This window comes from Anomalospiza imberbis, unplaced genomic scaffold (genome assembly GCF_031753505.1).
Source record: "Anomalospiza imberbis isolate Cuckoo-Finch-1a 21T00152 unplaced genomic scaffold, ASM3175350v1 scaffold_169, whole genome shotgun sequence".
NCBI classification, from domain to species: Eukaryota; Metazoa; Chordata; class Aves; order Passeriformes; family Viduidae; genus Anomalospiza; species Anomalospiza imberbis.
In genome coordinates, this window is record NW_027099803.1 from 30,020 (window position 1) to 174,198 (window position 144,179).

Genomic DNA, 144,179 nt, shown 5'->3' on the forward strand with positions numbered 1-144,179 from the left:
TCCAGAGGATCCCCTCAAGTGCAGCCCCTCCCTCTGAACAAGCCCCCTCCCTCCTGTCCCCCCAGCCAAGCCTCTGCCCTCAGGGCCGGGGCTCCAAGGCGTGCAGCCCCTCCTGTGCAGGCAGAGCTGCAGCAGAGCCGTGGGGCAGCTCTGCAGCCCCGGGCCCAGTTCCCTCTGCAGAGCACAGGGCTGGGAGCAGCTGCCCAGCACTGGGGGCTCTGGGAGGGGGCACAGCTGGCTCAGGGTGACACAGCTGTCCCCAGTGCACGGCTCTGGGCAATGCTGTCAGTGCAGCCAGGGAAGGAGCTGCATCTCCCTTCATCCAGTGCCATCAGAAGGACACTTGGAAGTCTCCCTGAGATTTCAGTCCAAGCTGGGAGCTTCAATCCAGGGTGCAAACCTGTCCCAGAGCATCTCTGAGTTATAAGATTGATGGGGAAAGGCGGAGGTTTTCTGACACTGAAAATGCTGCTGAGTTGGTGAAATGAGCAAGGTGAGTCCTTGGCTACAAATGTGGAGCTGGGCTGTGCTGGATCCATCTGCTCTCAGTAGCACCGTAGTGTTTTTAAAATAAACATAGGAGTGTGAACATCCTTCATTTGAAAAAGTGAAAGCCCAGAGAAACTCCAAAGAGAATGAAGTGACAGACCATCTCCCCTCAGTCTCCACTCATAATCTTCCCTAAGGGAATTCTGTTCCACCAGAAGGAGGCAGGAATGTTGAGTGTTTCTGATATCCAAGAATAAAAGGAGAGACATGGGGGGAGCTTAAAATGAAAACCTCTAAACTCTTAAACACAGAAGTTTGTCCGTGTGTGTTACAGAGGAGGTTGTATGGGAAATGGCTTTGGTTTTGGTTACAGGTATCTCCTCTAACTCTTCACTGTCCATTCTCCATGAACAGGTCCCCATGTGCAGCCACAGCCAATGTCCAACAGCAGCTCCATCAGCCACTTCCTCCTGCTGGCACTGGCAGACACGCGGCAGCTGCAGCTCCTGCACTTCTGCCTCTTCCTGGGCATCTCCCTGGCTGCCCTCCTGGGCAACGGCCTCATCATCAGCGCCGTAGCCTGCGGCCACCACCTGCACACGCCCATGTTCTTCTTCCTGCTCAACCTGGCCCTCAGCGACCTGGGCTCCATCTGCACCACTGTCCCCAAAGCCATGCACAATTCCCTCTGGGACACCACCACCATCTCCTACACAGGATGTGCTGCTCAGCTCTTTTTCTTTGTGTTCTTCATCTCAGCAGAGCTTTTCCTCCTGACCATCATGTGCTACGACCGCTACGTGTCCATCTGCAAACCCCTGCACTACGGGACCCTCCTGGGCAGCAGAGCTTGTGCCCACATGGCAGCAGCTGCCTGGGCCAGTGCCTTTCTCAATGCTCTGCTGCACACGGCCAATACATTTTCCCTGCCCCTGTGCCATGGCAATGCCCTGGGCCAGTTCTTCTGTGAAATCCCACAGATCCTCAAGCTCTCCTGCTCCAAATCCCACATGAGGGAGCTTGGGCTCATTGCTGTTAATGCCTGTTTAGGACTTGGCTGTTTTGTGTTCATTGTTTTCTCCTATGTGCAGATCTTCAGGGCCGTGCTGAGGATCCCCTCTGAGCAGGGACGGCACAAAGCCTTTTCCACCTGCCTCCCTCACCTGGCCGTGGTCTCCCTGTTTGTCAGCACTATTATGTTTGCTCACCTGAAGCCCCCCTCCATCTCCTCCCCATCCCTGGATCTGGCCCTGTCAGTTCTGTACTCGGTGGTGCCTCCAGCCCTGAACCCCCTCATCTACAGCCTGAGGAACCAGGAGCTCAAGGCTGCAGTGTGGACACTGATGACTGGATGGTTTCAGGAACATTAAACTTCTGGGCAATTTCTGAAAATCAATTGAAATATAAGTCATCTTTGATACTTCTTGTTGGTTTCATTTTGGAGGTTCATATTTTGGGTTTTTTTTCATACTGTCCACAATAAAAAATACACTCTGTGCCATTTCTCCTTTTGTTTCTCTCCACCTTCCCTGTGCCCACAGACTATGTCAATGAGGGCCTGCACTGTTGTTGGCTTTAAAGGAACTCAAGGATCTCCCAGCAGAGTTTTCGGCAGAGATGCCCTTTTGTTCCCTTCTCTGGAGCTGCAGCAGCAATGTCTGTGTGCAGAGCTGGGGGCAGATCAGTGCTGGCACAGCAGCTGTGCCCAGCAGCAGCAGCAGCACTTGGTGTTGCCAGTGCTGCTCCCGTGGCCCTGCCCCGCTGCCCTGGTGGCCCTGGTGTTGCTGCAGGGCCTGAGTGCTCTCGGGGCCGGGCACAGTCCTGGGGCTGGCAGTGCCGGGGCTGCAGCAGGGGCAGCCCATGGGCACTGCTAGGGCAGCGCTGACGCCTCAGGCCAGGGCCTGGGGGCTCCAGGCTCCTTGCCCAGGCTCTCTCAAGAACACAGCCAGGCCAATACTCAGCACAGAAAACCCCCGTGAGCAGCCCCAGGCTGGCCGTGGGCAGGCTGGGGGCAAACAGCATGGCTGGTGCTCTGCAAGGGCCCTGGGGGAGGCGGGAAGGAGCAGCAGAGCAGGGGCTGATCCATCCCCAGTGCGCTGGACAGCCCAGGGCAGCGTCCCAGAGCGTCCTCATGGAGCTGCCAACAACATCCCCCCTCTGCAGCCCTGGCCTCTCCCCCAGCTCACACAGGTGCCGCACCCTTGCAGGCACAGCCACGGCAGCACTGGCTCAGGAGCCCCTGTTTGCATTGCACACAGCAGGCGGGAGCACCCCCATGCTGCTGCTGTGGGGACATGAACCTGAGCGAGCACAAATGCCATCAGCCCCTGGGGCCAGGAAGGGCTGGGGCACGCCAGGGAAACCACTCAGCTTTGTCCTGGCCTCTGCAGTCAGCCAGAAAGTTTGTTCCCATCAGCTGGGAGTTTCCTGTCCCACTGCAGACGCTGTTGCTCAGAGCCAGGGCTGCCTGGCAGCCACCCCCAAACTGCCCTGAGCATTTCCTTGGCTTCACCTTTGCTTTTTCCTTCCCGTGTGCATATTTCTTCCCATTGCCCACGCCTGTTCCCTCCCCTGCAAACAGCCCATCCCTGATTGCCCTTTCCTCTCTGGCCCCACTCCCCATTCCAGTTCCTGACTTGGCACCATGGGAACAGCCCTTGGGGAGCAGGATCATCCCACCAGTGCTGCAGGAATTGTCTGCAGGCTCCTGCAGTGCCTCGTGCTGCTCCCTTGCCAGAGGCACCCCAGGCCAGGCGGGCACATCTGGGCTGCTGTGTCTGGCTGTGGGGCTCCCTGTTCTGGGCAGTGAGGAGGGGCTGCAGAGGCTCTGCAGGACTGACAGGATGGGCTTTGGGGCTGTGAGGAGGAGCTGAGGGACCTGGGCTGGTGGAGCTTCTGAAGAGGAGGCTCAGGGCTCCTCCTGCAACTGCTCCAAGGGTGGTTTCAGAGAATCACAGAATCAGCAAGGCTGGAAAAGACCCTGGAGATCATCAAGTCCAACCAGTGCCCTGACACCGCCTTGTGTCCTCTGAGCCTCCTCTTCCTCAGGATCAACAACCCCAGCTCCCTCAGCCGCTTCTCACAGGACTTGTGCTCCAGACCCCTCACCAGCCTTGTTGCCCATCTCTGGACACGCTCCAGCCCCTCCAGGTCCTTCCTAAATTGGGGGGCACAGAACTGGACACAGCACTCGAGGTGCTGCCCAACCAGTGCTGAGCACAGGGGAAGAATCACTGCCCTGCTCCTGCTGGCCACTCCATTCCTGATCCAGGCCAGGAGCCATTGGCCTTCTTGGCCACCTGGGCACACGGCTGGCTCATGTCCAGCCTGCTGTCCATCAGTCCCTGCAGGTCCCTTTCTGCCTGGCTGCTGTCCAGCCCCTCTGTCCCCAGCCTGTAGCGCTGCAGGGGTTGTTGTGGCCAAAGTGCAGGACCTGGCACTTGGACTTGTTAAACCTCACCTTGTTGGATGTGGGCCCTGGATCCAGCCTGTCCAGGTCCCTCTGCAGAGCCCTCCTGCCTTCCAGCAGATCAACACCCCCAGACAACTTGGTGTCACCACGGTTCCATGAGGCCCCAGAGTGTCCCAATGGTCTCCATGATTCCATGAGGCCTCCCAGTGTCACAATGTCCCTCTGGTGTCACAAAGTCCCTTGGATCCTTGGGCCCTGCAGTGTCACAATGGCACCGTGGTGCCCCAGGGCCCTGCAGTGTCACAACAGATCCTTGGTTCCATGAGGTCTGGCAGGGCAGCAATGCTCTCCTTGGTTCCCGCTGTCTCCCACGCCTCCCACTGTCAGGCTATAGAAGGACACCTGGCTGATGAAGGGGAGTGGGAGTGGGTACCTACTCGAGGAGGTAATAATAAAAATCCCTCCCAACCCCCTCTCCCAAGCCAGGTGCCACTTCAGATTCGGTATGATCCCCTGGATCTGGAGAGTCAGCCAGATGGTTTAGAAGAAAATTATCTGCCCAGTGAGCCTCCCAGTTATGATTCATCTGTGAGACAGATCAGCACCTCTAACATCAAAAAGGAAAGAAGGGTGATCGTGGTGGGTGACTCCCTTCTGAGGGGAACAGAGGGCCCCATATGTCGACCAGACCCACCCCACAGAGAGGTCTGCTGCCTCCCTGGGGCCCGGGTACGGGATATCACTGACACACTGCCTGGGCTGATTCAGCCCTCTGATTATTACCCACTGCTGATACCCCAGGCTGGCAGTGATGAGACTGAAAAGAGGAGTGTCAGGGCAATTAAAAGGGACTTTAGGGCATTGGGTCAGGTGGTTAATAGGACAGGGGCACAGACAGTCTTTTCCTCAGTCCCTTTGGAGTCTGAGAAAAACGCTGAAAGCAATAGGAGAGCTCACATTATCAACGAGTGGCTCGAGGGTTGGTGTCATCGACAAAATTTGGGATTCTTTAATCATGAGGAAACTTTTACAGCACCTGGCCTGCTTGGACCAGACGGGCTCCATCTTTCTGTGAAGGGCAGAGGAATTTTAGCTCATGAACTGGCAGAACTTGTTGAGAGGGCTTTAAACTAGGTCTGAAGGGGAAGGGTGATGCAGCTGGTTTGCTTGGAAGCAGGCTCGTGGGTGGTAAGCCTGAGTTAGGGGTGAAATCAGCAGCCCAGCTGAGGTGCATGTACACCAATGCACACAGCATGAGTAACAAACCAGAAGAGCTGGAGGCCATGGTGCAGCAGCAGAGCTATGATGTAATTGCCATCACAGAAACAGGGTGGGACGACTCACATGGCTGGAGCGCTGCACTGGATGGCTGCAAGCTCTTCAGGAGAGACAGGAAAGGGAGAAGAGGTGGAGGGGTGGCCCTTTACATTGGGGAAGGGTTTTGATGCTGTGGGTGTTGAAACTAATGATGATGGAATTGAATGTCTATGGGTGAGAATTACGGGGAAGGCCAATAAGGCTGACATCCTACTGGGAGTCTGTTATCATCCACCCACCCGGGATGAAGAGGTGGACAACTCGTTCTATAAGCAGCTAGAGAATGTTTCAGGATCATCATCCCCTGTTTTTGTAGGCGACTTCAATCTGCTGCACATCTGCTGGGAACCTAATACAGCAGAAAAGAGGCAGTCCAGGAAATATTTAGGGTTTGTGGAGGACAATTTTTTGTCGCAGCTGGTGAGTGAGCCCACCAGGAGAGGGACTATGTTAGATCTGTTGTTTGTAAATAGAGATGGGCTGGTGGGAGATGTGGTGGTGGGAGTTCACTGAGGGCACAGTGATCATGAAATTACAGAATTCTCAATATTTGGTGAAGTCAGGAGGAACACCCATAAGACTTTTACCCTGGACTTCCGGAGGACAGACTTTGGCCTAAATAGGAGACTTATTCAGAGAGTTCCTTGGGAAGCAGCCCTTGAAAACAAAGGAGTTCAGGAAAGGTGGGAAGCTTCAAAACAGAGATCTTGAGGGCACAGGAACAGACTGTCCCTGTGTGCCAAAAGATGAGTCGACGAGGCAAACATTGTTTGCCTGGATGGGCAACGAGGATTTGAAGGAACTTAGGAAAAAAAAGAGGATGTATCATCTTTGTAAGGAGGGTCAGGTCTTTCAGGAAGTATTTAAAGTACTTGCTGGGGCATGAAGGGAAAAAATTAGGGAGGCTAAAGCTCAGTTTGAACTTAAAATGGCAGCTTCCGTTAAGGCTAATAAAAAATGTTTTTAAAAATACATCAATGGTAAAAGGAAGAGTAAGACCAATCTTTGTTTTTTAATAGATGTGGAAGGGAATTTAATAACTGCAGATGAGGAGAAGGCAGAGGTGCTTAATGCCATTTTTTGCCTCAGTTTTTAGTGAGAAGACGATTTGCCATCAGGACAACTGTCCTCCTGGGCTGGTTGATGGTGTTAGGGAGCAGAGTGGACCACTGTTATCCAAGAGGAGGCCATCAGAGAACTGCTGAGCTGCTTGGATGTTCATAAATCCATGGGACCAGATGGGATCCACCCCAGGGTGATAGGGAACTGGCAGATGAGCTTGCCAAGCTGCTCTCCACCATTTACCGGCAGCCCTGGCTCACTGGTGAGGTTCCAGATGACTGGAAGCTGCCCAATGTGACGCCCATTCACAGCAAGGGTGGGAAGGAGGATCCTGGTAATTACAGGCCAGTCAGCCTGAGCTCAGTACCCAGTAAGGTCATGGATCAGTTCACACTGAGTGTCATCACACAGCACTTCCAGGATGGCCAGGGTGTCAGACCCAGCCAGCAGGGGTTTAGGAGGGCTAGGTCGTGTTTGACCAGCCTGGTCTCCTTCTATGACCAGGTGACCCTCCTGGTGGATGCAGGAAAGGCTGTGGATGTGTCTATTTGGACTCCAGCAAGGCCTTTGACACTGTCTCCCACAGCACACTCCTGGAAAAGCTGCAGCCCACGGCTGGGCCAGGAGCACTCTGTGATGGATTCAGAACTGGCTGGATGGCCGGCCCAGAGAGTGGTGGTGAGCGGTGCTGCATCCAGCTGGGGACAGTCACCAGTGCTGTCCCTCAGGGCTCTGTGCTGGGCCAGCTCTGTTCAATACTTTTATTGACCACATGGATGAGGGGATTGAGCTTTTCATTAGTAAATCTGCAGATGACACTGAGCTGGAAGCCTGTGTCCATCTGTTGGAAGGTAGGAGGGCTCTGCAGGGACACTTGGAACAGCTGGCGGGATGGGCAGAGTCCAATAAGATGAAATTAAACCAGTCCAAGTGCCCAGACCTGCATTTTGGCCACAATAACCCCCTGCACAGCTCTAGGCTGGGGACGGTGTGGCTGGACAGTGCCCAGGCAAAAAGGCACCTGGGGGCACTGGTCGACAGCAGGCTGGACGTGAGCCAGCAGTGTGCCCAGGTGGCCAAGAAGGCCAATGGCTCCTGGCCTGGATCAGGAATGGTGTGGCCAGCAGGAGCAGGGAGGTCATTCTTCCCCTGTACTTGGCACTGGTGTACTTGGCATTCTTCCCCTGTACTGGCAACGTACCTCGAATGCTGTGTCCAGTTCTGGGCTCCCCAATTTAGGAAGGACATGGAGGGGCTGGAGCATGTCCAGAGAAGGACAACAAGGCTGGTGAGGGGTCTGGAGCACAAGTCCTGTGAGGAATGACTGAGGGACCTGGAGTTGTTTACCTTGGAGAAGACTCAGAGGTGACCTTATCACTCTCCACACTCCCTGAAAGGTGGTTGCAGTCAGGTGGGGGTCGGTCTCTTTCTCCTCACAACAACTGACAGAACCAGAGGATAGTATCTTAAGCTGTACAAAGGGAAATTTAGGTTGGATATTAAGAAAAAAGATTTTAATGGAAAGGGTGATAAATTACTGGAATTGTCTGTCCAGGGAGGTGGTGGAGTCACCATCCTGGGAGGTGTTTAAAAAAAGACTGGATGTGGCACTCAGTGCCATGGTTTAGCTGAGGTGGTGTTAGGGCATGGGTTGGACTTGATGACCTAAAAGGTCTCTTCCAACCCAGCAATTCTGTGATTCTGTGATTGTGTGACATCACAGACCAGGTTGTGACATCATATAGTAGGCTGTGACATCCCTGGTTTATTATGTGACATCAGAGAGCAGGCTGTGATATCAGAGCATGCCTGTATGACATCACAGAGCAAAGCAAGCTGTGAGGTCAAAGAGTGTGCTGTGACATTATAGGGTGGCTGTGTTCCATCACTGAAGGTGTTGTGACATCACAGGGTGGGTCTGTGAGCCCACAGAGGTGCTGTGTGACATGTTAAGTGAGTTCTGCCATCACAGAGCAGTCTGTGACATCACAGAGGAGGGTGTGATGTCACAAAGTCAGGCATTGTGACATTACATGCTGGCAGTGTGACATCACAGAACGGGCTGTGAAGCCACGGAGAAGACTCTGCCATCATAGAAAAGGGCTCTGTGACATCACAGAGCAGCTGTGTGATGTCACAGAGAAGGCTGAGACAATACAGAGTGGGTTGTGACATCACAGAGCTGACTGTGAAATCATAGAGCAGGCTGTGACATCACAGCGAGGCTGCATAACATCACAAAGGTGGCTGTGACATCATAGAGCTGGCTGTGACATCACAGGGCACCTGTATGAAATCACAGGAGGCCTGTTACATCTCAGGGTGGGCTGTGTGACATCACAGGGGCTGTGTGTGACATCACAGAGCAGCTGTGTGACATCACAGGGGCTGTGTGTGACATCACAGGAGCTGTGTGACATCACAGGGGCTGTGTGAGGCCACTGGGGAGGTCACTCCACCCCAGCCCCCCCTCCCAGTTCCCCCAGAGAAGTCCAACGCTGCTCGTGCACAGCGGGGTCCCCTGTCCCCCCGGGTCCCCCAGCCCCCGGCGCCGCAGCCTCCCCCAGAGGATGTTCCACGAGATCGACCCCAGAGCCTGACACGGGGACGGGGGCTGGGGCTGTGGGGGGTGGGACAGGAGGACAGGGACCCCCTGGCAGCGTCCCCGTGTCCCCCAGGGCCAGAGCCTGGGCCAGGGCTCCTTCACCCTGTTACCAATGAGGGCTTGAGAGCGCTGAAAAAATCCCCAGCAAGGGATCAGCAAAACCAGATTTAATATTAAGTGACAGCACCACAAAGTTCCTTGGCAAGAGTCACTCTGCTCCTGACTGGACACTTCAGGCACACCGAGGAAACAAAGCAACAACAAAACCAAACAAAATCCAGGAAATCGAATCAGAAATGAGGCAAGACCTGGGGCTTTCATTCCTATGGAAAAGAACTGTCCTTCTCGTCCAGGTGCCCATGGCCAGAATTGGGATTTCACCTCCAACATTGCCTGTTGTGACAGACTGGAGAAGATTGTTGGCTGGAAACATTTCATGTGTGGGGAGGAAGGGGCAGGTCCAGCCGTGCCCTGCCCTGGAACCCCAGCCCTGCCCTGCCCTGGAACCCCAATCCCCCCAGAGCCTCTATCCCAGCCCAGCAGTGTCTGCCAGTCCCTGGCACAGCACAGGCAATGCTCCACAGCCACCTCTGGAGCCCCCAGCCCAGCTCCTGAGTGACCAAATGACCCCAAGTCCCACCTGGGGGAAAGGCCCAGGAACACCAAGGGGTATTTAAGGCTGACCACAAGGCAAGCACACATCTTGACCCTACCTCCTCTTGGAATTTCTGTCAGAACACTGCTGGAACCCATGAGCTGGTAGCTCTGTGTATGCTTCTTTAATCGTATTTGTCTTTCTTTCTGTGTCTTCTTCTATTTCTTTCCTCTTCCAAATTTGGATTACCTTAAATTTGAACAGGTTTAGAGTTTGTGATGTTGAATGGGCCAAGGTAATGCTTTGAGAAGTGTTTTTTGTTGATTGATTATCAAATTAAACCTTTTGCCAAAGTTTCCCTGATTTTCTAAAGTTGCCAGTAAAGGCTGTTTTGTTATTTGGAGCTTCTGAGAATCTCTTGTTGGTATTTCTCCAGTGCATCCAACTCAGAGGACACAAAGAACTGTAATTCCTTTGAAAGGTCTCCTTGAGAGAGTTGTTTGGGGGATGGGAGGCAGGGCTTGTGTGTGCTGCTTGGCACAGCCCAGGCAGGGCTTTCACAGCCACATTCCACACTCCATTTCCCAGCTGGAGCCGCTGGTGCCTCTGAGTTCTGCTGCCCCAGCCCCAGGGACGCTCTCCTTGTCTGCCCATTCCCCCACGGTCTCTGGGCAGGGATGGCCTCAGTGGGGGCTGCTGACATCCTCAGCAGCTTGGAGGCTGCTGCTGAATTTTACTGCTCCAGAGGCTTCTTCAGCCTTCAGCTCTTCAGTTCAGCAATTCAGTGTCCCAGAGCTCATTAACATTCAGAACAGATTAACAAGCCAAGCCTCTGGGAATAATGTAAGCATTCAAATCTTTTGTGATTAATTAGAGCAATTTCAGAAGCCTATTCCAAGTAAATACAGTATATTTAAAAAGACAGTGAGAAAAGATTTTTTAGGTCCTGTTGTTTTTTTTTTTCTGTTAATACATTGGTATGTGCAATCTCCAACTGACATTGAATCCAACTCCTAATGCAATTGGAACAGATATGAAAATCAAGACCCTTCATGGCTGACAATCAATCAGACTCTGTCCCTACCCCCACCCCATAATTTCCCCCATCCAAGCCCTGGCACTCAGAGCAGCCTTGTGCAAATCTGAGATCCCTCCAGCCCAGGCTGCACCTGCAGGTTTCAGCTCCTTGGCTCCCCCTCCCACCTGCTTTCCTTGGAGAAGGAGCTGCCCGAGACACAGCGGGATGTTCATTTCTTGTCAGCCAACAAACCCAAGGGAAGGCACAGCTCCATCAAATGCAAAAGTCATTCCTCTGCTAGATATTAACTCCACTTTGCACAGCAGACAGTCTCAGAGCAATGGAAAACACCTTCTGTGCCCAGCACAGATCCCAAGGCCCCCCAAACCCTCCCTGCCCCGATTCTGCCCAGATTTGCTCTTTGCACACACGAGTCACAGGCTGAAGTCAGGAGCTCCCTCCATGCCCAGAGGGAGGAAAAGAGGGAAAGTGGATGAAGAGCTCTCCTGTGCAGAGCCAAGGTCCAAGTGCCCCTGCAGTGGGAACCACAACTCATCAGGTTTGTGTCCTTTGGGCTCAGGGATGGTGACACTCAGAGGCACAGAAAGGTTTCCTGCCAACAAACACAAGCTGAACATTTGAACAGTTTAATAACCATCACAGCTCTTCCCTCAGCTCTCTGTGATGTCCCCGCAGCATCTGACATGTCCCCCATCCCCAAGGGATTTCCGTACAGGAACAGTTTTAGACAAAGACACAAGAAAAGGTAATTCTATTATAGATTTAAAAATAGTAAGATGTAATTAATATTTATTTGAACTTCAGAAAGACTGGGCCATTCCCTGATATGCAAAGCGTGAAACCAGTCCATTGAGAGACATTTGAATGACCAGAAAGCATCTGGAGGGGGAAATCTGGGTGCAACGGGAAGTACATAGATCCACCTGGTCTAGTGCAGAGATGTCCTTAGACATGGCCATTTCAACAGGAGAACTGGAAACACCTGAAGGAAGAGGGAGAGGAAAGAATAAACAGAATATTGGTGACTCAAGGAGATGGGAAGATCAGTATTTCTTCTCCTTCTGCCATCAGTACATCATAAAATTGCTGTTTCTTAAAAGTGCTTAAGTGACCCAGATACTAAAAATGTGCTTGTATAAAATGAAATGTACAAGTACTAAAACCTGTGGTCCATTCCAGGCAGACATCAGGTGTGTGCCCATGACCAGGCAGTGCCACTTGTGCCCTGAGGTGCCGAGCTGGGACTGGATCTCTCAGAGAGGAGCTGAGGGAGAGCAGAGCACCTTGCAAGCTGCAGGTCCCTGCCAGCCCCGCAGGGCTCCTGTGCCATCAACATCTGCTCTGCTCCAGCCTGAAACAGGGCCCGGCATGGTGCCGGGACCATCAGAGAGCTGAGGTGTGTGCTGGAATTCAATGCCCTCCCCATGGCGCAGCAGCCCTGCATTTCCCTGCTCCAGCCTTGGTCTCCAGCACAGCCGTGGAGGCTCTTTGGGCTCCTGAGTGTTCCTGCTGTGTCCATGCCCCCAAGGGCACAGAGCAGCCTCCTCTCTCGGGCACTTGCCTGTTTTCCATGCCTTGCACAGGCGCTGGCCCTGCCCCACAAGGCCTGGGCTGAGTCCTGCCCTGCACGCTCAGCCAGGCTGGGATGGACACTGATGGTTTCTGTGCCAGGCTCTCTGAGCCCAGCCCAGCTCCCTGCAAGCTCTGCCAGCTGCCCTGAGCTCTGTGCAGCACCAAGGGCCTCTCCCCAGCACAGCCCAGCCGGCTCTGGCCCCACAGCTCTGCTCAGCCCAGGCTGCTCTGGCCACTGGCCCCACGGCCTCAGCCCCTGGCCAGGGCACAGCAGCAGCTGCAGCTCAGCCAGGACTCAGCCCCAGCCATGGGGGAAGGGGCTTGGCCAAGGCCAAAGGAGGCTCCCTGGGTGCCCTGCTCCCCTCGGGCTGAGGTGCTGAGAGCTCTGCAGCCCCTGCTGCCATCCCATCTGCCCAGGCCAGCACAAGAGCCCAGCCTTGGGGCCCTCCAGAGCTGCTCCTGCTCCAGGCCCAGGGCCCATCCCAGAGCTGGGGCAGCCACAAAGCTGTCTTAGGGTGACGTTATGGTGCTTGTATCCCCAGTCATGTGTTCTGTTTATGCCTGATATTATGGTCTGCACCTTCAGGACTGACTCTGAAAGTCAAGGATTGTTTTGTCTTTTTATCAGCCGGCTCAACTCCCCCCAAGGTCTGTGTCAAGGAGAGGTTTGGCTTGCTTGCTTGCTTGCTTGTTTGCTTTTCGCTTTTCTTTTGCTTTTGCTTATTAGTTAGTTTAGCTAGGCTAGGCAGTCCAATTTTTACCCTGGATTGTTTTTTTTCCTCCTTCCCTTTCCCCATTCTGAATATCATCTGAACCTGCTCCAGACCGGGAGCGGGGAAACACCAAGAGACACCAAGAGCCAGAATTTTGTGACCTGCAGCAGCCATCCCCAGCACCAGAGACCGAGAACTGGGCAACCACCCCCAGGAGAGACTTTCTGAACTTGTCATCTCTTCAGAACAGTGAAAGAGTTTTGTCATCTGGTGGTGTTTTTTGTACTGGGGAGTGTTTTGCTAGTTAAATAAACAGGTTTTTTTCCACTACTCCCTGAGGGAGTTCTTCCCAAACCACGTGGGGAAGGGGCCATGAAGGTTTGCTTTCTGGGGGCTCCTTCTGGAGGTCTTCTCCCAAATTTGCCCTAATCTAGGACAATCTAATCTGTGCCCATTTCTGTTCATTGCTTCTCTGATGGGGATGGAGCCTCAGCCACTTGGAGGTTGCTAATGAATTTTACTACTCCAGAGGCCTCTTCTATCTTGAGCTCTTCAGTTCAGGAATTCAGTGAGAAAGGCTCATAAAGATTTGTTTAAAACTTCCAAACAAGAAAAGCCCATGGGAATAATTGAAGTTTTCAATTCTTCTGTGATGAATTAGACAGATTTCAGTAGTGTATTTAAAGTGAATATACTGTTTTGAAAACTATGCAGAGAGAACTGTTTTGTCCTGTTTTCTTTTCCAGTTTTTCCTGTTTAGAGATGGATATCAGCAATGTCCAATTGATATTGACCCCCAGCACCTCCTAATGCAGTCTGAATAAATGTGAAAATCAAGACCCTTCATGGCTGACAATCAATAACACTTTGTCCCCAACCCCTCCCCACCATTTCCCTCATCCAACCCCTGGCACTCAGAGCAGCCGAGGAATGGAGTCACACCCAGGGATGTCCCCAGGGCTCAGGATTGGGGCCAGGTCAGTGAAATCTCTTTATTGCTGATCTGGGCGAGGCCATCGAGGGCACCCTCAGTCAGTTCCCAGGTGAGCCCAAGCTGGGTGGGAGTGTGGCTGTGCTGGAGGGCAGGAAGCTCTGCAGAGGGATCTGGACAGGCTGGAGCCATGGGCCCAGGACAATTGGATGAGGTTCACCAAGGCCAAGGGCCCAGTCCTGCCCTGGGCTCACAACCACCCCAAATCCCTGGCTCTGCCCTGCCCCTGATCCCCACAGCCTGTCCTGTTTCCTTCATCCCTGCATTGCCAGGGACTTTCTGGGACAAGGGAGCTCTGCTCTGGGGATGGAGGGAGGTCCAAGCGCCACCACTGGAGTGGGAACCACAACTCATCAGGTTTGTGTCCTTTGGGGGTCAGGAACTGGTGAGACTCAGAGGCACAGAAAGTTTCTCTTCATGGCCAACAGACCATGGTTGAACAGGACACAATTTAATAACAATCACGCTCTTCCCTGAGCTATGTGCAACGTCCCAGCAGTGTCTGATGAGTCCACCATCCACAGGCGATTTCCATACTAGATTTGATTTTAGACAACCGTGGTTCTGTGATAGAAATAAACACAATTAAGTTCCTGTATCAGGATGATTGTCCTGCTGTGGGGGCAAAACATCTCCAACAATTCCTGATTTGCAAAGATGTCCGTGGTGGATGGAGAAGGGAGGTCAGGCTGCTTTTGGTGTTGAGAAAATGCTGAAACCAGCCTGACTCATTTCATCTCCTTCTGGCCTGGCTGACCGCCCCTATTTCCCCTTCCACCCATTGCCTTTTGTCTCCCACCAGGCCCCCGGTGAAGAGCCTGGCTCTGTGTTCTCCATCCCCTCCTCGCTGGCACTGCCAGGCTGGGATGAGGAGCCCCTCAGCCTTCCCTGCTCTGGGCTGGACAAGCCCAGCTCCCTCAGCTTCTGCTCACAGCCCAAGGGCTCCAGCCCCACTTTGGAGGCCCTTCCCTAACCCTGCTCCAGCTGCCAGACATCTTTCCTGCCCTGGGGAACCCAACCCAGGCCACAGGGACCTGGATAATCCACGTCCTTGATGTCCTGGTCACACAGCCGTGGCCCCTTTTCCCCATGTCAGGCTCTGGGGGGGATCCTGTGGAACATCCTTTAGTGGAGGCTGTGGCTCCAGGTGGAGTGGGGGGATACCAGGGAACAAGGGACCCCACTGGGCATGAAAAGCATTGGACTTGTTGGGAGAACCTGTGAGGGGGAGCTGGGGCAGAGTGACCAACCCAGTGACCTCACACAGCCCCTCTGTGATGTCAGACCTCTGTCCCATGATGTCACAGCTGGCTCTGTGATGTCACAGAGGCAATTTATGATGCTGTAGCTGCTCGATGACCTCACATAACCCACTCTGTAATGTCATAGCCCACTCTATGGCCTGGTTACCAGATGATAAATTGTCTCCACCAGGTGAGCTGACACCTGGAGCTTGTTCTCCAAAACCCCAGGCCTATGGAAACCACACAATGCCCATTGTGTCAGAAGGGGAACTGGAAGTTCACCAGCCTCAGTGTCCTGCCAGCTCAGCCAGGCCCCCTGGAACATTGGGGTCCACGACCACCAGGGACCACCAGAGAGACCCCCAGGACAGAAGAGAGCATGGGTAAAGGGGAGGGGAAATATGTTAATGATTCTGGGGAAATGATTATCAGATGTGTGTTTGGTCCAGGACAATCAGTGACTATGTGTGCAAAATACAGAATATGAACAGAAACTTCCCTGTACTCAGCATGCTCAGCTTTGGGAGGAGCTATCCCCTGTGCACCCGGCTGAATAAAGAATGCTGCTTCTTAATCCTGCATTGGGGTTAAGGAGTACCTGGTGCCCCCTTTTCGGGGAACCCTGGACTCCCCTTTCCTGGGCTCAAGGACCCCCTGGAACTCCCTTCTACCTCTCCACGTCCCTGCCCCCCATTTCTGTGACTCTGAGATCCCCCTGCACCCCCATTCCTGAGAACTGACACACCCTTTTACCCCTTTGCCAGGCACTGAGACCCCCCTGCACTGCCTTACCCGGCACAAACCCAACCTGTTCCCGGCCCCCCACCTCTCCCAGCCCCCAGCCCCACCCTCTTCCCTGAACAGGGACCCCTGGGCCCCCATTCCTGCTTTTCCCAGCCCCTCCTTTCCTCACACTCAGGAGCCCTGGCACCCCCTTTCCTGGGCACAGGATTCCCTGGACACCCCATCCCAGCTCTCCCAGTCCCTGCACCCCCTTTCCTTGGCTCTGAGCCTCTGAACCTCCTTTCCAGCTCTGCCAGCTAGGACATTGGGATAGCCAGAGCTGGGATATTGGGATAGCCAGAGTTGGGATATTGAGATAGCCAGAGCTGGGACATTGGGATAGCCAGAGCCAGGATATTGGGATAGCCAGAGCCAGGATATTGGGATAGCCAGAGCCGGGATATTGGGACAGACAGAGCTGGGACAATGGGATAGCCAGAGCTGGGACATTGGGATAGCCAGATCCGGCTCAAAGACAGGAACCAGCCCGTGGCCGACAGTGACCTGGAGACGGGGCTGGTACAACCAGAGCGGGGGAAGTGGGGGGAGCCAGGGGCTGGGCTGGGATCTGTGGGAATGGAGGACTCTGAGGGGCTGGGATGGGATCTCTGGGGATGGGGGGGATCTCTGGGGCTGGGATGGGAATCCAGGGAGCTCCAAGGGGCTCCCTGTGGCTGGGACACGACTCCATGGGTCCGTTCTCTCCTTGTTCCCAGGTCTGCACAGGGTGCAGGTGGTTTCCAGCTGTGACCTCCTGTCCAACGGAGTGTCCATGGATCCCACCGGTACGGCTACGAGGGCTGGGATTTCATCTCCTTCCTGCTGGGATCCGGGAGCTTTGCAGTGTCCGACGGTGCCACCTGGATCACCCAGAGGTGCTGGGAATCCAAAGGGATCATGGTGGAGCAGATGAAGCATTACCTGGGACACACCTGTGTGGAAGGGCCCCCAAAATACATCAGATATGGTCGGGAGGCTCTGGAGCACAAAGGTGGGTGTGGGAGGGGAAGGGCAGTGCCAGGGGAGTGCCCTGTCCCTGCCCTGAGCCCAGCACGAGCCTTTCCTTGGGTGTTGTGTGTCCTGCCTGGGGCAGGAGGGCACTGCCGGAGCAGCTTTGGTGGCCCCAGGCACCCGGCTGGTCTGCAGCCACTGCAGGGCTCCTGGGGAATGTTCCAGAGCAGAGCTGAAAGGAAACAACAATTTCTGGAGGGGATTCTGCCCCTGGGCCTGCGCTGGGAGCCCAAGGGCAACAGCCCAAAGTGCTGGAGCTCAGTGTCCCTTGGCCAGGCTGTGTTCCCTGGCTGTGCCCTGTCCCTGTGCCCTGTCCCTTGGCTGTCCCCTGTCCCTGTCCCCTGTCCCTCAGCTCTGTGGGGCCGGGGGTGGCAGCAGGACCTGGGGCAGCCCTGGGGGAGAACAACCCTGAGCCCCAGCTGGGCCAGTTGCCCCAGTTCCCCCCAGGACACTCCCAGCATGGGCCCTGTGGCTCCCAGTCACCCCCAGTATGGTCCCAGTCACTTCCTTACACTCAGTGTAATCCTAGTATCATCCTGGTCACTTTCAGTGTGATCCCAGTATCATCCCAGCATGTTTCCAGGTGTTCCCATTTACCCCTACTATAGTTCCAGGGACTGCCAGTTTGATTCCAGTCCTTCCCAGTATCATCCCAGTATGAACCCAGTCACTCTCATTACAGTGCCATATGCCCCCAGTATGGTCCCTGTCACTCCAAGTCACCCAGTTGATCCCAGTAGCTTCCAGTATGATTCCAGTTGCTCATTGCCACTCCCAGTCACCTCCAGCATGATCCAGTCACTTTCTGTATATCCCATTTTCCCCAACATGGTCCCAGTTGCCCTCAGCCTGCTCCAAGTCACTTCCAGTATGATCCCAGAATGACTCCAGTCACGCTCAGTGTGGTGCCAGTTGCTCCCAGTATGATCCCATTGGTCCCCAGCATGGTCCCATTTCTTCCCAGTATGATCCCAGTTGCCTCTAGCACAGACCCAGTCACCCCCAGTATGTTCCTATTCTGATGCCATGATGATCCCAGTGTCTCCCAGCATGGTCCTAGTTGCTCCCAGTGTGATCCCAGTTGCTCTCAGTGGCCCCTAGCATAGACCCAGTCACTCCAAGTGGGATCCCAGTATGAGTCCACTATGATCCCAGTCTTCCCCAGCATGATCCCAGTCAATCCCAGTTACCCCCAGTGTAGACTCAGTCACTCCCAGTTGCTCCAGGTGCCCATGGCCGAGAGTGGGGTTCCACCTCCAAAATTCCCAAAATCCAATGATTGCTCCCAGACAAAATCTGCTGTTCCTGACAAGTCTGGCTGGCCTTGGCCTAGTGAGGCTCTCACCTGCCTTCCAAGCACGGGGGCTCTGTGCTTTCTTTCCTGTGGAAAAGAACTGTCCTTCTTGTCCAGGTGCCCATGGCCAAAACTGGGATTTCACCTCCAACATTGCCTGTTGTGACAGACTGGAGGAGATTGCTGGCTGGAAACATTTCATGTGTGGGAAGGAAGGGGCAGGTCCAGCCTTGCCCTGCCCTGGAACCCCAGCCCTGCCCTGCCCTGGAACCCCAATCCCCCCCAGAGCCTCTATCCCAGCCCAGCAGCATCTGCCAGTCCCTGGCACAGCACAGGCAATGCTCCACAGCCACCTCTGGAGCCCCCAGCCCAGCTCCTGAGTGACCAAATGACCCCAAGTTCCACCTGGGGGAAGGGCCCAGGAACACCAAGGGGTATTTATGGCTGAGCACAAGGCAAGCACACATCTTGACCCTACCTCCCCTTGGAATTTCTATCTGAACCCCGCTGGAATCCAGGAGTTGGTAGCTGTCTGTGTGCTTCTCTATATATTTTTTTGTCTTTCTCTCTTTCTGTCTTCTTCTTCTACTTCAATCCACTCACAAATATTGATTACCTTACAACTGAACAGGCTTAGAGTTTGTGAAGTGAATGGGCCAAGTTAATGCTCTGAGAAGTGTTTTTTCTTCACTGAATGTTATATTAAACCTTTTGCCAAAGTTTCTCTGATCCTCTAAAGTTGCCAAGAAAGGCTGTTTTGGAGCTCCTGAGCATCTCTTGTTGGTATTTCTCCAGTGCATCCAACTCAGAGGACACAAACAATTGTAATTCCTCTTAAATGTTTCCTTGAGAGAGTTGTTTGGGGGATGGGAGGCAGGGCTTGTGTGTGCTGCTTGGCACAGCCCAGGCAGGGCTTTCACAGCCACATTCCACACTCCATTTCCCAGCTGGAGCCGCTGGTGCCTCTGAGTTCTGCTGCCCCAGCCCCAGGGACGCTCTCCTTGTCTGCCCATTCCCCCACGGTCTCTGGGCAGGGATGGCCTCAGTGGGGGCTGCTGACATCCTCAGCAGCTTGGAGGCTGCTGCTGAATTTTACTGCTCCAGAGGCTTCTTCAGCCTTCAGCTCTTCAGTTCAGCAATTCAGTGTCCCAGAGCTCATTAACATTCAGAACAGATTAACAAGCCAAGCCTCTGGGAATAATGTAAGTGTTCAAATAATTTGTGGTTAATTAGAACAATTTCAGAAGCCCCTTCAAATTGAATACTCTACTTTTAAAAAGACAGTGAGAAAAGATTTTTTTGGTCCTGTTGTTTTTTTTCCCCATGGTAATACAGTGATATGTACAATCTCCAACTGACACGGAATCCAAGTGCCTCCTTATGCAGTTGGAATAGATATGAAAATCAAGACCCTTCATGGCTGACAATCAATCAGACTCTGTCCCTACCCCCACCCCACCATTTCCCCCATCCAAGCCCTGGCACTCAGAGCAGCCTTGTGCAAATCTGAGCTCCCTCCAGTCCAGGCTGCACCTGCAGGTTTCAGCTCCTTGTCTCCCAGTCCCACCTGCTTTCCTTGGAGAAGGAGCTGCTCCAGACACAGAGGGATGTTCATTTCTTGTCAGCCAACAAACCCAAGGGGAGGCACAGCTCCATCAGATGCAAAAGTCATTCCTCTGCTGGATATTAACTCCACTTTGCACAGCAGACAGTCTCAGAGCAATGGAAAACACCTTCTGTGCCCAGCACAGATCCCAAGGCCCCCGAACCCCTCCCTGCTCCTATTCTGCCCAGATTTGCTCTTTGCACACACGAGTCACAGGCTGAAGTCAGGAGCACCCTCCATGCCCAGAGAGAGGAAAAAAGGGAAAGTGGATGAAGAGCTCTCCTGTGCAGAGCCAAGGTCCAAGTGCCCCTGCAGTGGGAACCACAACTCATCAGGTCTGTGTCCTTTGGGCTCAGGGATGGTGACACTCAGAGGCACAGAAAGGTTTCTTGCCAACAAACACAAGTTGAACATTTGAACAGTTTAATAACCATCCCAGCTCTTCCCTCAGCTCTCTGTGATGTCCCAGCAGCATCTGACATGTCCCCCATCCCCAAGGGATTTCTGTACAGGAACAGTTTTAGACAAAGACACAAGAAAATGTAATTCTATGATAGATTTGAAAATAGTAAGATATAATTCATATTTATTTGAACTTCAAAAAATTGGGCCACTCCCTGATGTGCAAAACAGTGAAACCAGTCCGTTGAGAGACATTTGAATGACCAGAAAGTATCTGGAGGGGGAAATCTGGGTGCAACGGGAAGTACATAGATCCACCTGGTCTAGTGCAGAGATGTCCTTAGACATGGCCATTTCAACAGGAGAACTGGAAACACCTGAAGGAAGAGGGAGAGGAAAGAATAAACAGAATATTGGTGACTCAAGGAGATGGGAAGATCAGTATTTCTTCTCCTTCTGCCATCAGTACATCATAAAATTGCTGTTTCTTAAAAGTGCTTAAGTGACCCAGATACTAAAAATGTGCTTGTATAAAATGAAATGTACAAGTACTAAAACCTGTGGTCCATTCCAGGCAGACATCAGGTGTGTGCCCATGACCAGGCAGTGCCACTTGTGCCCTGAGGTGCCGAGCTGGGACTGGATCTCTCAGAGAGGAGCTGAGGGAGAGCAGAGCACCTTGCAAGCTGCAGGTCCCTGCCAGCCCCGCAGGGCTCCTGTGCCATCAACATCTGCTCTGCTCCAGCCTGAAACAGGGCCCGGCATGGTGCCGGGACCATCAGAGAGCTGAGGTGTGTGCTGGAATTCAATGCCCTCCCCATGGCGCAGCAGCCCTGCATTTCCCTGCTCCAGCCTTGGTCTCCAGCACAGCCGTGGAGGCTCTTTGGGCTCCTGAGTGTTCCTGCTGTGTCCATGCCCCCAAGGGCACAGAGCAGCCTCCTCTCTCGGGCACTTGCCTGTTTTCCATGCCTTGCACAGGCGCTGGCCCTGCCCCACAAGGCCTGGGCTGAGTCCTGCCCTGCACGCTCAGCCAGGCTGGGATGGACACTGATGGTTTCTGTGCCAGGCTCTCTGAGCCCAGCCCAGCTCCCTGCAAGCTCTGCCAGCTGCCCTGAGCTCTGTGCAGCACCCAGGGCCTCTCCCCAGCACAGCCCAGCCGGCTCTGGCCCCACAGCTCTGCTCAGCCCAGGCTGCTCTGGCCACTGGCCCCACGGCCTCAGCCCCTGGCCAGGGCACAGCAGCAGCTGCAGCTCAGCCAGGACTCAGCCCCAGCCATGGGGGAAGGGGCTTGGCCAAGGCCAAAGGAGGCTCCCTGGGTGCCCTGCTCCCCCCGGGCTGAGGTGCTGAGAGCTCTGCAGCCCCTGCTGCCATCCCATCTGCCCAGGCCAGCACAAGAGCCCCGGCCTTGGGGCCCTCCAGAGCTGCTCCTGCTCCAGGCCCAGGGCCCATCCCAGAGCTGGAGCAGCCACAAAGCTGTGCCCATTTCTGGTCATTGCTGCTCTGATGGGGATGGAGCCTCAGCCCCTTGGAGGCTGCTGATGAATTTTCCTACTCCAGAGGCCTCTTCTTTCTTGAGCCCTTCACATCAGGAATTCAGTGAGAAAAGCTAATAAACATTTGTTCAAAACACCCAAATAGAGAAAAGCCCTTGGGAATAATTGAAGTTTTCAATTCTTCTGTGGTTAATTGGAAAGATTTCAGTAGTGTATTCAAAGTCAATATACTATATTGAAAAGAGTGCTGAGAGAATTGTTCTTTTCCTGTTAATGGATTTATATCAGCAATGTCCAATTGATATTGACCCCCAGCACCTCCTGATGCAGTCTGAATAAATGTGAAAATCAAGACCCTTCATGGCTGACAATCAATAACACTTTGTCCCCAACCCCTCCCCACCATTTCCCTCATCCAACCCCTGGCACTCAGAGCAGCCGAGGAATGGAGTCACACCCAGGGGTGTCCCCAGGGCTCAGGACTGGGGCCAGGTCAGTGAAATCTCTTGATTGCTGATCTGGACGAGGCCATCGAGGGCACCCTCAGGCAGTTCCCAGGTGAGCCCAAGCTGGGTGGGAGTGTGGCTGTGCTGGAGGGCAGAAGCTCTGCAGAGGGATCTGGACAGGCTGGAGCCATGGGCCCAGGACAATTGGATGAGGTTCACCAAGGCCAAGGGCCCAGTCCTGCCCTGGGCTCACAACCACCCCAAATCCCTGGCTCTGCCCTGCCCCTGATCCCCACAGCCTGTCCTGTTTCCTTCATCCCTGCATTGCCAGGGACTTTCTGGGACAAGGGAGCTCTGCTCTGGGGATGGAGGGAGGTCCAAGCGCCACCACTGGAGTGGGAACCACAACTCATCAGGTTTGTGTCCTTTGGGGGTCAGGAACTGGTGAGACTCAGAGGCACAGAAAGTTTCTCTTCATGGCCAACAGACCATGGTTGAACAGGACACAATTTAATAACAATCACGCTCTTCCCTGAGCTATGTGCAACGTCCCAGCAGGGTCTGATGAGTCCAGCATCCACAAGTGATTTCCATACTAGAACTGATATTAGACAACCATGGTTCTGTGATAGAAATAAACACAATTAAGATCTTGTATCAGGATGCTCATCCTGGAGTGGGGGCAAAACAGCTCACACAATTCCTGATTTGCAAAGCTGTCCGTGGTGGATGGAGAAGGGAGGTCAGGCTGCTTTTGGTGTTGAGGAAATGCTGAAACCCGCCTGACTCATTTCATCTCCTCCTGATCTGGCTGATCTCCCCTCTTGCCCCTTCCACCCATTGGCTTCTGTCTCCCACCAGGCCCCCGGTGAAGAGCCTGGCTCTGTGTTCTCCATCCCCTCCTCGCTGGCACTGCCAGGCTGGGATGAGGAGCCCCTCAGCCTTCCCTGCTCCAGGCTGGACAAGCCCAGCTCCCTCAGCCTCTGCTCACAGCCCAAGGGCTCCAGCCCCACCTTGGAGGCCCTTCCCTGACCCTGCTCCATCTGCCAGACATCTTTCCTGCCCTGGGGAACCCAACCCAGGTCACAGGGACCTGGATAATCCACGTCCTTGATGTCCTGGTCACACAGCCGTGGCCCCTTTTCCCCATGTCAGGCTCTGGGGGGGATCCTGTGGAACATCCTTTGGTGGAGGCTGTGGCTCCAGGTGGACCGGGGGGATACTGGGAGACAGGGACCCCGCTGGGCATGAACAGCATTGGATTTGTTGGGAGAAACTGTGAGGGGGAGCTGGGGCGGAGTGACCAACCCAGTGACCTCACACAGCCCTCCTGGGATGTCACACAGCCCCTCTGTGATGCCACAGCCTGCGCTGAGATGTCACAGCCCATTCTCTGATGTCACAGCCAACTCTGTGATGTCATAGTCTGTTCTGTGATTTCAGACCTCTGTCCTGTGATGTCACAGCTGGCTCTGTGATGTCACAGAGGCAATCTATGATGCTGTAGCTGCTTGATGACCTCACATAACCCACTCTGTGATGTCATAGCCCACTCTGTCACCTCATATTACCAGATGATAAATTGTCTCCACCAGGTGAGCTGACACCTGGAGCTTGTTCTCCAAAACCCCAGGCCTATGGAAACCACACAATGCCCATTGTGTCAGAAGGGGAACTGGAAGTTCACCAGCCTCAGTGTCCTGCCAGCTCAGCCAGGCCCACTGGAACATTGGGGTCCACGACCACCAGGGACCACCAGAGAGACCCCCAGGACAGAAGAGAGCATGGGTAAAGGGGAGGGGAAATATGTTAATGATTTTGGGGAAATGATTATCAGATGTGTGTTTGGTCCAGGACAATCAATGAACATGTGTGCAAAATACAGAATATGAACAGAAACTTTCCTGCACTCAGCATGCTCGGCTTTGGGAGGAGCTATCCCCCGTGCACCCGGCTGAATAAAGAATGCTGCTTCTTAATGCTGCATTGGTGTGAAGGAGTTTTCTGTTTTGCCGAATTTTTGGTAACACTCCACTGCCAAGGAAAGCTCTGTCTCCTGCTGCTCACAAACAGAGAAGGGCTGGTGGCAGATGTGGGGGTCGGAGGCTGCCTGGGGCACAGTGACCATGAAATAATCAAGTTTCCAATGATCTGCGAAAGAAGGAGGGGCAGCAACAACACTTCCACACTGGAATTAGGAAGGGCAGACTTTGGCCTATTTAGGATGCAGATTTGGGGAGTACTGAATCAGGTACTGATTTTTTAAGGGAAATAACCGTTAAAAACAAAGGGGTCCAGGAAGGATGGACACATTTCAAGAAAGTAATCTTAAGGGGGAAGGAGCAGCCTGTGCCACTGTGGCCAAAGATGAGCTGGTGAGGAAAATGACTGCCCTGGCTGCCTGTGGAGCTTTTGTGGGAACTTAAGGGAAAAAAGAGTGTGCATTAACTTTGGACAAATGGTCAGGCAACTTAGCAAGTATTTGACGATGTTGTCAGGTCATGCAGTAAAAAAAAAAAAGAAAGAGGTGTAATCTCAATTAGAGATTAACCTGGCCACTTCTGTGAAAAATAATAAAAATGTGTCTATGAATAAATTAATGGCAAAATGTGGAATAAGGTGAACCCCTACTCTTTATTGGATGCAGTGGAGAATATAGGAACTAAAAATAAGGAAAAGTCCAAGCTACTTAACACCTTGTTTGTATCAATTTTCAATATATGGACAGGTTGTCATCAGGACAAGAGTTCTCCTGAGCTGGCAGATGGGGTCAGAATGCAGAACAGGCCTCTGGAATCCAGGAGGAAGCAGCTGGGGACCTGTTGGGCCACTCAGATACTCACAGGTGTATGGGATCAGATGGGATCCATCCTAGGGGGATGAGGGAGCTGGTGGATGAGCTCCCCAAGCTGCTCTCCATCATTTACCAGCAGTCCTGGCTCACCAGGGAGGTGCCAGACAACTGGAGGCGTCAGTGTGACCCCATCCCCAAGAAGGGCTGGAAGGAGGATCTGGGGAACTCCAGGCCTGTCAGCCTGACCTCAGTGCCCGGCAAGGTTCTGGAACAGATCACCCTGAGTGCCATCACAGGGCACCCACAGGATGGCCCAGGGATCAGAGCCAGACAGCGTGGATTTCAATATCTGCATGGATGATCTGCATGAGGGGATTGAGTCCAGCATCAGCAAATTTGCAGATGACACCAAGCTGGGTGTGGGTGTGGATGTGCTGGAGGATAGGAGGGCTCTGCAGAGGGACCTGGACAGGCTGGATCCAGGGCCCAAATCCAACAAGGTGAGGTTTAACAAGTCCATGTGCCGGGTCCTGCCCCTTAGCCACAACAACCCCTGCAGCGCTACAGGCTGGGGACAGAGTGGCTGGACAGCAGCCAGGCAGAAAGGGACCTGCAGGGACTGATGGACAGCAGGCTGGACATGAGCCAGCAGTGTGCCCAGGTGGCCAAGAAGGCCAATGGCTCCTGGCCTGGATCAGGAATGGTGTGGCCAGCAGGAGCAGGGCTTCTGTGCCAGCCCTGATCTGCCCCCAGCTCCGCACACAGACATTGCAGCTTCAGAGGAGGGAACAAAAGGAGGATTTCTGGTGAAAACTTTCCTGGGAGATCCTTTAGTTCATTTAAAGCCACTGAGAGCACAGCTCCTCATTGACACAGTCTGGGGCCACAGCAAAGGTAGAGAGAAACAAAATGAGAAATGGCACAAGGAATGGCCTTTGTGGACAATCTTAAAAAACTAAAACACAAGGGAAAAACCCCACAACCAAAGCAACAGGAACAATCAAAGATGACTTTTCTTACAAATGATTTGCAGAAGCTGGCCAGCAATTTTGTCAGTGCTACCCAGAGTGCTTTTGTCACAGGAAACTCAGACTTTTTGTCACAGGCATCATGATTAGCAGATCTTGAAATGCTCTCAAGTCCCTGAGCACTAAGTCACGGAGAATTAAAGCCACACAGGCCACATCTGCAGTGCTCAAACACAGCCCTGTTGCTGCTGCTGCTGCTTCTGCTGAAATAGAATCAGCTGACAGGGGCCATCACAGAAATTGCCTCTGGAGTGTCAAATACAATGAAAAATTCCACCAGGAGAAAGAGAAACCAGAACTTCTCGACACACTTCATTGTTTCTTCCTAGCAGCAGCAGAAAATGGAGATGCCCAGAGATGTTCCCAGCTGCTGCTGATCCCAGTGGAGCCCAGCCTGCTGCCCAGTCCCAGCGGGAACCTGAGCCCAGCCCGGGGAGCTCCCGCAGTGTCGGGAGCTCAGCACACACGGAGCCAGGCCCAGAGCCCCGGGCACGGCACAGACGGAATGTCCTGCGGCCCAAACCTCCTGCTCCTGCCTCACAGCGCCCAGCGTTCTCCCCCTCCTGCTCCTCTCCCAGCACGGCACACATTCCAGCTCGGAGGAGGCTTCCCCAGAGAGGGCTCCGGCTCCTGTTTCAGCCTCAGTGTCCCTGCAGAGGAACAGGGCATCTTTCAGGCACTTCCACAAGCTCCGGGTTCCCATTTCATGGGGATTCTAGCATGAAAATAGCCTTGTTAGGAAGGACAAAAGCAGAAGGAGTGGTGTCGCTGTAGAGCAGGACGGGAACAAAAATGACTCCAAATCAAAGGCAAAGAGAATGAACTCTGATTTATTTCAAATGCACCACTCTATTTATAGAGAACATCGTGCAGACTGATTTCGTTGGTCTTAGAGTAAAAACATCTCACACCATTGGTGTGCAGTGAATGACGCACGGTGGCAGAACCTATCTATAAACAATGTGAACAACAAGATAGATTAGAGAATTATTTACATTCTCTCCCAACTGTCTCCCAGGCTCTCGCCTGGTTAGAAAACCTTCTCTTTTTCTCTCTGACTGAACTGAGAATATCCACATTTGCCTTCCTGATGAACTTTCTCCAGGAAGTTGGGGCTGTGTGCTGGGACCCACAGTGGGCTGGGTGGGAAAAGCACTTTGGCACTTTTGCACAGAGCTTCCTTGGGGATGTTGAGGGGAGGAACAAAGGTGGGACAAGAGAGAGCTGCAGATCATTGAGAGAGGAACAAGGGTAGGCAAAGTCAAGGGGCAAAGGCATTAAGAAGGCCTTTGTGTCCAGGGGCATCTGCATGGAAACCACCAGGCCTCTGGCAGAAAGGCGGCCATGCCCACCAGGCCTTTGTGACCCGCGGTGACATCGTGCCCCGAGGCCATTGTGACGCATGTGCATGTCATGACCCTGCTGCCCCACCACCCATGCCAACAGCAAGGCAGCCAGGTCAGGGAGAGTGGGCTGAGGAAGGATGACAGCGTTGCCTTTTGGTCTGCACAGATGTTGACTTTAGGCGTGGGCTGCTTTCACAGAATCACAGAATGACTGGGTTGGAAGAGACCTTCAAGATCATCAAGTCTAACCCATGCCCTAAACACCTTAACTGACCCATGGCACAAGGTGCCATATCCAGTCTTTTTGTGAACATTCCCAGGGATGGTGACTCCCCCACCTCCCCAGGCAGGCCATTCCAATATTTTATCAGTCTTTTTGTGAAAAACTTCTTCCTAATATCCAACCTATATTTCCCCAGACACAGCTTGAGACTGTGTCCTCACGTTCTGATATTTGTTGCCTGGAGAAAGAGACCAACCCCACCTGACTACAAACACCTTTCAGGAAGTTGTAGAGCGCAATAAGGTCACCTCTGAGTCTCCTTTTCACCAGGCTAAGCAACCCCAGCTCCCTCAGTTGTTCCTCACAGGATTTGTGTTCCAAGCCCCTCACCAGCCTTGTCGCTCTTCTCTCGAGCATCTCAACGTCCTTCCCAAACAGAGGGTCCAGAACTAGACACAGCACTCGAGGAACGGTGCGACTACAGGGGAAGAATGCCAAATACACCAGTGCCAAGTAGAGGGGAAGAATCACTGCCCTGCTCCTGCTGGTTGCACCATTCCTGATCCAGGCCAGGAGCCATTGGCCTTCTTGGCCACCTGGGCACATTGTTGGCCCATGTTCATCTGGCTGTTGACCAGTGCCCCCAGGTCCCTTTCTGCCTGGGCACTGTCCAGCTACACTGTCCCCAGCCTATAGCATTGCATAGGGTTTTTGTGGCCAAAATGCAGGATTTGGCGAGTGATTATATTAAACTCCATCCCACTGGAATCTGTCCATCCATCACACTGTTCAGGTCTCCCTGCAGAGCCCTTCTGCCTTCCAACAGATTAAGCTTCCAGCTCAGTGTCATCTGCAGATTTACTAATGAAGGACTCAATCCTCTCTCATCCATGTGGTCAATAAAAGTATTGAACAGAGCTGGGCCAGCACAGAGCCCTGAGGGACAGCACTGGTGACTGTCCCCAGCTGGATGCAGCACCGCTCACCACCACTCTCTGGGCCGGCCATCCAGCCAGTTCTGAACCCAGCACAGAGTGCTCCTGTCCCAGCCGTGGGCTGCAGCTTTTCCAGGAGTGTGCTGTGGGAGACAGTGTCAAAGGCCTGGATGGAGTCCAAATAGACACATCCACAGCCTGTCCTGCATCCACCAGGAGGGTCACCTGGTCATAGAAGGAGACCAGATTGGTCAAACAGGACCTAGCCCTCCTAAACCCCTGCTGGCTGGGTCTGACACCCTGGCCATCCTGGAAGTGCTGTGTGATGACACTCAGTGTAAACTGTTCCATGACCTTACCGGGTACTGAGGTCAGGCTGACTGGCCTGGAATTATCAGGATCCTCCTTGCCACCCTTGCTGTGAATGGGCATCACATTGGGCAGCTTCCAGTCATCTGGGACCTCACCAGTGAGCCAGGACTGCTGGTAAATGCTGGAGAGCGGCTTGGCAAGCTCATCTGCCAGCTCCCTCTTCACCCTGGGCTGGATCCCATCTGGCCTCATGGATTTATGAATATCCAAGCAGCTCAGCCGGTCTCCGACTGCCTACTCCTAGATAACAGTGGTCCACTCTGCTCCCTGACACCATTTACCAGCCCAGGAGGACAGTTGTCCTGAAGGCAAATCATCTTCTCACTAAAAACTGAGGCAAAAAATGGCATTAAGCACCTCTGCCTTCTCCTCATCTGCAGGTATTAAATTCCCTTCCACATCAAATAAAGAACAAAGGTTGGTCTTACCCTTCCTTTTACCATTCATGTATTTATAAAAATATTTTTATTATCCTTTACATAAGCTGCCATTTTAAGTTCAAACTGAGCTTTGGGCTCCCTAATTTCTTCCCTTCATGCCCTAGCAAGGCCCGTAAATACTTGCTGAGAGACCTGACCCTCCTTCCAAAGATGATACATCCTCTTTTTATACCTAAGTTCCTTCAAAACCTCCTTGCCCATCCAGGCTAGATGTTTGCCTTGTCGACTCATCTTTTGGCACACAGGGACAGTCTGTTCCTGTGCCCTTGAGATCTCTGTTTTGAAGCTTCCCACCTTTCCTGAACTCCTTTGTTTTCAAGGGCTGCTTCCCAAGGAACTCTCTGAATAAGTCTCCTCAGTAGGCCAAAGTCTGCCCTCCAGAAGTCCAGCGTAGGAGTTTTATTGGTGTTCTTCCTCATTTCACCAAATATTGAGAATTCGATAATTTCATGATCACTGTGCCCCAAGTGACCTCCAACCACCACATCTCCCACCAGCCCATCTCTATTTACAAACAACAGATCCAACATAGTCTCTCTCCTGGTGGGCTCAACCACCAGCTGCAACTAAAAATTGTCCTCCACAGACCCTAAAAATTTCCTGGATGGCCTTTATTGAGCCCACCTCAGCTGGGCTGCTGATTTCACCCCTAACTCAGGCTTACCACCCACGAGCCTGCTTCCAGACAAACCAGCTACATCTCCCTTCCCCTTCAGACCTAGTTTAAAGCCCTCTCAACAAGTTCTGCCAGTTCATGAGCTAAAATTCTTCTGCCCTTCACAGAAAGATGGAGCCTGTCTGGTCCAAGCCGGCCAGCTGCTGTAAAAGTTGCCCCATGATTAAAGAATCCCAAATTTTGACGATGACACCAACCCTTGAGCCGCTCGTTGATAATGTGAGCTCTCCTATTGCTTTCACCATTTTTCTCAGACTCCAGAGGGACTGAGGAAAAGACTGTCTGTGCCCCTGTCCTATTAACCACCTGACCCAATGCCCTAAAGTCCCTTTTAATTGCCCTGACACTCCTCAATCTCATCACTGCCAGCCTGGGGTATCAGCAGTGGGCAATAATCAGAGGGCTGAATCAGCCCAGGCAGTGTGTCAGTGATATCCCATACCCGGGCCCCAGGGAGGCAGCAGACCTCTCTGTGGGGTGGCTCTGGTCGACATATGGGGCCCTCTGTTCCCCTCAGAAGGGAGTCACCCACCACAATTACCCTTCTTTCCTTTTTGATGTTAGAGGTGCTGATCTGTCTCACAGATGAATCATGACTGGGAGGCTCACTGGGCAGATAATTTTCTTCTAAACCATCTGGCTGACTCTCCAGATCCAGGGGATCATACCGAATCTGAAGTGGCACCTGGCTTAGGAGAGGGGGTTGGGAGGGATTTTTATTATTACCTCCTCCAGTAGGTACCCACTCCCACTCCCCTTCATCAGCCAGGTGTCCTTCTATAGCCTGACAGTGGGAGGTGTGGGAGACAGCGGGAACCAAGGAGAGCATTGCTGCCCTGCCAGACCTCATGGAACCAAGGATCCATTGGGACACTGCAGGGCCCTGGGGCACCACGGTGCCATTGTGACACTGAGGGGCCCAAGGATCCAAGGGACTTTGTGACACCAGAGGGACATTGTGACACTGGGAGGTCTCATGGAATCATGGAGATCATTGGGATACTCTGGGGCCTCATGGAACCGTGGTGACACCAAGTTGTCTGGGGGTGTTGATCTGCTGGAAGGCAGGAAGGCTCTTCACAGGGACCTGTACAGGCTGGATCCAGGGTCCAAATCCAACAAGGTGAGGTTTAAAGAGTCCGTGTGCCAGGTCCTGCGCTTTGGCCACATCAACCCCTGCAGAGCTACAGGCTGGGGACAGAGGGGCTGGACAGCAGCCAGGCAGAAAGGGACCTGCAGGGACTGATGGACAGCAGGCTGGACATGAGCCAGCAGTGTGCCCAGGTGGCCAAGAAGGCCAGTGGCTCCTGGCCTGGATCAGGAATGGTGTGGCCAGTAGGAGCAGGGCAGTGATTCTTCCCCTGTGCTCAGCACTGGTTGGGCAGCACCTCGAGTGCTGTGTCCAGTTCTGGGTACCCCAATTTAGGAAGAACCTGGAGGGGCTGGATCGTGTCCAGAGAAGGGCAACAAGGCTGGTGAGGGGTCTGGAGCACAAGTCCTGTGAGGAGCGGCTGAGGGAGCTGGGGTTTTTGATCCTGGAAAAGAGGAGGCTCAGGAGACACAAGGCAGTGTCAGGGCACAGGTTGGACCTGATGATCACCAAGGTCTTTTCCAGCCTTGCTGATTCTGTGATTCTCTGAAACCACCCTTGGAGCAGTTGCAGGAGGAGCCCTGGGCCTCCTCTTCAGAAGCTCCAGCAGCCCAGGTCCCTCAGCTTCTCCTCACAGCCCCAAAGCACATCCTGTCAGTCCTGCAGAGCCTCTGCAGCCCCTCCTCACTGCCCAGAACAGGCAGCCCCACAGCCAGACACAGCAGCCCAGATGTGCCCCCCTGGCCTGGGCTGCCTCTGGCAAGGGAGCAGCACGAGGCACTGCAGGAGCCTGCAGACAATTCCTGCAGCACTTGTGGGATGATCCTGCTCCCCAAGGGCTGTTCCCATGGTGCCAAGTCAGGAACTGGAATGGGGAGTGGGGCCAAAGAGGAAAGGGCAAACAGGGATGGGCTGTTTGCAGGGGAGAGAACGGGGATGGGCAATAGGAAGAAATAGTAGCAAGAAGATTAAAAAAAACAAAGGTGAAGGCAAGGAAATGCTCAGGGCAGTTTGGGGGTGGCTGCCAGGCAGCCCTGGCTCTGAGCAACAGCATCTGCAGTGGGACGGGAAACTCCCAGCTGATGGGAACAAACTTTCTGGCTGGCTGCAGAGGCCAGGACAAAGCTGAGTGGTTTCCCTGGCGTCCCCCAGCCCTTCCTGGCCCCAGGGGCTGATGGCATTTGTTCTCCCTCAGGTTCATGTCCCCACAGCAGCAGCATGGGGGTGCTCCCGCCTGCTGTGTGCAATGCAAACAGGGGCTCCTGAGCCAGCGCTGCCGTGGCTGTGCCTGCAAGGATGCGGCACCTGTGTGAGCTGGGGGAGCTGGCCAGGGCTGCAGAGGGGGGATGTTGTTGGCAGCTCCATCAGGACGCTCTGGGACGCTGCCCTGGGCTGTCCAGCGCACTGGGATGGATCAGCCCCTGCTCTGCTGCTCCTTCCCGTCTCCCCCAGGGCCCTTGCAGAGCACCAGCCATGCTATTTGCCCCCAGCCTGCCCACGGCCAGCCTGGGGCTGCTCACGGGGGTTTTCTGTGCTGAGCATTGGCCTGGCCGTGTTCTTGAGAGAGCCTGGGCAAGGAGCCTGGAGCCCCCAGGCCCTGGCCTGAGGCGTCAGCGCTGCCCCAGCAGTGCCCATGGGCTGTCCCTGCTGCAGCCCCGGCACTGCCACCCCCAGGACTGTGCCCGGCCCCGAGAGCACTCAGGCCCTGCAGCAACACCAGGGCCACCAGGGCAGCGGGGCAGGGCCACGGGAGCAGCACTGGCAACACCAAGTGCTGCTGCTGCTGGGCACAGCTGCTGTGCCAGCACTGATCTGCCCCAGCTCTGCACACAGACATTGCTGCTGCAGCTCCAGAGAAGGCACCAAAAGGGCATCTCTGCAGAAAACTTTGCTGGGACATCCTTGAGTTTCTTGAAAGCCACCGAGAGTGCAGCCCCTCACTGGCACAGTCTGTGGCCACAGGGAAGGTAGAGAGAAATAAAATGAGAAGTGATCAAAGACACTTCCTTGAGGACAATATGGAAATAGTAAAATACAGAAAAAGAACCTTCAAAATGAAACCAAAAAGATGTATCAAATATGACTTTTATTAAAAGTGATTTGCCAGAAATTGGCCAGCAGTTCAATGTTTCTGAAAGCATCCAGTCATCAGTGTCCACAGTGCAGCCTTGAGCTCCTGGTTCCTCAGGCTGTAGATGAGAGGGTTCAGGGCTGGAGGCACCACCGAGTACAGAACTGACAGGGCCAGATCCAGGGATGGGGAGGACATGGAGGGGGGCTTCAGGTAGGAAAAAGTGCCAGTGCTGATAAACAGGGAAACCACGGCCAGGTGAGGGAGGCAGGTGGAAAAGGCTTTGTGCCGTCCCTGCTCAGAGGGGATCCTCAGCACGGCCCTGAAGATCTGCACATAGGAGAAAATAATGAACACAAAACAGCCAAAATATAGAAGAGCAATTAGCACAATAAGCCCCAGTTCCCTGAGGTAGGATTTGGAGCAGGATAGTTTGAGGATCTGGGGGATTTCACAGAAGAACTGGCCCAGGGCATTGCCATGGCACAGGGGCAGGGAAAATGTATTGGCCGTGTGCAGCAGAGCATTGAGAAAGGCACTGGCCCAGGCAGCTGCTGCCATGTGGGCACAAGCTCTGCTGCCCAGGAGGGTCCCGTAGTGCAGGGGTTTGCAGATGGACACGTAGCGGTCGTAGCACATGACGGTCAGGAGGGAAAATTCTGCTGTGATGAAGAAAAGAAAGAAGAAAGCCTGTGCAGCACATCCTGAGTAGGAGATGGTGCTGGTGTCCCAGAGGGAATTGTGCATGGCTTTGGGGACAGTGGTGCAGATGGAGCCCAGGTCGCTGAGGGCCAGGTTGAGCAGGAAGAAGAACATGGGCGTGTGCAGGTGGTGGCCGCAGGCTACGGCGCTGATGATGAGGCCGTTGCCCAGGAGGGCAGCCAGGGAGATGCCCAGGAAGAGGCAGAAGTGCAGGAGCTGCAGCTGCCGCGTGTGTGCTAGTGCCAGCAGGAGGAAGTGGCTGATGGAGCTGCTGTTGGACATTGGCTGTGGCTGCACATGGGGACCTGTTCAGGCAGAAAGGACAGTGACAAGTCACTCAACCTCAAGGAGAGGTTGCTTGGAGCCAAACCTGGGCCATTCCCTGTAGACTGTCCTGCTGGGACTCACCCACCTTTGTTCCTGATCTGGGAAAACCTTCACCCAGGCCCCTGCCTGAGCTCCAGTTGTGCTGGCTGTGTGTGCCAGGAGCAGCCACGGCTGTGCATGGGAGCTCTCGAGGAAACATCCCTGCCCCTCTGACCTGGGTTTGTGGCCATGTGGCAGAGCGACAAGGATTTCTCAGGGGAATCACTCCTAACACAGAAAGGGTTGGTAGCATCTGCACTCAGACTTCTAAGGGAAATAGATGGCAGGAGTTGGATTTAGGAATTGTCTTCCTACCCACACATCATTCCTGGCTCTCTGAGGTCAGAAATCCCCAGCATTCCTGATGCACCCAGAGTTTGCCACTGAGAAATGTGAGAGGCAAAGGATTCCCTGTGACTGAGGGAAGGTGAGGGGCTGGATGGGCTTGTTCCCCCTGCACTGCTCTGTTCAGCCCCCTCTGCTTCCCTGAGCATCTCCCTGGGCCTGGACATTCCCTCCTGAGAGGCGCCTTGTCCCTGCCAGCGCTCACAGAGCCCATCCCACCCTGTGTGCCCTCGGCCCGGCCCTACAGAAACCTGCCTGTGTGCAGGGCCCTGGCTGGGGCAGGGTCTGTGTGCAGCTGGGCGAGGGCAGCTCAGGAGAGCCCTGCTGGGCCCTGCAAAGGTGATGCTGCTGCTGTCCAGGGCTGAGGAGTGGCTGAAGGCCCTTTGGGAGGCTGCCAGCAGAGAGACTGACCACCCAAAGTCACAGTTCTGGAGTCTCTGTAAATGTTCACACATTCCTTTGATGATCCTGTGTGTCCCTTTCAACTCAGAATGTTCTCTGAATATCTGATTACAATTCCTGTTCTGCTTCTCTCATCCCCCTGTTTTTTACAATCAAAAGAGAAAAAAAATCCCTTGTCATAGTGTTAGACCAGTAAAGTAAAAACCAGACCTTTATTGCAAGTTTCCAGGTGTCCCAGTGGGGATGGGGCACACCCAGCCATCGATTTCAACAATTTATTAAGTTTAATTAATTAGGATATTTTACAGGAACATCCAAAAGGAAATTCAGTTACCCCAGTTACACACCCCTGGCTCAACCCATTGGAGTAGGTCCAAGGAATTCTTTGCCCCAGTTTTTGTTATCACTGCTCACATTCAAAAACCAAGCCCTGGGCTGCAGGACCCTGCTCTGCAGGACAGCCCTGGGCACCCTGGCTGCTCTGCACAAGAGATGATCAGAGAATGTACTCACAGGGTCTGTGGGCATTGGGATGTTCCTGCCGTGTGTCTGCCAGTGCCAGCAGGAGGAAGTGGCTGATGGAGCTGCTGTTGGACATTGGTTGTGGCTGCACATGGGGGCCTGTTCAGAGAGGAGGCAGTGACAAGTCAGGGGAGATTTTGCTGAGCAATGTCCAAGCCCTTTCTCCCAGCCCTGCCCCTGCCACTCTGGGCCACCCAATTTTCCTTTTCTCAGAGCTCTTTATTCAGCCCTGTGCCTGGAGCTCTGCTGGGATCTGGCCCCGTTGCTGTGATGAGCAGGGGCTCTGCCCATGGACACCGAAGAGTCAGCTCTGCTCTGCAGCAGTGGCGTCATGGGAACGGGAACAGAGGCCAGTCCTGGCGCTGGATTTTATCAGCCCAAACTGCTCCTGAGGCAGAGGAGCCTGGCAGCATCTCCTGTCCCAGGGCTAAGGAGCCATGATGGCCAAAGGCAGTTTGAGAGGGTTTCCTGCTGTGCCCAGGGAGATCAGAGAGAACTGTGCAATGCAAAAGCCTTGGCTGTAACTCAGTGAAGGGTGAGGGGAGCTGCTCTGTCGCTCCATCTGTCCCCAGCTGCCCTTTCTGAGATCGAGGGCAGTCCCTGTGTTCCCCTGGAAATCAGCCTGACACAGCTGAGAGCAGAGGAACCCAGAGCAGAGCAAACTGGCTCAGCCTTTCTCAGAGTCTCAGCCCCACTCCTGGCCAAGGACTCTCCTGTCCTCTGGTGTCCCCTGGAGGCAGCTCATAGCTCGGACGGCATCCCAATAACACACTAAGGGTCCTGTCCATGGCACTGCTTGAGGAGAGTCGGCTCATGGCCAGCCTCCCAGCCTGCCCTGCCCAGAGCTCCCCGGGCACAGGGAGCTGGAACACCCCATTGCTGTGCTCAGCCTGCACAGGAGGAGCCCAAGGGCTGGGCCTGACCCTGCAGCTGGAACTGCCATTCCAGAGAGCCCGTCAGCAATGCCAGGAGCACCTGGGCAAGGCAAGGAGCGAGAGAGCCAGGCCTGAGGAAAAGCCTTTCCCTGCCCAGTCCTGCCCCAGCCCCTGCCAGGCAGCACCAGGGAAGGACAGTGGCCCCCAGGCCCTGGTCATCAGGGAATGGACACATGGCCGGAGAGATGCCCTTCATCTCTGGTGCTGCCCAGGAGGGACTGAGGGCCCCGAGCCCTGGGCTGAGGGCTGTGCTGGCTGGGAGGGGACACAAGAGCTGTGCTGCTCAGGGCAGTGTCTGCCCTGCAGGGCAGGGCTGGCAGGTGCCACATCTCCCTTGAGCCAGGGCTTCCTTCAGCACTGCCTCCCTCCCTCCCTGCCCACGGCTCTGCTGCTGGAGCTGTCCCAGCCCCAGCTGCTCCTGTGGCCGCGGGCTTCTTCCCTGCCAGAGCTGCCAGAGCCCAGCCCGGCCCCTGGGCCAGCTCTGCCCTGCAGCTGCTCAGCCCTGCAGGGATTAAAGAACAGCTCCCCCAGGCCTGGGCACCATGGAAAGGTGATGCTGGATGGGTCTGGAGGCTGGGCAGGGGGAGGCACTTGCTGAGGTTCCCAGGAATCCTCAGGTGATGGTTTAAGAGCCTCAGCCCCTGCTCTGCCCTGCACAGCTGAGTTTCCATTGCCACCAAGCTGAGCCAGGGAAAAGTGGGAGTACAGATTCAGGAAAGCAGAGCCTCAAGCAGGAAACGCCTGCCTTGAATGAGGTCATGACAAGTCCCCTCAAAAATGAGCTGGGCATGAGCTGGAGCTCTGAGCAGCTCTGGCCCACACAGCACCCTCTCCACAGCAGCAGGACCTGCCCTGGCAGGAGTCACTCCCTGCACCCACAGCTCCCCTGCACTGTCCATGGGGAGGTGCCAGGCAGGCTGAGAGCTGCCCCTGGGCAGGTGGCACATCCCCTGGGCTGGCCAAGAGCCCTGAGGGCTGCAGGAGCTGCTCTGCAGGACAGCCCTGGGAAGCCCTGGTTGCAGCCCCAGGTTCACTCCCTGCAGCCGTCCCTGGCAGCAGGAGCTGTCCTGCCCTGTCCCGCTGACGGTGCCCAGGGCAGCCCCGCTCTGCAGCACATCCTCCCCCAAAGCAGAAACAGCAGCAGAGCCATCCTTACAGTCACATCTGTCCTGTCCTGGGTCAGCTTCAGGAGATCCCTGCAGGCAGAGACTGACGGTGTCAGAAGTGGGAAGGATTTCTCCATCAGTGAGCTCAGAATTGTCCTTCCAGCTGCTGTGAGCCTCTGTCGGCTTCACCGCTCTCAGGTATCTGCAGGCAGTGCCCTCAGCCCTGCTGGGCTGGGAGAAGGGCTGCTCCTCAGGAGAAATGTCTTTTTGAAGCTCTTCTTGGTTGCCAGGAGCTGCCTCTGTGCCAGGAGCCTGGCCCAGCTCACCAGCACAGAAAGAGCACAAGGACTTTAATGACCCTCTGGGGCTTTGGTGTTGTTTACATCAGACTCAGTCCCTGAAGACTGTCTTCAAAAAACTTCTCAAGAACTCAAATTTAAACTCCAAAGTTTCTTGAAGTTTTAATGGGTCCCACTGAGGGACACGACTGAGAAAGTGTCCCCAGGTTCCAGCTAGAGCAGAACACTGGAGGCACTGATGACAGGTGGGGACAAACAAGGCAAAGGTGTCTCTGGTGCTGAGCAAACCTGGATGTGTTTCAGGAATGCAAATGGCCAAGGCTGAGCCCCAGCCCCTGGCAAGGCAGATCCTGTCCCTCCCTCCTTGCTCCGGGCTCTTCCCGGGATGGGCACTGGCATGTGGGGATGTGCCATGCCAAGGGCAGGACCATGGGGCGGCCTCTGCCAGGCTGCTGAGCAGGGACAAGGAGGCCATGAGGCCCCAGGGCTGCAAGGGTCACTTGTCCCCTCGTGGCCTCAGGCCCAGGGCCAGCAGCCATGGCCAAAGGGCTGCACAGGTTGGCTCTGTCAGGGCCTTGCAGCTGCTGCACATCCCTGTGCCCTCTGCAGCCCAGGCTGTCCTGCGGTGTCCCTGCCCTGGCCTCTGTCCCTGCAGGCTGTCGTCATCCCCCGGCTGCCCCACCTCGCTGGCCCCTTCCTTTGCTGACAGCTCTGCCTCCTGCCTGCCCCTGCCTGGCCACACAAAGCCTTGGCCTTGAGACCCAAAGGGTTCATTCCATTTTTACCGTGCCTGTGAACTTTCAGCACAGAAACAAGGCATGCAGGGGCTGCTTTCCCAGCAAGGATGGCTGGAAGACAAGAAGAAGACATCTGGCTCAAGGGTGCAGTGATAGAGAAAACAAGGACTGAACCTGGGAACTTGGGGTGGGTTTTATGGAAATGGGTAAATTGTGATTGGCATTTAGCGACTGTATATGAACAACACACTGGTAGAATTACATGTCCAGGTGAGGTTAGGAGTTATCCCATGTTAGACCTCAGGCCTGAAGAAATGATCCTCTCTGAAATAGCAAATGAGTGTTAAGGAGCCTCATTCTGATATTTCAGAGATTTGGTGGCAGCGGGGCCTCACAGAACCAAGGAGTCAGCTGTGACACTGAGCAAACTCATGGAACAAAGGGACCATGGTGACACAGCGGAACCCCATGGAACCAAAATCCATTTTGGCACGCTGGGGCCACACTGAACCAATGGTCCATTGTGATACTGCGGATCCAAGGAGACCATTGTGACACTGAGAAACCTCTTGGAACCAAGGGGCCATTCTGATACAGCAAGGCCTCATGGAGCCATGGGTCCATGGTGACACTGTGAATCCAAGGAGACCATTGTGACTGAGGAACCTCATGGAACCAAGAGTCCATTGTTTCACTGTGGATCCTGTGGAACCAAGGGGAGCACAGTGACATTGAGGGGCCTCATGGAACAATGGAGGCTATTCTGACACTTTGGACCCACTGGAACCAAGGGGCCATTAGAGCATGGCAGGGCCTCGTGGAATCAAGGGCACTACAGTGAACACTGTGGGTGTCCATGGGATGCAGGGGCCATTCTGACACCGTGGAACCAAGGATGCCATTGTGACACTATGGGGCATCATGGAACCACAGGTCCACTGTGACACAGCAGGGCCTCATGGAACCTTGGAGGCCATTTTGACACTTTGAGGCCTTGTGACACCAAGGAGGCATTGTGGCACTCCAGAGCCCTGTGCAGCCAAGGGGACCATAGTGACTCTGTGGGGCTCAGTGAAACCAATGGTCTGTTGTGACACTGCAAGGCCCTGTGGCATCATGGAGACCATTGTGACACTACAGGCCCCATGGATCCAAGGAGCCATTGTGACACTACAGGCCCCATGGATCCAAGGGGCCATTGTGACACTACAGGCCCCATGGATCCAAGGAGACATTGTGACACTACAGGCCCCATGGATCCAAGGAGCCATTGTGACACTACAGGCTCCATGGATCCAAGGAGCCATTGTGACACTACAGGCCCCATGGATCCAAGGAGCCATTGTGACACTACAGGCCCCATGGATCCAAGGGGCCATTTGTGACACTACAGGCCCCATGGATCCAAGGGGCCATTGTGACACTATGGAGTCTTGGCAGGCCAAGGGGCACTTGTCACACTGTGTGGCACCATGGAACCAAGGGGTCCATTGTGACACTTCAGGGCCCCATGGAACTAAGGATCCATGGAACAGTGCAGGACTCCATGGAACCAAAGGTCCACTGTGACATTGCGGGGCCTCATGGAACCCTGGAGGCCATGGTGACACTTTGAGGCCTCGTTGAATCAAGGGGCTCTGCAGGGCCTCATGGAGCCAAGGAGACCCTTCTGACACTGGGAATCCCCATGGAACCAAGGGTCCATTGTGATACTGTGGCACCAAGGAGACTCCTGTTACACTGCAAGGCCTCATGGAAGCAAGGGACCATTGTGACACTGTGGAGCCCCATGGAAACAAGGGGCAGTGTGACTCATCTGGGCCTCATGGAACCAAGGATCCAACATGACACCACCACTGTGACACTGCAGGGCCCCATGGAAACAAGGGAACAGGTAACAGGTCTGGTTGGCTCAGCCTGACTGGTCCAACTGTCCTTGGCATGTCGAGGGTCTCTTCTCATGTACCCCTGAAACGCTGGGGCTCTGGGCTTTCCTTCAAATGGAAAAGAAGTGCCCTTCTCTCTCAAGCATCCATGGCCAAAATGGGTTTCCATCTCCAAAATTCCCAAAATCCACGGATTATTCGTAGACAAAAACTCACATTACCAACAAGTCTGGCTGGCCTTGTCTTCCTCAGAGCTGGGTCTCACCTGCCCTCAAACACTGGGGTGTTGGGATCTGTGATATTTAGATGCTCCCGAGATTGTAGAAAGTCTCTGTCTTTCAGCCCCGCTGTCAAAGAAGTAGTTGTAATTCCTCTGTGCTGGTTTTCAAGGTTGTTTATTTCTTTTTATAAAATATTTTCTCTCTGACCTGCAGCAGGTCTGTCTCACAGGACAGTGTGTGGGGTTCTGCCCCTCAGTGGGATGTTACAAACATTATATACTAGAAACTACGTGTGCTATATTTACAATAATGTGCCAATACCTATCACCCATGTTGAACAGTGTGTCCCCAGCCTAAACCAACAGAAAAATGCCAACACCGCAGTGAAACATGGAGGACATGAAGAAGAAGGACAAGGCATGCCCAGTTTCCTCCATCTTGCCTCCTTTGAACCTCTTATCTAGAATCCTAAAATTCTACTTTTGCACCCATGCCACACTAATTACTACTTATATCAAACACTCAGAGCTTGTAATTCATCCTGTAAGATTGAAAACTCGTTTGCATGGACAGAGATCAGAGACAGTGTCTCTCGGGGCTCTGTACAGGGGGGTTCCTGACCCCCTGCCAGGGTCCCAGACCTTCCAGGGCAGCCAGAGGGATGCTCTGGTTTCCCACATCTCCCCCTCCTTTTTGAGCCAAGAACCCTTCTTTGACAGCTCTGTCCATGGTCTGCCGCATGCACTGAAGCAAGCACAGCACAAGCATCAGAAGGATTACAATACCCTATAAATATTTATAACTGTTTTCAAATTTTCCTTCTACAGCTGTGAAAGGTTAAACAAATTGAACACACCATCCATCTAAGATTTAGTTTCCCTCCAGGTGTGTTTTCTCTCATGATACCTCTTCACATTTATCACTCTTGTGTCCATGCGTCCGCAATAGATGTTCAACTGCTGCTTTGTTCTCATTTCACACTTAGCTAACAAATCACTCAGTGCAAAAGGAACAGCATGGGCATCTTTACTCTGCCCACAACCTCTTTTGATCCAACTGTGCCAAGGCTCTTTTTGATGCCACCTGCTGTGAAAGCAGAACCATTCCAGTTTTCCGAGCCTTTTGTCCATGTGTTAACCTTATCATTGTCCCAATCTGGATCACTTCATTAATCAGATTTTTTCCTTCTTGCTCTTTTATCAAAGTCATGCTGCGTGTTAACAAAAGATCTCCCAATGCAGCATGGACTGTCCCTGACATCCATAGGGATAGCAAATCAAACTGTGTTCTTACAAATGAAAAAGATCTCCCCTGGCAATTATTTTGAAACCTGGTTGGATGGTTTGTTCGACATCTTAGTGTAGATACACCAAGATGATGCTTCTTTACAAATTATGTGTTTTGGAGTGACTTCTATGATTTTATCTTTGTTTTGTGCCACTCCGAAAAGCCGTGTTGTTATATAAAAATTCATTTTTGCCACAACTTTCCAATTCTCAGGGCTCATAAGGAGCTGCAGAAAGAAACCCCATCCAAACACCACCTCCATTCCCCAAATTGAGAATGCACTTGCAAAACTGTTGGAGGGATGTCTTTTGGAATCAGCCATTTGTTCCCTGGCAAATTCAAACATGTTGAAAAGGGCTTTTCTGGCCTTGAGTGTTTCAGACTGATGGTGTCAACCCTGATGTGCTGCCCAGAGTTTCCCAAACATTTCTCTTGGTTGAAACATGGACAAAACCACCCCATTGCCCAAGGCAATCAGTGAGAAGATGAGGCACAAGTATAACACTTGATCAAACTGCAGGCCTCATTCCCTGTGGGAATCTGGAATGCAACATCAACATCTCCCTTTCCTGAAATGGGAAGACGACAACTCAAGTCCCAGAGTCCTTTTTTGCACGTAGAACAAAGAGATGTCCACTGTCTTGACACCTGCTCACGTCTGCGTGCTGACTTCTCTGCTTCTGGAGCCAGGATCTGCTTTCCTCTGAACTCGACAAGATCTCAGGCATCCTGCTGACACCCACTTTCCACCCCTGTGAAAACACAAACACAATCCTTGCCCAAAGTTATTAATTTGAATGTTTATTTTGATTTGATCTGTCCAGTGTCTGGGACTCTCCTCACGTTTCACCTGATGATCAGTGAAGTGGGCTTTACAAAATAATTATTTCAAAAGATTAAAATACACAAAATCTCCAGCCTCATTCCAACCTTATTTCAAGCACTCCTTCAATTTTTTCTCCTTCTTTTTTGAAACAGGAAGGTTGAAAAATATAAAACATAATATAAAACAAGACAAATGACCTCAATGATAAAATGGATAAAACTTACCAAAACCAACAACAATTAACGAAGGTTCAAAAGAAAGAGTTTCTAAATAACATATAAAAATTGAACAAAGCACAATCATTAGAAACATTGTGCCAGCACTTCAGTGTCTGCAAACAGCTGAAGCATTTGTTTCCTGTGAAAATCCTTGTCATCCTTTCCCAGGCAAGGCTGACAAGTTTCACCTCAAAGCTGCCTCAGCTGTTACATCTGTAGGATCAAATCGGTAGCTCAAAATGACCTGCATAGGATTCATTTTTGTGCAGAAACCTCTGGATTTTGCTGGCAAACTCATCTGTCCAAGTGAAAATCAGGGCCTGGCCAGGACCCAAACTTTAAACTGGAGTGATGTCCCCTAACATATTATCTAAAACCAAGCTTGTTCCAGCAATACATATATGATACTTAAAACATAACAACCTATCATAACATTTTCACATAAAATAAACACTTGAAGTTCAAGATGACAAATCTATCAGATGACACAAGGATGCATTTTCCTTGAAACTTCTTTGAGGGAAAGAGGATGTCAGTTGGAAGAAATCATAAGATCAACAGTTGACAAAAGGCTGTCAAAATGTTTCAGTCATCTCCCTCTGAGATCTTCTGAAAAACATTTCAGAATGGTAAAAAATAGAAATGCAATGATTCCACTCACAAGTGATATAAAAACAAACCAGAGGGTCCACCTAGAAAAATGCACAATACAGTTAGAAGCCAAAATGAGACTTCAAAATGGCATGCAACTGGGATAAGATTGCATAAAGGACAATAAAACATAGGAAAATTTGCTATGAGAAGCCAAAGCACAAGGCTTCACCTAATAATATGATAAAATTTCTTAACAATAACATTTATAAAGTACTTAAAAATAAAAGAAAGGATTTGAAAACAACAAACTCCCTTTGTATCATTATATAAAGAAATAACAGACTATAAAAACTGACTATTAAATGATGAAATCAATCTCAGAAAAACCAAAAGAAATTCCTTTAAGACTCTTATATATTGATAAACTTATAATAAAAAACAAAAGACTGAAACAAAACCAAGGATCCAACAAACTGTGTCTACTCCTTAAATCAATGTTCATCAATGTTTCATGACCTCCTTTTCAGTCAAAATCCTTCCATCCTTAAAGAAAAACAACTAAAGTTTGTTAGCTAAATAAACTTGACCTTTGAAAAACTTAAAATAATTTTTGAATCAAGCAGTACTTAAACTCTATATAAAAAAATCTTGGTAAAAAAATCCTAAATTATATTAACTTTATAAAATCCATATGTATCAAATTAATAATATATAAATTCATTATCAATTAAACCTTTATAAAACTTAACTTCTTCAGGGCTCAAACCGAAAATAAAACCTTAAGTGATATACTCTAACTAAACAATACTTAAACTCAAACCAAACTATATAAAAATCAATCCCATCATCAATAAAATGTTAAAGTACAACCTAACTTAAACCTTAATATAATCAATTACTAAAAACTCATGTTATTTAATTTTCTATTTCAATTTTCATTATGATAAGATGTCCCTTTCTCACATTGTGTATCCCACCCAATGATCCCCTGTCACACAACAAAGGAACAAGCAATTGTGATTCTTTCTTCTGGTCCTCTTCCACAATCTTCATGTGTCTTCTGTAAAATTGTTTTGGTTAAACAGTAGTTGAAGTGCTCCGAGAAATCTTCCATCCCGAACTTGGAGGATCCTTTCAAGTTGCTCTCCCCAGATGTTTGCCTGAATGGATGCAGTGTGTTGAGGTGTATCATTTTTGCTGCAGGCCCTCACCATTTCTTCCAACGAGGGTTGACCAGGCAGTGTGTTGATGATTTGTCTGCATTTTTTGTTGGCATTTGCAAATGCAAGACCTCGAATCAAGTGTGGTTTTGCTGTTTCTTCATTCACTTGCCTGTTCACTGCTTGTGTGAGACACTCAAGGAATGAAGTAAAAGGTTCTGAAGGTCCTTGCCTGATCCCTGTGTAGATGTTTTCAGGTGTTCCTGCTGATGCAGTTTGTAAAATTGCATTGCATGCTGCATTCTTAATGTCAATCAACACATCCCGTGGTAGCTCTTTAATCTGTTGTCCTGTATTATCATTTGGTCCCAGGGGTTCCACAGTGGTTTGAGTGTCATTACTCCGGCCGGCTCTCCGTGGGACCCTCTTCATACTGGTGCCATGAACAGGGACACCTTTGCTTAAATGCGGATTGCTTAAATGCGGAAGACTCTGAAGAATCAGGCAAGCACCTGATTTGGGAGCTGGAGAGCTGGAGGCAGGAGAGGCCTGGTGAAGAAGGAGACCAGAGTCCAGAGCTTAAGCAGCTGATCAAGCCCCTGCTGAGGTAAGACTGCAATGGAATTAGACGCGGCAATTAAATTACTGACAACTATTCTCTCTAAGAGAGGTGAGGACACCAAAGAAGCAGATGTCATAGCCCTAATAAAATGGGCACATAAAAAAGGAAAGCTTTCTGAACCTGCCCTGCTGTTTAGTGAATCTGAGTGGCAAGAGGTAGGAAACTACCTCAGGGACATTATGATAAGAGGTGGAAAAAATGGAAAAGAAGCCAGAGAGTTAGGAGTTACTTGGAAATCCATCATCAAAACTTTAGAGACTATGAAAGCTGAGAAAAAGGTGGCTGCCACAGCCATTGAGGCTTTGGGAGGCGATGTAAAACCAGTTCCTTCCAAACCATCATGTCTTGTAACATTTTTGGAGTTGGAAATGTCCCCATGAAAGGAATCTCTGCCCCTGTTTGCTCTAATTTGCAAGAGTTGCTAAATAATCCATCACAAAAAGAGGCAGTTGCCCCATCAGAGTCTGCTGCAGCTGATCAAAAATTAGAAAAAGTAACTGATCCCCCTCCAGGAGAAGCAATAGCTGTAGAAGCAGTGCCTGAAGCAGTAGAAATAGAAGAATTTCCTCAGGCAGAGGCTGAAAAAGGGAGTTTCAGCTTGTGGGCAGAAAGGAAAAAGAAAAGAATGCCGCCCTTCCCTGTACCCTCTGCCTCACATAGCGTCAGATGAATCTGTGCCGTCGGCTGAGTCCGAGGGAGAGGAAAAAGATACAGTTAGAAGGTCAAAGTACTCTGAATCTAAGAACAAAGCTAAAAAATCAAATTCTAATGATTCAATGCAAGAAGTGTTAAAGAAATTAGCAGAATTAACCATACGGCAGGAACAATTGGAAAAACGAAAAGAGACTGTTTCAGTGCTAAAAACTATTCCCACACCCCTTTCTGTCCCAATCCCAGTGACACCCCCTGTGGAGCCTACTGCTCCACCGATGCCCGGATGCCTTGCAATACCCCCGCAGGCACCAAGGCCAGAAAAAATCCAATTCAGCAATGATGGTTGGGTGTGATTCCAGATGCTGTCATAGAAGGTGAGTGGCAGGCTGCCAGTTCTCTTCCTTGCCCTGTAATAGTCAGTAATAATCAAGCAAATTTGGAACCTCATGATTGGAAAATACTGCAACAAGCAAAACAAACAGTTACTACCCATGGTATTCAATCAGAAGCTGCCCGACAAATTATTCAGTTTATTTTTACAGCAGATGTCCTTGCCCCTGCTGACTGTGCAAGAGTTGCTTCCCTTCTCCTCACTCTGTCTCAGTATTTGTTGTTTGAAAGAGAATGGGAAAGATTAGCAGTTGAAGAAGCAAATAACCATTTAATAGTAGGAGACCCTCTGTATGGTATACAGGCAGATATGCTAATTGGGCAAGGACCCTATTCTAACACACAAGTTCAGCTACAATATCCTATTCAAATGCACCAAATTGCACAGACTTTAGCCCACCAAGCTCTTTTGTCTGTACCTGATAAGAAAAAACTTGCACCCTATACCACTGTCCGTCAGGGAAGCACAGAGCCCTGTGGACAATTCCTAGACCGTTTGTCAGCAGCAATAAAAGACAATGCAGATTTGCCTCCTGAACTCCAGGAACATATGTTCCGCACTCTCGCTTTTGAAGGAGCAAATCCTAGAACGACAACAATCCTGGCAACATTACCACAAGGGAGCCCAGTTGAGGAAATGCTTATGAGAGCCACTCGGGCAGAACAGAATAATCAGACAGCCGCCTCCACGGCAGCAATGAAAGAAACATTAAAGGAACGAGGTCATGTAATTGCAGCTGCTCTGTCTGGAAACGGAGGCAAGCAAACTAAAATAAAAGGTCAAAGTAACAAAAAGATTGAAACTGGTACCTGCTTCCGATGCGGCGAATTTGGTCATATCCGGCGAACCTGTTCCAAAACTGTTTGGTGTCGTGTGTGTAACTCTGATCCTCGTGCTACTGTTGCCTGTACTCGCAGACCGTCGGGAAACACGCAGAGCAGCGCGAGGGGTCTCCAAGCAAAGACACAAGTACAGACCCCTTCGACCCAGCACACCCCTTTGACACAGATGAAAAATACGGTTTCCTATACCAGCGCGTCCCAGCCACCCGAGGGAGTCTCGGAGTGGACGTGGCAACCACAGTAGAGGCAACCCTGAGCAGCAAAAAGGTAACATTGATTCCAGCTGAAGTAAAAGGCCCTACGCTCAGTGCGGAGTCTCGAGTCGGAGGACTTTTACTTGGCAGGTCGTCAACAAGTAAACAAGGATAATTGTATTACCCAGTGTAAGAGATGCAGATTTCATAGGGCAAGTACAAATCATGGCCTATGCTTTACAACCACCTGTAACAATTCCCAGAGGCCGCAAGATTGCACAAATACTTCCCTATGAAAACTCTCTTACACATCGAGAGTATTATGAAAAACTCAAAAAACAAGGCTAAATTGCTAAAATAAGGGGAAATAAAGGTTTTGGATTCTCTGGATATGATGTGTTTTTCACAATGGACCTTAATAAAAGACCGTATCAGAAAATTCTGAAAAAAGGCAGTCAACAAATCAGTTTAGAACCATTGCTAGACTCTGGAGTAGATGTCACCATCATTAATCAACAGATGTGGCCTCAGGCATGAGAATTACAGTCTCCAATTACACAAGTAGTGGGGGTGGGAGGTGAAAAAGCACCAAAAAAAAGTAAAGACTTAATTACTTTGCAGTTTGAAGACGGCCAAACAATTGTAATTCGACCATATGTAATGCAACTTCCACACACTTTGCCAGGGTTGATTGGACGGGATGTTTTGTCACAATTGGGACTGGTCCTGACAACAGATCAGCATTTGTGCCACGGCCATGGGGCGGCAGCCGCCCATTCTAAAAATTATATGGTTAACTGAAAAACCAGTGTGGGTAGACCAGTGGCCGATGACCTCAGAAAGGCTGCGCATTGCAGAAGAGTTAGTGCAGGAACAGCTAAAAGCAGGTCGCATTCAACCTTCCAAAAGCCCATGGAATATTCCTATATTTGTCAGCCCGAAAAAATCTGGCAAGTGGTGACTTTTACATGATTTACGAAAAGTTGATGATCAAATGTTAGCTATAGGTGCACTGCAACCTGGCCTTCCTGATCCTACAATGATCCCACAAAACTGGCAAATCAGAATAATAGACTAAAAGGACTGTTTTTTCACAATTCTTTACACCCTGATGATGCACAGAGGTTTGTATTTACTCTGCCATCTGCCAACCGTGCAGCCCCTGTCAAACGCTATGAATGGGTCGTTTTACCCCAGGGGTCCAGAAACAGTCCAAGTATGTGTCAAATCTTTGTGGATTGGGCACTTCAGCCTGTGCGAGAGCGATGGTCTCACATGCTAATTTATCACTACATGGATGATATTTTGTTTGCTGCTGAATCTACTTTAACAGAGAGTGAATTACAGTGGGTCATCAACCATTTGCACTCCTGTGCACTGACTGTCGCCCCTGAAAAGGTCCAGCGTTCTGCACCATGGAAATACCTGGGTTGGCTCACCTCGGACGCTCAGATCAGGCCACAAAAGGTAACCATCACTGCACAGAGCAGTGCCCTGCATGATGCTCAAAGGCTTTTGGGAGATTTACAATGGGTCCATAATATATTTGGCATCACCAATGATGACGTCCTCCCCTTCCAGTCTTGGCTGCATGGCACCGAGGCACACAGTCCCCACACCTGTTCTCCAGAACAACAGGCTGCCATGGATGCGGCAGCTCGTAAGATTAAAACAGGATGGAGTAATCGCGGATTTCCAGATCAGCCATTATCTCTTCTGATCTGCAATGCCACCACTTCTCCCCTTGCCATTATCCTACAACGGCAAAAGAAAAAGGGGGAGGACACGGTGATCATTCTTGAGTGGGTGTTTTTGCCAGTGCAACCAAGGCATTGTATTTTGAGTCGTTCAGAAGCATTAGCAGCTTTGGTAAGGAAAGGGAGGGACGGAATCATTGAACTGGATGGAGCTGAGGCTGCAGACATCAGCATTCTGGTCCGTGGAGATGATTTTGAATGGCTCCTGGGGCATCGATTGAAGTGCAAGAAACCTTGACAGGCTATACAGGAACTGTACATAACAATCGACCTAAAGGGCCTCTTTGGAAGATGCTTGAGCGATACGAGTGGGTCAAAAGGCCACTCCGTTCTGAAAGGCCAGTTAAAGGGCCAACAGTGTTTACGGACACAGGGTGAGGAATGAAGAAGGCTGCATGTGTGTGGCAATCAGAAAATCACTGGCAGAAGCACATAATCCTTGGGGAACAGAGAGACAGCCTCCAAACCTCAGAGCTGGAAGCAGTGTGCTGGGCTTTTGGAAATTGAAAGAATACACCTGTAAACACAGTATCAGATTCATTGTGTGTAGTCGGCGTAGTGCAGCGCATTGAAGATGCTTTGCTATGAGAAACAAAAAATCAGCAGCTTGGTGAACTGTTTGTACAATTACGTACCACACTTCAGCAAAGAGAGCAGGAATTATTAGAAGCCATCAGTGGAACACTGGATTAGGCGAAGGCGATGCACAAGCAGATGAAGCAGTCAGTTGTTTTGCAATAACACCTCCAAGAAACAAATTTGAAGAAGCCCGAAAAACCATGAAATGTTTCATCAAAATGCAAAATCATTGCATTGAGAGTACAGAGTTCTCTTAGCAGACACAAAAGGAATTGTTTGTTCCTGTCCTCAGTGTAGTCATCATGGGCCTGGTATAGGGTTGGGAACTAACCCAAAAGGTTTAAAAGTGTTACAAATTTGGCAAATGGATCTAACACATGTTCCTGGATTTAGAAAGTCTAAATATGTCCAGGTAACAATTGATACATACTCTCATTTCATTAGGGCCACTGCCCAGGCTGGAGAAAAAGCAGTACCTGTAGAAAGACATTTAACAGCCTGTTTTGCAGTTATGGGAGTGCCTGCAGAAATAAAAATGGATAATAGCCCTGCTTACAGTAATTTACGGGTTTGCTAGATTTATGACAACATGTGGGGTGAAGCATACTGGGGGAATCCCACACTCACCTACAGGACAAGCAATAGTTCAGAGAGCAAATCACACAATAAAAGAATACTTGAGGAAACAAAAGACAACAGCGATTGATGCAAGTAAACGGTTAAATAAAGTATTGTTTAACTGAATTACCTGTCTCTAACAGAAGGAAGAGAGGGGCCTCCTGTTGTTATACATCATCAGGCCAATCAAAATAGTCAAAATCAAACCATTCCTGGGATGCAAGTTCATTATAAAAACATGACTACAGGCAACTGGGAGAGACCCAGTCCTGTGTTATTTATTGGTCGAGGATATTTTTGTATTTCTACAGGGAAAGGACCTTTGTGGGTCCCTAGCAGATTTGTCCACCCCCCATATCAACTCCAGGAGAACAGAGAAGATATCAATATTAGCTCTATCTCCAACCAGTCTACGTTAGCCTCTACAACGAACTTGGACCAATCCCACCTTCCAAAGAAGACATCTTGTCAACAGTAGTGACAGAACAATCATTTGGACTGCTAGCTTGTAATGCTGTGTTAAGCAAGTGCTATAAAAACGCAGCTTTTGGGAATTGTGGAAAGCAATTAAACTTTAAGTATTAAGCTGTGGTAATTGTAGAGAGAATTTTGTTATACATTGTAACCGCTTGCAAAATGATTATGCTTTATGCTTAGGCTGCAAAAGCATCTTTGATATTACCTTTGAAGACAATTCTAGAGTATTTCTGAACCTTAGGCCAAATCAGCCTTTTACAGAAACTTGGATGCCGGAGAGCATTGACAGCCGAAATGAAGCTTTTCTTTGGTGGGCTTTGAACAAGGCTTTAGCTGTTGTCTTTTTTACAAAAAGAACGCAAGCTCGTGGCCTGTGGTGTTCATTTTGCCAGTTAGGAACAAGAATTACAAAATGATGAAATTGTTTCATTTGATTATAGGGCTGATAGGATTGACAAAACTTTCCTTAAAGAAGACAGCATGGATTAACATCCAACCACAAACAAATATGTGGATTACCTGGGCCAATCAGACAGGGCAAAAATCATTCTGTTTATCACCAGCTACCCCTTCTGATCCCTTTTGTACTTGCTTAATCGGAGTTCCTTTGAACAATCTGACAGAATTCAGGCCTTGGACAAAAAGTAAAGTATATCCCAAGCCTGAACAAGCAGCAGATGAGTTTTGTACTACCACCTATGAAACAAAAGTTGTTCCAATTAATTGGTGCAAACAACTCAATGTTTTGGCAAACCCCTTTGGGTCCCAAGCACTCTTAATTGCAAAAGGACTGAATGTTACAGGTATAGAACCTCAGGAGCTTGACATTTTAGGGTCTGCTCCAGGAAATTACTGTCTAGTTTTTGGATTTCAGAGAAAGGACATTAGCTCAGAAAACCTTTGGGCATGCAAGCTAAGAAGTAATAGCACTTGGATTGCCCCAGGATCCCCTTGGTACAACAACATTACCGCTTATTGTGACAATTGGATTTGGCCTGTTCCATGGTTCAGGGCCACGGCACAGATGTTACCTCCAGGAGTATTCCTCATTTCTGGGGATCGTGCCTGGCTTGCCATACCTGCTAAAGCAGCAGGAGGACCGTGTTACTTTGGCAAATTAACATTATTTGGCCCCAGCATCCAACAGGTACTCAGCATAAGTCACAAGTCTCAATGTGTTAAGCGTAGTGTACACCAATTAGACTTAGGGCCTGACTGTAGAGATGATGTTCGATTGTGGGGACAACATCTGTCGTTTTAGCAGCAATTTTTGCACTAGAAGTTACTTCTGCCTGAGCTTTTGAACTAATGAGACGACTACCTTGTTGGACAGGGAAACAAATTAATATCACCTCCAAAATATTAAGTGAGCTCACCACTGACGCTGACAGTATACGACATGCTGTCTTAAAGAATTGTGCTGCAATTGATTTCTTGTTACTGGCTCAAGGACATGGCTGTGAGGATTTTGAAGGAAAGTGTTGCATGAATCTTTCTGATCACTCTGTTTCCATTCACAAGAGACTTTCCCTACTTCAAGAAAATATGAAAAAGCTTACTATTGTTGAAAATCCTTTTGACAAATGGCTCCAAGGATGTGGAATGACTGGATGGCTGAAAAGGAATTAGATTCCTTCTTGTCACTTTTGCTGTGCTTATTATCTTTGGCTGTATTTTTTCATGTATGGAGAAAAGTTCAGAGTCTAATGTAGATAGAGCCTGGGTTGTCCAGAAAGAAAAAGGGGGATGTGTAGAGGAATTTCTCATGGAACAAGGGCATGATATCCTAGATGAGATTTCTTTGCAGAAACTGGACAATCCTGGCCTCCAGATTACAGAGTTACTTTAAAGTATTTAGGACATCCTTGAAAAAACAATAAGCTTTGTACAAACACAATAATTAATGCTGGACACTGAAAACTGTCACGTACTATAACCTGATAAGACACTTAGAGTGTAACAGCCAATCTAGAAGTGACTTGCATATGTAATCATAATATGTTAGCCAATGAATATTAATTAGGTCTTGTATTATGTAAGGTGATAAATGTATAAAATATGGGGAAATTAGACAATAAAGAAGGATGATATCTGGCCATATTGGTTTGAGTGTCATTATTCCGCCAGCTCTCCGTGGGACCCTCTTCACTCAGCTGAGCGGTGACAGCAGGCCCAGCCCAGCTGGGGATGGCTGCAGGTACCTGCGCTGTTCTGCGGAAGAGGCCACAGGCGGGGTCCTGCTCTCGTGTGCGCTGCACGGCTGCACCTGGCAAAGAGCGAGCGCAGCCTGAGCTGAGGGGCTGCGGGAGAGACCGGAGAACACAGCCCAGCCCTGCGCTCCCCGGGCAGGGACAGCCCTGGGATGCCCCAGGGGATGGAGCACGGCTGTGGGGTGTCTGCCCTGGCCCCTATTCCGTCCTGTCCATGGGCAAGTGCCCAGGGGATGGGATGGGATGGGATGGGATGGGATGGGATGGGATGGGATGGGATGGGATGGGATGGGATGGGATGCCATGGGATGCAATGCAATGCAATGCAATGCAATGCAATGCAATGCAATACAATGCAATACAATGCAATGCAATGGGATGTGACCCAGCTGGCCGCAGCCACCAGCCCAGCAGCCCAGCTCTGCCACTCACCCTCCTGCTGAGGCTTGAACTGCACCACCTCTTCAGTCTCCTGTGCTGGGCCAGCTCCAGGGCCTTCTTCCTCTCCTCCACCCATGACAGCTGGGGCACTCTCGTGGGTCTCTGCTCCATTTCAGTGACTGGATTTGTAACGACTTGCAGGAGAGATGCCTCGGAAAAGCTCCGAGTCAGCAAGGCCTGCAGTCATGCCTGGAAGGCACCTTCAAGAGAGAAGCCTCAGGAAGGCTACAGGACAGCAAGTCCTGCACTCTGGTCTCAAGGGCTCCTGCCACAAGGACAGGAGACTCCTGTCAAGGATTGTGGTCTGGCCTCGAGGGCACCGGTGGCAGGGATGGGAGATGCCTCTGGGGCACCAAGTCCCACAGTCTGCCCTCGAGGACACCTGCAGAAGAGAAGCCTCGGGAAGGCCATGGGTCATCAAGTCCTGTGGTCAGGCCTCGAGGTCAGCTGCAGGAATAACACCTCGGGAAAGCTCCGGGTCAGACACGAATGAGTGCGCTGTGCGGGGGCTCCTCACGGCACCACTCTGTCCCGTCCTGTCCCGTCGCGTGCTCCGAGCACTGTGGCATGGTCTTGTCACCGCCAGCTCCTATGTCACCCCGTGTCACAAAGGACCCTTGGACACGCTGTCCCGTTCCATGCCACGGTGACCGTGCTGCCCCGTGTCACAAAGGGCCCCTGCACACACTGCCCCCTGCTCTGGGGCCGCCCCCAGCCCACCCAAAGTGGCTCAGGTTGGAAGGAATCCCTCACCCCAAGTGTCTAAGACAGCCCGACAGGATCTTTAGGAACAGCTCAAACCATCAGCAAACGCTGCTCTGCCCTGCAGGCTCAGGGCAGCAGAAGGAGCCCCCAGGGCTGCCGAAGCAGCCGTGCTGGGAAGGGCACGGGGCCTTCACAGAAGCTGGCACAGCTTCCTTGGGACACGTCCTGGCTGGTGGCTATCCTAAACCCGCGGGTGTGACAGAGACAAGGAATGTGTGGGCCAGGGCAGGAATGCTGCTCTGACCCCTGGAGCCCGGGGAGCGCTGACATCAGCAGGTGTGGCAGAGTCCCTGCCCAAGCAGACCTGCCACCCCCCGAGCCCTGGCAGCGCTGGTGCCCATCGTGCCCATGACTCAAAAAGCATGAGGGAACCATTTAGCAGATTTAGATGCTGAGAATTCAGCTGAATCAGGGACAGAAAAACTAATGACAGCATTAACCCCTATGAGAGAAATGAAAGAAGTCCCCGTATTCAGTGAGACAGAAGAGAAAGAATTCCTCAAAAGAGGAGCCAAGAAAGATAACAAAGGGAAGTGGAGATTAGCAGATGGGAGGCAAATGTTGAATAAATCCCTTGCCAGGAAAATGCTAGAAGGCATACATGGAACAACACACTGGGGTACACAAGCGCTAAGTGATCAATTTCTGAGGAACTGGGCCTGCATAGGAATTTTTGGGATAGCTAAGCAGGTAGTTGAAAGGTGTGTGATATGCCAACAAGTAAATGAGAAGGTCATGAGGAAAACACCAGGGGAGGGTGAGAATTAGCCTTACAGCCCTTTCAAAACATCCAAGTAGACTTTACTGAGCTTCCCCAGGTACAACGGTGGAAGTTTTTACTAGTGATAGTAGGTGACCTGACTCATTGGGTAGAGGCGGTACCCACGGTTAAAGCCAATGCCAATGTTGTGAGTAAAACACTTCTAGAATCAATCATTCCCCGATATGGGATGGTGAACAGCATTGATTCAGACCAAGTGTAAGAGGCCGTCTGAAGCCCCCCCTTTTGCCTACCGATTGCCACGAGGAGAAACCCCTTCCCCACTACAGTACCGGCTTGGAGAGAGCAGCAGTGCAGGTGCAGCTGCTGCACCGTTACGTTAGCTGTTCCGAACAAGGCCTGGCAAGGACTTGGCAAGGAATCAGCAAGGACCTGGCCTGAACACAGCAAGGAACGGCCTACTGCATATTTGCCCACTCTCCTCCTGAAGCTGAGTGAACTTTTGGGGTGACCCTAGTGGTCTCTCACTGAAGACCTCTCATCTACCCCATTACCACTGTGACAGACGGACGGAGATCGAAAACCCTCCTCCGAAGGACTGAGACTGAGACCCCTACCACAGAGAGTGGGAAAACCACTAATGACAAGACCTGTTCTTCTTCAGTAATTCCAATGGACTTATTCTTCATTGTGTTTGTCCTGCTTCGGTGGTTTCAGTGGACTCACTTGTTCCCCTGCAGCAATTACAATAGACTCTCATTGTCCTGCATGTTCCCCCCTTTTTTCCTCCATGGAGTATAACCGGACCCCTGAGTTGACCAGGACTTTGAAGACTTCCCCGACACGACCAGACGGATCCCCATCGTCTGGACCAGTGAGGATCTCGCCTGTGTTGGTAGCTATTCCCATCCCCCTCTTTTCTCTCTCTCTCTTTATCCTTTTATCTCCTTTCTGATCGCCACTATCATATTTACTGTTTTGGTCCCTAATAAAGGTGCATTTGTTGTGATTAACTGATAGTCCCTTGTTGTTTGCCTTTTTGCACTTTTGGGATCGGTGAAAAGAACCATCACGACACCCCGCACAAGCGGATCATGACACCAAGGAACTCATTTCACCTCTAAAATATTGCAAAAAGTTGTTCAAACCCTGGGAGTAAATGGGAATTACACACTCCATGGCATCCACAGAGTTCTGGTCACATTGAGAGGATGAATCAAACTCTTAAAAGAGCTCTAGATAAGCTGATGTTTGAAACCCAAATGTCATGGATGAAATGTCTCCCTTTGTCCTTATTATGACTTAGAACTCAACCCCAGTCAGATCTGGGGGTGTCACCCTATGAAATGATGTTTGGGTTACCCTTTTTGACCTCACCCCAGAGGGTTGCCACCTATGAGGAAGGGGAAGCCAATGCCAAGAAATATGTTATGTCTATAGCAGAAACCTTAGAAGGGCTAAGACATAAAGGGGCTATTCCTCAAACTACCACCCTGGATTTCAGACTCAATAACATTAATTCTGAGGATTTGATCAAGTAATGATCAAGTCATGGAGAGATCAGCCTCTAACTCTTCAGTGGGAAGGTCCCATTCAGGAACTGCTCACCACCAAATCGGCCGTGTGAACTGCAGAGTGGGGATGGACTCATGCCAACAGATGGACTCAGGCCAACAGAGTTACAGGCCCTGTAGGAAAAACACAATGAGTGGACTGTATGTAACATCCAGACCAGGTGAAACAAGATTGACTCTCAGACAGAGACTGAAAGACAACCAGAAAAACACCAAGACGCCCAAAGTCAAGCTTCCACCAGCCAGCTTGAGAACTGTCTTCCTGTTTTAATGGGTGAGAATTACCAGCACCTGTTGAGGGGAAGTACACAAGGGACTGTAAAAGGTAATGGGGCAGCTTCTTTAAGAAAATAAGACAAAAGAAAGAGGGCAAGACCCCTTTGTTCACTTCCAAGAAGACTCCATAGCCCTGCTGTGGATAGCAACCCCGTAGGCATGGTAAGGTAGGGACAAAAGGCCATATCGGACCACTGTCATTCCCCAACTGTCTTTGAATACAACAGGGACTGGAGGGCGAGACCGAGCTGGCCTCTGGACCCCTAAGATACACTGACTATGGGTAGCAACCACAGAGGCATGATAGATGGGAGTCAAAGCCATCCTGGACCTCTGTTAGGCCCTTTTGTCCATTCCAAATAAGTGTGTCTAAGGAAAACCTGAGATTTTTCTCCTGTTCCCACTGTCCTTGCCCACATCAACAGATGCTAGTATGACTCATTCAAGAGAGAGAAATTTTTTTACTTAATTGTTCCAGCAAAATGACTTGTAAAAACAGAAAACAGGGGGTTGTTACAGATGGGTAATCCTATGGTTGACTCTCCCAATTAAGGGGTGAATATTAAGTATATGTTAAGAGAAGTTGTGTAGGTGGATAGTTATCTTTCCCTTCCCCCTTGCATTGTTATCACGGGATGCCCTCAGTAGTCAGGGCAATTTGGGAGGGTCGGCTTGTTGCTATGGCAGCGCCTGAGCTCCAATCAAGCTGTAAGAAAGTGATCTTCACCACTGGACAGCGAAGGAGTGGATTGACAAGACTTTGGGAGGGGCTGGAGGTATAAAAGACAGAACATCCATTTTGTAGATGAGCACATGGTGACTGAATCCTTTGCTCCTGGCACTGTATTCGTTACTTTATTCACTCTTCTGTTGTATATTGATAAGTTCTTATTAAACCAGTTAAATTTTTGAAAGTGAAAATTGTTTCTCACATGGGGTTGAGGAATGTGGGGCAAGGTTGTCCATACTGGGTAAGACCTCAAGGTAAAACTTCTCTGACCTGGCCAGACCTCCTTAGGAGCGGCCCTACATCAGTATCAATCACAGAATGCAGCAATCAGCTCTTCTCTAAAGAGAACAGTAATAAAGACACTCTTTAAAATAGGAATACATATTTCTTAGAAGCTCTTAGACATACTTCTCCATAACTGTAAAAGGAAACCTTCCAGATTGTGAAAAATGCAGAATGTATGGCTCTACGCAGATATTTACGATATGTATTATGCTAGGTTGGAAAGTTATGCTGTAGTAACATTTTAATAATATAGTAAATGTAGTTTTGTAATTGAAATTAAGCTTCAGTAGTTAAAATAGAAAATATGTGTGTGTGGTATTCGTTTTGCTCAAGAGAAGAAGAAGATAATCAAGGAATTCTTCACACAGAGATAACAATTACAAAAACCCCTAAATCTTCCAGAGGAGAGGAATTTATGGCTCTCCTTATCAACAAAAAACCGAACTTCTCCAAACTCGACTTAGACTTCAAGGCGCCTGGGATTAACAAGAATTCCTCAACAAGTACCGGACAAACTTCTTGTTTTAAATAAATATATGCATATTCATGAAGTGATTTGTGTATGCAACAGGTTACCCCTCTTAAGGAGGGAATTCTTTTTATCGGGGTCCTTCTCCTGGCTCACTTTTGTCCAGAGAGAGGTACCCAGCCCGGGCTGTAACTTTTTGCTGTTATTGTCTCTTTAATTGTCCTAACTCTAATTGTTTAATCTTTATTACTATACTTGTATTATTTTTTCCCATTTTATTTTTAGTAAACTTTTATAAATTTTTAAAACGAGTGATTGGCGTTTATAACAAATGGTAGCAGAGGATGGTTCCTAATACCTCGCTGTGGGTGCTGTAGGAGAATTAGAGTGAGAAGGCGCGTCCTGCCCTGATTAGGCAGTCTCGCTCTGTTCCCCTGGTGTGACCACAGACCGCAGGTTACGATCCGATGGACAAAAAGAGACAATAAAGCAAAGAAAAGGGAAAGAATTCCTAAACCGCGGTAATTAGCCCCTAAGACCAAAGTGTACACGAAGAACAAAGACCCAAGGACAAGGGATAGGTAAGTATTTGTTGGGATGAATGTGTGAATGGGGTGGATAAGGGGGGGATGAATGTGTGTGAATGAGAGGCGGGCTGGTTACCCCAGACCTGCTAAGTGAGAGCGGTAGTCTCCTATGCTGCGTTTCCGTCTTTTTCGCGAGAAAAGCGGCCAGTACAGAGACGAAGCGAATGATAAAAGAGTGAGAGAATCCCCCCAGAGAGATTGAATTGAATGGGCTGGGTTGAGGGGTTAATCTTCAAGAGCACCCAGGGCTGAATTAAAAGTCTGCTGGGTTGAGGGATTAATATTCAAGAGCACCCAGGGTTGCTGCTGGGTTGAGATATTAATCCTCAAGAGCACCCAGGGTTGAATAAAAGTCTGCTGGGTTGAGGGATTAATATTCAAGAGCACCCAGGGTTGCTGCTGGGTTGAGATATTAATTTTCGAGAGCACCCAGGACTGAGTAAAATTTTGCCGGAGTGAGGGTACACCCGAGAGAATCTGGGGTTGGCAACAATGCAGCCGGATTGAGGGGTATCCAAGAACACCGGGACTGGCCAGGGACACCTAAAAGTGTAATAGGTGTGTTGAAAAATAAAAGGTACCTTGTTGTTGTGGTTGTTTTGTTGTGTGTGTGAGTAAGTGAAAAATAAACTTGAGCGAATGGGGACAAATGAAAGTATACGTAATGCAGATTGTTTATTTTAAGCTTTGTTGTAGTTCCTTGGAGGAAAGTGTGTTGTGTTGAAGGGTGGTGAGAGAAAAAGGAGGGTTTTTTTTTTGAGAGTGTAGTCGAGGGAAAAGTGGTATTTGGGTAGGGGGAGGAAGGTGGAACAGAGGCAGGGGGTGAGTAGATAAAATCTTGAAAAATGGGACAGAAATCCAGTAAGAAATTATCAACAGAGATACCCCAAGATAGTCCCCTGGGAGTTATGTTAGCCAACTGGGAAAAAAAAAAAAAACCCTTGTACAAGAAAAAAGGACAAAGTAAAGATGATACAATTTTGTATGCTTGAATGGCCAACAAAGGAAATAAGATCTGACCACGTTTATTGGCCTAGATATGGTTCTTTTGAGAAATGGATTTGTCAGGCTTTAAATGTATTTGTAAACTCAAAGGAACCGTTTAATTCAGAAGAAAGAGAATATGCCACGTGTTGGACAGGGGATTTTAGGAAAGTAAAAATCTTTAAGGTATCAGAAATCCCCGAAACAAAATAAGAAAAGAAAAGAGGGAAAGAGAAGGGAGGGGAGCAAGAAGAAAAAAGAGGAAAAGAAAAAGAATGGGATCCTTTAGAAATATTACCTCCTCCCTTCCCATTCGCGCCTGCACCGCCTGCGGCCCCAGCACCGGTTTCGGGTCCCAGCGAGCTGCTCCCCTCAGCTCCGCCGGTCCCGGTGCCGGTGCCTGTCCCGGTGCCTGCGCCCACCCCGGGCTCTGGCTCGCCGCGTGTTCCTGCCCCGGTTCCCGTGCCCGCGGCGGCGGCTCTTCAGGCTCCCGCCCCGCTGCCCGCAGCAACCCCCCTGGTCCCTGTTTCGCCGCCTGCCGCTTCGGTACCGGCCCCCGCCTCGCTGCTCGCGGCTGCCCGACCGGCCCCCTCCCCATCCTGCCCGGTTTGCCCGCGGCTGGTCCGCTGGCCGCGCCCGGCGGGCTCCCGTTAGTCCCGGCTGTCCCGTCTCTGGCCGCTTCTCCCGCAGCGGTTTTCTCGGCCCCATGCCCCGCGGCTTTGCCCGTTCCGGCTACACTGGGCGCTGCCGCCGCTGCCCTGCCTCTGCCGGGAGCGGCCGGCTCAGCCGCCGTGAGCCACGTGGAGGCTGACCGCAGCCCCATCCGGTATCCCCCGGACATGCTGCCCCCCTTCAGCAGCTCCGGCAGCAAACCCCGCCCGTGCTCCGCCTCTGGAGGACCTGGCCTCTATGGTATGTCCTCCTCACACCGCCCTTCCTGCCCGGAGCTCCGTTCCCTTGGAAACCGCAGCTCCGGCTCCAAGGAACTCCCTGTCCCTGGAAGATGCTCCTTATAAAAATACTAGAGGTGCAGTTAGGAGGCAGCTTTCTCCTGATTTTTCCTCACCACACGAAAATAAAGCTGCAGAAAAACATTGGAATAAAGAAATTGGTCTATTTCCACTAAGAGAGGTCCCGATAGGAGGGGGTGGAATTGGATTTGTGAATGCTCCTCTGACTTCTTCCGAAGTCAGAAATTTTAAAAAGGAAATCAAAGGGATTTTAGAGGATCCCATCGGCACAGCTGAACAACTTGACCAATTTTTAGGTCCAAACGTTTATACCTGGGAAGAAATGCAGTCTATAATGAAGATATTATTTTCTCAGGAAGAAAGGGAAATTATAAGAGTTGCAGGCATTAAAGCCTGGAATAAAGAACATCCACAGGGGCCCTCTGGAGAAGACATAATGCCAACTGAACCTCCGGGGTGGAGTCAAAATAGTGAGGAGGGGAGAAAACTTATGAATGACTATCGCAATACAATAATCAAGGGAATAAAAGGGGCGGCACCTCGAGGGCAAAATGCTAAAAAGGCTTTTGAGACACAGCAGGGGAAAGAAGAGACCCCAACTGAATGGTTAGACAGACTTAGGAAAAATATAAAACAATATTCAGGAATAGATCCTGAAACTGATGTGGGGAAAGCTTTGTTAAGAATTAACTTTGTAACGAATGCTTGGCCAGATATTAGAAAGAAATTAGAAAAAATTGAGGATTGGCATGATAAACCATTAAATGACTTATTAAAGGAAGCTCAGAAAGTTTATGTCCGGAGAGATGAAGAAAAAGCTAAACTGAAGGCAAAAATTATGGCAGTCACCATGAGAGAAAACAAGTACAAGAAAAATCAAAACCACACAGACTCTACTCCTAACGGTCGTAGAGACAGAGGAACAGAAAAGAATAAAACCCCAATACAAACCAAACCTCAGGAGCATTTTAGGAATGTCTGTTTTTACTGTCAGGGCGAAGGACATTATAGGAAGGACTGTCCTAAGCGGGCAAAAGATCTGAAAATCTTCAAAGAGATGAGCACAGAAGAAGAATAGGGGGGTCAAAGGCTCTATTTTCTAGGGGACAGATACCATCTGGAGCCTGTGATAACTTTAAAAGTAGGTCCCCAAGAAGAAGAATTGGAATTTGTAGTAGATACAGGAGCAGAAAGAACCTGTTTGTTAAATATTCCAAAAGGTTACAGTGTAAGTAAAGATACTGTAAAAGTAACAGGAGCAAAAGGAGAGAGTTTCACTGTTCCTGTCATCAAAAATGTGGTAATGGAGGGAGAAACTAGATTTTGGATGGGAGATGTCTTGTTAGTCCCAGGAGCAGGTAGTAATTTATTGGGACGAGACTTTCAAGTGAAATTAGGGATAGGAGTTATACCAGAAGATGGGAGGATGACAGCTAAAGTGCTAAAATTAGACCAGGAGGATGAAAAGAAGATTAAAAAGGAAGTTTGGGCTGGTGAAGGAAATAGGGGAGGATTAAATATCGATCCTATAAAAGTTACAATTGAGAGAGAAGATTGTCCCATACGTATGCGTCAGTATCCTATCTCATTAGAAGGACGAGAAGGTTTGAAGCCAGTAATAGAAGGGCTAATAGAGGATGGGACATTAGAACCTTGTATGTCTCCTCACAATACCCCTATTCTCCCAGTAAAGAAGTCTGATGGGAGTTACAGACTAGTACAAGATTTAAGGGAGGTAAACAAGAGAACTCGGACTCGCTACCCAGTGGTACCAAATCCCTATACTCTCCTAAGTAAGGTCCCTCCCCAGCATCAGTGGTTTAGTGTGGTGGATCTTAAAGATGCTTTTTGGGCTTGCCCATTAGCCAAAGAGAGCCGAGATATCTTTGCCTTTGAATGGGAGGATCCACAAACTGGGAGAAAGCAGCAATTAAGATGGACGAAATTACCACAAGGCTTTACAGAGTCCCCAAACTTATTTGGACAAGCCTTAGAAACAATATTACAAGCTTTCCCCACTCCCCCTGGGATACAAATTCTCCAATATGTGGATGATCTTTTACTATCGGGGGAAGTTGAAGCTGAAGTCAGGGAGGCTACTATAAAACTTTTGAATTTTCTTGGAGAAAAAGGATTAAGGGTGTCAAAAGGAAAGCTGCAATTTGTGGAACCAGAGGTAAAATATCTTGGACACTTAATAAGTAAAGGTAGTCGGAAGCTTAACCCAGAAAGAATTGCCGGAATTTTATCCCTTCCCCCTCCCTCTTCCAAGAGGGAGATCAGAAAACTACTTGGGTTATTGGGATATTGTAGATTATGGATTGAGGGATACACACAGGCAGTAAAGTTTTTGTATGAAAAATTAACAGAGGGAGATGATATAAAATGGACCAAGGAAGATGATGATAAATTAGGAGAACTGAAGTTAAAACTGGCCTCAATACCTGCTTTAAGCTTACCTTCACTAGAAAAACCCTTTCATCTGTATGTGAATGCAGAAAAGGGGGTGGCTCATGGAGTTCTGGTTCAGGAGTGGGGGGGAGTAAAGAGACCAGTGGCTTATTTATCAAAGATGTTAGATCCAGTGAGTCATGGCTGGCCAGTATGTATTCAGGCTATAGCAGCTACTGCAATCCTGGTGGAAGAAAGTCGTAAACTGACTTTTGGGGGCAAACTAATTGTGTGCACACCTCATGCAGTACGAAATGTGTTAAATCAAAAGGCTGAAAAATGGTTGACAGACTCTAGGATGTTAAAATATGAAGCAATCTTGATAGACAGTGATGACTTAACACTAGAAGTAAACAGAAGTTTAAATCCAGCTCAGTTTTTATATGGGGAACCAACAGATAATCTAATACATGATTGTCTAGAAATTATTCAATACCAAACAAAGGTTCGAGAAGATCTTGAAGAACAAGCCCTTTCAGAAGGGGAGATAATTTTTGTGGATGGTTCCTCCAGGTGTCTACAAGGAAAAAGAATGTCAGGGTATGCAGTAGTGGATGGGAAAAACATGCAAACCATTGAAAAGGGGAAATTACCTTCAAACTGGTCAGCTCAAACCTGTGAATTATATGCTCTAAAAAGAGCACTAGAATATTTAGCACACAAAAAGGGAACTATATATACTGATTCAAGGTATGCCTTTGGAGTAGTACATACCTTTGGAAAAATTTGGGAAGAAAGAGGATTGCTTAATTCAAGGGGAAAAGGATTAGTACATGAGGGGCTCATTTTAGAGGTTTTAGAAGCATTAAGATTACCAGAAGAAATAGCTGTAGTACATATTAAAAGTCACCAAAAGGGAGTGACTCCAGAAGTAAGAGGAAATAATTTGGCAGACCAAGAAGCTAAGGATGCAGCAGAAAATGGAACTGAAAGAGTTATGCTAATATTAACTCCAAATGAGGAGAAATTGGAAATTCTAAAATTTAGTGAAGCAGAGGAAAAAGAATTAAAAAAAATAGGAGGTTTACAAGATGAATCAGGGAAATGGAAACTTCCTGATGGAAGACAATTACTTAATAAAATACTTACTAGAAGGATATTAGAAGACATGCATCAAAAAAACTCACTTGGGTACTCAGGCTCTGTGTGATCACTTTCTAAGGAACTATGGGTATATTGGGATTTTTGGGATAGCAAAGAAGGTTACTGAAAAATGTATAACTTGCCAAAGGATAAATAAAAAGGTAATGAGAAAAACCACATTGGGAGGTCGGGAATTAGCTCTTAGACCATTTTAAAGTATCCAAGTAGATTTTACTGAACTCCCTCAAGTTCAAAGATGGAAGTATTTATTAGTAATAACAGACCATCTAACTCATTGGGTGGAAGCGGTTCCCACTGCCAAGGCCACAGCCAACGTGGTAAGTAAAAACCCTTTTGGAACAGATTATTCCAAGATATGGAATAGTTAATAGGATAGACTCAGACAGAGGAACACATTTTATGTCAAAAGTGTTACAACAATTAATTCAGACCTTGGGGATAAAATGGGAATTACACACCCCATGGCATCCACAGAGTTCTGGCCGAGTAGAGAGAATGAACCAAACTTTAAAAAGAACTTTAACTAAATTAATAGTTGAAACCCGAATGTCATGGGTACAATGACTACCTTTAGCCTTACTGAAGATTCGAACACAACCCAGGTCAGACCTGGGAGTGTCACCTTATGAAATGATGTTTGGATTACCTTTTTTTGACTACTCTACATGAAAATGCTACCCATGAGGTATGGGAAGAAAATGTTAAAAAAATATGTGACCACCATTGCAAAAACTCTTAAAAATTGGAAGTTAAAAGGAATAATCCCCCAAACCACACCTTTAGAATTTAAAGTCCCTAATATTCACCCAGGAGAATGGGTGTTGGTAAAAACATGGAAAGAACAATCTTTAACTCCACAATGGGAAGGTCCTTTTCAGGTATTGCTGACGACCGAGGCTGCGATCCGGACCAGGGAACGAAGGTGGATCCACGCCAGCAGAATCAAAGGACCTGTGGAAGAACCTAAGGAGTGGACAATAACATCTGAACCGGGTGATATAAAATTGACTCTTAAACGGGGAATGGGTGGTAATGAACTGGGAAGACCTGAATGATCCAAGAAATATACACAGGATCACACCTAACTGGGAAGTAAGACCGAGTTACATCAGTAGTTTCAAATACTGCCTGGACAAACTTTGAGGTGCCTCCAGTACCCTCCTTGGGAAGGAATACTGCCACCACAGACAGGAGGATCAGGACTGTTTCGGACAAAAAAAAAAAAAAAAACTCCTGTATTTTGGCCTTAGCCTGTGATTTATACAAAGAGGAAGGCGGATTACAACCTCAATCAGTGCCACGTAATATACCCTGTTTGATTCACCCAAATACTGGGCATGTTAGTTGGGTTAAATGTAAATGTTTGAATCGTGGGAATAATTGGTATTGTAGTTCACACAAGCGACGCTCCCATTGCAAGAAGTGTCGAGTGTCAACTAAATCCCCTATCCAAGCAGAGCTCGAAACAACTGAAATAATAACTTTATTTTGTGGATGGGAATTATTAGTGCCTGTTGAATGGGAAATAGCTGAGGAACAGTGGGAGACCACCGTTAAGGAGTGTCAAAAACAATTTGCCTGGAAATTAGCTAAGAGAAAGTGACAAAAGAAGAGAGGGCAAGACCAGATTGGCCTCTATAATCGCCACCAAGAAGATCACATACACCTGCTGTGGGTTGCAACCCCATAGGCATGGGAGGTGGGAGTATAAGCCATACTGGACCTCTCCTTTTTCTGTCACTCATTTTCTGTCTTTTCCCTTTTGGGATATTGACAAAGCCATGCTACAAGTGTTACCAGAAGCTGTATATGGAAAGACACCGAGGCTCCTTTTTTATCTCGCACACTCATGTCAACAGTCACTGTTATAACCCATCCAGATTAGGAAACTGTATGCACAATGGACAAAAGTACTGGATTACTGAGAATCTAAGAATAAGTAGTAACAGGGCGGGAAGTGAATGTCCAAAAGGGGAAAAATGGATTTGTTTCACATCCGCTATTGGGAATAAAGCACAAGATTTGGTAAAAGAGCAATTGATAACCAAAAAAGCTAAGCTGACACCACCACCTAAACCTGTACCAATCTCACTTGACAATTTGTATACAAAACTGGAACAACAATTAGAAAAAGAGATAGATATTTCGAGGATGGGTAAAAATCAGTTTGTAGAATTGGGAGAAAGAATAAGTAAGGAACTTAACATAACCAATTGTTGGGTCTGTGGAGGGGCTCTGATGTCAGATGCTGTCCTAGATATAGTCAATGATATCAGAAAAATAGCCCAGGTACCAGTTCAAAGGTGGGAACCAATGCTAAATACTAGCTGGTGGGATAACGTGTTGGGAATAGAATGGTGGAAAAAGCTAGGTTTCTTCCTGTTATGCGCTACAGCTGGTCTAATATTCCTTCCTTGTTTGATCCCCTGTTTCATTCGACTCATCACCAGTGTAGTTCAAAGCATGCAATTATTGACCATGGATCAAAAATTGGATACAACAAAAACGGTGCAAAAGATTATGGTATTAAAGAAACAAAATAATATAGAAGACCCCTTTCAAGAGGCTAGATTGATTTATGAAGAAAATGAACGAAAAGTGAAGACTAGAAAGCAGTAAATATTGCTCGAGCCAAAATAATTATAAAAAGAAAGAGGAAGGATTGTGAAAAATGCAGAATGTATGGCTCTACGCAGATATTTACGATATGTATTATGCTAGGTTGGAAAGTTATGCTGTAGTAACATTTTAATAATATAGTAAATGTAGTTTTGTAATTGAAATTAAGTTTCAGTAGTTAAAATAGAAAATATGTGTGTGTGGTATTCGTTTTGCTCAAGAGAAGAAGAAGATAATCAAGGAATTCTTCACACAGAGATAACAATTACAAAAACCCCTAAATCTTCCAGAGGAGAGGAATTTATGGCTTTCCTTATCAACAAAAAACCGAACTTCTCCAAACTCGACTTAGACTTCAAGGCGCCTGGGATTAACAGGAATTCCTCAACAAGTACCGGACGAACTTCTTGTTTTAAATAAATATATGCATATTCATGAAGTGATTTGTGTATGCAACAGGTTACCCCTCTTAAGGAGGGAATTCTTTTTTATCGGGGTCCTTCTCCTGGCTCACTTTTGTCCAGAGAGAGGTACCCAGCCCGGGCTGTAACTTTTTGCTGTTATTGTCTCTTTAATTGTCCTAACTCTAATTGTTTAATCTTTATTACTATACTTGTATTATTTTTTCCCATTTTATTTTTAGTAAACTTTTATAAATTTTTAAAACGAGTGATTGGCGTTTATAACAGCAGTGTGACCAATGTCTTTGGATTCTTGCAGCCACCTCGGGCACTTCAGCTCCCAGCGCTCCACCTGGCAGTGCAGGTTGTGCAGCATCGACGGCCTCCGGCTCAGCCTGGAACGCACCTGGTGAAGAGCAATTGCCACGAGGGGATCTTGGCTTTGCCGTCGAGCAAATGATCCGGGAGATCAGGAGATCCCTGCCTGAAAGGTCTCCCTCTGCTCAGGTAACCCATTGGAGGGGAATGGAAGAGGCTGGGCTGAAAGCTTTGGAACACTGTTACATGGAGAAGGAGAGTAACCATATCCTTGATGTGATTCCAACAAAATACAGAATGATCTTTAATTTTCTTTTTTTCTATTGTTCTTTCAAGGGCAATATGAATGTTGCCCCTGAGTCTTCAGGAGGGGAGCCTGTGAACGGGGCTGCAGCAGAGGAAACTTCATCTGGCACCGAGAGCTGCGAGAACAGTTCCCCAGAGCCCGAGGAGCCTGGTAAGGACAGAGCCACCCCCGTTGGTTTAGAGAGGTGTGAGACGGCTGCTCTGAGCCTGCCTCTGGCAGGAAGGGAGACGAGAAGAGTTGAGTTCTTGTCTGCAGGGTTGGTGCTTCCTGGTGCCTTTAGTTCAAAGGCACATGCACAACCTGCCCGAGCCCTGCCCTCCACGCTTCGCCAGAGGCTTGGGCACTGAGTCCTCTGCTGTGGCAAGAGAGCAGGGAATAAACCTGACCTTGTGGGAGTTGTGCCACCAAGCTGGGTGTCCCAGTCTGGTTCATACCTCAGCCCCCAGCAGCCTTCAGCCATTTCAGTGAGGACTGTGGTCTCTCTGTCACTGGGACTGTCTGTGTTTCAAGCTCTCGTGGGTGCCATTTGCACTGTGGGTGCTGAGACTTTATTAGAATACTTAAATACTTTACACAGTTCCGTTTTGAAAACTTGGAAGGATCCCTGTACTTTATAGAGCAGGCTTCAAATTGCCAAGTGAGAGTCTGCCTTTCAGGCCATCTTTTAATGTCCCTGATAGAAGGACAATTGGTGCTCAAGGGACACTTGCACAAGGGCCAGTATTGTCTCAGTGTTCCCTTGGCTTCCCAGATCCCGTGTGATCAACGTGTCCAGGAGGGCTGCCCTGTGCGCCAGGAAGAGACAGAGGGAGAGCCTGTGACCATTGGGCAGGTAGAATTCCTCTGTCTCTAGTTATATTTATAGATGTGTATAGCTATATTTATTGATATATGTAGTTGTATTTATAGGTTTATGTAGTTACATTTATCTATCTACATAGACAGAGATTTGTCTAGTTAATTTATTTTTAGTTTTAGGTGTATATATTTATATTTTTCGATGTGCAGTTATAATTGTAGATGCCCATATTTGCATTTATACATGTGTATAGTTACATTTACATATATATAGTTATATTTGTAGATAGGCATATTTATATTGATATATGGGGGTTTAGGTACATAGATTGATATCTGTATAGGTGTAGGCCTCTTTTTAACCTCTTCCCCTGCTCTGCTTCCTCCCTCACCTCTTGCTTTTCCCCCGTGCCCCCTGTGTCCCCTGTCCCTGTGCTGGGTCCGAGCTGGCGGCCGGGCCGGGCGGAGCAGCAGTTCCAGCCCCGGGCGTCCCTGGAGCGGTGGGAGCTGCCGGTGGCCCCAGGCACTGTCCCCTGAGGAGCTGCTGAAGGACGGTGAGACTGAGGGGGCTGAGGGGGCGGTGACGCTGAAGGGACGGTGACCCTGAGGTGCTGCTGGGGCTGAGGGCTGTGGGGCAGCCGAGGGCGATGGTGGCACTGAGGTGACAGGGAAGTGGCACAGGCCGAGGGGTGGCGGGTCTAGGGGGACGGGATGGGTCAGAAGGGACTGAGGGGCTGAGAGGACTGTGAGGGGCTGAAGAAACTGAAGGGGGCTGGGGCTTTGCCGAGAGCATGGCGGGGCTGAGGGGATGGAGGGGGCCGGCAGGGAGCACAGAGGGCTCCGGGACTGCAGCTCTGCCAGGCCTTGGAACCAGTTGCAGAGCCTCCGCTTTTGCCACAGCTGCAGTGGAGACCTTGAGGACAGCCGGAGACTGACGGGAGCCAGCAGGGAGAAGCAGAAGGCCAGCAGCAAGAGCAGGGAACGGGGACCTGCTGCTGCCACGCTGGAGAGAGCCCGTGTGAGGCCACAGGGCCGGGGAGGCAGGGTGGGGCTGAGGGTGGCGTGGGCTGTGGCCGTGGGCACTGCCCGGCGGGGCAGCAGCGGGCCCTGCCCATGCTGGCGCTGCTCAGCGCAGCTGCCCCGGCCGGCACAGGGGCTGTCCTTGGGCAAGGCAGCTGTGCCGGCAGGGCCCGGGAGCTGTGCCGGCTGTGCCGGGCTGCCGGGGCTGCGGGACAGTCCCGCCGCGGCTGCGCTCACCACAGCCTGGCGCGCTCGGCTGCTTTTTCTTTCTAACCCTCCTGGGGAGGCTCTGAGATCTTCCCTTCCCTGATGGAAGTGCAGCTGCTGCCAAGGAAAACGTCCCCATACTGACTCAGTGCTCCCTTTGCTTCCCAGCTGTGCCATCTGCCGTTCTGTCCAGGAGAGCTGCTCTGCACGGGAGGAAGAGCCCGAGGGAGAGGCTTTGAAGATGGGGCAGCTGGGATCCCTCTGCTTGCTGTTCTGTTTAAAGTTATGTTGCAGTTATGTTTGTATTGATGCAGTTGGATGGGTATTTACTTTAGCACAGTGATATTTGTATATTTATAGACGGGTTTGGTTTATATATCTATTGATATATATATATGTATGTATGTGTGTTGTATGTAGCATGTGATGTTTATATTTACATCTGTAGACTGTTATACTTGTATATGCATTTATATATATGTGCATGTACATATGTATTTAATTTTATTTTAAGATGTATGGAGGGCATTGTTGTATAAGTCTATTGATTGAATTCTTAGTGTAGGGCTATTTAGAGAGGGTATGCGTATTTCTGTATTTCTATATGGGCTCTACACTTGTAGAAATATGTAATAAATTAAGTTGTTAAATGTAATTGATCTTTGTGTATAGTGAGTTGCTGTAGAGGTTGGCAATAAATGAAGTTTTATTAACTGAAGTTGGTATTTGTATATTTTTACCTAGACTGGTTGTAATAATCTAATAAATTCCTGGTTTTAACCTAAATTGAGATTTGTATAGTTCTGTATTGTCAGAGTGGGTGTAGCAATTTGTAATAAATGACATTTTCCAATGGATGAAATGGATTCTCGTGTGTTTGTCGATCAGCAGTGCGGCTGTAGCAATCTGCAGGAAATGCCATTTGTCAACTGCAGTGGGTGTTTTGTGATTTGTGCCACCCAAAGCCAGGAGCAGATGTAAATGCAGGAGGATTTTGGCCATGAAAATCTCCAGCCACGCCCAGCACATGCCCCACTTGCACTCAGGCTGGGCAAGGGAAGGGCAGATTTGGGATGACAGCAGAGCCACACGTTGGCTCAGAACTCGCTGCAAAGGCCTGCTGAGGAGACTCCGGGACTCCCCTGGGAGTAGAACTCCGAGCAGGAGCCACCCTGGCAGCAGAAATCATTCACCATGAAAAAAAGAGAGCAAATGTGGCAAAGCAGATGTGGGGATGCTCTGTGAGTCTGATAAAATGCTCTCAGTCACCGCTGCCTAGGCACGTCTCCTGCAAAAATATTTTGTTAAAAACTGAACACCTCCCATGAAAGATAGATTGCGCTTTCCCCTTCACTTACCTTGCTGTGTGAGTGGAGACACTCTGTCCTTCTCACTGAGAATTTGTGCCCCTCAGCACCTGACATTAACTCCAAGATTATGTACTACCACTTGGCACCATAAAGGAAAAGAGCCCTGCCCTCGTGACAGTGTTTGCAAAGTCTTCCCTCCTCCTGTCCCCACATGTCCCAAACGGAACCATCCCCTTGCTGTCCAAACTGTGCCTGGGGTGACTGAGGGCTCCAGGAGCTCAGGAGGGTGCAAGAGCACTGCCGGTGGAAGCTCTTGCAAAGCTTCCTGAGCATCAGTAAACTCTGGCTTTGCCAGGCTTCCCCTGGAATGTTGTCCTACTCAAGAATGATCTTGGAGGACACTGTGCCTCCAGCTCACTCAAGTAAAGTTTGTTTTCTTCAAGGCTTGAATAGAGGAAAATGAAAATTGTGATTGCTAGAGTGAAATTTGGGGTTTGGTGCAGCTGGGTTTGCTCCATTCTTTATTGTGGAAAGTAGGGTAAAAGCTTTAAATTTCCAGCAGAAGCTGACTACCAGCCCACACAGACCTGAATGAGGCCCAGGTGTGCTTGCTGCACGCTGGTCCAAGGGAAAAGCTGGACCCAAGTCCCCTTTTATTGCAGATGGAGCCTGTCTGTACTGTTGTCTCCAGGGCTGTCTGTGGTAAGACACGGCAATCCAGCCGGGAGCTGTGGCTATGAGAGTTCCAACAGCAACCTGCTTCCCCAGAGTGAGGGACGAGGCCAGCCCAAAAGCCTGAAAGGTGTTCTGGGTACTGGAGGAGGCCAGGCTGTCCTTGTGCAGGGATGGCCTTCAAGGGGGACCTCACACCTTGTGCTGCTGACAGAGGGCAGCTGATGGCCTTCCACAAAATGCTTCTTTTGTCCAGCTCTTTGAAATGTTCCAGCCAGCAACAATTCCTGCTGCTCACACCAGCCCCTTTCCACACCAGGAGGATTTTTTTTTTTTGTGTAAGCAGCCTGACAGCTCAGTGGCAGGAGAATAAAATACTCAGCTGAGTGTTATCAACTCTCTGCCAGAAGCTGCATCCTCAGCCCCTTATCTCTTCAGTTGTGTCCGACATGGAGGAAGCGGCAGGAAATCACTGATCCTGGAAGGGAAAGCAGAAGGAGGAGTGTTGCCTTGATTTCTCAGGATTTTCTAAAGCCTTCTGAGTTTACATTCTTGTAGAGAATTTTCTCACGCAACTTTCTGTAAACAACCTCTTGTTTTGCATTCCTTCATAGAGGCAGAGAAATTTGATAGACTGGTAGTTTGTCCAGTGTCGTTGGAGAGGTGGCACGTTCACCCTCCAATCCACTGGCACCTTTTGAAAACTAGAAATGATTGGAGTCAGAAGAAATAAATTAGTCTCTTCATTGTGACCAAAGCTGAGTGCAACGTTTTTCCTTGTGTCCTCGGGTGACAGAGGAGAGGCAGTGGCTGCTCCCTGGGGCCTTGGGAGCAGGGAGAGCCATCCAAAATAGGATCTCTACTGGGCTGTGGAGATAAGAGTGACCAGCCAGCAATGCTCTGTGTGAGACTGGAGCCATCTGTGAATGTGAGCATGGAAAGCTGACCTTGCAAAACAGAGAAAAAGGGGTCCTTGGGTTATTTGCCACAGCTTGAAGGGGCTCTGAGTCACCTGCTCCAGTGGAAGGCGTCCCTGCCCGTGGCAGAGGGGACTGGATCTAGAGGGTCTTTAAGGTCCCTTCCAACTCAAGTCCCTCTGTGAGTCTGAATTACAAACCCACGATGACAAAGAGAACACAGCAAACCTGGGTCCCGCTACATTATTGGAGGCTGCCGTAGTCACTTGTGTCACCTGGAGACTGGTTTGTATCTGGAGGAATTTTCATGGTCCCACAGTCTTTAGGTGTGACATTCCTGGTTTAGGGCCCCAAAAGATGCCAGAAGAGATTATTTGCAAGCAGAGAATTGGTTAAGCTGCCTGTGAACCTGATGGGAGAAGTGTACTCATGTTATTGAAGTGTTTTTGCTGTACAGGTAATATTTAGTTTCCATTTGGAATCTGCAATGTTCTTGCACAATGCTTGTATATGCATAAATACTGGCTGTAAATCCTAATTCCATCTTCACACAAGGATGTGTAATCCATCAGGAATATCTAACACGGAGCCATATTAGCTTTGGCCTTGATGGTACGGGTTGCTTAAAGTGTGTGATGAGTAATGGTAGCTCTAACAAATATCCCTCTTGTTAATTTGTGCTGGGGAAGATGAAATAGGAAAACCTTATAAATATGATTGCCTGGCAAAAGATTTGGAAAATACAGACATTGAGATGAGAACTAGATTTGAAATAACAAACCTTGACTACTGAATAACTAGAAAACAATAGAATAGCCAGGTTGAAAGCAATCCCCCCTTCTGATTAAACAATGCCCTTTACCTGCAGATAGGTCCAAAGGTCAAATGGAATGCTCTGTCTCACCCCCAATGTATGGTTCATCCCACACCTGTGACCCTCCCCTGAAGTATCAGGTATCTGGGACCCCACTGGCCCAAGTCCTGTTCCAGCCCACCTTGAAGCCCCCTGATAAGGTGTGCCCAAGGGACTGGACGCTCTCTTGGACCTTCCCTTGGGACCCTCACCTGGAACCCTCGCTCCCTCTCTCTCCCTCTCCCTCTCTCCCTGGGCCTGCCACGAGTTGCGCCTGGCAACTCCAAGCAGGGCCTTTCATCCCTTTTAATAAACCACATTTTCTAAGACCTGACTTCAGAGATCTCTCATCCCTCCAAACCGTCCTGGAGTCCCGCGCTCTCTACAAATTTGGGTCAGTCCTTTATCAACCCTGTTGCATAGAAATCACTGTGTTTTAATCCCTGTGTTAGCTTTCACCATCCCCTTTCTCTTCTGAAAAATGGCTCAGAATGCTTCTGTTTGCTTCTGTATTGCTCCATTATGTTGACATGTAAGTTTTGCTGTATTTGCCTACAGAAGCCGTGCAGCATGGAGGGAGATGCTGTCTTGGAACCACATCCAAGTGACCACAATTGCTTGAAAAAGAGACTTACCATCACTGTCACGAGCATGTGCAGGAGGTGCTCTGGCTACTTGGTGTCCAATTCGACCCCAAAAAGATTCTATCCCGAGAAAGTAATTTTCAGTCTAAAAAATGTTTTCATTTTAAGAAACAAGGAACTGCTCAACACTGAAATGGTTGTAGTTGCAAGGAAAGGCTGTTACAAATATTGGTTTATAACATAAAGGAAGGAAAAATCTTTGGTTTAAAAAAAAAAATTAACAAAGAAAGATATATGAAATAGTAACATAAAAAAAACCACCAAAAAACAACCATAAACCAAACATGCACCCATCCACCACCATCACTCCCCAAAACAAAAAGAATTGAACCAACCAAGCTACCAAACCCAAACTAAAACCAAATATATCCAAGGAAATAGTGTCTAATAGAAAAAAAAAAAAAAAAAAAAAACCATTACTGTAGTAATTTTAAGCCCTGTGCTAGCTTTCACCATCCCCTTTCTCTTCTGAAAAAAGTCTCAGAAAACGTTTCTCTTAGCGCTAGTTTTCATGTTCCCTTATTAATGCTTTTCTCTTCAAGCCAGGTCTCCTAAGCTCTCAGAGATAAGCATTATACCCTTGGTAGCTCCGCTACTTCAGGTGGCATAAAGAAGCAGGATGGCTCCTGTGACAGTGTTGGAAACAAAAAGTTTTAATAAAAGGCAAAATAAAAAAGCTCTTTACCAAGAAAACCCGAGCCAGGGCAAGAGGTTCTTGCTCCTGCTAAAACACTTCACAAAAGCGATGAACTCTTTTGTTCTCTTCTTTTTCTAGGGAATTGCTTAGGTGGGACTTTTTGGCTCCTGTCCAATTAGCTATCCTTAAGTTTGAGGTGAAGTCCCCAAGGTCCTATGAGGTGTCTTTTAACCAAACTGAGGAGAGAACCTTCTGGGCTTTTTTCCTTTTTGAGGAGACAAAGGGTAACTTGTTTACTCTGTCAACAGGGGGCACATTCCTACGCCTGATGTTTATATTTAAGTGTTGTTTGCCTACAGAAGCCGTGCAGCATGAAGGGAGACGCTGGCTGGGGACCCACATCCCAGTGACTGCAATTGCTTGAAAAGCAGACTTACCCTCAGGAGCAGGAACAGGAGCTGGAGCAGGAGGTGTACCACCAGTTTTGGGTTCAAAGTGAGCTTGCAAAGATTCTGTTTGGAGAAAGTAACTTTTAAAAAGTAAGGAAATGCAGAATACTGGAATGGTTATGGTTGCAAGGAAAGGCTATTACAAAATGTTAATGGTTTCTAATAGAAAGAATGGGAAAAGACTTTGTTTCAAAAAAGAAAAGGAAAAGAAAGAAAAGAAAGAAAAGAACAAACCCCTTCCATTTCCCCCTGCCACGTGGCAGGTGATAGCCAGTTACCCCAAGGTCCTGGCCGTGCTCCTCCTGGCTGCTGCAAAAATTACCCCTGTCCTGGCCGGATCCAGGACACAGGATCTACCCTGCGGGTCCTGGCTCTTTCTCTGGGTGAGAGACCCCCATGGCATCTGCCCCGGCAAAAGGGACTTTGGGACAACCGATCGCTTATTGACATTCCCCCCTCTGCCCTGCACATACTGAACTGGCAGGAAGGTGACCCACATGTCACTCTAGGCACACTCTAGGCAGCAAGGACAAAGAAAGTTTTTGAGGGGCCTGGGTCTTAAGGTCTTTTGTTCCAGGAGTACCACCTGTTACTTTCAGCTTCTGCTCAGGGATAACCAGTGACCTCCTTTTTGCTCTACACCAGACAAAACCATGTGTGGCACATAAACTGTCACTTTTTTCCCCATTTATTTTCAAGTACATTCTCTCAATCAGGACCATGGTGGCTCCTGCTCTGAGGTGCATTGGCCATCCCTCTAGTACATTGTTTAGATGTTTTTTGAGAAATAGGCTCAAAATGCCACAGGGTTACTTCCTTCATTCCTTCATTCTTGGAGCTAAATATGGAGTTCCTGTGCAAGGCAAAGGCACTCACGTGTGAGCAGTGCAAAGGGGTCAGTCAAATCTGTTAACTGCAGAGCAGGGGTTGTCACCAATAACCTTTAAAAGATATAGAAAGGCTGTTGGACACTCTGGAGTCCAGTGTAACACCTCCATGGATTCCTTTAATGATTCCTACACAGGCTTTTCCAATAGTTCCTAACGGGGGATCCATAATCAACACCATCCAGTCATTCCCAAAAAGGGACACAGGTGTGGGCTCTGGTGTTTGACAAATTGCTTCCTCCCTTTCTTTCCCCAAACTGCACTGTCCTTGTGAGTGGGACAGCCAGGAAATCAGACATGGGTAGGTATAGACATGGTCTTGAAAACAAATACAAGATGTCATTGAAAATGTGCTTTGGATGGTAATATTCAACACATTCTCAACTGCATGCTCTTATTCCCTCTCCCTGTAATGACTGGACAACACTTATTTTTGGTGCCAGCTGGCTTAAATCAGGAATAATCTTGGGTAGGGGGAAAATGACAATGAAACCATCATAAAATGAGTATGAAATGTTTATCTACATGTGTCAGTAACTCCAACGGCCAGCTGCAGTCAGCACAATTATCAGCCTGTAATTGTGCTCAGGGCCAGCGTGGGCCTTTCCACGTCAGCTCCTCCCGCACAGCACATGGGGGCCTGGGCTTGCTGCTGGCTTGTTTCCTTTTAGGAGACTGGGATGAGGAAAGGCTGGGGGGTTTTGTCAAAGAGATAATATTTGAGTGACCGTGTATGTGCTGGAAGCCTCACAGACTGACTGGCCCACGACAGGATCGCCCAGTGCTGGGGCGGGGGGGCTGCACCTTGCTGCCCTGGTTAGGGGTGTTAAGCTGCTCCTTTGCCTCAGAGAGGGCCAAGTGCAGCACTTTTGTGCAGAAACACTTCATTAGCCCTGGTCTGCAAAGGTACTGCAGCAACTGGTGTGGCCAGAGCACCCCTTTCTGAGCTTGGAAATGAGCTGAGTCAGTGATGGGACAAGGCAGGGCATTCCCCACGTGTGCCCATTGTGAATTCACTGTGCCCCGACTGTGTCGCATCCCACTCCTCAGTGACATCACGCCCAGCCTGGAACATGGAACTCCCCGTTTCCAAGGACACGTGGCCATTGTCACCAGCACACAGCAGGACCGGTCAGACCCTTCGGCGGCTGCGTCGAGAGTGGAGGTGTCAGAGCGATAGCGAGTGTTGTTCCAGCTTGGTTGGTTCTAGCACACGCTGTTCAAGAGGCCGATCCCCACACTGAGTGGAGGTAATTATTTACAGCTCTGTGCAGAAAGGGGGGGCTCAGGGACAAATTCACAAAGCCAGCACCACAAGAACCAGAGTGTCTTTGTATTTCTACATTTTGGCAAAGAAAGGAATTAGTGTTCACTGACTACAAGTTCCCTAGTTGTCTTCATAATTAGTATTCTGTCTGCTGCTGGGTAATGATCCTCTCACTTCTCATGCTCAATAGTCTGCATGCTCAGACTCTCCCTTCTTCTTAGTGAGAGGCTTCTTGAGTGGATAGCCGTGGTCTGCCCCTGCTGGAATGGCCTTTTACCTCGCAGGAGGTGATTCAGCACAGTTTCTGCATTGGCTTTATCAGTTTGTTCCTTTCCTTGGGGATTCTGCCAAATGTCCTTGTGCCCATAAATTCTCCATTCTTTGTGTCCACCATCAGTGGTACATCCTTCTTCCCAAGCCTTGCTAACCTCCCCTGTGTCTGAGGAAACTGAAGCCTGTCAAGCCCTGCACCTCCACAAGGCCATTCAGCCAAGAAGCAACCTGCCTTTCAAAGGCCTGGCCATCACTTAGAGCTTGTTGGCTACTTCTTGTTTCATGGGAATAATCTCCCTCCTTGTTGATGAGCCTTGAAAGCCACAAAGGAGAAACATCAAAGAACACATTTTCCTAACAAATATTTTGCATTTTGCAGACTTTTCAGCAGGATCAGTGGCTGTGTGGGAGCCAGATCACCCAAGGCAGAGCGGGATGGCGGAGCTGTGGGCCTGGGCACGATCCAGAGCGTTCCGCAGGGCCCCAACCTGCACTGCGTCCCGCAGGGCCCCCAACAGCACTGCGATGCCCGTCAGGGTGACCCAGGGGTCCCAGGACCAACAGGTGAGGGGCAGCTGTCGGGCTCTGCGGGTTGCCAGCGGGTGGGGGCTTGGCTGTGGTGTTGGTGTCAGGTGCTGCTGACCCCGCGGGACCTGTCGGGCAGGGCTGGGGCCCCACTGGTGCTCCAAGGGCCCCTTTGAGGCAGCTGCCCCGGTGGAAACGACTCACAGGGATGACACGGAGGAGGTGCCAGTGGAAGTGGGAAGTTCTCTGATGGAAGTGGTTCTCAGGGATGCCATTGAGGAGGTGCCAGTGAAAGTCAGATGTTCTCCATGCTGGGACACTCAGGAAATTCATGCTCTGGGCATGGCTCTTGGTCAAAATGCATAGATTTCTCATTGTTCTGTCTTTGCCCTGCACTCACCGAACATGTCAGGAGAAAGGAAACGCTCTAACAGTATTTTTTGCTATTAGGAGTAGCCATTTCTTTATTCTCAGCTGTGATGCATAGTGGAGAGCTCCAGCTACATGCACACCATTTTCAAAGCTTTTCCAAACAAAGAAATTTTAGCATTTTTAGCAGCCAAAGACATGAATCTTCATTGGTTCTAAATTACATCATTTCTTCAATTACGTAATATTCTATCTTCGGTATTGATGTCTCCCTTCACATGGTAATTAGTGCACATCTTTCAGTCCATTTATCATAGCTTTTCAGATTTTTTCTCAGGCAATTTTGCCTACGGAATGAAGCAGTTGGATGGCAGTAGTTGTTTTCATTAAAAAATGTACTTAGGCTGATGAACATTTTAACCTCCAGCAGAATGCAATACGTTCTGTACTAAATGATGAGATCAGCCAAGCAACCCAAATTTTGTAATATCTGATTAACCTAGGATAAACTGCTTCCATTTCACAACTGCAGAGAATTGCATCTAGAGCTGAGGACAAGAGAAAGGGTTCTTATGCCTGTTGAGAGTCAAAATTCACCTTATGCAGGTGAAATTCTTCTTGGAGCTGACTCCAGGATGTGCTTCCTTAGTACCAAATAAATCCCAGCATCAGGTCGTGTCCAAAATTCTTACATTTTTGTCAACCACTCTCACTTGGATTGTTAGCTGAACACTGGCCAGTTCAGTGTTACTCAGGCACTTGATTTCAAGGGAAGCCTGTGCCTATAAATTCTAGAAATTGGGAAAGGATGACTTGCTACTTGAACGCTTGGCTGCATTAGAGGCTAAGGGAGTGTTGCTCTCTCAGGGCAGTTTTGTAGCCGGCTGCTTGCAGAGGGAGAACTGTGTCAAAGCAGCCCTTTTTAGTGATGTGACAGCAAGCCTTCGCAAATACAGCTCTTGTTTAAAGTGAAGGGCCTAGTTAATCAGCAGTGATGGAGAGTAGGCTGAAGTTTTTACAGAAATCATCTTTTTCCTTTTAGCCAAATGCCAGCGAGGCATTGCACAATGGAAGTGTGCAGAATGTCCAATTGAATAACCCACTTGGAAGTATGGTTGCCTTTCACATTTTGCTCAATATCTGTAAGACTTTCAACTTGGTAATTCAGTTTTGCAGCATATTCTCGGGACAGGGGATCTCTTGTGTTCAGAGATCTTGGCTGGAGGTGGTATGCCCTCAGGTCAACCTTGCAGTCTCTTGTCACTGCATGTAGCCACTGGTTTGTTTTCCCCTGAGAAAGCCTGCCAGTCCTTCCTTGTTCCCATACTGCTTGATGGGATGCAATTTGGAGCATTGAGGTCAAGGTTTGGACCACTCCATGCACCTAAATTCACTGCCTTGGTAGCTAAGCTTTTGGTTTTGGAGTATCTAGGCACTGTCGTTATCCTTTAAATTTAATTGGGAATTGAAAGAAAATGACCTTGAGGAAGTTGCGTAGAGAATTTCACAAGGTCAGCATGGGAAACTTTGCTTGATTTAATTTTTTTGTCTTGGTCGTTGATAAGCGAGTGTTGCCACAACACTGTGTTGGGTTCTTTTGAAGGAAATGGAAAGGAAGATACTGATGTCATCTTCCCCATGGATTCCATCATTTCCCACAAAGCACAACGTGCTTGGGTGATGTCATTTGTTATTAATCTGCTCTCAGTGCTGTTTCCCCAAGGAGCCTGGCTCCAGGCAGACTCGAGGTGCACATTCCCCGTACAGGCACTCAGTGGTGCTGCCTGCAGCAGTGAGCTGAGCCAGGTACAGCCAGCTGCCCTGAGAAAAGCAGGCTCTCACCTGGCTGTGGCTGCAGTCACCTGCCTGCAGGGACTTCCCTGCCACTGCAAGTGCAGCTCTTGCTCTGCCTTAGCCTAGTGCAGAGCATTTTAAACTAGCATCATGGTGGCTTTCTGGAGAGACAAAGCTAAACTTCAGATTTCTCCCTGGGGACGTTCTGTTTCACATGTGGATGATGATTTGTGTGATTCTTGGTGGTGGTCTACACAGATCCTAAGGGAATATTTAACATTCAGTAACTGGGGTGTGAGGACTGGCAGTAGTGAGACAATTGTGGAACTTGGTGCCGCTTTGGCTTCAGGCTGGCACAGAGAAACTCAGGTGAGACAGGTCTGGTTGCTGGTAGGGTAGAGGGTGCCTTTGCAACCTGCTCCATGCAGTACCAGTTAGGGACTGGGCTTTGTCACAGAATCAGAGAATCAGAATCAGAGTTGGAAGGGATCCACAAGGATATGCAAGTGCAGCTCTGTCCCCAAGAATCCCCAAGAAAGGTCAGTCTCCGTGTGTGTGATGGCAGGGACAAAGCTCCCGGATTTCTCACCAATACGCATGAAGTCTCCACCAGCCACTAAGCAGGAGTTCCTGGTTTCAAAACAGCGCCTGCTGCGTCATATCCCCTCCCTTGACCTGCTGGCCACGCTTCACCTGATGCAGCCCAGGACACAGTTGCCTTTCTGGGCTGCCAGCACACGTTGCCAGCTCATGCCCAGCCTCTCATCCACCAGCACCCCCAAGTCCTCCCCACCTTCATCCCAGCCGCCCCATCCCATTGCAGCATCCCTGCCCAGCAGGGACAGGCCATGTCCCAACCCCAAAGATGCAGCACTTTGCACTTGGCCTTGTTGAATCTGATGAGGTTCCCAGGGCCCTACTTGCCAAGGTTCTCCATGTCGCTCTGGATGGCATCCCAGGCCTCTGGAGTTGTCAAACTTGCCAAAGGTGCATTTAATCCCACTGTCCATATCATTCTTGACATAGCTCAGTGCTTGAGCTTACAAAGAGGAGAAATCAAATGAAAACCACCATGCATATAAAGAGTTTTTCATAAATACCTCCCCTCCAGTATCACTCCTTTACATGGCATTTTTAATGACTGTTCCTTCCTAATGCTTTACTGTCTGGATTCGTACTGATCTATAAATTCTGAACAAATAGAGTTTCAACAGTCTTGGTACATCCTTTTGAGTCAACTACCTTGCTTCCTCCCACTCCCCATTTGACAATTCGTTTTCTGTTTTTTCTTTACTGAAGTGAAAATACCAGAGCTCAGGAGAGCCCCACACAGCTCTCCAGATTTTGTGCCCGAGAGAAAGAGAACAATGCCCACGAACCCTGCAAAATTCTTCCAGAGACCTTTCAGTACTGTTTCTCAACGACCCATCAGAGACAGGGTGATTCATTTATTGGCTCTGAAGAATTACAAAAAGTCAAAGCTACTTGCCTGCTTAGAGAGAGTGGGAGTTGTGGAAAAGGACAAGGAATCCCTTGGAAAGATCCTTCAGGAGGTGAGATGCTGGAGCTGCTGCCTGCAATGCTAACTCTTAGCAGTCTTACTTCAGGTTTCAATTAGAATCTAATGAGAGGCTCAGGAAATGCTCCCTGTTTATATTTTCCCATCAATTTTACCCGATTTCCACGCAACTGCAAGTCCATGTGACAAAAAGAAAGAAATCCTCAAAACTTGTTTTTTATCTAGAATAGCTGGCAGTGATAAATTCTTTGTAATGTTGTTGCTTCTCATGCCTTATTTGAACCCTCCCTCTTTTCCTTGCACTGTTGAACTGCTTGATGAAGTAACTTCACAGGGTGAAACTCTCAAGTGGGTGAAACACTTAGCTGAGGTCCTTAAAATACCCTGGGACAAGTTTCAGAGGAGAGAATTTTGGTAGCTGCACAGGGCAGTATTTCATTTGAACGGACTTGGTGGCCTCTCAATGGTACTTGCTTCTACTGGGGTCTGTGGGGGCTGCCTTCCAGGGAAAGGTGTTCCAGGCAAATCCTACATGAGAAAGGTGGTGGCCCAACTTTGAGCACAGAGTTTCTTTGCTCTTGTGTGGATTGAGTCTTCAACTTCCTTGGCATCTATTATTTCTCATAATTTTCCAGTTGTCCTTTGAGTGCCACTGGTATTTCTTTATTACAGCCATTCATCCAATTCACATTGACTGAAGGATGCAGTGGCTGTTTCCTTCCTTGTTCAATAGTCCCCGTCAGTGTAGGCTGTTGCTGAATTATGCAAGCATTAACGTATCAAGTAGCAATATTTCCTTTTTAGCTAGGAAAAAAGCGATGGTAAGATTTCAAAGCTCAGCTCCTTAGAGGGCAAGAGATGAAAGAAAATTCTCCTTTCTGTTGCTTGTTGTTAATGTTTAAGGAGATTTTGAAGGAGTAGTTTCTTGTTTGCAGTGTGAACTGCCTCAAGATACTGGTTTGCATTCTGAAAGGGCTTTGTGAACAGCACTACATCCTGAAAATGGTTATTCACATTTTTCTTAACTTCATGGGGAGGTGGTGTTATTTTTTGCTATACATGAAAAACCAGTAGGGAGAACTTGCTGAGCTCTTATACTCACAGCCTTCCTTCTCTTCCCACACCGCCTTAGTTCTGCTTTTAAGAAGTGAATTCCTGATTCTGGGTATCTTTGTTACTTTTAAGCTGTTGAAGTGTAGCTCTAGGTAGGTTATCTCCTGTAAGAGTTCCATAGGAAGCTGTAGTTTCCTCTGAGCAGACACTTGAGAAAGAAAAGCAGTTCTGTTTGCAGAGACAAATGCCAGCATCCTGTGGTGCTTCATGGGATGATGAAAACATGCCCCGTTACAGGTCCAGGCTGTGCTCTGCCATGGCAATGTAGCTGGGTGAAACAAGAGGGCAGCAGGAGTCCTCCTGAGGGTGGAAAAATATGGACTTGCTCATGGAGATGATGTTTTCCAGGTCCTACTCAAAAGAAAATGAAAACAGAAAGGAAAAACCTGGCCTCTCCATGTATTTCAAATGGTGAAGACTGAGAGTTCTGGCATAGTGTACCTTGATTCTCAAAGCTGTGTTAAAGACCAAAAAACCTGGATCCCTGGTGCAGGGAGAGGTTTTCATAGCGTCCATTTCCTCCATGCTTGCAGCACTTTGGCATTTACTTACATCCAAATTTCTACAGCCCAAATGGACCACAGCTGTTTAATCTTGTTGCCTCTTACATGACAGCTGCTTTGTTCTTCACATCAAACAAAAGTCCTGGAAAACTGGTGCATTATTTTCTTTTCAGCTTTGCTTTAGCTTTGCACTACCAGTTTTACATCTGTAGTCTGCCTTTAGGTGTAGTGAATATTAACGTTTTAAATGTCTGCCCGTAGGTAGCCAGCCTGGATGCAAATGAGAATTCTTTCAGTCTGAAGGAACATTTCTTCAAAGACATTCAGGTTGATTGGCCTGGCTACGGTGAAAGAGATAGAAAGACATTGGAGGTGACCCTTTTTCAGTAAGTTCAGTCAGGACAACAGCCATTTCAAAAAAACCCTCTGGGAAATTAAGGTCTGTTTTCGCTGTGAGGAAAGAGCGATGACTGCTGATATTTTTGCCTTGTAACCTGAAATGTTGAACCATCCTTACAGAAAAACAGCTCCATCTCCAAATGCCACCAGCACCAGCCAGTCACCGTCTCTGGGACCTTCTGAAAGAAATACTCCACCGAGAATGGCTCAGGTATTTTGTGAATTTTTAAACATTCTTTACCCTAGATAATGTTTTATCCCACTTGCTCTTGGTGTCCAAGCTGTGATATGAAGCAGTAGTGTTGTCTTTATATCATATAAACCCGAAGTGTGTACTTCTAATGGGATTCCTGTATACTTTTCAAGATGCTTACAATGTCAAAGCCTGCCACAAGCTTGCACACATGACTTGTTTCTTATGGTGCGTAGGAAACTCTGCTAAGGACAAGGTGTGGACATGTTTTTGGTACCTAGCTGTGTCTGTGCAGGGTTCTTGACGATATGGCAGCTCTAGTACCTAAATCATGCACGGTAATGCCAGTGCTACTGTTTGAAGAGAAATCTTAGGGAAGTCTAGCATAAGGACAAATTCCAGTACTGAGGCATTTGTAGGAAACTTGTTTTTCTGTCCTAAGCAGCATTTAGGCTCCCATTTTGATTCAGGCTATCCCATGTGTGAGGAGGGGACTCTGAATCATCAGGGAATACCTTGGACTTGTCGGGCTTAAAATCAAGAGATGGCCAGTACAAGAGGGCAAGGAAAAAGGTTTGAAAGAATCTTGGAAAACACTGCATGAAAGGTATATTTTCTATGCCTTAAAAGAATTCTCTTTAAACAGGAGGGAGGACACAGCTCTGGTTTTCCCTAGCTCTTTTCCCAGCCAGAGCAGGAAATGCTGCAGTGCCCAGCATCCTCTTATGTCCTACCTCCATGCCCACAGCATTTCTATCAGCAGGCTGGCACAGAGCCGTGTCTGGCAGTCCTGCTCTGAGCTGCTGATGTGCACGGGTGGGAGCAGCATGTGCTTGGTAGGGAATAGGCTGTGACCTAGGGTTTCCTCTGGAGAACAGCAGGAGTGAGACCTGCAGCCAGACTGGGGCTTCTCTCTGTTGTTATCATCTCTGCACTGGACACGCTGTGATCAGCACCGCACCAGCGGCTTCTTGGGGCTGCTTTAGTGAATCATGTGGGTGTGTGACAGCAAGAGTTGAGTGTGTTCCTGGTGTGTCTAAGCAGAAATAGGGAGCAAGATAAAGCCAACCTGAGCTCCTCATTTTTGGGAAGCCTTTGATAGAGGTGCTGAAGGGAATGTCTTTCTCCCAAAACCATTTAGCTACAGAGTTGGAGGAGGACTCGCTGAATACTCAGGTGAGAAAGTAGGAATGAAATAGCGAACATATTTAGCTGCAGCACCTCCTTGTATGACAGGCCGTTTTAGGTAAGAAAGGTGTGTGTTCAACCATTGCCAGGTCAGAAATGCTGCTTTTTCAGAGCAAAACTAATTGGGATCATCTTTGCAGAAACAGCCTCTAGCTTCTGCCTTTATCAGTCCTGTGATGACCAAGAAGCAGAGGATTGACCAAGAGCCCAGTGATATCCAGCCAGCAGCTGGTGGCCGCTCTCCTTCTTCCTTGGACCTGCCTTCCACATCCTGCTCACCTTTGAACCTGTCTCCAAGTGTCAGCTCCATTTCCACCTCCACCCATGAGCTACAAGAGAAAGATAAAATTCAGACTCCCTCGGGAATCCCAGTGCCTGTCAGGGTGCAGGGGAAGACTCCCAACTCCAAAGGTGAGAAAACAGAGTTAGACAGAGTGAAAAAACCATCCTTTGGAATTCGCTTGCCATGAGCAAAGCCAAAGAGATGAGCAGAGAGTGCAGGACCCAAGCAGAAAAGGAGTCACATGGTCCAAGTGCAAAGGGTATTAAAGTGATGGACCACTTTTAGATATGCTTCCATTTCATTTTTTACTGGATATCTGTATGGTTTTTTAGACATATCTAACCTCCCCTCCACCGGCACCTCCAAGTCCTCCCCACCTTCATCCCCAAGCCTGTCTTGGTGCCAGGGAATGCTCCAACCCCAAAGATGCAGCACTTTGCACTTGGCCTTGTTGAATCTGATGAGGTTGCAAGGGCCCCACTTCCTGGTCCTTCCGGATGGCATCCCATGCCTCTGGGTTTGGCAAACCTGCTGAGGGTGCACTTAATCCCACTGTCCATGTCATTCTAGATATAGCTCAATGCTTGAGCTTACAAACTGGGGAAATCATATAAAAGCATCACGCATAAAAATAATTTTTCATAAAAACTTCCCATCCAGTATCACTCCTTTACCAGCTTTTAATGACTGTTTCTTTTTAATGCTTTACTGTTTGGATTCTTGGAGATCTGTAAATGCCAAACAAATAGAGGCTCAAAAGTCTTGGTACATCCTTTTGAATCAACTTGCTTGCCTTCTCCAAACCTCCAATTTGAACTATTTGTTTCTGGTTTTCCCTCACTTCAGGAGGAAAAGCAGAAGTCAGAGAAGCCCAGCAAAGCAATTCAGGTCCTGTGCCTGAGAAGAAGAGGATGATGCCTGTGAGACTTGCAGACATCGACTGGAGTGGTTGCGCTGCTGTTTACGGCCGACCCTACAGGGACAGGGTGATTCATTTACTTGCTCTGAGGGATTACAAGGAGCCAGAGTTACTTGCTCGGCTGCAGAGAGATGGAGTCAGGCAAAAGGACAAGGATTCCCTTGGCAAAATCCTTCAGGAGGTGAGATCGTGGAGCTTGTGCCAGCACCTCTTCCATCATGCTATTCTGCTGTTCATCATTTTACTGCTTCCTCACCTGTTTAAATTAGAGACTTTTCCAATACTCCTTTGAGTTAAGTTCCACTGGGATTTCCTTCTCATAGGCTTTCATACAATGCACACCCATTGAAAGATGCAGTAGATCCTTCCTTCCTTTCTAAATATTCCCCATCCACATAGGCTTGTGCTGAATAATGCAAGCATTAATATATCAAATAGGAATATTTCCTCTTTAGCTAGGGAAAAGCATTTTGGAACCTAGTCAAAGGACTCAAATTCAACATGGATACACTTTCAGTTGATCCTACAGTGGCTTTAAGGAACTGATTCCCTGAACCTGTGAAGTTTGTTGCTGTGTTTGCCCAGGGCAGTGGCAGGGATTTTTTCACCCTGAAGACATTCACAATATAATGAGAGCCATGTTTTGCCATCCCAACTGAAGTAGCCCATTTAGATTTCTGTAGTTTGCATAGAGGTGTAATGAACATTTGTTCTCTGAAATGTCTGCCTGTAGGTTGCAGGCCTGAATGGAAAGGATAATTCCTTCAGTCTGAAGGAAGATCTGTTTCAAGCCCTTCAGACTGATTGGCCTGGCTACAGTAAAATCGATCAAGCGAATTTGAAGTTAATACTTCCTAGGTAAGTTCAGTCTTCTGGGGAAGGAAAAGAGCCTTTTCAGAAGAAAGCCCTGGGAAATGAAGCCTAGGTTCTTAGAATATGCTGAGATAGCAGGGACCTGCCAGGACCCTGGCCCTGCACAGGACACCACAAGAATCACACCAGGTGCCCAAGAGTGCTGTCCAAACACTTCCTGAAGCCTTGCTGCAGTGGCCACTGGCCTGGGGAGCCTGTTGCAGTGCTCAAGCACCCTCTGGGGCACAAATGTTTTCCTGATATCCTGCCTAAAGCTCCCTCAACTCAGCCTCATGCTGCTTCCTTGAGTCCTGGCACTGAAGGTCTGCAAGGAAAGGACTATGGCAGTTGATATTTCGGCCTTGTAACTTGAAGTATCGGACCATCCTTACAGAAAAACAGCTCCATCTCAGAACCCCACCAGCAGCAGCCAAGCGACATCTCCTGGGCCTTCTGAGAGAGATGCGCCAGCAAGACCTGCTCAGGTATTTTGTGCATTTTTAACATTCTGTACTCTGTATGAAGTTTCAGCAGACTTGTTGGTGGTATAAAAGCGGTGGTGTGAATGTGCAGGACCAGGTCTAAGTGTGTTTTGCCTCAGACTTTCTGAGTGCTGTGACAGGAAGGCTGTGATGAGAGGATCCTGCAGGGGTGGAGCAGCACTGTCCTGAGCCAAATTTCTGCTCTGCGTGAAGACTTGAGCTCAGTCCCCACCCTCAACCCATTCCCTGGAGAAGGCCTCAAAGGGGTGGCTCTGCAGGAAAAATCTCCTGTCCATAAGAGGCTGCACCAGGGCGGGGCAGATGGGGCCCTCTTGCTCTCTTGTCCCTGTCTCTCTGTCACTCTCATTGCTGACTCCAGCTCTGCACTATCCACGTGGCTGCACCAACACAGGATCTGCAGAATGGTGATATTCCCTCAGTCCTTCCTCTGCCTCTATTTCTCTCCTCCCTCACTCTGCCAGGGCACACACGGCTGTCCTGTTCTACTCCATCCTCAGTTGGGAAGTTTGCTGGGGGTGTGGGGAGCTTGTGGCTATGTGTTGTGGCTTGTGAGTCAGCAGCTTTGAGAAGGTCCTTGGGAGGAGCTGAAAGATGATTGAAGGGCACTGAGCAACAGTGAGGGCTTGTTGGTGACCTCTTGTGAAACTCTCTTGTACAAATGTAAGGGCTTGTTAGCCAACAGCTTTTGAGTCTGCACAGCAGGTAGCCTGCTGCATTTAAGACAATTGCACCTAAAAGCACAAGAGTTTCTTGACATGTGGCTGCTGTCTTTGTTCATCCTGATGAGAATTCACAACCAACCATCACAACCAACCATCACAACCTGTACTCTTGCTGGATTTAAGACAACTGTACCTAGAAGCACAAGAGTTTCTTGACGTGCGACTGCTGTCTTTGTTAATCTTGATGAGAATTCACAACCAACCATCACACCCTGTACTCCTGGGTTCTAATAGTGAAGCACTAATCTCATTTTTAACACATGAGACTCTAAAACAGGCAGGTGCCTCTTCAGTAAATCATGTGGGTGTTTGACAGCAAAAGCTGAGTCTTTTCCTGGTGTGTGCAAGCAGAAATTGGGACCTAGATAAAACTTACTGGACCTCCCCTTTGGGGGAGGCTTTGCTGGAGCTGCTGAAGGGAGTGTCTACCTCCCAAAACCTTTTAGCAGTAGACTTGGAGAAGGACTTGCTATGTGCTAAGATGAGAAACTAGGAATGCAATAGAGCCGATATTTACCTGGAGATCTTCCATGTTTGACAGATATTTTTATTTAAAAAACATGGGTTTTCAACCTTTGCCAGTTCACAAATCCTGCTTTTTTAGAATGGGAGCAAAACCTGATCCGGGTCAGAGATTAATGAATTGTTTTGTTATTGTTGTAGAAACGGCCTTGGGCTTCTGGCTTGACCAGTCCTGCCATGAGCAAGAAGCAGAGGACTGAGCAGTAGCTCAGTTACCTCCAGCCAGCACCTGGTGGCCCCTCTTCTTCCTGGGTGCTGGCTTTGACATCCCATTCTACTTCCTGCCTGTCTCCAAATGTCGGCTCCATTTCCCCTGCACCCTTTAGGTTCAAGAAAGACACAAATTTCTGAGTTCTACAATGACAGCACTCATGTGCTGAAGACTACCATGTCAAAAAAGATGTGAAGAGAATTTGGGAGGCTGAAGCACTAGTGACCCTTGGATCTCAATGAAGGTATAAATGTGCAGCTTTTCCTAACTCCAGTGTGGATAATGATGGAGTAAAGATTTGATGATTAAGAGAAGCCTCTGCATGAATTAAGAGGCAAGAAAGACCATATGCCAGAGTCAATAGCACAGACATTATTTAATAGTAAATGTGAACTAGGGAGATAGAAAGCTAAAGAAGGAGATGGGCCAGGTGGGGAGAAGTGCTGAGATGAACACCGAGGAGGGTTGGGCCCGGACGGGCCCTCCCTTCCTGCAGTGCAGCTGCACAGGCTCAGCTGCAGCAGTGGTGCTGCATCCCCTCATCGTATTTGCAGGGCAGGAGGGGAGGGAGAATTGTGTGTGCGTGCGTGTGTGTGTGTGTGTGTATGGTAAAAAACTCTGGAAATTGCTGCAACCTTGTGTTGGAGCAGTGGCCCCTTAGTTCCATGCGGTTCTGTTGTGTCACAAGGGAAAACTTCCTTTCTTCATATCACAATGGCTGCTTGGCTCCATGCAGCCTTACCTGTTGGTTAAATCATCTTCCATCATGTCACAATAACTACTTGGTCTGAAAAAGCTGCACTGTGTCGCAATGGCCCCTTGGTTCCATGTGGTTCTGTTAGGAATCCTTGCTTTCTTCATGTCACAATGGCTCCTGGGAAACATATGGCCTTACCTGTGAGTTTGATCATCTTCCATCATGTCACAATGGTCTCCTTTGTATGAAAAAGTTCCAGTGTGTCACAGTGGCCCCTTGTTTCAATGTGGTTCTGTTAGGCCACAATGGAAACCTTGGTTTTTTCGTGTCACAATGCCTCCTTGGCTCCATTTGGCCTTACCTGCTGGTTCAATCATCTTCCACCATGTCACAATGGTCTCCTAGGTTTCAAAAAGCACCATTGTGTCACAGTGGCCCCTTAGTTCCATGCGGTTCTGTCGTATCACAATGGCATCCTTGCTTCCTTCGTTTCAGAATGGCTCCATGGCACCATATGGCCTTACCTGTGAGTTTGATCATCTTCCATCATGTCACAATGGCCTCCTTCGTCTGAAAAAGCTCCACTGTTTCACAGTGGCTCCTTGATTCCATGTGGTAATGTTAGACACCACTGGAATCCTTGCTTTCTTCATGTCACAACGCCTCCTCGGCTCCATGTGGCCTTACGCATGGGTTCATTCATCTTCCATCATGTCACAATGGCCTCCTTGGCTTCAAAAAGCTCCACGGTGTCACAGTGGCCTCTAAGTTCCATGCGTTTCTGTTGTGTCACAATGGAAACCTTGCTTTCTTCGTGTCACAATGGCTCCTTGGCTCCATGCGGCCTTACCTGTTGGTTCAATCATCTTCCATCATGTCACAATAAGTCCCTGGTCTGAAAAAGCTCCACTGTGTCACAATGGATCCTTGGCTCCATGCGGTTCTGTTAGGCACCAATGAAATCCTTGCTTTCTTCATGTCACAATGCATCCTTGGCTCCATGCGGCCTTACCTCTGCGTTCAATCATCTTCCATCATGTCATAATAATCTCCTTGGATTGAAAAAGCTCTACAGTGTAACCATGGCTCCTTCATTCCATGTGTCCTTACCTGTTAGTTCAATCCTCTTCCATCATGTCAAAATGGTCTCCTTGGTTTCAAAAAGCTCTATTGTGTCACAATGGCTCCTCCGATCCATGCGGCCTTGCCTCTGGGTTCAATCATCTTCCATCATGTCGCAATAATCTCCTTGGTTTGAAAAAGCTCCACAGTGTCACCATGGCTTCTTCATTCCCTATGGCCTCACCTGTTGGTTCAATCATCTTCCATCATGTCACAATGGTCTCCTTGGTCTGAAAAAGCTCCACTGTGTCACAGTGGCTCCTTGGTTCCATGTGGTTCAGTTAGGCCACAATGGAATCCTTACTTTCTTAAAGTCACAATAACTCCTTGTCTCCATGTGTCCTTTACCTCTGGATTCATTTGTGACACGACAGATCCGCATGGCGCATGGAACCAAGGGGCCACAGTTACACAGTGGAGCTTTTTGAGACCAAGGAGCCATTGTGACATGATGGAAGATGCTGAAACCAACAGGCAAGGCCACATGGAGCTAAGGGCCATTGTGACAAGAAGAAAGCACGGTTAACATTGTCACGTGACAGAACTGCATGGAACCAAGGGGCCACTGTGACACAATGAAGCTTTTGGAAGCCAAGGAAACCATTGTGACATGGTGGAAGATGATTGAACCATCAGGTAAGGCCACATGGAATCATGGCGCCATGGTGACACTCTGTAACTTTCTCAAACCAAGGAGATTATTGTGACATGATGGAAGATGATTGAACTCAGAGGTAAGGCCACATGGAGACAAGGAGGCATTGTGACATGAAGAAAGCAAGGATTCCACTGTGGCCTGACTGAACCACATGGAACCAAGGAGCCACTGTGACACAGTGGAGCTTTTTAAGGCCAAGGAGACCATTGTGACGTGATGGAAGATGATTGAACCTACAGGTTAGGCCACATACATTCAAGGAGTCGATTTGATATGAAGAAAGCAAGGACTCGTTGTGACACAACAGAACCACATGGCGCATGGAACCAAGTGGCCACTGTGACACATTGGAGCTTATTCAGACTAAGGAGTTATTGTGATATGATGGAAGATGATTGAACCAACAGGTAAGGCCACATGGAACGGAGGAGCCATGGTGACACTCATGATGGAGCTTTTTCAATCCAAGGAGACTATTGTGTCATGATGGCAGATGATTGAACTCAGAGGTAAGGCCACATGGAGCCAAGGAGGCATTGTGACATGAAGAAAGCAAGGATTCCATTGTGGCCTAACTGAACCACTTGAAACCAAGGGGCCGGCTGCTGTGACACAGTGGAACTTTTTCAGACCAAGGAGACCATTGTGACATGATGGAAGATGATTGAACCAACAGGTAAGGCCCCATGGAATGAAGGAGCCCTGGTGACACTGTAGAGCTTTTTCAAGCCAAGGAGATTATGGTGACGTGATGCAAGATGATTGAACTCAGAGGTAAGGCCACATGGAGCCAAGGAGGCATTGTGACATGACGAAGGCAAGGATTCCACTGTGGCCTGACTGAACCACATGGAACCAAGGAGCCACTGTGACACAGGGGAGTTTTTTCAAACTCAGGAGACGATTGTGACATGATGGCAGATGATTGAACAAACAGGCAAGGCCACATGCAGTCAAGGAGTCGTTTTGATATGAAGAAAGCAAGGACTCCATTGTGACACGACAGAACCGCATGGCGCATGGAACCAAGAGGCCACTGTGACACATTGGAGCTTTTTCAGTCCAAGGAGACCAATATGACATGATGGAAGAAGAATAAACCAACAGGTAAGGCCACATGGAGCCAAGGAGGCATTGTGACATGACGAAGGCAAGGATTCCACTGTGGCCTGACTGAACCACATGGAACCAAGGAGCCACTGTGACACATGACATCTTCCATCACGTCACCATAATCTCCTTGGCTTGAAAAAACACTACAGTGTCACCAGGGCTCCTTCATTCCCTGAGGCCTTACCTGTGAGTTCAATAATCTTCCATCATGTCACAATGGCTCCTTGGTTCCATGTGGTTCTGTTAGGCCAAAATGGAAACATTGCTTTCTTCATGTCACAATGGCTCCCTGGCTGCATACGGCCTTACCTGTTGGTTTAATCATCTTCCATCATGACACAAGTCGTTTTGACACGAAGAATGCAAGGACTCCTATGTGACACGACAGAACCGCGTGGCGCATGGAACCAAAGGGGCCACTGTCACACAGTGGAGCTTTTTCAGACCAAGGAGTTATTATGACATGAGGGAAGATGCTCAAACTCACCGGAAAGGCCATATGGCGTCAAGGAGCCATTGTGACACGAAGAATCTAAGGATTCCATTTTGGAATACAGAACTGCATGGAAGCAAGGGGCCACGGCAATAAACGGAGGAATCCTTTGTGACATGATGGAAGATGATTGAACCCATGAGAAAGGACACATGGATCCAAGGAACATTGTGACACAGTGGAGGGTTTTCAGACCAGGGACTTATTGTGACATGTTGGAAGATGATGAAACCAACGGGTAAGGCCGTATGCAGCCAGGGAGCCATTGTGACACGAAGAAAGCAAGGAATCCATTGTGACACAACAGATCCGCATGGAACTAAGGGGCCACTGTGACACAGTGGTGCTTTTTGAAACCAAGGAGACCATTGTGATATGATGGAAGATGATTGAACCAACAGGTAAGGCCACAAGGAATCAAGGAGCTATGGTGATATTCTGGAGCTTTCTCAAACCAAGGAGATTATTGTGACATGATGGAAGATGATTGCACTCAGAGGTATAGCCAAATGGAGCCAAGGAGGCACTTTGACATGAAGAAAGCAAGGATTCCACTGTGGCCTAACAGAACCACATGGAACCAAGGAGCCACTGGGACACAGTGGAGCTTTTTCAGTCCAAGGAGATGATTGTGACATGATGGAAGATGATTGTACTCACAGGTAAGGCCACATGGAGCCAAGTATTCTTTTTGACACGAAAAAAGCAAGGACTCCATTGTGACATGACAGAACCGCATGGCGCGTGGAACCAAGGGGCCACTGTTACACAGTGGAGCTTTTTCAGACCAAGGAGTTATTGTGATATGATGGAAGATGATTAAACTAATAGATAAGGCCCCATGGAATTAAGGAGCCCTGGTGACACTGTAGAGCTTTTTCAAGCCAAGGAGATTATGGTAGCGTGATGGAAGATGGCTGAATGCAGAGGTAAAGGCCACATGGAGCCAAGGAGGCACTTTGACATGACGAAAGCAAGGATTCCACTGTGGCCTAAGTGAACCTGATGGAACCAAGGAGCCACTGTGACACAGTGGGATTTTTTCAAACTCAGGAGACGATTGTGACATGATGGAAGATAATTGAACACACAGGTAAGGCCGCATGAAGCCAAGTATACTTTTTCACACAAAGAAAGCAAGGACTCCTATGTGACACGACAGATCCGCATGGCGCATGGAACCAAGGGGCCACAGTTACGCAGTGGAGCTTTTTGAGACCAAGGAGTCATTGTGACATGATGGAAGATGCTGAAACCAACAGGCAAGGCCACATGGAGCCAAGGGCCATTGTGACATGAAGAAAGCAAGGATTCCATTGTGGCATGACAGAACTGCATGGAACCAAGGGGCCACTGTGACACAATGGAGCTTTTGGAAACCAAGGAGACCATTGTGACATGGTGGAAGATGATTGAACCAACAGGTAAGGCCACAAGGAATCATGGCGCCATGGTGACACTCTGGAGCTTTCTCAAACCAAGGAGATTATTGTGACATGATGGAAGATGATTGCACTCAGAGGTAAGGCCACATGGAGCCAAGGAGGCATTGTGACATGAAGAAAGCAAGGATTCCACTGTGGCCTAACTGAACCACATGGAACCGAGGAGCCACAGTGACACAGTGGAGGTTTTTCAGTCCAAGGAGACCATTGGGACATGATGGAAGACGATTGAACCTACAGGTTAGGCCACATACATTCAAGGAGTCGATTTGATATGAAGAAAGCAAGGACTCGTTGTGACACAACAGAACCACATGGCGCATGGAACCAAGTGGTCACTGTGACACATTGGAGCTTATTCAGACTAAGGAGTTATTGTGATATGATGGAAGATGATTGAACCAACAGGTAAGGCCACATGGAACGGAGGAGCCATGGTGACACTGTAGGGCTTTTTCAATCCAAGGAGGCAATTATGACATGATGTCAGATGATTGAACTCAGAGGTAAGGCCACATGGAGCCAAGGAGTCATTGTGACATGAAGAAAGCAAGGATTCCATTGTGGTCTAACAGAACCACATGGAACCAAGGAGCCACTGTGACACAGTGGAGCTTTTTCAGACCAAGGAGTCAATTGGGACATGATGGAAGATGATTGAACTCACAGGTAAGGCCACATGCAGCCAAGGAGTCGTTTTGACACGAAGAATGCAAGGACTCCTATGTGACGCGACAGAACCGCGTGGCGCATGGAACCAAAGGGGCCACTGTCACACAGTGGAGCTTTTTCAGACCAAGGAGTTATTATGACATGAGGGAAGATGCTCAAACTCACCGGAAAGGCCACATGGTGTCAAGGAGCCATTGTGACACGAAGAATCTAAGGATTCCATTTTGGAATACAGAACTGCATGGAAGCAAGGGGCCACGGCAATAAACGGAGGAATCCTTTGTGACATGATCGAAGATGATTGAACCCATGAGAAAGGACACATGGAGCCAAGGATCCATTGTGACACAGTGGAGGTTTTTCAGACCAGGGACTTATTGTGACATGTTGGAAGATGATGAAACCAACGGGTAAGGCCGTATGCAGCCAGGGAGCCATTGTGACACGAAGAAAGCAAGGATTCCATTGTGACACAACAAAACCGCATGGAACTAAGGGGCCACTGTGACACAGTGGTGCTTTTTGAAACCAAGGAGACCATTGTGATATGATGGAAGATGATTGAACCTACAGGTAAGGCCACATGGAATCAAGGAGCTATGGTGATACTCTGGAGCTTTCTCAAACCAAGGAGATTATTGTGACATGATGGAAGATGATTGCACTCAGAGGTAGGGCCACATGGAGACAAGGAGGCACTTTGACATGAAGAAAGCAAGGATTCCACTGTGGCCTAAGTGAACCTGATGGAATCAAGGAGCCACTGTGACACAGTGGGGTTTTTTCAAACTCAGGAGACGATTGTGACATGGTGGAAGATGATTGAACACACAGGTAAGTCCACATGGCGCCAAGCAGCCGTTTTCACACAAAGAAAGCAAGGACTCCTATGTGACACGACAGATCCGCATGGCGCGTGGAACTAAGGGGCCAGAGTTACACAGTGGAGCTTTTTGAGACCAAGGAGTCATTGTGACATGATTGAAGATGCTGAAACCAACCGGCAAGGCCACATGGAGCCAAGGGCCATTGTGACATGAAGAAAGCAAGGATTCCATTGTGACATGACAGAACTGCATGGAACCAAGGGGCCACTGTGACACAATGGAGCTTTTGGAAACCAAGGAGTCCATGGTGACATGGTGGAAGATGATTGAACCAACAGGTAAGGCCACATGGAATCATGGCGCCATGGTGACACTCTGGAGCTTTCTCAAACCAAGGAGATTATTGTGACATGATGGAAGATGATTGCACTCAGAGGTAAGGCCACATGGAGCCAAGGAGGCATTGTGACATGAAGAAAGCAAGGATTCCACTGTGGCCTAACTGAACCACATGGAACCAAGGTGCCACTGTGACACAGTGCAGGTTTTTCAGTCCAAGAAGACCATTGGGACATGATGGAAGACGATTGAACTCACAGGTTAGGCCACATACATTCAAGGAGTCGATTTGACACGAAGAAAGCAAGGATTCCATTGTGACACAACAGAACCGCATGGCACATGGAACCAAGAGGCCACTGTGACACATTGGAGCTTTTTCAGACCAAGAAGACCATTGTGCCATGATGGAAGAAGATTAAACCAACAGGTAAGGGCACATGGCATTAAGGAGCCATTGTGACACTCTGTAGAGCTTTTTCAATCCAAGTAGACTATTATGACATGATGGCAGATGATTGAACTCAGAGGTAAGGCCACATGGAGCCAAGTATTCTTTTTGACACAAAAAAAGCTAGGACTCCATTGTGACATGACAGAACCGCATGGCGCGTGGAACCAAGGAGCCACTGTTACACAGTGGAGCTTTTTCAGACCAAGGCGTTATTGTGATATGATGGAAGATGATTTAACTAACAGATAAGGCCCCATGGAATTAAGGAGCCCTGGTGACACTGTAGAGCTATTTCAATCCAAGGAGATTATGGTAGCGTGATGGAAGATGGCTGAATGCAGAGGTAAAGGCCACATGGAGCCAAGGAGGCACTGTGACATGACGAAGGCAAGGATTCCACTGTGGCCTAAGTGAACCTGATGGAACCAAGGAGCCACTGTGACACAGTGGGGTTTTTTCAAACTCAGGAGACGATTGTGACATGATGGAAGATGATTGAACAAACAGGCAAGGCCACATGCAGTCAAGGAGTCGTTTTGATATGAAGAAAGCAAGGACTCCATTGTGACACGACAGAACTGCATGGCGCATGGAACCAAGAGGCCACTGTGACACATTGGAGCTTTTTCAGACCATGGAGACCATTGTGACATGATGGAAGAAGATTAAACCAACAGGTAAGGCCACATGGAGCCAAGGAGGCATTGTGACATGACGAAGGCAAGGATTCCACTGTGGCCTGACTGAACCACATGGAACCAGGGAGCCACTGTGACACATGGGAGTTTTTTCAAACTCAGGAGACGATTGTGACATGATGGAAGATGATTGAACTCACAGGTAAGGCCACATTAAAATGAGGAGCCATGGTGACACTGTAGAGCTTTGCAATCCAAGGAGACTCTTATGACATGATGGCAGATGATTGAACTCAGAGGTAAGGCCACATGGAGACAAGGAGGCATTGTGACATGAAGAAAGCAAGGATTCCACTGTGGCCTAACTGAACCACATCGAACCAAGGAGTCACTGTGACACAGTGGAGCTTTTTAAGGCCAAGGAGACCATTGCGACACAATGGAATTGATTGAACACACAGGTAAGGCCACTTGAAGCCCAGCAGCCGTTCTCACACAAAGAAAGCAAGGATTCCATTGTGACACGACAGATCCGCATGGCGCGGACCATTGTGACGTGATGGAAGATGATTGAACACAGAGGTAAGGCCACATACATTCAAGGAGTCGATTTGATATGAAGAAAGCAAAGACTCCATTGTGACACAACAGAACCACATGGCGCATGGAACCAAGAGGCCACTGTGACACATTGGAGCTTATTCAGACTAAGGAGTTATTGTGGCATGATGGAAGATGATTAAACCAACAGGTAAGGCCACATGGAATCATGGCGCCATGGTGACACTGTAGAGCTTTTTCAATCCAAGGAGACTATTGTGTCATGATGGCAGATGATTGAACTCAGAGGTAAGGCCACATGGAGCCAAGGAGTCATTGTGACATGAAGAAAGCAAGGATTCCATTGTGGTCTAACAGAACCACATGGAACCAAGGAGCCACTGTGACACAGTGGAGCTTTTTCAGACCAAGGAGTCAATTGGGACATGATGGAAGATGATTGAACTCACAGGTAAGGCCACATGCAGCCAAGGAGTCGTTTTGACACGAAGAATTCAAGGACTCCTATGTGACGCGACAGATCCGCGTGGCGCATGGAACCAAAGGGGCCACTGTCACACAGTGGAGCTTCTTCCGACCAAGGAGTTATTATGACATGAGGGAAGATGCTCAAACTCACCGGAAAGGCCATCTGGCGTCAAGGTGCCATTGTGACACGAAGAATCTAAGGATTCCTTTTTGGAATACAGAACTACATGGAAGCAAGGGGCCACGGCGATAAACGGAGGAATCCTTTGTGACATGGTGGAAGATGATTGAACCCATGAGAAAGGACACATGGATCCAAGGAACATTGTGACACAGTGGAGGGTTTTCAGACCAGGGACTTATTGTGACATGTTGGAAGATGATGAAACCAACAGGTAAGGCCGTATGCAGCCAGGGAGCCATTGTGACACGAAGAAAGCAAGGATTCCATTGTGACATAGCAGAACCGAATGGAACTAAGGGGCCACTGTGACACAGTGGTGCTTTTTGAAACCAAGGAGACCATTGTGACATGGTGGAAGATGATTGAATCTACAGGTAAGGCCACATGGAAACAAGGAGCTATGGTGATACTCTCGAGCTTTCTCAAACCAAGGAGATTATTGTGACATGATGGAAGATGATTGCACTCAGAGGTAAGGCCACATGGAGCCAAGGAGGCATTGTGACATGAAGAAAGCAAGGATTCCATTGTGGCCTAACTGAACCACATGGAACCAAGGAGCCACAGTGACACAGTGGAGGTTTTTCAGTCCAAGGAGACCATTGGGACATGATGGAAGACGATTGAACTCACAGGTTAGGCCACATACATTCAAGGAGTCGATTTGATATGAAGAAAGCAAGGACTCGTTGTGACACAACAGAACCACATGGAGCATGGAACCAAGTGGCCACTGTGACACATTGGAGCTTTTTCAGACTAAGGAGTTATTGTGACATGATGGAAGATGATTGAACCAACAGGTAAGGCCACATGGAACGGAGGAGCCATGGTGACACTGTAGAGCTATTTCAATCCAAGGAGGCAATTATGACATGATGTCAGATGATTGAACTCAGAGGTAAGGCCACATGGAGCCAAGGAGTCATTGTGACATGAAGAAAGCAAGGATTCCACTGTGGCCTGACTGAACCACATGTAACCAAGGAGCCACTGTGACACAGTGGAGGTTTTTCAGACCAAGCAGTCAATTGGGACATGATGGAAGATGATTGAACTCACAGGTAAGGCCACATGCAACCAAGGAGTCGTTTTGACACGAAAAAAGCAAGGACTCCATTGTGACATGACAGATCCGCATGGCGCATGGAACCAAGGGGCCACAGTTACACAGTGGAGCTTTTTGAGACCAAGGAGTCATTGTGACATGATGGAAGATGCTGAAACCAACAGGCAAGGCCACATGGAGCCAAGGGCCATTGTGACAAGAAGAAAGCACGGTTAACATTGTCACGTGACAGAACTGCATGGAACCAAGGGGCCACTGTGACACAATGGAGCTTTTGGAAACCAAGGAGACCATTGTGACATGGTGGAAGATGATTGAACCAACAGGTAAGGCCACAAGGAATCATGGCGCCATGGTGACACTCTGTAGCTTTCTCAAACTCAGGAGATTTTTGTGTCATGATGGAAGATGATTGAACTCAGAGGTAAGACCACATGGAGCCAAGTATTCTTTTTGACACGAAAAAAGCAAGGACTCCATTGTGACATGACAGAACCGCATGGCGCGTGGAACCAAGGGACCAATGTTACACAGTGGAGCTTTTTCAGACCAAGGAGTTATTGTGATATGATGGAAGATGATTGAACTCGCAGGTTAGGCCACATGCAGCCAAGGAGTCGTTTTGACACGAAGAATGCAAGGACTCCTAGGTGACACGACAGAACCGCGTGGCGCATGGAACCAAGTGGTCACTGTGACACATTGGAGCTTTTTCAGACTAAGGAGTTATTGTGATATGATGGAAGATGATTGAACCAACAGGTAAGGCCACATGGAATCATGGCGCCATGGTGACACTGTAGAGCTTTTTCAATCCAAGGAGGCAATTATGACATGATGTCAGATGATTGAACTCAGAGGTAAGGCCACATGGAGCCAAGGAGTCATTGTGACATGAAGAAAGCAAGGATTCCATTGTGGTCTAACAGAACCACATGGAACCAAGGAGCCACTGTGACACAGTGGAGCTTTTTCAGACCAAGGAGTCAATTGGGACATGATGGAAGATGATTGAACTCACAGGTAAGGCCACATGCAGCCAAGGAGTCGTTTTGACACGAAGAATGCAAGGACTCCTATGTGACGCGACAGAACCGCGTGGCGCATGGAACCAAAGGGGCCACTGTCACACAGTGGAGCTTTTTCAGACCAAGGAGTTATTATGACATGAGGGAAGATGCTCAAACTCACCGGAAAGGCCACATGGTGTCAAGGAGCCATTGTGACACGAAGAATCTAAGGATTCCATTTTGGAATACAGAACTGCATGGAAGCAAGGGGCCACGGCAATAAACGGAGGAATCCTTTGTGACATGATGGAAGATGATTGAACCCATGAGAAAGGACACATGGATCCAAGGATCCATTGTGACACAGTGGAGGTTTTTCAGACCAGGGACTTATTGTGACATGTTGGAAGATGATGAAACCAACGGGTAAGGCCGTATGCAGCCAGGGAGCCATTGTGACACGAAGAAAGCAAGGATTCCATTGTGACACAACAGAACCGCATGGAACTAAGGGGCCACTGTGACACAGTGGTGCTTTTTGAAACCAAGGAGACCATTGTGATATGATGGAAGATGATTGAACCTACAGGTAAGGCCACATGGAAACAAGGAGCTATGGTGATACTCTGGAGCGTTCTCAAACCAAGGAGATTATTGTGACATGATGGAAGATGATTGCACTCAGAGGTAAGGCCAAATGGAGCCAAGGAGGCATTTTGACATGAAGAAAGCAAGGATTCCACTGTGGCCTAACAGAACCACATGGAACCAATGAGCCACTGGGACACAGTGGAGCTTTTTCAGTCCAAAAAGATGATTGTGACATGATGGAAGATGATTGTACTCACAGGTAAGGCCACATGGAGCCAAGTATTCTTTTTGACACGAAAAAAGCAAGGACTCCATTGTGACACGACAGATCCGCATGGCGCGTGGAACCAAGGGGCCACTGTTACACAGTGGAGCTTTTTCAGACCAAGGAGTTATTGTGATATGATGGAAGATGATTAAACTAACAGATAAGGCCCCATGGAATTAAGGAGCCCTGGTGACACTGTAGAGCTTTTTCAAGCCAAGGAGATTATGGTAGCGTGATGGAAGATGGCTGAATGCAGAGGTAAAGGCCACTTGGAGGCAAGGAGGCACTTTGACATGACGAAAGCAAGGATTCCACTGTGGCCTAAGTGAACCTGATGGAACCAAGGAGCCACTGTGACACAGTGGGGTTTTTTCAAACTCAGGAGACGATTGTGACATGGTGGAAGATGATTGAACACACAGGTAAGTCCACATGGCGCCAAGCAGCCGTTTTCACACAAAGAAAGCAAGGACTCCTATGTGACACGACAGATCCGCATGGCGCGTGGAACCAAGGGGCCAGAAAGCAAGGATTCCATTGTGGTCTAACAGAACCACATGGAACCAAGGAGCCACTGTGACACAGTGGAGCTTTTTCAGACCAAGGAGTCAATTGGGACATGATGGAAGATGATTGAACTCACAGGTAAGGCCACATGCAGCCAAGGAGTCGTTTTGACACGAAGAATGCAAGGACTCCTATGTGACGCGACAGAACCGCGTGGCGCATGGAACCAAAGGGGCCACTGTCACACAGTGGAGCTTCTTCAGACCAAGGAGTTATTATGACATGAGGGAAGATTCTCAAACTCACCGGAAAGGCCATATGGCGTCAAGGAGCCATTGTGACACGAAGAATCTAAGGATTCCTTTTTGGAATACAGAACTGCATGGAAGCAAGGGGCCACGGCAATAAACGGAGGAATCCTTTGTGACATGATGGAAGATGATTGAACCCATGAGAAAGGACACATGGATCCAAGGATCCATTGTGACACAGTGGAGGTTTTTCAGACCAGGGACTTATTGTGACATGTTGGAAGATGATGAAACCAACGGGTAAGGCCGTATGCAGCCAGGGAGCCATTGTGACACGAAGAAAGCAAGGATTCCATTGTGACACAACAGAACCGCATGGAACTAAGGGGCCACTGTGACACAGTGGTGCTTTTTGAAACCAAGGAGACCATTGTGATATGATGGAAGATGATTGAACCTACAGGTAAGGCCACATGGAAACAAGGAGCTATGGTGATACTCTGGAGCGTTCTCAAACCAAGGAGATTATTGTGACACGATGGAAGATGATTGCACTCAGAGGTAAGGCCAAATGGAGCCAAGGAGGCATTTTGACATGAAGAAAGCAAGGATTCCACTGTGGCCTAACAGAACCACATGGAACCAAGGAGCCACTGTGACACAGTGGGGTTTTTTCAAACTCAGGAGACGATTGTGACATGGTGGAAGATGATTGAACACACAGGTAAGTCCACATGGCGCCAAGCAGCCGTTTTCACACAAAGAAAGCAAGGACTCCTATGTGACACGACAGATCCGCATGGCGCGTGGAACCAAGGGGCCAGAGTTACACAGTGGAGCTTTTTGAGACCAAGGAGTCATTGTGACATGATTGAAGATGCTGAAACCAACCGGCAAGGCCACATGGAGCCAAGGGCCATTGTGACATGAAGAAAGCAAGGATTCCATTGTGACATGACAGAACTGCATGGAACCAAGGGGCCACTGTGACACAATGGAGCTTTTGGAAACCAAGGAGTCCATTGTGACATGGTGGAAGATGATTGAACAAACAGGTAAGGTCACATGGAATCATGGCGCCATGGTGACACTCTGGAGCTTTCTCAAACCAAGGAGATTATTGTGACATGATGGAAGATGATTGCACTCAGAGGTAAGGCCACATGGAGCCAAGGAGGCATTGTGACATGACGAAGGCAAGGATTCCACTGTGGCCTGACTGAACCACATGGAACCAGGGAGCCACTGTGACACAGGGGAGTTTTTTCAAACTCAGGAGACGATTGTGACATGATGGAAGATGATTGAACTCACAGGTAAGGCCACATTAAAATGAGGAGCCATGGTGACACTGTAGAGCTTTGCAATCCAAGGAGACTCTTATGACATGATGGCAGATGATTGAACTCAGAGGTAAGGCCACATGGAGACAAGGAGGCATTGTGACATGAAGAAAGCAAGGATTCCACTGTGGCCTAACTGAACCACATCGAACCAAGGAGTCACTGTGACACAGTGGAGCTTTTTAAGGCCAAGGAGACCATTGCGACACAATGGAATTGATTGAACACACAGGTAAGGCCACTTGAAGCCCAGCAGCCGTTCTCACACAAAGAAAGCAAGGATTCCATTGTGACACGACAGATCCGCATGGCGCGGACCATTGTGACGTGATGGAAGATGATTGAACACAGAGGTAAGGCCACATACATTCAAGGAGTCGATTTGATATGAAGAAAGCAAAGACTCCATTGTGACACAACAGAACCACATGGCGCATGGAACCAAGAGGCCACTGTGACACATTGGAGCTTATTCAGACTAAGGAGTTATTGTGGCATGATGGAAGATGATTAAACCAACAGGTAAGGCCACATGGAACGGAGGAGCCATGGTGACACTGTAGAGCTTTTTCAATCCAAGGAGACTATTGTGTCATGATGGCAGATGATTGAACTCAGAGGTAAGGCCACATGGAGCCAAGGAGTCATTGTGACATGAAGAAAGCAAGGATTCCATTGTGGTCTAACAGAACCACATGGAACCAAGGAGCCACTGTGACACAGTGGAGCTTTTTCAGACCAAGGAGTCAATTGGGACATGATGGAAGATGATTGAACTCACAGGTAAGGCCACATGCAGCCAAGGAGTCGTTTTGACACGAAGAATGCAAGGACTCCTATGTGACACGACAGAACCGCGTGGCGCATGGAACCAAAGGGGCCACTGTGACACAGTGGAGCTTTTTCAGACCAAGGAGTTATTATGACATGAGGGAAGATGCTCAAACTCACCGGAAAGGCCATATGGCGTCAAGGAGCCATTGTGACACGAAGAATCTAAGGATTCCATTTTGGAATACAGAACTGCATGGAAGCAAGGGGCCACGGCAATAAACGGAGGAATCCTTTGTGACATGATGGAAGATGATTGAACCCATGAGAAAGGACACATGGATCCAAGGATCCATTGTGACACAGTGGAGGTTTTTCAGACCAGGGACTTATTGTGACATGTTGGAAGATGATGAAACCAACGGGTAAGGCCGTATGCAGCCAGGGAGCCATTGTGACAGGAAGAAAGCAAGGATTCCATTGTGACACAGCAGAACCGAATGGAACTAAGGGGCCACTGTGACACAGTGGTGCTTTTTGAAACCAAGGAGACCATTGTGATATGATGGAAGATGATTGAACCTACAGGTAAGGCCACATGGAATCAAGGAGCTATGGTGATACTCTGGAGCTTTCTCAAACCAAGGAGATTATTGTGACATGATGGAAGATGATTGCACTCAGAGGTAAGGCCACATGGAGCCAAGGAGGCATTGTGACATGAAGAAAGCAAGGATTCCACTGTGGCCTAACTGAACCACATGGAACCAAGGAGCCACAGTGACACAGTGGAGGTTTTTCAGTCCAAGGAGACCATTGGGACATGATGGAAGACGATTGAACTCACAGGTTAGGCCACATACATTCAAGGAGTCGATTTGATATGAAGAAAGCAAGGACTCGTTGTGACACAACAGAACCACATGGAGCATGGAACCAAGTGGCCACTGTGACACATTGGAGCTTTTTCAGACTAAGGAGTTATTGTGACATGATGGAAGATGATTGAACCAACAGGTAAGGCCACATGGAACGGAGGAGCCATGGTGACACTGTAGAGCTATTTCAATCCAAGGAGGCAATTATGACATGATGTCAGATGATTGAACTCAGAGGTAAGGCCACATGGAGCCAAGGAGTCATTGTGACATGAAGAAAGCAAGGATTCCACTGTGGCCTAACAGAACCACATGGAACCAAGGAGCCACTGGGACACAATGGAGCTTTTCCAGTCCAAGGAGTCAATTGTGACATGATGGAAGATGATTGTACTCACAGGTAAGGCCACATGGAGCCAAGTATTCTTTTTGACACGAAAAAAACAAGGACTCATTTGAGACATGACAGAACCGCATGGCGCGTGGAACCAAGGGGCCACTGTTACACAGTGGAGCTTTTTCAGACCAAGGAGTTATTGTGATATGATGGAAGATGATTAAACTAACAGATAAGGCCCCATGGAATTAAGGAGCCCTGGTGACACTCTAGAGCTATTTCAATCCAAGGAGGTTATGGTAGCGTGATGGAAGATGGCTGAATGCAGAGGTAAAGGCCACATGGAGCCAAGGAGGCACTTTGACATGACGAAAGCAAGGATTCCACTGTGGCCTAAGTGAACCTGATGGAACCAAGGAGCCACTGTGACACAGTGGAGTTTTTTCAAACTCAGGAGACGATTGTGACATGATGGCAGATGATTGAACACACAGGTAAGGCCACATGGAGCCAAGTATTCTTTTTCACACAAAGAAAGCAAGGACTCCATTGTGACACGACAGAACTGCATGGCGCGTGGAACCAAGGGGCCACAGTTACACAGTGGAGCTTTTTGAGACCAAGGAGTCATTGTGACATGATGGAAGATGCTGAAACCAACAGGCAAGGCCACATGGAGCCAAGGGCCATTGTGACATGAAGAAAGCAAGGATTCCATTGTGACATGACAGAACTGCATGGAACCAAGGGGCCACTGTGACACAATGGAGCTTTTGGAAACCAAGGAGACCATTGTGACATGGTGGAAGATGATTGAACCAACAGGTAAGGCCACATGGAATCATGGCGCCATGGTGACACTCTGGAGCTTTCTCAAACCAAGGAGATTTTTGTGACATGATGGAAGATGATTGAACTCAGAGGTAAGGCCACATGGAGACAAGGAGGCATTGTGACATGACGAAGGCAAGGATTCCACTGTGGCCTGACTGAACCACATGGAACCAAGGAGCCACTGTGACACAGGGGAGTTTTTTCAAACTCAGGAGACGATTGTGACATGATGGAAGATGATTGAACTCACAGGTTAGGCCACATGGAGACAAGGAGGCATTGTGACATGAAGAAAGCAAGGATTCCAGTGGGGCCTAATAGAACCACATCGAACCAAGGAGTCACTGTGACACAGTGGAGCTTTTTAAGGCCAAGGAGACCATTGCGACAGAATGGAAGTGATTGAACACACAGGTAAGGCCACTTGAAGCCAAGCAGCCGTTCTCACACAAAGAAAGCAAGGATTCCATTGTGACACGACAGATCCGCATGGCGCGTGGAACCAAGGGGCCACAGTTACACAGTGGAGCTTTTTGAGACCAAGGAGTCATTGTGACATGATGGAAGATGCTGAAACCAACAGGCAAGGCCACATGGAGCCAAGGGCCATTGTGACAAGAAGAAAGCACGGTTAACATTGTCACGTGACAGAACTGCATGGAACCAAGGGGCCACTGTGACACAATGGAGCTTTTGGAAACCAAGGAGACCATTGTGACATGGTGGAAGATGATTGAACCAACAGGTAAGGCCACATGGAATCATGGCGCCATGGTGACACTCTGTAGCTTTCTCAAACTCAGGAGATTATTGTGTCATGATGGAAGATGATTGAACTCAGAGGTAAGGCCACATGGAGCCAAGTATTCTTTTTCACGCAAAGAAAGCAAGGACTCCATTGTGACACGACAGAACTGCATGGCGCGTGGAACCAAGGGACCAATGTTACACAGTGGAGCTTTTTCAGACCAAGGAGTTATTGTGATATGATGGAAGATGATTGAACTCACAGGTTAGGCCACATGCAGCCAAGGAGTCGTTTTGACACGAAGAATGCAAGGACTCCTAGGTGACACGACAGAACCGCGTGGCGCATGGAACCAAGTGGTCACTGTGACACATTGGAGCTTATTCAGACTAAGGAGTTATTGTGATATGATGGAAGATGATTGAACCAACAGGTAAGGCCACATGGAATCATGGCGCCATGGTGACACTGTAGAGCTTTTTCAATCCAAGGAGGCAATTATGACATGATGTCAGATGATTGAACTCAGAGGTAAGGCCACATGGAGCCAAGGAGGCATTGTGACATGAAGAAAGCAAGGATTCCATTGTGGTCTAACAGAACCACATGGAACCAAGGAGCCACTGTGACACAGTGGAGCTTTTTCAGACCAAGGAGTCAATTGGGACATGATGGAAGATGATTGAACTCACAGGTAAGGCCACATGCAGCCAAGGAGTCGTTTTGACACGAAGAATGCAAGGACTCCTATGTGACGCGACAGAACCGCGTGGAGCATGGAACCAAAGGGGCTACTGTCACACAGTGGAGCTTTTTCAGACCAAGGAGTTATTATGACATGAGGGAAGATGCTCAAACTCACCGGAAAGGCCACATGGTGTCAAGGAGCCATTGTGACACGAAGAATATAAGGATTCCATTTTTGGAATACAGAACTGCATGGAAGCAAGGGGCCACGGCAATAAACGGAGGAATCCTTTGTGACATGATGGAAGATGATTGAACCCATGAGAAAGGACACATGGATCCAAGGATCCATTGTGACACAGTGGAGGTTTTTCAGACCAGGGACTTATTGTGACATGTTGGAAGATGATGAAACCAACGGGTAAGGCCGTATGCAGCCAGGGAGCCATTGTGACACGAAGAAAACAAGGATTCCATTGTGACACAACAGAACCGCATGGAACTAAGGGGCCACTGTGACACAGTGGTGCTTTTTGAAACCAAGGAGGCCATTGTGATATGATGGAAGATGATTGAACCTACAGGTAAGGCCACATGGAAACAAGGAGCTATGGTGATACTCTGGAGCTTTCTCAAACCAAGGAGATTATTGTGACATGATGGAAGATGATTGCACTCAGAGGTAAGGCCAAATGGAGCCAAGGAGGCATTTTGACATGAAGAAAGCAAGGATTCCACTGTGGCCTAACAGAACCACATGGAACCAAGGAGCCACTGGGACACAGTGGAGCTTTTTCAGTCCAAGGAGATGATTGTGACATGATGGAAGATGATTGTACTCACAGGTAAGGCCACATGGAGCCAAGTATTCTTTTTGACACGAAAAAAGCAAGGACTCCATTGTGACATGACAGAACCGCATGGCGCGTGGGACCAAGGGACCAATGTTACACAGTGGAGCTTTTTCAGACCAAGGAGTTATTGTGATATGATGGAAGATGATTAAACTAACAGGCCCCATGGAATTAAGGAGCCCTGGTGACACTGTAGAGCTTTTTCAAGCCAAGGAGATTATGGTAGCGTGATGGAAGATGGCTGAATGCAGAGGTAAAGGCCAAATGGAGCCAAGGAGGCACTTTGACATGACGAAAGCAAGGATTCCACTGTGGCCTAACTGAACCACATGGAACCAAGGAGCCACTGTGACACAGTGGAGCTTTTTAAGGCCAAGGAGACCATTGTGACACAATGGAATTGATTGAACACACAGGTAAGGCCACTTGAAGCCAAGCAGCCGTTCTCACACAAAGAAAGCAAGGATTCCATTGTGACACAGCAGAACCGAATGGAACTAAGGGGCCACTGTGACACAGTGGTGCTTTTTGAAACCAAGGAGACCATTGTGACATGGTGGAAGATGATTGAACCAACAGGTAAGGTCACATGGAATCATGGCGCCATGGTGACACTCTGGAGCTTTCTCAAACCAAGGAGATTATTGTGACATGATGGAAGATGATTGCACTCAGAGGTAAGGCCACATGGAGCCAAGGAGGCATTGTGACATGAAGAAAGCAAGGATTCCACTGTGGCCTAACTGAACCACATGGAACCGAGGAGCCACAGTGACACAGTGGAGGTTTTTCAGTCCAAGGAGACCATTGGGACATGATGGAAGACGATTGAACTCACAGGTTAGGCCACATACATTCAAGGAGTCGATTTGATATGAAGAAAGCAAGGACTCGTTGTGACACAACAGAACCACATGGCGCATGGAACCAAGTGGTCACTGTGACACATTGGAGCTTATTCAGACTAAGGAGTTATTGTGATATGATGGAAGATGATTGAACCAACAGGTAAGGCCACATGGAACGGAGAAGCCATGGTGACACTGTAGAGCTTTTTCAATCCAAGGAGGCAATTATGACATGATGTCAGATGATTGAACTCAGAGGTAAGGCCACATGGAGCCAAGGAGTCATTGTGACATGAAGAAAGCAAGGATTCCATTGTGGTCTAACAGAACCACATGGAACCAAGGAGCCACTGTGACACAGTGGAGCTTTTTCAGACCAAGGAGTCAATTGGGACATGATGGAAGATGATTGAACTCACAGGTAAGGCCACATGCAGCCAAGGAGTCGTTTTGACACGAAGAATGCAAGGACTCCTATGTGACGCGACAGAACCGCGTGGCGCATGGAACCAAAGGGGCCACTGTGACACAGTGGAGCTTTTTCAGACCAAGGAGTTATTATGACATGAGGGAAGATGCTCAAACTCACCGGAAAGGCCACATGGTGTCAAGGAGCCATTGTGACACGAAGAATCTAAGGATTCCATTTTGGAATACAGAACTGCATGGAAGCAAGGGGCCACGGCAATAAACGGAGGAATCCTTTGTGACATGATGGAAGATGATTGAACCCATGAGAAAGGACACATGGATCCAAGGATCCATTGTGACACAGTGGAGGTTTTTCAGACCAGGGACTTATTGTGACATGTTGGAAGATGATGAAACCAACAGGTAAGGCCGTATGCAGCCAGGGAGCCATTGTGACAGGAAGAAAGCAAGGATTCCATTGTGACACAACAGAACCGCATGGAACTAAGGGGCCACTGTGAAACAATGGAGCTTTTGGAAACCAAGGAGACCATTGTGATATGATGGAAGATGATTGAATCTACAGGTAAGGCCACATGGAAACAAGGAGCTATGGTGATACTCTGGAGCTTTCTCAAACCAAGGAGATTATTGTGACATGATGGAAGATGATTGCACTCAGAGGTAAGGCCACATGGAGCCAAGGAGGCATTGTGACATGAAGAAAGCAAGGATTCCACTGTGGCCTAACTGAACCACATGGAACCAAGGAGCCACAGTGACACAGTGGAGGTTTTTCAGTCCAAGGAGACCATTGGGACATGATGGAAGACGATTGAACCTACAGGTTAGGCCACATACATTCAAGGAGTCGATTTGATATGAAGAAAGCAAGGACTCGTTGTGACACAACAGAACCACATGGCGCATGGAACCAAGTGGTCACTGTGACACATTGGAGCTTATTCAGACTAAGGAGTTATTGTGATATGATGGAAGATGATTGAACCAACAGGTAAGGCCACATGGAACGGAGGAGCCATGGTGACACTGTAGGGCTTTTTCAAACCAAGGAGGCAATTATGACATGATGTCAGATGATTGAACTCAGAGGTAAGGCCACATGGAGCCAAGGAGTCATTGTGACATGAAGAAAGCAAGGATTCCATTGTGGTCTAACAGAACCACATGGAACCAAGGAGCCACTGTGACACAGTGGAGCTTTTTCAGACCAAGGAGTCAATTGGGACATGATGGAAGATGATTGAACTCACAGGTAAGGCCACATGCAGCCAAGGAGTCGTTTTGACACGAAGAATGCAAGGACTCCTATGTGACGCGACAGAACCGCGTGGCGCATGGAACCAAAGGGGCCACTGTGACACAGTGGAGCTTTTTCAGACCAAGGAGTTATTATGACATGAGGGAAGATGCTCAAACTCACCGGAAAGGCCACATGGTGTCAAGGAGCCATTGTGACACGAAGAATCTAAGGATTCCATTTTGGAATACAGAACTGCATGGAAGCAAGGGGCCACGGCAATAAACGGAGGAATCCTTTGTGACATGATGGAAGATGATTGAACCCATGAGAAAGGACACATGGATCCAAGGATCCATTGTGACACAGTGGAGGTTTTTCAGACCAGGGACTTATTGTGACATGTTGGAAGATGATGAAACCAACGGGTAAGGCCGTATGCAGCCAGGGAGCCATTGTGACACGAAGAAAACAAGGATTCCATTGTGACACAACAGAACCGCATGGAACTAAGGGGCCACTGTGACACAGTGGTGCTTTTTGAAACCAAGGAGACCATTGTGATATGATGGAAGATGATTGAACCTACAGGTAAGGCCACATGGAATCAAGGAGCTATGGTGATACTCTGGAGCTTTCTCAAACCAAGGAGATTATTGTGACATGATGGAAGATGATTGCACTCAGAGGTAAGGCCACATGGAGACAAGGAGGCACTTTGACATGAAGAAAGCAAGGATTCCACTGTGGCCTGACTGAACCATATGGAACCAAGGAGCCACTGTGACACAGTGGGGTTTTTTCAAACTCAGGAGACGATTGTGACATGGTGGAAGATGATTGAACACACAGGTAAGTCCACATGGCGCCAAGCAGCCGTTTTCACACAAAGAAAGCAAGGACTCCATTGTGACACGACAGATCCGCATGGCGCGTGGAACCAAGGGGCCAGAGTTACACAGTGGAGCTTTTTGAGACCAAGGAGTCATTGTGACATGATTGAAGATGCTCAAACCAACAGGCAAGGCCACATGGAGCCAAGGGCCATTGTGACATGAAGAAAGCAAGGATTCCATTGTGACATGACAGAACTGCATGGAACCAAGGGGCCACTGTGACACAATGGAGCTTTTGGAAACCAAGGAGTCCATGGTGACATGGTGGAAGATGATTGAACCAACAGGTAAGGTCACATGGAATCATGGCGCCATGGTGACACTCTGGAGCTTTCTCAAACCAAGGAGATTATTGTGACATGATGGAAGATGATTGCACTCAGAGGTAAGGCCACATGGAGCCAAGGAGGCATTGTGACATGAAGAAAGCAAGGATTCCACTGTGGCCTAACTGAACCACATGGAACCAAGGTGCCACAGTGACACAGTGCAGGTTTTTCAGTCCAAGGAGACCATTGGGACATGATGGAAGACGATTGAACCTACAGGTTAGGCCACATTCATTCAAGGAGTCGATTTGACACGAAGAAACCAAGGATTCCATTGTGACACAACAGAACCGCATGGCACATGGAACCAAGAGGCCACTGTGACACATTGGAGCTTTTTCAGACCAAGAAGACCATTGTGCCATGATGGAAGAAGATTAAACCAACAGGTAAGGGCACATGGCATTAAGGAGCCATTGTGACACTCTGTAGAGCTTTTTCAATCCAAGTAGACTATTATGACATGATGGCAGATGATTGAACTCAGAGGTAAGGCCACATGGAGCCAAGTATTCTTTTTGACACAAAAAAAGCTAGGACTCCATTGTGACATGACAGAACCGCATGGCGCGTGGAACCAAGGAGCCACTGTTACACAGTGGAGCTTTTTCAGACCAAGGCGTTATTGTGATATGATGGAAGATGATTAAACTAACAGATAAGGCCCCATGGAATTAAGGAGCCCTGGTGACACTGTAGAGCTTTTTCAAGCCAAGGAGATTATGGTAGCGTGATGGAAGATGGCTGAATGCAGAGGTAAAGGCCACATGGAGCCAAGGAGGCACTGTGACATGACGAAGGCAAGGATTCCACTGTGGCCTAAGTGAACCTGATGGAACCAAGGAGCCACTGTGACACAGTGGGTTTTTTTCAAACTCAGGAGACGATTGTGACATGATGGAAGATGATTGAACAAACAGGCAAGGCCACATGCAGTCAAGGAGTCGTTTTGATATGAAGAAAGCAAGGACTCCATTGTGACACGACAGAACTGCATGGCGCATGGAACCAAGAGGCCACTGTGACACATTGGAGCTTTTTCAGACCAAGGAGACCATTGTGACATGATGGAAGAAGATTAAACCAACAGGTAAGGCCACATGGAGCCAAGGAGGCATTGTGACATGACGAAGGCAAGGATTCCACTGTGGCCTGACTGAACCACATGGAACCAGGGAGCCACTGTGACACATGGGAGTTTTTTCAAACTCAGGAGACGATTGTGACATGATGGAAGATGATTGAACTCACAGGTAAGGCCACATTAAAATGAGGAGCCATGGTGACACTGTAGAGCTTTGCAATCCAAGGAGACTCTTATGACATGATGGCAGATGATTGAACTCAGAGGTAAGGCCACATGGAGACAAGGAGGCATTGTGACATGAAGAAAGCAAGGATTCCACTGTGGCCTAACTGAACCACATCGAACCAAGGAGTCACTGTGACACAGTGGAGCTTTTTAAGGCCAAGGAGACCATTGCGACACAATGGAATTGATTGAACACACAGGTAAGGCCACTTGAAGCCCAGCAGCCGTTCTCACACAAAGAAAGCAAGGATTCCATTGTGACACGACAGATCCGCATGGCGCGGACCATTGTGACGTGATGGAAGATGATTGAACACAGAGGTAAGGCCACATGGAGCCAAGGAGTCATTGTGACATGAAGAAAGCAAGGATTCCACTGTGGCCTAACAGAACCACATGGAACCAAGGAGCCACTGGGACACAATGGAGCTTTTCCAGTCCAAGGAGTCAATTGTGACATGATGGAAGATGATTGTACTCACAGGTAAGGCCACATGGAGCCAAGTATTCTTTTTGACACGAAAAAAACAAGGACTCATTTGAGACATGACAGAACCGCATGGCGCGTGGAACCAAGGGGCCACTGTTACACAGTGGAGCTTTTTCAGACCAAGGAGTTATTGTGATATGATGGAAGATGATTAAACTAACAGATAAGGCCCCATGGAATTAAGGAGCCCTGGTGACACTCTAGAGCTATTTCAATCCAAGGAGGTTATGGTAGCGTGATGGAAGATGGCTGAATGCAGAGGTAAAGGCCACATGGAGCCAAGGAGGCACTTTGACATGACGAAAGCAAGGATTCCACTGTGGCCTAAGTGAACCTGATGGAACCAAGGAGCCACTGTGACACAGTGGAGTTTTTTCAAACTCAGGAGACGATTGTGACATGATGGCAGATGATTGAACACACAGGTAAGGCCACATGGAGCCAAGTATTCTTTTTCACACAAAGAAAGCAAGGACTCCATTGTGACACGACAGAACTGCATGGCGCGTGGAACCAAGGGGCCACAGTTACACAGTGGAGCTTTTTGAGACCAAGGAGTCATTGTGACATGATGGAAGATGCTGAAACCAACAGGCAAGGCCACATGGAGCCAAGGGCCATTGTGACATGAAGAAAGCAAGGATTCCATTGTGACATGACAGAACTGCATGGAACCAAGGGGCCACTGTGACACAATGGAGCTTTTGGAAACCAAGGAGACCATTGTGACATGGTGGAAGATGATTGAACCAACAGGTAAGGCCACATGGAATCATGGCGCCATGGTGACACTCTGGAGCTTTCTCAAACCAAGGAGATTATTGTGACATGATGGAAGATGATTGAACTCAGAGGTAAGGCCACATGGAGACAAGGAGGCATTGTGACATGACGAAGGCAAGGATTCCACTGTGGCCTGACTGAACCACATGGAACCAAGGAGCCACTGTGACACAGGGGAGTTTTTTCAAACTCAGGAGACGATTGTGACATGATGGAAGATGATTGAACTCACAGGTTAGGCCACATGGAGACAAGGAGGCATTGTGACATGAAGAAAGCAAGGATTCCAGTGGGGCCTAATAGAACCACATCGAACCAAGGAGTCACTGTGACACAGTGGAGCTTTTTAAGGCCAAGGAGACCATTGCGACAGAATGGAAGTGATTGAACACACAGGTAAGGCCACTTGAAGCCAAGCAGCCGTTCTCACACAAAGAAAGCAAGGATTCCATTGTGACACGACAGATCCGCATGGCGCGTGGAACCAAGGGGCCACAGTTACACAGTGGAGCTTTTTGAGACCAAGGAGTCATTGTGACATGATGGAAGATGCTGAAACCAACAGGCAAGGCCACATGGAGCCAAGGGCCATTGTGACAAGAAGAAAGCACGGTTAACATTGTCACGTGACAGAACTGCATGGAACCAAGGGGCCACTGTGACACAATGGAGCTTTTGGAAACCAAGGAGACCATTGTGACATGGTGGAAGATGATTGAACCAACAGGTAAGGCCACATGGAATCATGGCGCCATGGTGACACTCTGTAGCTTTCTCAAACTCAGGAGATTATTGTGTCATGATGGAAGATGATTGAACTCAGAGGTAAGGCCACATGGAGCCAAGTATTCTTTTTCACGCAAAGAAAGCAAGGACTCCATTGTGACACGACAGAACTGCATGGCGCGTGGAACCAAGGGACCAATGTTACACAGTGGAGCTTTTTCAGACCAAGGAGTTATTGTGATATGATGGAAGATGATTGAACTCACAGGTTAGGCCACATGCAGCCAAGGAGTCGTTTTGACACGAAGAATGCAAGGACTCCTAGGTGACACGACAGAACCGCGTGGCGCATGGAACCAAGTGGTCACTGTGACACATTGGAGCTTATTCAGACTAAGGAGTTATTGTGATATGATGGAAGATGATTGAACCAACAGGTAAGGCCACATGGAATCATGGCGCCATGGTGACACTGTAGAGCTTTTTCAATCCAAGGAGGCAATTATGACATGATGTCAGATGATTGAACTCAGAGGTAAGGCCACATGGAGCCAAGGAGGCATTGTGACATGAAGAAAGCAAGGATTCCATTGTGGTCTAACAGAACCACATGGAACCAAGGAGCCACTGTGACACAGTGGAGCTTTTTCAGACCAAGGAGTCAATTGGGACATGATGGAAGATGATTGAACTCACAGGTAAGGCCACATGCAGCCAAGGAGTCGTTTTGACACGAAGAATGCAAGGACTCCTATGTGACGCGACAGAACCGCGTGGAGCATGGAACCAAAGGGGCTACTGTCACACAGTGGAGCTTTTTCAGACCAAGGAGTTATTATGACATGAGGGAAGATGCTCAAACTCACCGGAAAGGCCACATGGTGTCAAGGAGCCATTGTGACACGAAGAATATAAGGATTCCATTTTTGGAATACAGAACTGCATGGAAGCAAGGGGCCACGGCAATAAACGGAGGAATCCTTTGTGACATGATGGAAGATGATTGAACCCATGAGAAAGGACACATGGATCCAAGGATCCATTGTGACACAGTGGAGGTTTTTCAGACCAGGGACTTATTGTGACATGTTGGAAGATGATGAAACCAACGGGTAAGGCCGTATGCAGCCAGGGAGCCATTGTGACACGAAGAAAACAAGGATTCCATTGTGACACAACAGAACCGCATGGAACTAAGGGGCCACTGTGACACAGTGGTGCTTTTTGAAACCAAGGAGGCCATTGTGATATGATGGAAGATGATTGAACCTACAGGTAAGGCCACATGGAAACAAGGAGCTATGGTGATACTCTGGAGCTTTCTCAAACCAAGGAGATTATTGTGACATGATGGAAGATGATTGCACTCAGAGGTAAGGCCAAATGGAGCCAAGGAGGCATTTTGACATGAAGAAAGCAAGGATTCCACTGTGGCCTAACAGAACCACATGGAACCAAGGAGCCACTGGGACACAGTGGAGCTTTTTCAGTCCAAGGAGATGATTGTGACATGATGGAAGATGATTGTACTCACAGGTAAGGCCACATGGAGCCAAGTATTCTTTTTGACACGAAAAAAGCAAGGACTCCATTGTGACATGACAGAACCGCATGGCGCGTGGGACCAAGGGACCAATGTTACACAGTGGAGCTTTTTCAGACCAAGGAGTTATTGTGATATGATGGAAGATGATTAAACTAACAGGCCCCATGGAATTAAGGAGCCCTGGTGACACTGTAGAGCTTTTTCAAGCCAAGGAGATTATGGTAGCGTGATGGAAGATGGCTGAATGCAGAGGTAAAGGCCAAATGGAGCCAAGGAGGCACTTTGACATGACGAAAGCAAGGATTCCACTGTGGCCTAACTGAACCACATGGAACCAAGGAGCCACTGTGACACAGTGGAGCTTTTTAAGGCCAAGGAGACCATTGCGACACAATGGAATTGATTGAACACACAGGTAAGGCCACTTGAAGCCAAGCAGCCGTTCTCACACAAAGAAAGCAAGGATTCCATTGTGACACAGCAGAACCGAATGGAACTAAGGGGCCACTGTGACACAGTGGTGCTTTTTGAAACCAAGGAGACCATTGTGACATGGTGGAAGATGATTGAACCAACAGGTAAGGTCACATGGAATCATGGCGCCATGGTGACACTCTGGAGCTTTCTCAAACCAAGGAGATTATTGTGACATGATGGAAGATGATTGCACTCAGAGGTAAGGCCACATGGAGCCAAGGAGGCATTGTGACATGAAGAAAGCAAGGATTCCACTGTGGCCTAACTGAACCACATGGAACCGAGGAGCCACAGTGACACAGTGGAGGTTTTTCAGTCCAAGGAGACCATTGGGACATGATGGAAGACGATTGAACTCACAGGTTAGGCCACATACATTCAAGGAGTCGATTTGATATGAAGAAAGCAAGGACTCGTTGTGACACAACAGAACCACATGGCGCATGGAACCAAGTGGTCACTGTGACACATTGGAGCTTATTCAGACTAAGGAGTTATTGTGATATGATGGAAGATGATTGAACCAACAGGTAAGGCCACATGGAACGGAGAAGCCATGGTGACACTGTAGAGCTTTTTCAATCCAAGGAGGCAATTATGACATGATGTCAGATGATTGAACTCAGAGGTAAGGCCACATGGAGCCAAGGAGTCATTGTGACATGAAGAAAGCAAGGATTCCATTGTGGTCTAACAGAACCACATGGAACCAAGGAGCCACTGTGACACAGTGGAGCTTTTTCAGACCAAGGAGTCAATTGGGACATGATGGAAGATGATTGAACTCACAGGTAAGGCCACATGCAGCCAAGGAGTCGTTTTGACACGAAGAATGCAAGGACTCCTATGTGACGCGACAGAACCGCGTGGCGCATGGAACCAAAGGGGCCACTGTGACACAGTGGAGCTTTTTCAGACCAAGGAGTTATTATGACATGAGGGAAGATGCTCAAACTCACCGGAAAGGCCACATGGTGTCAAGGAGCCATTGTGACACGAAGAATCTAAGGATTCCATTTTGGAATACAGAACTGCATGGAAGCAAGGGGCCACGGCAATAAACGGAGGAATCCTTTGTGACATGATGGAAGATGATTGAACCCATGAGAAAGGACACATGGATCCAAGGATCCATTGTGACACAGTGGAGGTTTTTCAGACCAGGGACTTATTGTGACATGTTGGAAGATGATGAAACCAACAGGTAAGGCCGTATGCAGCCAGGGAGCCATTGTGACAGGAAGAAAGCAAGGATTCCATTGTGACACAACAGAACCGCATGGAACTAAGGGGCCACTGTGAAACAATGGAGCTTTTGGAAACCAAGGAGACCATTGTGATATGATGGAAGATGATTGAATCTACAGGTAAGGCCACATGGAAACAAGGAGCTATGGTGATACTCTGGAGCTTTCTCAAACCAAGGAGATTATTGTGACATGATGGAAGATGATTGCACTCAGAGGTAAGGCCACATGGAGCCAAGGAGGCATTGTGACATGAAGAAAGCAAGGATTCCACTGTGGCCTAACTGAACCACATGGAACCAAGGAGCCACAGTGACACAGTGGAGGTTTTTCAGTCCAAGGAGACCATTGGGACATGATGGAAGACGATTGAACCTACAGGTTAGGCCACATACATTCAAGGAGTCGATTTGATATGAAGAAAGCAAGGACTCGTTGTGACACAACAGAACCACATGGCGCATGGAACCAAGTGGTCACTGTGACACATTGGAGCTTATTCAGACTAAGGAGTTATTGTGATATGATGGAAGATGATTGAACCAACAGGTAAGGCCACATGGAACGGAGGAGCCATGGTGACACTGTAGGGCTTTTTCAAACCAAGGAGGCAATTATGACATGATGTCAGATGATTGAACTCAGAGGTAAGGCCACATGGAGCCAAGGAGTCATTGTGACATGAAGAAAGCAAGGATTCCATTGTGGTCTAACAGAACCACATGGAACCAAGGAGCCACTGTGACACAGTGGAGCTTTTTCAGACCAAGGAGTCAATTGGGACATGATGGAAGATGATTGAACTCACAGGTAAGGCCACATGCAGCCAAGGAGTCGTTTTGACACGAAGAATGCAAGGACTCCTATGTGACGCGACAGAACCGCGTGGCGCATGGAACCAAAGGGGCCACTGTGACACAGTGGAGCTTTTTCAGACCAAGGAGTTATTATGACATGAGGGAAGATGCTCAAACTCACCGGAAAGGCCACATGGTGTCAAGGAGCCATTGTGACACGAAGAATCTAAGGATTCCATTTTGGAATACAGAACTGCATGGAAGCAAGGGGCCACGGCAATAAACGGAGGAATCCTTTGTGACATGATGGAAGATGATTGAACCCATGAGAAAGGACACATGGATCCAAGGATCCATTGTGACACAGTGGAGGTTTTTCAGACCAGGGACTTATTGTGACATGTTGGAAGATGATGAAACCAACGGGTAAGGCCGTATGCAGCCAGGGAGCCATTGTGACACGAAGAAAACAAGGATTCCATTGTGACACAACAGAACCGCATGGAACTAAGGGGCCACTGTGACACAGTGGTGCTTTTTGAAACCAAGGAGACCATTGTGATATGATGGAAGATGATTGAACCTACAGGTAAGGCCACATGGAATCAAGGAGCTATGGTGATACTCTGGAGCTTTCTCAAACCAAGGAGATTATTGTGACATGATGGAAGATGATTGCACTCAGAGGTAAGGCCACATGGAGACAAGGAGGCACTTTGACATGAAGAAAGCAAGGATTCCACTGTGGCCTGACTGAACCATATGGAACCAAGGAGCCACTGTGACACAGTGGGGTTTTTTCAAACTCAGGAGACGATTGTGACATGGTGGAAGATGATTGAACACACAGGTAAGTCCACATGGCGCCAAGCAGCCGTTTTCACACAAAGAAAGCAAGGACTCCATTGTGACACGACAGATCCGCATGGCGCGTGGAACCAAGGGGCCAGAGTTACACAGTGGAGCTTTTTGAGACCAAGGAGTCATTGTGACATGATTGAAGATGCTCAAACCAACAGGCAAGGCCACATGGAGCCAAGGGCCATTGTGACATGAAGAAAGCAAGGATTCCATTGTGACATGACAGAACTGCATGGAACCAAGGGGCCACTGTGACACAATGGAGCTTTTGGAAACCAAGGAGTCCATGGTGACATGGTGGAAGATGATTGAACCAACAGGTAAGGTCACATGGAATCATGGCGCCATGGTGACACTCTGGAGCTTTCTCAAACCAAGGAGATTATTGTGACATGATGGAAGATGATTGCACTCAGAGGTAAGGCCACATGGAGCCAAGGAGGCATTGTGACATGAAGAAAGCAAGGATTCCACTGTGGCCTAACTGAACCACATGGAACCAAGGTGCCACAGTGACACAGTGCAGGTTTTTCAGTCCAAGGAGACCATTGGGACATGATGGAAGACGATTGAACCTACAGGTTAGGCCACATTCATTCAAGGAGTCGATTTGACACGAAGAAACCAAGGATTCCATTGTGACACAACAGAACCGCATGGCACATGGAACCAAGAGGCCACTGTGACACATTGGAGCTTTTTCAGACCAAGAAGACCATTGTGCCATGATGGAAGAAGATTAAACCAACAGGTAAGGGCACATGGCATTAAGGAGCCATTGTGACACTCTGTAGAGCTTTTTCAATCCAAGTAGACTATTATGACATGATGGCAGATGATTGAACTCAGAGGTAAGGCCACATGGAGCCAAGTATTCTTTTTGACACAAAAAAAGCTAGGACTCCATTGTGACATGACAGAACCGCATGGCGCGTGGAACCAAGGAGCCACTGTTACACAGTGGAGCTTTTTCAGACCAAGGCGTTATTGTGATATGATGGAAGATGATTAAACTAACAGATAAGGCCCCATGGAATTAAGGAGCCCTGGTGACACTGTAGAGCTTTTTCAAGCCAAGGAGATTATGGTAGCGTGATGGAAGATGGCTGAATGCAGAGGTAAAGGCCACATGGAGCCAAGGAGGCACTGTGACATGACGAAGGCAAGGATTCCACTGTGGCCTAAGTGAACCTGATGGAACCAAGGAGCCACTGTGACACAGTGGGTTTTTTTCAAACTCAGGAGACGATTGTGACATGATGGAAGATGATTGAACAAACAGGCAAGGCCACATGCAGTCAAGGAGTCGTTTTGATATGAAGAAAGCAAGGACTCCATTGTGACACGACAGAACTGCATGGCGCATGGAACCAAGAGGCCACTGTGACACATTGGAGCTTTTTCAGACCAAGGAGACCATTGTGACATGATGGAAGAAGATTAAACCAACAGGTAAGGCCACATGGAGCCAAGGAGGCATTGTGACATGACGAAGGCAAGGATTCCACTGTGGCCTGACTGAACCACATGGAACCAGGGAGCCACTGTGACACATGGGAGTTTTTTCAAACTCAGGAGACGATTGTGACATGATGGAAGATGATTGAACTCACAGGTAAGGCCACATTAAAATGAGGAGCCATGGTGACACTGTAGAGCTTTGCAATCCAAGGAGACTCTTATGACATGATGGCAGATGATTGAACTCAGAGGTAAGGCCACATGGAGACAAGGAGGCATTGTGACATGAAGAAAGCAAGGATTCCACTGTGGCCTAACTGAACCACATCGAACCAAGGAGTCACTGTGACACAGTGGAGCTTTTTAAGGCCAAGGAGACCATTGCGACACAATGGAATTGATTGAACACACAGGTAAGGCCACTTGAAGCCCAGAAGCCGTTCTCACACAAAGAAAGCAAGGATTCCATTGTGACACGACAGACCCGCATGGCGCGGACCATTGTTACGTGATGGAAGATGATTGAACACAGAGGTAAGGCCACATACATTCAAGGAGTCGATTTGATATGAAGAAAGCAAAGACTCCATTGTGACACAACAGAACCACATGGCGCATGGAACCAAGAGGCCACTGTGACACATTGGAGCTTATTCAGACTAAGGAGTTATTGTGGCATGATGGAAGATGATTAAACCAACAGGTAAGGCCACATGGAATCATGGCGCCATGGTGACACTGTAGAGCTTTTTCAATCCAAGGAGACTATTGTGTCATGATGGCAGATGATTGAACTCAGAGGTAAGGCCACATGGAGCCAAGGAGTCATTGTGACATGAAGAAAGCAAGGATTCCATTGTGGTCTAACAGAACCACATGGAACCAAGGAGCCACTGTGACACAGTGGAGCTTTTTCAGACCAAGGAGTCAATTGGGACATGATGGAAGATGATTGAACTCACAGGTAAGGCCACATGCAGCCAAGGAGTCGTTTTGACACGAAGAATGCAAGGACTCCTATGTGACGCGACAGAACCGCGTGGCGCATGGAACCAAAGGGGCCACTGTCACACAGTGGAGCTTTTTCAGACCAAGGAGTTATTATGACATGAGGGAAGATGCTCAAACTCACCGGAAAGGCCACATGGTGTCAAGGAGCCATTGTGACACGAAGAATCTAAGGATTCCATTTTGGAATACAGAACTGCATGGAAGCAAGGGGCCACGGCGATAAACGGAGGAATCCTTTGTGACATGATGGAAGATGATTGAACCCATGAGAAAGGACACATGGATCCAAAGAACATTGTGACACAGTGGAGGGTTTTCAGACCAGGGACTTATTGTGACATGATGGAAGATGATGAAACCAACAGGTAAGGCCGTATGCAGCCAGGGAGCCATTGTGACACGAAGAAAGCAAGGATTCCATTGTGACATAGCAGAACCGAATGGAACTAAGGGGCCACTGTGATACAGTGGTGCTTTTTGAAACCAAGGAGACCATTGTGATATGATGGAAGATGATTGAATCTACAGGTAAGGCCACATGGAAACAAGGAGCTATGGTGATACTCTCGAGCTTTCTCAAACCAAGGAGATTATTGTGACATGATGGAAGATGATTGCACTCAGAGGTAAGGCCACATGGAGCCAAGGAGGCATTGTGACATGAAGAAAGCAAGGATTCCACTGTGGCCTAACTGAACCACATGGAACCAAGGAGCCACAGTGACACAGTGGAGGTTTTTCAGTCCAAGGAGACCATTGGGACATGATGGAAGATGATTGAACTCACAGGTTAGGCCACATACATTCAAGGAGTCGATTTGATATGAAGAAAGCAAGGACTCGTTGTGACACAACAGAACCACATGGAGCATGGAACCAAGTGGCCACTGTGACACATTGGAGCTTATTCAGACTAAGGAGTTATTGTGACATGATGGAAGATGATTGAACCAACAGGTAAGGCCACATGGAATCATGGCACCATGGTGACAATGTAGAGCTTTTTCAATTCAAGGAGGCAATTATGACATGATGTCAGATGATTGAACTCAGAGGTAAGGCCACATGGAGCCAAGGAGTCATTGTGACATGAAGAAAGCAAGGATTCCACTGTGGCCTAACAGAACCACATGGAACCAAGGAGCCACTGTGACACAGTGGAGCTTTTCCAGTCCAAGGAGTCAATTGTGACATGATGGAAGATGATTGTACTCACAGGTAAGGCCACATGGAGCCAAGTATTCTTTTTGACACGAAAAAAGCAAGGACTCCATTGTGACATGACAGAACCGCATGGAGCGTGGAACCAAGGGGCCACAGTTACACAGTGGAGCTTTTTGAGACCAAGGAGTCGTTGTGACATGAAGGAATATGCTGAAACCGACAGGCAAGGCCACATGGAGCCAAGAGCCATTGTGACATGAAGAAAGCACGGTTAACATTGCGGCATGACAGAAATGCATGGAACCAAGGGGCCACTGTGACACAATGGAGCTTTTGGAAACCAAGGAGACCATTGTGACCTGGTGGAAGATGATTGAACCAACAGGTAAGGCCACATGGAATCATGGCGCCATGGTGACACTCTGGAGCTTTCTCAAACCAAGGAGATTTTTGTGACATGATGGAAGATGATTGAACTCAGAGGTAAGGCCACATGGAGTCAAGGAGGCACTTTGACATGACGAAGGCATGGATTCCACTGTGGCCTGACTGAACCACATGGAACCAAGGAGCCACTGTGACACAGGGGAGTTTTTTCAAACTCAGGAGACGATTGTGACATGATGGAAGATGATGGAACTCACAGGTAGGGCCACATTAAAATGAGGAGCCATGGTGACACTGTAGAGCTTTGCAATCCAAGGAGACTATTATGACATGATGGCAGATGATTGAACTCAGAGGTAAGGCCACATGGAGACAAGGAGGCACTTTGACATGAAGAAAGCAAGGATTCCACTGTGGCCTGACTGAACCACATGGAACCAAGGAGCCACTGTGAAACAGGGGAGTTTTTTCAAACTCAGGAGACGATTGTGACATGATGGAAGATGATGGAACTCACAGGTAGGGCCACATTAAATGAGGAGCCATGGTGACACTGTAGAGCTTTGCAATCCAAGGAGACTATTATGACATGATGGCAGATGATTGAACTCAGAGGTAAGGCCACATGGAGACAAGGAGGCATTGTGACATGAAGAAAGCAAGGATTCCACTGTGGTCTAACAGAACCACATGGAACCAAGGAGCCACTGTGACACATTGGAGTTTTTTCAGACCAAGAAGACCATTGTGACATGATGGAAGATGATTGAACTCACAGGTAAGGCCACATTCATTCAAGGAGTCGATTTGACACGAAGAAAGCAAGGATTCCATTGTGACACAACAGAACCGCATGGCGCATGGAACCAAGAGGCCACTGTGACACATTGGAGCTTTTTCAGGCCAAGGAGTTATTGTGACATGATGGAAGAAGATTAAACCAACAGGTAAGGCCACATGGAACGGAGGAGCCATGGTGACACTCATGATGGAGCTTTTTCAATCCAAGGAGACTTTTATGACATGATGGCAGATGATTGAACTCACAGGCATGGCCATATGCAGACAAGGAGGCATTGTGACATGAAGAAAGCAAGGATTTCATTGTGGCCTAACTGAACCACTTGAAACCAAGGGGCCGGCTGCTGTGACACAGTGGAACTTTTTCAGACCAAGGAGACCATTGTGACATGATGGAAGATGATTGAACCAACAGGTAAGGCCCCATGGAATGAAGGAGCCCTGGTGACACTGTAGAGCTTTTTCAAGCCAAGGAGATTATGGTGACGTGATGGAAGATGATTGAACTCAGAGGTAAGGCCACATGGAGCCAAGGAGGCACTGTGACATGACGAAAGCAAGGATTCCATTGCGGCCTAAGAGAACATCATGGAACCATGGAACCACTGTGACACAGTGGAGTTTTTTCAAACTCAGGAGATGATTGTGACATGATGGCAGATGATTGAACAAACAGGCAAGGCCACATGCAGTCAAGGAGTAGTTTTGATACGAAGAAAGCAAGGACTCCATTGTGACACGACAGAACCGCATGGCGCATGGAACCAAGAGGCCACTGTGACACATTGGAGCTTTTTCAGTCCAAGGAGACCATTATGACATGATGGAAGAAGAATAAACCAACAGGTAAGGCCACATGGAGCCAAGGAGGCATTGTGACATGACGAAGGCAAGGATTCCACTGTGGCCTGACTGAACCACATGGAACCAAGGAGCCACTGTGACACAGGGGAGTTTTTTCAAACTCAGGAGACGATTGTGATATGATGGAAGATGATGGAACAAACAGGCAAGGCCACATGCAGTCAAGGAGTCGTTTTGATATGAAGAAAGCAAGGACTCCATTGTGACACGACAGAACCGCATGGCGCATGGAACCAAGAGACATTGGATCTTTTTCAGACCAAGGAGACCATTATGACATGATGGAAGAAGAATAAACCAACAGGTAAGGCCACATGGAGCCAAGGAGGCATTGTGACATGACGAAGGCAAGGATTCCACTGTGGCCTGACTGAACCACATGGAACCAAGGGGCCACTGTGACACAATGGAGCTTTTGGAAACCAAGGAGACCATTGTGACATGGTGAAAGATGATTGAACCAACAGGTAAGGCCACATGGAATCATGGCGCCATGGTGACACTGTAGAGCTTTTTCAATCCAAGGAGACTCTTATGACATGATGGAAGATGATTGAACACACAGGTAAGGCCACATGGAGCCAAGGAGGCATTGTGACATGAAGAAAGCAAGGATTCCACTGTGGCCTAATAGAACCCCATCGAACCAAGGAGTCACTGTGACACAGTGGAGCTTTTTAAGGCCAAGGAGACCATTGCGACACAATGGAAGTGATTGAACACACAGGTAAGGCCACTTGAAGCCAAGCAGCCGTTTTCACACAAAGAAAGCAAGGATTCCATTGTGACACGACAGATCCGCATGGCGCATGGAACCAAGGGGCCACAGTTACACAGTGGAGCTTTTTGAAACTATGGAGTCATTGTGACATGATGGAAGATGCTGAAACCAACAGGCAAGGCCACATGGAGCCAAGGGCCATTGTGACATGAAGAAAGCAAGGATTCCATTGTGACATGACAGAACTGCATGGAACCAAGAGGCCACTGTGACACAATGGAGCTTTTGGAAACCAAGGAGACCATTGTGACATGGTGGAAGATGATTGAACCAACAGGTAAGGCCACATGGAATCATGGCGCCATGGTGACACTCTGTAGCTTTCTCAAACCAAGGAGATTATTGTGACATGATGGAAGATGATTGAACTCAGAGGTAAGGCCACATGGAGCCAAGGAGGCATTGTGACATGAAGAAAGCAAGGATTCCATTGTGGTCTAACAGAACCACATGGAACCAAGGAGCAACTGTGACACAGTGGAGGTTTTTCAGACCAAGCAGTCAATTGGGACGTGATGGAAGATGATTGAACTCACAGGAAAGGCCACATGCAGCCAAGGAGTCGTTTTGACACGAAGAATGCAAGGACTCCTATGTGACACAACAGAACCACATGGCGCATGGAACCAAGGGGGCCACTGTGACACAGTGGAGCTTATTCAGACTAAGGAGTTATTGTGACATGATGGAAGATGATTGAACCAACAGGTAAGGCCACATGGAATCATGGCGACATGGTGACACTGTAGAGCTTTTTCAATCCAAGGAGACTATTGTGTCATGATGGGAGATGATTGAACTCAGAGGTAAGGCCACATGGAGCCAAGGAGGCACTGTGACATGAAGAAAGCAAGGATTCCACTGTGGCCTAACAGAACCACATGGAACCAAGGAGCCACTGTTACACAGTGGAGCTTTTCCAGTCCAAGGAGTCAATTGTGACATGATGGAAGATGATTGTACTCACAGGTAAGGCCACATGGAGCCAAGTATTCTTTTTGACACGAAAAAAGCAAGGACTCCATTGTGACATGACAGAACCGCATGGAGCGTGGAACCAAGGGGCCACAGTTACACAGTGGAGCTTTTTGAGACCAAGGAGTCGTTGTGACATGAAGGAATATGCTGAAACCGACAGGCAAGGCCACATGGAGCCAAGAGCCATTGTGACATGAAGAAAGCACGGTTAACATTGCGACATGACAGAACTGCATGGAACCAAGGGGCCACTGTGACACAATGGAGCTTTTGGAAACCAAGGAGACCATTGTGACCTGGTGGAAGATGATTGAACCAACAGGTAAGGCCACATGGAATCATGGCGCCATGGTGACACTCTGGAGCTTTCTCAAACCAAGGAGATTTTTGTGACATGATGGAAGATGATTGAACTCAGAGGTAAGGCCACATGGAGTCAAGGAGGCACTTTGACATGACGAAGGCATGGATTCCACTGTGGCCTGACTGAACCACATGGAACCAAGGAGCCACTGTGACACAGGGGAGTTTTTTCAAACTCAGGAGACGATTGTGACATGATGGAAGATGATGGAACTCACAGGTAGGGCCACATTAAAATGAGGAGCCATGGTGACACTGTAGAGCTTTGCAATCCAAGGAGACTATTATGACATGATGGCAGATGATTGAACTCAGAGGTAAGGCCACATGGAGACAAGGAGGCACTTTGACATGAAGAAAGCAAGGATTCCACTGTGGCCTGACTGAACCACATGGAACCAAGGAGCCACTGTGAAACAGGGGAGTTTTTTCAAACTCAGGAGACGATTGTGACATGATGGAAGATGATGGAACTCACAGGTAGGGCCACATTAAATGAGGAGCCATGGTGACACTGTAGAGCTTTGCAATCCAAGGAGACTATTATGACATGATGGCAGATGATTGAACTCAGAGGTAAGGCCACATGGAGACAAGGAGGCATTGTGACATGAAGAAAGCAAGGATTCCACTGTGGTCTAACAGAACCACATGGAACCAAGGAGCCACTGTGACACATTGGAGTTTTTTCAGACCAAGAAGACCATTGTGACATGATGGAAGATGATTGAACTCACAGGTAAGGCCACATTCATTCAAGGAGTCGATTTGACACGAAGAAAGCAAGGATTCCATTGTGACACAACAGAACCGCATGGCGCATGGAACCAAGAGGCCACTGTGACACATTGGAGCTTTTTCAGGCCAAGGAGTTATTGTGACATGATGGAAGAAGATTAAACCAACAGGTAAGGCCACATGGAACGGAGGAGCCATGGTGACACTCATGATGGAGCTTTTTCAATCCAAGGAGACTTTTATGACATGATGGCAGATGATTGAACTCACAGGCATGGCCATATGCAGACAAGGAGGCATTGTGACAAGAAGAAAGCAAGGATTTCATTGTGGCCTAACTGAACCACTTGAAACCAAGGGGCCGGCTGCTGTGACACAGTGGAACTTTTTCAGACCAAGGAGACGATTGTGACATGATGGAAGATGATTGAACCAACAGGTAAGGCCCCATGGAATGAAGGAGCCCTGGTGACACTGTAGAGCTTTTTCAAGCCAAGGAGATTATGGTGACGTGATGGAAGATGATTGAACTCAGAGGTAAGGCCACATGGAGCCAAGGAGGCACTGTGACATGACGAAAGCAAGGATTCCATTGCGGCCTAAGAGAACATCATGGAACCATGGAGCCACTGTGACACAGTGGAGTTTTTTCAAACTCAGGAGATGATTGTGACATGATGGCAGATGATTGAACAAACAGGCAAGGCCACATGCAGTCAAGGAGTCGTTTTGATACGAAGAAAGCAAGGACTCCATTGTGACACGACAGAACCGCATGGCGCATGGAACCAAGAGGCCACTGTGACACATTGGAGCTTTTTCAGTCCAAGGAGACCATTATGACATGATGGAAGAAGAATAAACCAACAGGTAAGGCCACATGGAGCCAAGGAGGCATTGTGACATGACGAAGGCAAGGATTCCACTGTGGCCTGACTGAACCACATGGAACCAAGGAGCCACTGTGACACAGGGGAGTTTTTTCAAACTCAGGAGACGATTGTGATATGATGGAAGATGATGGAACAAACAGGCAAGGCCACATGCAGTCAAGGAGTCGTTTTGATATGAAGAAAGCAAGGACTCCATTGTGACACGACAGAACCGCATGGCACATGGAACCAAGAGACATTGGATCTTTTTCAGACCAAGGAGACCATTATGACATGATGGAAGAAGAATAAACCAACAGGTAAGGCCACATGGAGCCAAGGAGGCATTGTGACATGACGAAGGCAAGGATTCCACTGTGGCCTGACTGAACCACATGGAACCAAGGAGCCACTGTGACACAGGGGAGTTTTTTCAAACTCAGGAGACGATTGTGACATGATGGAAGATGATTGAACTCACAGGTAAGGCCACATTAAAATGAGGAGCCATGGTGACACTGTAGAGCTTTGCAATCCAAGGAGACTATTATGACATGATGGCAGATGATTGAACTCAGAGGTAAGGCCACATGGAGACAAGGAGGCATTGTGACATGAAGAAAGCAAGGATTCCAGTGGTGCCTAATAGAACCACATCGAACCAAGGAGTCACTGTGACACAGTGGAGCTTTTTAAGGCCAAGGAGACCATTGCGACACAATGGAAGTGATTGAACACACAGGTAAGGCCACTTGAAGCCAAGCAGCCGTTCTCACACAAAGAAAGCAAGGATTCCATAGTGACACGAGAGATCTGCATGGCACATGGAACCAAGGGGCCACAGTTACACAGTGGAGCTTTTTGAGACCAAGGAGTCATTGTGACATGATGGAAGATGCTGAAACCAACAGGCAAGGCCACATGGAGCCAAGGGCCATTGTGACATGAAGAAAGCAAGGATTCCATTGTGACATGACAGAACTGCATGGAACCAAGGGGCCACTGTGGCACAATGGAGCTTTTGGAAACCAAGGAGACCATTGTGACATGGTGAAAGATGATTGAACCAACAGGTAAGGCCACATGGAATCATGGCGCCATGGTGACACTCTGTAGAGCTTTTTCAATCCAAGGAGACTCTTATGACATGATGGAAGATGATTGAACACACAGGTAAGGCCACATGGAGCCAAGGAGGCATTGTGACATGAAGAAAGCAAGGATTCCAGTGGTGCCTAATAGAACCCCATCGAACCAAGGAGTCACTGTGACACAGTGGAGCTTTTTAAGGCCAAGGAGACCATTGCGACACAATGGAAGTGATTGAACACACAGGTAAGGCCACTTGAAGCCAAGCAGCCGTTTTCACACAAAGAAAGCAAGGATTCCATTGTGACACGACAGATCCGCATGGCGCATGGAACCAAGGGGCCACAGTTACACAGTGGAGCTTTTTGAAACTATGGAGTCATTGTGACATGATGGAAGATGCTGAAACCAACAGGCAAGGCCACATGGAGCCAAGGGCCATTGTGACATGAAGAAAGCAAGGATTCCATTGTGACATGACAGAACTGCATGGAACCAAGGGGCCACTGTGACACAATGGAGCTTTTGGAAACCAAGGAGACCATTGTGACATGGTGAAAGATGATTGAACCAACAGGTAAGGCCACATGGAATCATGGCGCCATGGTGACACTCTGTAGAGCTTTTTCAATCCAAGGAGACTCTTATGACATGATGGAAGATGATTGAACACACAGGTAAGGCCACATGGAGCCAAGGAGGCATTGTGACATGAAGAAAGCAAGGATTCCAGTGGTGCGTAATAGAACCCCATCGAACCAAGGAGTCACTGTGACACAGTGGAGCTTTTTAAGGCCAAGGAGACCATTGCGACACAATGGAAGTGATTGAACACACAGGTAAGGCCACTTGAAGCCAAGCAGCCGTTTTCACACAAAGAAAGCAAGGATTCCATTGTGACACGACAGATCCGCATGGCGCATGGAACCAAGGGGCCACAGTTACACAGTGGAGCTTTTTGAAACTATGGAGTCATTGTGACATGATGGAAGATGCTGAAACCAACAGGCAAGGCCACATGGAGCCAAGGGCCATTGTGACATGAAGAAAGCAAGGATTCCATTGTGACATGACAGAACTGCATGGAACCAAGAGGCCACTGTGACACAATGGAGCTTTTGGAAACCAAGGAGACCATTGTGACATGGTGGAAGATGATTGAACCAACAGGTAAGGCCACATGGAATCATGGCGCCATGGTGACACTCTGTAGCTTTCTCAAACCAAGGAGATTATTGTGTCATGATGGAAGATGATTGAACTCAGAGGTAAGGCCACATGGAGCCAAGGAGGCATTGTGACATGAAGAAAGCAAGGATTCCATTGTGGTCTAACAGAACCACATGGAACCAAGGAGCCACTGTGACACAGTGGAGGTTTTTCAGACCAAGCAGTCAATTGGGACGTGATGGAAGATGATTGAACTCACAGGTAAGGCCACATGCAGCCAAGGAGTCGTTTTGACACGAAGAATGCAAGGACTCCTATGTGACACAACAGAACCACATGGCGCATGGAACCAAGGGGGCCACTGTGACACAGTGGAGCTTATTCAGACTAAGGAGTTATTGTGACATGATGGAAGATGATTGAACCAACAGGTAAGGCCACATGGAATCATGGCGACATGGTGACACTGTAGAGCTTTTTCAATCCAAGGAGACTATTGTGTCATGATGGGAGATGATTGAACTCAGAGGTAAGGCCACATGGAGCCAAGGAGGCATTGTGACATGAAGAAAGCAAGGATTCCATTGTGGTCTAACAGAACCACATGGAACCAAGGAGCCACTGTGACACAGTGGAGGTTTTTCAGACCAAGGAGTCAATTGGGACATGATGGAAGATGATTGAACTCACAGGTAAGTCCAGATGCAGCCAAGGAGTCGTTTTGACACGAAGAATGCAAGGACTCCTATGTGACACGACAGATCCGCATGGCGCATGGAACCAAGGGGCCACAGTTACACAGTGGAGCTTTTTGAGACCAAGGAGTCGTTGTGACATGATGGAATATGCTGAAACCGACAGGCAAGGCCACATGGAGCCAAGAGCCATTGTGACATGAAGAAAGCACGGTTAACTTTGCGACATGACAGAACTGCATGGATCCAAGGGGCCACTGTGACACAATGGAGCTTTTGGAAACCAAGGAGACCATTGTGACATGGTGGAAGATGATTGAACCAACAGGTAAGGCCACATGGAATCATAGCGCCATGGTGACACTCTGGAGCTTTCTCAAACCAAGGAGATTTTTGTGACATGATGGAAGATGATTGAACTCAGAGGTAAGGCCACATGGAGACAAGGAGTCACATTGACATGACGAAGGCATGGATTCCACTGTGGCCTGACTGAAGCACATGGAACCAATGAGCCACTGTGAAACAGGGGAGTTTTTTCAAACTCAGGAGACGATTGTGACATGATGGAAGATGATGGAACTCACAGGTAGGGCCACATTAAAATGAGGAGCCATGGTGACACTGTAGAGCTTTGCAATCCAAGGAGACTATTATGACATGATGGCAGATGATTGAACTCAGAGGTAAGGCCACATGGAGACAAGGAGGCACTTTGACATGAAGAAAGCAAGGATTCCACTGTGGCCTGACTGAACCACATGGAACCAAGGAGCCACTGTGACACAGGGGAGTTTTTTCAATTTCAGGAGACGATTGTGACATGATGGAAGATGATGGAACTCACAGGTAGGGCCACATTAAATGAGGAGCCATGGTGACACTGTAGAGCTTTGCAATCCAAGGAGACTATTATGACATGATGGCAGATGATTGAACTCAGAGGTAAGGCCACATGGAGCCAAGGAGGCATTGTGACATGAAGAAAGCAAGGATTCCACTGTGGCCTAACTGAACCACATGGAACCAAGGTGCCACAGTGACACATTGGAGTTTTTTCAGACCAAGAAGACCATTGTGACATGATGGAAGATGATTGAACTCACAGGTAAGGCCACATTCATTCAAGGAGTCGATTTGACACGAAGAAAGCAAGGATTCCATTGTGACACAACAGAACCGCATGGCGCATGGAACCAAGAGGCCACTGTGACACATTGGAGCTTTTTCAGGCCAAGGAGTTATTGTGACATGATGGAAGAAGATTAAACCAACAGGTAAGGCCACATGGAACGGAGGAGCCATGGTGACACTCATGATGGAGCTTTTTCAATCCAAGGAGACTTTTATGACATGATGGCAGATGATTGAACTCACAGGCATGGCCATATGCAGACAAGGAGGCATTGTGACATGAAGAAAGCAAGGATTTCATTGTGGCCTAACTGAACCACTTGAAACCAAGGGGCCGGCTGCTGTGACACAGTGGAACTTTTTCAGACCAAGGAGACCATTGTGACATGATGGAAGATGATTGAACCAACAGGTAAGGCCCCATGGAATGAAGGAGCCCTGGTGACACTGTAGAGCTTTTTCAAGCCAAGGAGATTATGGTGACGTGATGGAAGATGATTGAACTCAGAGGTAAGGCCACATGGAGCCAAGGAGGCACTGTGACATGACGAAAGCAAGGATTCCATTGCGGCCTAAGAGAACATCATGGAACCATGGAGCCACTGTGACACAGTGGAGTTTTTTCAAACTCAGGAGATGATTGTGACATGATGGCAGATGATTGAACAAACAGGCAAGGCCACATGCAGTCAAGGAGTTGTTTTGATACGAAGAAAGCAAGGACTCCATTGTGACACGACAGAACCGCATGGCGCATGGAACCAAGAGGCCACTGTGACACATTGGAGCTTTTTCAGTCCAAGGAGACCATTATGACATGATGGAAGAAGAATAAACCAACAGGTAAGGCCACATGGAGCCAAGGAGGCATTGTGACATGACGAAGGCAAGGATTCCACTGTGGCCTGACTGAACCACATGGAACCAAGGAGCCACTGTGACACAGGGGAGTTTTTTCAAACTCAGGAGACGATTGTGATATGATGGAAGATGATGGAACAAACAGGCAAGGCCACATGCAGTCAAGGAGTCGTTTTGATATGAAGAAAGCAAGGACTCCATTGTGACACGACAGAACCGCATGGCACATGGAACCAAGAGACATTGGATCTTTTTCAGACCAAGGAGACCATTATGACATGATGGAAGAAGAATAAACCAACAGGTAAGGCCACATGGAGCCAAGGAGGCATTGTGACATGACGAAGGCAAGGATTCCACTGTGGCCTGACTGAACCACATGGAACCAAGGAGCCACTGTGACACAGGGGAGTTTTTTCAAACTCAGGAGACGATTGTGACATGATGGAAGATGATTGAACTCACAGGTAAGGCCACATTAAAATGAGGAGCCATGGTGACACTGTAGAGCTTTGCAATCCAAGGAGACTATTATGACATGATGGCAGATGATTGAACTCAGAGGTAAGGCCACATGGAGACAAGGAGGCATTGTGACATGAAGAAAGCAAGGATTCCAGTGGTGCCTAATAGAACCACATCGAACCAAGGAGTCACTGTGACACAGTGGAGCTTTTTAAGGCCAAGGAGACCATTGCGACACAATGGAAGTGATTGAACACACAGGTAAGGCCACTTGAAGCCAAGCAGCCGTTTTCACACAAAGAAAGCAAGGATTCCATTGTGACACGACAGATCCGCATGGCGCATGGAACCAAGGGGCCACAGTTACACAGTGGAGCTTTTTGAGACCAAGGAGTCATTGTGACATGATGGAAGATGCTGAAACCAACAGGCAAGGCCACATGGAGCCAAGGGCCATTGTGACATGAAGAAAGCAAGGATTCCATTGTGACATGACAGAACTGCATGGAACCAAGAGGCCACTGTGACACAATGGAGCTTTTGGAAACCAAGGAGTCCATGGTGACATGGTGGAAGATGATTGAACCAACAGGTAAGGCCACATGGAATCATGGCGCCATGGTGACACTCTGGAGCTTTCTCAAACCAAGGAGATTATTGTGTCATGATGGAAGATGATTGAACTCAGAGGTAAGGCCACATGGAGCCAAGGAGTCATTGTGACATGAAGAAAGCAAGGATTCCATTGTGGTCTAACAGAACCACATGGAACCAAGGAGCCACTGTGACACAGTGGAGCTTTTTCAGACCAAGCAGTCAATTGGGACGTGATGGAAGATGATTGAACTCACAGGTAAGGCCACATGCAGTCAAGGAGTCGTTTTGACACGAAGAATGCAAGGACTCCTATGTGACACAACAGAACCACATGGCGCATGGAACCAAGGGGGCCACTGTGACACAGTGGAGCTTATTCAGACTAAGGAGTTATTGTGACATGATGGAAGATGATTGAACCAACAGGTAAGGCCACATGGAATCATGGCGACATGGTGACACTGTAGAGCTTTTTCAATCCAAGGAGACTATTGTGTCATGATGGGAGATGATTGAACTCAGAGGTAAGGCCACATGGAGCCAAGGAGGCATTGTGACATGAAGAAAGCAAGGATTCCATTGTGGTCTAACAGAACCACATGGAACCAAGGAGCCACTGTGACACAGTGCAGGTTTTTCAGACCAAGGAGTCAATTGGGACATGATGGAAGATGATTGAACTCACAGGTAAGTCCAGATGCAGCCAAGGAGTCGTTTTGACACGAAGAATGCAAGGACTCCTATGTGACACGACAGATCCGCATGGCGCATGGAACCAAGGGGCCACAGTTACACAGTGGAGCTTTTTGAGACCAAGGAGTCGTTGTGACATGATGGAATATGCTGAAACCGACAGGCAAGGCCACATGGAGCCAAGAGCCATTGTGACATGAAGAAAGCACGGTTAACTTTGCGACATGACAGAACTGCATGGAACCAAGGGGCCACTGTGACACAATGGAGCTTTTGGAAACCAAGGAGACCATTGTGACCTGGTGGAAGATGATTGAACCAACAGGTAAGGCCACATGGAATCATGGCGCCATGGTGACACTCTGGAGCTTTCTCAAACCAAGGAGATTTTTGTGACATGATGGAAGATGATTGAACTCAGAGGTAAGGCCACATGGAGACAAGGAGGCACTTTGACATGACGAAGGCATGGATTCCACTGTGGCCTGACTGAACCACATGGAACCAATGAGCCACTGTGAAACAGGGGAGTTTTTTCAAACTCAGGAGACGATTGTGACATGATGGAAGATGATGGAACTCACAGGTAGGGCCACATTAAAATGAGGAGCCATGGTGACACTGTAGAGCTTTGCAATCCAAGGAGACTATTATGACATGATGGCAGATGATTGAACTCAGAGGTAAGGCCACATGGAGACAAGGAGGCACTTTGACATGAAGAAAGCAAGGATTCCACTGTGGCCTGACTGAACCACATGGAACCAAGGAGCCACTGTGACACAGGGGAGTTTTTTCAAACTCAGGAGACGATTGTGACATGATGGAAGATGATGGAACTCACAGGTAGGGCCACATTAAATGAGGAGACATGGGGACACTGTAGAGCTTTGCAATCCAAGGAGACTATTATGACATGATGGCAGATGATTGAACTCAGAGGTAAGGCCACATGGAGACAAGGATTCCATTGTGACATGAAGAAAGCAAGGATTCCACTGTGGTCTAACAGAACCACATGGAACCAAGGAGCCACTGTGACACATTGGAGTTTTTTCAGACCAAGAAGACCATTGTGACATGATGGAAGATGATTGAACTCACAGGTAAGGCCACATTCATTCAAGGAGTCGATTTGACACGAAGAAAGCAAGGATTCCATTGTGACACAACAGAACCGCATGGCGCATGGAACCAAGAGGCCACTGTGACACATTGGAGCTTTTTCAGGCCAAGGAGTTATTGTGACATGATGGAAGAAGATTAAACCAACAGGTAAGGCCACATGGAACGGAGGAGCCATGGTGACACTCATGATGGAGCTTTTTCAATCCAAGGAGACTTTTATGACATGATGGCAGATGATTGAACTCACAGGCATGGCCATATGCAGACAAGGAGGCATTGTGACATGAAGAAAGCAAGGATTTCATTGTGGCCTAACTGAACCACTTGAAACCAGGGGGCCGGCTGCTGTGACACAGTGGAACTTTTTCAGACCAAGGAGACGATTGTGACATGATGGAAGATGATTGAACCAACAGGTAAGGCCCCATGGAATGAAGGAGCCCTGGTGACACTGTAGAGCTTTTTCAAGCCAAGGAGATTATGGTGACGTGATGGAAGATGATTGAACTCAGAGGTAAGGCCACATGGAGCCAAGGAGGCACTGTGACATGACGAAAGAAGGGATTCCATTGCGGCCTAAGAGAACATCATGGAACCATGGAGCCACTGTGACACAGTGGAGTTTTTTCAAACTCAGGAGCTGATTGTGACATGATGGCAGATGATTGAACAAAAAGGCAAGGCCACATGCAGTCAAGGAGTCGTTTTGATATGAAGAAAGCAAGGACTCCATTGTGACACGACAGAACCGCATGGCGCATGGAACCAAGAGGCCACTGTGACACAATGGAGCTTTTTCAGACCAAGGAGACCATTATGACATGATGGAAGAAGAATAAACCAACAGGTAAGGCCACATGGAGCCAAGGAGGCATTGTGACATGACGAAGGCAAGGATTCCACTGTGGTCTGACTGAACCACATGGAACCAAGGAGCCACTGTGACACAGGGGAGTTTTTTCAAACTCAGGAGACGATTGTGACATGATGGAAGATGATTGAACTCACAGGTAAGGCCACATTAAAATGAGGAGCCATGGTGACACTGTAGAGCTTTGCAATCCAAGGAGACTATTATGACATGATGGTAGATGATTGAACTCAGAAATAAGGCCACATGGAGACAAGGAGGCATTGTGACATGAAGAAAGCAAGGATTCTAGTGGTTCCTAAATAGAACCCCATCGAACCAAGGAGTCACTGTGACACAGTGGAGCTTTTTAAGGCCAAGGAGACCATTGCGACACAATGGAAGTGATTGAACACACAGGTAAGGCCACTTGAAGCCAAGCAGCCGTTTTCACACAAAGAAAGCAAGGATTCCATTGTGACACGACAGATCCGCATGGCGCATGGAACCAAGGGGCCACAGTTACACAGTGGAGCTTTTTGAAACTATGGAGTCATTGTGACATGATGGAAGATGCTGAAACCAACAGGCAAGGCCACATGGAGCCAAGGGCCATTGTGACATGAAGAAAGCAAGGATTCCATTGTGACATGACAGAACTGCATGGAACCAAGAGGCCACTGTGACACAATGGAGCTTTTGGAAACCAAGGAGACCATTGTGACATGGTGGAAGATGATTGAACCAACAGGTAAGGCCACATGGAATCATGGCGCCATGGTGACACTCTGGAGCTTTCTCAAACTCAGGAGATTTTTGTGTCATGATGGAAGATGATTGAACTCAGAGGTAAGGCCACATGGAGCCAAGGAGGCATTGTGACATGAAGAAAGCAAGGATTCCACTGTGGCCTAACTGAACCACATGGAACCAAGGAGCCACTGTGACACAGTGGAGGTTTTTCAGTCCAAGGAGACCATTGGGACATGATGGAAGACGATTGAACTCACAGGTTAGGCCACATACATTCAAGGAGTCGATTTGATATGAAGAAAGCAAGGACTCGTTGTGACACAACAGAACCACATGGAGCATGGAACCAAGTGGCCACTGTGACACATTGGAGCTTATTCAGACTAAGGAGTTATTGTGACATGATGGAAGATGATTGAACCAACAGGTAAGGCCACATGGAATCATGGCGCCATGGTGACACTGTAGAGCTTTTTCAAACCAAGGAGGCAATTATGACATGATGTCAGATGATTGAACTCAGAGGTAAGGCCACATGGAGCCAAGGAGTCATTGTGACATGAAGAAAGCAAGGATTCCACTGTGGCCTAACAGAACCACATGGAACCAAGGAGCCACTGTGACACAGTGGAGCTTTTCCAGTCCAAGGAGTCAATTGTGACATGATGGAAGATGATTGTACTCACAGGTAAGGCCACATGGAGCCAAGTATTCTTTTTGACACGAAAAAAGCAAGGACTCGTTTGTGACATGACAGAACCGCATGGCGCGTGGAACCAAGGGGCCACTGTTACACAGTGGAGCTTTTTCAGACCAAGGAGTTATTGTGATATGATGGAAGATGATTAAACTAACAGATAAGGCCCCATGGAATTAAGGAGCCCTGGTGACACTGTAGAGCTTTTTCAAGCCAAGGAGATTATGGTAGCGTGATGGAAGATGGCTGACTGCAGAGGTAAAGGCCACTTGGTGCCAAGGAGGCACTTTGACATGACGAAAGCAAGGATTCCACTGTGGCCTAAGGGAACCTGATGGAACCAAGGAGTCACTGTGACACAGTGGGGTTTTTTCAAACTCAGGAGACGATTGTGACATGATGGAAGATGATTGAACACACAGGTAAGGCCACATGGAGCCAAGTATTCTTTTTCACACAAAGAAAGCAAGGACTCCATTGTGACACGACAGAACTGCATGGCGCGTGGAACCAAGGGGCCACAGTTACACAGTGGAGCTTTTTGAGACCAAGGAGTCATTGTGACATGATGGAAGATGCTGAAACCAACAGGCAAGGCCACATGGAGCCAAGGGCCATTGTGACATGAAGAAAGGAAGGATTCCATTGTGACATGACAGAACTGCATGGAACCAAGAGGCCACTGTGACACAATGGAGCTTTTGGAAACCAAGGAGACCATTGTGACATGGTGGAAGATGATTGAACCAACAGGTAAGGCCACATGGAATCATGGCGCCATGGTGACACTCTGGAGCTTTCTCAAACCAAGGAGATTTTTGTGACATGATGGAAGATGATTGAACTCAGAGGTAAGGCCACATGGAGCCAAGGAGGCATTGTGACATGACGAAGGCAAGGATTCCACTGTGGCCTGACTGAACCACATGGAACCAAGGAGCCACTGTGACACAGTGGAGGTTTTTCAGACCAAGCAGTCAATTGGGACATGATGGAAGATGATTGAACTCACAGGTAAGGCCACATGCAGCCAAGGAGTCGTTTTGACACGAAGAATGCAAGGACTCCTATGTGACACAACAGAACCACGTGGCGCATGGAACCAAAGGGGCCACTGTGACACAATGGAGCTTTTTCAGACTAAGGAGTTATTGTGACATGATGGAAGATGATTGAACCAACAGGTAAGGCCACATGGAATCATGGCGCCATGGTGACACTGTAGAGCTTTTTCAATCCAAGGAGGCAATTATGACATGATGGAAGATGATTGAACTCAGAGGTAAGGCCACATGGAGCCAAGGAGTCATTGTGACATGAAGAAAGCAAGGATTCCATTGTGGTCTAACAGAACCACATGGAACCAAGAAGCCACTGTGACACAGTGGAGCTTTTTCAGACTAAGGAGGCCATTGGGACATGATGGAAGATGATTGAACTCACAGGTAAGGCCACATGCAGCCAAGGAGTCGTTTTGACACGAAAAAAGCAAGGACTCCATTGTGACATGACAGATCCGCATGGCGCATGGAACCAAGGGGCCACAGTTACACAGTGGAGCTTTTTGAGACCAAGGAGTCATTTTGACATGATGGAAGATGCTGAAACCTACAGGCAAGGGCACATGGAGCCAAGGGCCATTGTGACATGAAGAAAGCACGGTTAACATTGTCACGTGACAGAACTGCATGGAACCAAGGGGCCACTGTGACACAATGGAGCTTTTGGAAACCAAGGAGACCATTGTGACATGGTGGAAGATGATTGAACCAACAGGTAAGGCCACAAGGAATCATGGCGCCATGGTGACACTCTGTAGCTTTCTCAAACTCAGGAGATTTTTGTGTCATGATGGAAGATGATTGAACTCAGAGGTAAGGCCACATGGAGCCAAGTATTCTTTTTGACACGAAAAAAGCAAGGACTCCATTGTGACATGACAGAACCGCATGGCGCGTGGAACCAAGGGACCAATGTTACACAGTGGAGCTTTTTCAGACCAAGGAGTTATTGTGATATGATGGAAGATGATTGAACTCACAGGTTAGGCCACATGCAGCCAAGGAGTCGTGTTGACACGAAGAATGCAAGGACTCCTAGGTGACACGACAGAACCGCGTGGCGCATGGAACCAAGTGGTCACTGTGACACATTGGAGCTTTTTCAGACTAAGGAGTTATTGTGATATGATGGAAGATGATTGAACCAACAGGTAAGGCCACATGGAATCATGGCGCCATGGTGACACTGTAGAGCTTTTTCAATCCAAGGAGGCAATTATGACATGATGGAAGATGATTGAACTCAGAGGTAAGGCCACATGGAGCCAAGGAGTCATTGTGACATGAAGAAAGCAAGGATTCCATTGTGGTCTAACAGAACCACATGGAACCAAGGAGCCACTGTGACACAGTGGAGCTTTTTCAGACCAAGGAGTCAATTGGGACATGATGGAAGATGATTGAACTCACAGGTAAGGCCACATGCAGCCAAGGAGTCGTTTTGACACGAAGAATGCAAGGACTCCTATGTGACGCGACAGAACCGCGTGGCGCATGGAACCAAAGGGGCCACTGTGACACAGTGGAGCTTTTTCAGACCAAGGAGTTATTGTGACATGAGGGAAGATGCTCAAACTCACCGGAAAGGCCATATGGTGTCAAGGAGCCATTGTGACACGAAGAATCTAAGGATTCCATTTTGGAATACAGAACTGCATGGAAGCAAGGGGCCACGGCAATAAACGGAGGAATCCTTTGTGACATGATGGAAGATGATTGAACCCATGAGAAAGGACTCATGGATCCAAGGATCCATTGTGACACAGTGGAGGTTTTTCAGACCAGGGACTTATTGTGACATGTTGGAAGATGATGAAACCAACGGGTAAGGCCGTATGCAGCCAGGGAGCCATTGTGACACGAAGAAAGCAAGGATTCCATTGTGACAAAACAGAACCGCATGGAACTAAGGGGCCACTGTGACACAGTGGTGCTTTTTGAAACCAAGGAGACCATTGTGATATGATGGAAGATGATTGAACCTACAGGAAAGGCCACATGGAATCAAGGAGCTATGGTGATACTCTGGAGCTTTCTCAAACCAAGGAGATTATTGTGACATGATGGAAGATGATTGCACTCAGAGGTAAGGCCACATGGAGACAAGGAGGCACTTTGACATGAAGAAAGCAAGGATTCCATTGTGACATGACAGAACTGCATGGAACCAAGGGGCCACTGTGACACAGTGGAGCTTTTTCAGTCCAAGGAG